The following is a 144,179-nucleotide window of genomic DNA, read 5'->3' as shown; positions in this document are numbered from 1 at the left end:
AAACTCGAATTTTTTTTTTTTTGGGGGGGGGGGGCGTCCAATAGACTCAAAGCAAAAAAACACTGAGGGGGAAAGCAGCAGCAAAGCCACTAAAAGCTGCTGAAAGGAAGCTCAGCTGGGGTCTTTTGGGCAGTCCCTTTGAACAGGACTACCTAAAAGAGCTCACCGAGCAGCTGATCCTGCAGTGAGAACTCTCTTTGTAGGACCAACTCTACTGGGGGGTCTGCTGGGCAGCCCGGTTTAGACTGGACTGCCCAACAGAGCCTGCCCAGGAGCTGGTCCTACAGAGAGAGTTCTCCCCACAGGTTCAGCTGGGCAACCTGGTTTAGACCGGACTGCCCAACAGAGCATACCAAGGTAGTCCAGTTTTGCTGGTAATTCCCAAATATATCCAAGATTCTTTTAGGGGATTTTTTCAGGTTCTTCCAAAAATTCCAGATACATTTGAGAAGCTGACAGATACCCAGAAAATACTGATAAGGTGTTCTTCAGGTATATTTTCAGTTCAGGTAGACCTGAGTGAACACCCCTAGTTAGCAGTTCTAATACCAGAAGTCCAATAGTTACATATTGAAAGGTTGAGGAATGTTAACAATTTCCAGAAATTATTTCAATCCTCAGCCTAATTTAAACATATACAAGGAAATGATAGATGGGATGATAGAATGGAGAAGGAATGGGGGAAAGCATTGCATCACTGCAATATGATAGAAGAGCCAAGACCATTTATTATCACCAGCCCTGTGAACGGCCATTAAGGGAAATCACATTGTTTGTATAAAACATATTTCGCATGGAATCAGTCATGTTTGCCCTATGTTTGCTACACACATTGGATACTTTGCAAAGGACTGCATGCCTCTGGAATAAAAGAACACCTGTGATTCATTAACATATCGCTGCTTTTTATGGAGAAGTGAAAAGAGGCAGAATGAGAGGGAGCATGGTAGAAATGGGAGGATTGCTTTACTCCAAAGGCAAATCTGTGCTTCCTGGGGGAAAATATTGCATAGCTGAAAGCTTGTGGAAGGACAGGTCTATTAGGCACACAGAGAAGCTATACTTGGGATCTGCTATAGTAATTACTACTCAGTCACAAATAATTATCCCAGAAGGGTCACAATTACATGTCACACACACATTCATAAGGTATCTAAAATTACAAATGTGTAAAAATAACTTCAAGTATCTGAGACTCACCAACAGCAAGTAATCCAGAGTTAAAGGTACAAATCTACCTCGCATATAAATCTATCAGATTTCATCTTCAAAATGCCTTTCTTTTGGAAGAGGCTGAAAAGATTACACTTTAAAACTTTAACTTTATCCATAACTTTAAAACTTTGCATTTGCCCATAAAATATGGTGATATCACAATTAAATAATTTCCTATCTTGACCAAAGGCATAGGGGGACCAGTTCCAGCTTGGGAAATTCCTGGAAATTTGGGGGTAGAGGCTGGGGAGGCCAGAGACCACAGTGGGGCACAATGCCATAGAGCCCACCCTTCAAGGTATCCATTTTCTTCAAAGGAACTGATCTCTGTAGTTTGGAGATTTGCTCTAATTCCGAGAGATTCCCACCTGGAAGCTGGCATCCTGCAAAAGTATCACTAGTGCTGTCATGCAATTCAAGGAACAATCCTCAGTAGGTCTTCTCAGGTCTATAAAATAGAGCTTACTTCTAGGAAAGTACTCTTAGAATTGCACTGAAAAATATACAAATTAGATATAGATGTCCTACTGATGAAAGAAGACCCATGGTGCAGAGTGGTAAACTGCAGTACTGCAGTCCAAGCTCTGTTCATGACCTGAGTTCAATCCCAGTGGAAGCAGGGTTCAAGTAAGCCGGCTCAAGGTTGACTCAGCCTTCCATCTTTCAGAAGTCAGTAAAATGAGTACCCAGCTTGCTCGGGGTAAAGTGTTGATGACTGGGGAAGGCAATAGCAAAGCACCCCATAACAAAAAGTCTGCCAAGAAAACATTGTGATGTGATGTCACCCCATGGGTCGGTAATGACTTGGTGCTTGCATAGGGGACTACCTTTTTTTGTCTGTTCATAAAATGTTTTTATTGTTTTTTTTATTATTATTATATGCTGTGCTCTACCCTGAGCCCTATGGGGAATGGGCAGAATAGAAATATACTAAAATAAATAACTAAATCCTACTGATGATAGTGTTCTGATGTTGTCCTTTGTTCCAACAAATTGTCCATATCTGGCCTACCGTTTGCAGCCTATTGGCATAACTTGATTAGTGGAAGATACAGAGGTTACACAGAGCATATGTAACCAACTGTCATATTAGCCAACTGTTGAGATGGAGAATTGAATATCTTATCTGGAGAAAAGACTACACTGAAATAATGATGACACACTGCACCCACTAAAAGTTCATTTACACACAGGTAAAGCAAATAACAAATTAGTCTTCTGGACAATGCACCATGCACAAGGAGAAGCCATTAAAATGTATGGCATTAGGAATAAATGTCATTTCATGAAAACATAGCTAACATCTCTAATTTATGGCTCTTCTACTCAATGTATATTCATTTGTCATCTTTATCTTTCCCATGTGTTCAGTCTTGATTCTCTTGATGTATTTTTCCTTTCGTTGTTTAATTCTTCTTACAAGCAGAGATCATATAGTTTTCTTCTGCAGATGAAGAAACCATAGTTTCTAACTGATTTTCCCCCCCAGTAAGACAGTTTGGGGCTAATGGTATAAGAATTCAAAGTACCAAGGAAAGAGAGTAGTTTTATCTATTGGATGGAAGCAGTAGCTTGATTAAGCTATTGAACTATTCATATCAGATAGTGATACATGAAAGTCATGATGATTAGGGCTGGGAAGATCAAGAAGGTAGAACCTGCAGGCTGGTAGGATAGACATTAGATAATTGACAGTATACCTATGACAGCTGAAGCAATCGTTATCTGCAGCTGTCTTTTTTTAAAAAAGCAGCAGCAGAATGAAGAGTGCAAAGGCCAAGTCAGAAAAGAAATCAAGCCATCAAAATACACTACTTTTTACGTAAGGCCAGTGAACCAGCATGTAGGAAATGAAATGGAGCAGAATAGCTTGTTCCTTTTGTATTAAAGAAGCTTTTCAGTAACTTCCAAATCAACTAATAATATGTAGAAACCTTGCTGTCAGCCAGGATCTAAATCTGGCAATTTGTAGAATCAGACCTGAAATTTGGAATGTGTTTTTTCTTGACTTTGGCTTTCTAACAAATCATCACATTCTTTCTCTAATTTTCTAGGAATCAAGCAATAAAATGTTGTTATGTATAACATCCCAGTGCTCCCACTCAGTGTTTTCCAACTCCATCATTCATCTCAGAAGTTCATCAGAAACACTGGCTTGTACCCAGTGATGTGCAAGTAGGAACATAAAAGGACTTAGCACAGTTTTCCCAGTACAAAATCCTTTGCAACACCTAGAGCTTTCCTCCCAATATATTATAGGGCCCAGAAATTGGTTTCACAAAAGCCTATGCAGGCAGAAACACAACTGGGGACACAAATCTTGAATCTAGGGACATTTCAAGCTGCCTTTGTTAGCGATCTTGGACACTAAATAATGCACTTTCAATTAATTTTCTAAATGGATTTTGCCAGTTCACACAGTAAAATTCAGTTGGAAAGTGGATTGAAAGTGCATTATTTAGAATGCGTGATCACAGCCCCAAGATCCACTTGCCAGTTCTAGTAACTCAGTTCATCCCATTTAAAAGTTATCTTCCCATTTCCCAAGATTTGCACCCCCGTGCTCTTTTTTTAAACTGTGTGTGTGTGTGCATGTATGTGTGTGTTCATGTGTGCGCGCCTGGAAGTTATGGAGACCTCTGGTGAGTGACTGACCCCTGCTGGGGGCATGGACGATATTCAGAGAGGTGTCTGAATAAAGCCTGCTCCACCTCCCAACGCCCGGTATTCCAAGGGGGTCTCCCATCTGAGTACTTGCCAGAGTCAACCCTGCTTAGCTTCCAAGATCTGCCAAGATTGGGCTTGCCTATCTAGGTCAGGGCAGCACCCCATACTCTTTAACTAATTCCACTGTGAATCCCAACCCCATCTTAGGGGTGTGTATCCTGAAATTCCTTAACTGAAAACACACACACAAAAACCGCTATTGTGGGTTGTTACCATGATTTCAGGAAATGGTAAACACAGATCTGGGATTCTTAGACTTTAGGAAAAACACTCCCTGAAAAGTCATGTTTGTTTGTTTTTTCATGTTCAGGCGGTTAGCATCAGCAGGAGCAGCAGCTGGTGTCTTGTTTTCCTTCGATTCTTCTGATTTCTTGAGGTATAGCATTTCTTCCTTCCTGTTGAATTCTTGCAAGGGATCAGGAGCACTCCCAGCCAATCACTAGTGGAAAAGCAATATTTAAGGCCCACAGTTGCTCTGAGCCAGAGGATTCTGTCAGAAGAATGAAAGACTCCCCTACCAGGAACTCTTTAAATGATAGTAGTAGGTCTACAGTGGATGTCCAGCATGAAGATACATGCCTCCATGGCTTTTTTTGCAGCAGGAACTCCTTTGCATATCACACCACACACCCCTGATGTAGCCTATCCTCCTGGACAGGCCCTGTAAGCTCTTGGAGGATTGGCTACATCACAGCGGTATGGCCTAATATGCAAAGGAGTTCATGCTACAAAAAAAAAAGCCCTGCATGATGTCTTATACCAATTGGATGATTGATTCATCACATGCACACACATACTTTCTTTTTGTAAAATTCAAACTGTTTTGAAAGGTTGTGGTGACACAGGGTGGTGGTTCTCTGCAAAGGAAGTCTTTCTTACTTTGTGAAAAGAGCCAACACTCCACAACAAGGAAGGGTGGCAAATGCAGAATTTTCAGATGAAAAGTTTTTTAAAATCACTGGCAGTCAACCACAGCAAGAGTACATAAATGAAACCAAGATTTTTTTAAAAAAATGCTAGAGACCAGCACTCTCCTGCCAAGCCCCACCTCCAGTGGAGCACACCAATGCACACCTATGGGGGGGGGGGGTTGTAAAACTGACACCTCCCCTTTGTTGATTCTTCTTTAAACTGTGAAGGTTTTTGGATTAGGTCTATGTTCTGTGCATATTTGGTGCTGTTATTTTTTTTTTAAGTAGCTGCACTCAGATTGGTTCCTCGTTTGAAAATAATGGCACCAGAACCTGGAAAAAATGCAGATTTTAATCAAGAACAGGCACTGTTCTGCCCAAAGGATAAGGACTAAATAGTAAAGGTTTCTTCCATGAATCTTGGATCTGAAATTATGAAAAAAAATCTTGTTTTCTTAATTGAAATTCTCATTTTTTCTTTCTTTATTGGAATGCTGCGACAAACTGAGACCGTTATATACTAGATTGTTCAACCATTAATAATTACCCCAGTGAAAAGGACCAGCTCTCCACAGATACTTGGTTTACTTTGCACATTATGAGCTTGACATGTGTATTGATTTGGATAACAGCATTCCCTGTATATATGATACAAGCGTAGTTGCTGTAGATGGTATGGCTGAACTGTTTGCCATTAGCAAACAAAATATATAATCTTGCTATTATTTGAATATGTTAGTATGAAAATACCAAGAAAATATATGATGAAGAATGTCTTATATTTTATATTTCCCCAAAGGGATAAACAGACATTATGCAAGAGACTAGAGAGCAGTGACGTGGCCAAGTTTTCAGATGACACTAAATTGTTCAGGGTGGTGAGAACCAGAGAGGATTGTGAGGCACTCCAAAGGGATCTGTTGAGGCTGGATGAGTGGGCGTCAACATGGCAGATGAGGTTCAATGTGGCCAAGTGCAAAGTAATGCACATTGGGGCCAAGAATCCCAGGTACAAATACAAGTTGATGGGGTGTGAACTGGCAGAGACTGACCAAGAGAGAGATCTTGGGGTCATGGTAGATAACTTACTGAAAATGTCAAGACAGTGTGTGATTGCAATAAAAAAGGCCAACGCCATGCTGGGAATTATTAGGAAGGGAATTGAAAACCAATCAGCCAGTATCATAATGCCCCTGTATAAATTGATGGGTGCGGTCTCATTTGGAATACTGTGTACAATTCTGGTCACCGCACTTCAAAAAGGATATTATAGCATTGGAAAAAGTCCAGAAAAGGGCAACTAGAATGATTAAAGGTTTGGAACACTTTCCCTATGAAGAAAGATTAAAACGCTTGGGGCTTTTTAGCTTGGAGAAATGTCGACTGCAGGGTGACATGATAGAGGTTTACAAGATAATGCATGGGATGGAGAAAGTAGAGAAGTACTTTTCTCCCTTTCTCACAATACAAGAACTCGTGGGCATTCAATGAAATTGCTGAGCAGTCAGGTTAAAACAGATAAAAGGAAGTACTTCTTTACCCAAAGGGTGATTAACATGTGGAATTCACTGCCACAGGAGGTGGTGGCGGCTACAAGCATAGACAGCTTCAAGAGGGGGTTAGATAAAAATATGGAGCAGAGGTCCATCAGTGGCTATTAGCCACAGTGTGTGTATATATGTGTGTAATTTTTTTGGCCACTGTGTGACACAGAGTGTTGGACTGGATGGGCCATTGGCCTGATCCAACATGGCTTCTCTTATGTTCTTGTGAAGAACTTGATGTATTCAAAGAAGACGAGGGTCATAAACCTATGAACTGTTCCTATAAAACCCTTCTCATTCCAAAGCAGAGGATAAGTGAACTCCATACCTGGCAGAAAAGACATCACCGAATATAAAAGAATCCTCCAGGGAAAAAAATCAGGTTGCCTAGTGACATAACAAGGCAATCTCATATGGACCACTTCAATGGACCACTTTAAGAGCTCATATGAAGTGGCTGAGAATGGGATTGTAGTATATGCAACTGAAGGGGAAATAAGGAGCCAAACTGCTGGTATTTGCTTCAGACACAGATGGGTTTTGTTTTTGATACAATTTTGCTCGAGTCTTGTGAATTATTCATTCTTTATTTCAAGATCTGGAGCATGTGAAGTTTTATCTTTATCTGAAATATATATAGACCTTTATGCCCTGCTGTTCTTCCCAGTGGGGTCTCAAAATGGCATGCATCATTCTGCCATTCTAGTTTATCCTCATGACAACTACCTTGTAAGGCAAGTTAAAGATTGAAAGTGATTGGCTAAAGATCACCCAGTGAACTCCAAGGCAGAGTGGGGATTTGAATTTGGGTCTTGCAAATTCTAATCTGACACTCTTAAACTCTGCACCATCCATATCTAGGGTGCTGTTAGACTTCAAAAACAGCAATGATTTGGTGCAGATGGAATATTTCCTGATATATCATCTGTGATTGAAAAATCTTGACTATGATTAAGAGATTCAACTCACATCCTCCCTCTTCCTTTTCCCTTGTGCTTACACTCTACTCCTTTCTCCTGCTCTAATTTTCCTCCCCAACCTTCCCTTACTTCTGTACTCACTTGTATGCCAACTACTGCTTTTGTAAAGGGAACTGCAATCATGGCTAGACTGAGTTCCAAGCTCTTGAAATCCGATAAAACTTAGCACTGAGTTTAGTGTACATATATTGGAAACTGCAGTCAGCATTAAAAAAGAGTTCCAAACTCTTGAAATCTGATAATACTTAGCACTGAGTTTGGTGTACATGTATTGCTAACCATAATTAACATTGAAAAGGGAAAGGATGAGAAAAAATTCAAACAGAAGACTTGAGGAGATAAGAGAGGAGAAGTATGCAAACTTGACAGTTAAGAGATTGTGAAATGTTACATCTTTTCCATAAGAAGCCAACATCCAATTTCCATGATATCTCAGGGTGTGGCAGAGTTTTCAGTGCTGACCTGGTAAATTCAAGCTATCATTCTAAAAAGTAACAAAAGGCTCAAAGGGGGTTTCCAAATGGCAAGAGGCTTGTGTAGTTTGAGAGCCCGCATGGTTTAGTGGTTTGGAGCAGCAGACTCTAATCTGGACAACCAGGTCTGATTCCCCACTCCTCCACGTGAAGCCTGCTGGGTGAATGTAGGCCAGTCACAATTCTCTCAGAACTCTCTTATCCCCCACACCTACCTCCCTAGGTGTCTGCTGTGAGGAGAGGAGGGGAAGGTGATTGTAACCTACTTTGAGATTCCTTAGGGTAGAGAAAATAGATATAAATACTAAATCAATAATCAATACCCCTGCTTTCTACTTTTCATGTAAAACAGCTGAGTGGCAAAGAGTTCCTCTATACTCAGCTGCCTGGTTTAAATGGGTGGGAGCCATTTAAACCTCTGTTCCCTGAAAAAAGCTACAGGGAGCAGAAAGCAGGGGTTTAAATGGCTCTGAGCCTGGGGCTGGCTGGAGCTAGCTGCCCAAGAAAGCCTCTTTACACAGCTGAGCCACAGGAGCAAGCTGCCCCCATGGCTTAGCTGTTTTTCCTATCTAAATAGCCGAGCTACAGGGGCAGCCTGTTCTAGCAGCTCAGTTGTTTACATTAGAAACAGCTCAGTCATGGGGAAAGCCTGCTCCTATGGATCAGCTGTTTTGACCCTGAAACAACTAAGCTTCCGGAGCAGGCTGCCTCACAGCAACGGCCAGTGCGTAGGAGTAGGGCAGGTAGGTGGCTGCCTCAGGCATCACCTAGCCTACAGGGAGACTGACAGGCTCCCCCTACCCCTACCCCATCACTCTTGCCTTCCCAGGTCAGAGAGCACGCCCTGCCTTGCCACTCTTGCCTTGAAGGTGAAAGCAGCCGGGCAGTGTGTCAGCATGAGTGCTCCTTGGAGCCTGCACAGGCTGCCACCCCACCCTCGCCTTCCCAGGTGGGGCTAGGGTCTAGGGCACTAGAAACTCTGGTGCCTGGCCTGCCTGCAGCTCAGCTGTTTCAGGCACAAACCTTCCAAATCCAGCTGGGTATGTATGTGAACTGAACAGGTTTGTGAGGGTCATGATTCAGTTCGTGGTCAACGACGAGCCACATTGTTGAAGTCTGTGCCCATTCCTAGCCAGACACAGGATATAAGAGTCATATCACCATTTTGTTGCATTGACTGCCATTTCTTTTAGGCACCATTCAAAGTGCTGAACCTGGGGGTGGAAAACTTAAAGAACTTCCTCCTCCCACACTATCCAACCCACCAGTTCAGATTGGCCTCCACAAACCCGCTCTGTGTCCCTCTGTACAGCAGTAAGCTAGATGACAACTGCAGGCAGGACTCTTCAATGGTGGCATCTCACCTTTGGAATGTCCTCGGCCTTGAGTTTTTCCTTGCACCTAAGTTTCAGATGCCAAGATCAAACCTTTCTACTCATTCAGGCTTTTAACTGAAAGATGCCATTATTTTAGACTGAGGGCTGCCTATTGATATTATTTTTTTGCTGCTGAACACTGAACTCTTTTTCTAACCCTAGTGAGCTCCTTTCTTATTTTATTGCTGATTTTAATATTGGTAATTTTTAAGCTTCTAGTTTTCAAAAATTGATTTCGTTGCCTTAACAGCCATCATATGCATTTTCAAAATATAAATAAGAACATGAAATAAAAAGGAGAGTAAATGTTTAAATATATCGTAATTTAATTAATTTATAATCTGCCTTCCCCCCATGTGGACCCAAAATGCCTTAATCATTCTCCTCCATTTTATCCTCACAACAACTACTGCGGGGTAAGTTTGGCTGAGAGTGTGTGACTGGCTCTATGAGTGTGAGCTTCTATGGCCCAAGTGGGGATTCAAACCTGAGTCACCCAGATACTCATTCAAAACTCTTTACCTCTATACCACACTGGTTTGCAGTGGCTCTCACTACAACCCAGGGCTTTTTTTGAGCAGGAACACAAAGGAACACAATTCCAGCTGGCTTGGCATCAGGAGGTGTGGCCTAATATGGAAATTAGTTCCTGCTGGGCTTTTTCTACAAAACAAGTCCTGCTACAACCCCCAACATACCCAATACAAAATCAAAATACAAAGTCTCTTGGTCATGCTGATCTATGTGTTGATTTGTTTCCTCTTTGTGATTGTGATCCTCTGTTTCTCTACAGATTCTGATCCTTATTTTTATCTCCAGCTGCTTTCAAGCCAAGTTTAAGCTTGTGAAGGAAAGTTGCTCCTGTTGTAAAGTTCAGTTTGCAAGTGAAATAGGAGGAGTCCTAGCTTGTTCTGAAGAAATGAACCATCGATGCGTAATAATGGAAAGCTCCAATACAATCATTTCTCTCTGTTCAATGGCTAATTAAAAATACTGGCTCAGAGCGTGCAAAAAAACAAACAGCTGGCTTTCAAAAAGCATTTGTAATGCTAGCTTCAAACTGATACATGTATAAACTGCTTTAGTGCCACTTTGTGGTGAAATTAAGAAATAGAAGCTCTCCTTAGGTAAAGGCAAGAATGCTTTTTCCAGACAAAGACTCAAGCAACTGTTTATTTCAAAAATGAGAAATGCCGAAGCCAGCACCTCAACTGGAAGTCACTTTCTTAGCGAAGTCCTTTTATCTAATCCCAGTTCATGTATGCTGATTAGATGCTTGGTGATTAGACTACAGCTCTCTCTGCATGTGTTAGGAGGAACTCTTTGTGGGTTTTGTGCTCCAGGGCAGAGTATCAGGTTCTGGAGATAAATCTAGTGAGACCTGGTACAGCAAGTTCTGGTCTGGTTTAAATGCAAATACTAGGGATTTAGGAAAGGCTATTCATGTTGTTGTTCAGTCACACAGTCGAGTCTGACTCTTTGTGACCCCATGGACAGAGTCATGCCAGGTCCTTCTGTCTTCCACCATCCTCTGGAGTCTGCTCAAATTTGTGTTTGTTACATCAGTAATGCTGTCCAGCCATCTCATCTTTTGCCGTCCGCTTCTTCTTTTGCCTTCTGTCTTTCCCAGCATCAGGGTCTTCTTCAGTGAGTGCTCCCTTCTCATTTGGTGGCTAAAGTATTTGAGCTTCAGCATCTGACCTTCCAGGGAACAGTCTGGGTTGATTTCCCTTAGAACTGACTGATTTGATCTTCTTGCAGTCCAAGGGACTCTCAAGAGTCTTCTCCAGCACCACATCTCAAAAGCATCTATTCTTCTGCGCTCGGCCTTCCTTATGGTCCAGCTCTCACAGCCATACATTACTACTGGGAATACCATCACTTTGATTATACGAACTTTTGTTGGCAGGGTGATGTCTCTACTTTTTATTATACTGCCCAAATTTGCCATAGCTGTGCTCCCAAGGAACAAATGTCTTTTAATTTCATGGCCACAGTCACCATCTGCAGTGATCTTGGAAATGTGAAGTCTGTCACTACTTCCATGTCTTCCCCTTTTATTTGCCAAGGTGTGATGGGGCCGGATGCCATGATCATAGTTTTTTTTGATGCTGAGTTTCAAGCCTACTTTTGTGCTCTCCTCTTTCACCCTCAACAAGAGGTTCTTTAGGTCCTCCTCACTTTCTGCCATTAGAATGGTATCATCTGCATATCTGAGGTTGTTGATGTTTTTCTCGGCAATTTTAATTCCAGTTTGTGCTTCATCCAGGGCAGCATCCAGGCTATCCATAGTAATCTTAAAATCAACCTAAGAGATGGTTTTACTTTGTCCATCAATCAAGATAATCACATTGTTATTTGGGATCCTGCAAATTTTGCTGCAAATACCAATTTCAATGGTTGAACTCAAGGTGAGCTGATCCTCAGATTCCTCCTCCATTACAGGGACCACATAGCTACACTTGCCAGTTGGCAGTGGGCAAACACTTGCCCCTGCTATCAGTCCCCCACCTTCAATAATTTGAGGAACGGGGAAATGGAGCCAACAGAGATTCTTTAGAAGTTTCAACCAATCTGTGTGTAAAGCTTCATCTGGAATTTTCATCACATCCACAGATCTGCCACCTAAAAGTGATGTCATATCCTCCATGCTGCCCTAAGTATTTCTCCAATCTCTATAGTTTTTATCAAGTAATGTCACAATCTGCTGTACATTCACCCTTCCAAGGCCCAAAATTCTCCCAGCATTTGCTGGCACAGGGCTGGTAACCCTACACATGGCGGATTTTTAAACCCAGCACCAGGGCTTTTTTTGAGCAGGAATGTACAGGAATACAGCTCCAGCTGGCTTTGCACCAGGCGGTGTGGCCTAATATGCAAATGAGTTTTGGCTGTTTTTTTTTACAAAAGCGCTACATGCAACAATGGTGACATCAGGGGGTGTGGCCTAATATGTAGATGAATTCTTGCTGGGCTTTCTATTAAAAAAAGAGGTAACAGTAGTCTCCTGTGCAAGCACCAAATCGTTACCAACCCATGGGGTGATGTCACATCATGACATTTTTACAGGGTGGTTTGCCATTGCCTTTTCTAGGAATCTACACCTTACCCCCAGCAAGCTGGGTACTCATTTTACCAAGCTGGATGAAAGGCTGAGTCAACCTTGAGCTGGCTACCTGAACCCAGCTTCTGCCAGAATCAAACTCAGGTTGTGAACAGAGCTTGGACTGTAGTACTGCAGCTGACCACTTTGTGCCATGGGGCATATTTTAGGACTTCTTAAAATCCAAGCATCATTTAGAACCTTCTTCTGGAAGGCTTATCCCATTCATTTACTCCAGCAGCACATTTCCAGCTACTTTGCAACACGTTGCAAAGGAAGCAGCTTTGGGTGTGGGGGGTGTTTGAGCCTGTGGGGGTATCACTTTAACCATCTGTTGTTTGTAAAACTATTGATGGGGAGAAAAAGCAGCAACAAGCAAATTCTACATTGCTTAAACTGTTGCTATATATTTGGCCCTTCAGAAGATCCAAATTGCAATAGTAGTAACCACATGATCTAATCCAGCAAGGAAGGCCTCCATTTAAAGGTGTTCATCCACTGGCCACAAGAGTGTGACAGAGGGGAGAGTTGTACCCATCCTTGGATTGTTGAAGCAAGGAAACTGTTCTGGTTTTGCCACACTGTGCTGTGGCACTTTCATTGCCTGTCCTCTCAAGGCTGTGCAAGGTAGCATCAGACTAGTTGAGTGCGTTACAAGATCAGGCAATGTAAATGTGGCATGTTCCTTCTTTTTCCTCTATCCCAATCTAGGTCTGAAGGCATACATCATCGTGGTTTCATTTCCCATGAGTGACATTGCCTTAGAGCCAGTTCTGATTGACTATCTGATATCACATTGACTCATGGTCCCAGATGGTGTTAGTTTCATGCAATCCAGGAAGGCCTAAAAAACTGGATTAGGAAGAATTATACTGAGGAAGAGCTGAAGTTGCAGACACACACAAAAGAAAACAAAAAGAAGGTGGGTGTCAGGGAAAGAAGAGTTGGTTTCACTACCTGAAGGCGTCTCAGCATGGCTTACAATTGCCTTCCCTTCCTCTCCTCACAGCAGACACCCTATGAGGTAAGTGGGGCTGAGAGAGCTCAGAGAGCTGTAAGTGACCCAAGGTCACCCAGCTGGCTTCAAGTGGAGGACTGGGGAATCAAACCCAGTTCTCCAGATTAGAGTTTGCTATTTCTAACCACTACACCACAGCTGGAGCTATTGTGACCATTCAAAACTTCACTCTTTTCAAACCAGAAATGTCCAGGGGCAGGAATTCATCTAAGATGTGTTACAAGTTTCTTTCTTCAGGCTCCTATTTCAGATTAACAATGATCACATTCTCACATAAACAGCAAATGGCATAAAGATGAGTTTAGTCTTATGTTGTAAATGTTTTAAAAGTACCTTGTACTGTCCACCATGTATATTGAGGTGAGGAGACTACAGGGTTTTGCCAAGCACATAATAAAGAACAATTCTATTCTTCTGGGCATGTTCTTTTTCCTGTCAGTTGAGTTGCCACACACAAGGTTTGGTAGCTTATCTTTTAATTTGCTTGCTGTTCCTTATGACTGCTTTCACCTCTGATTGAAAAATCTATATTGGCACTTTCCTCTGCACAGCAAATTTGTGACGGCACAAAAATGTTGATAGAACCAGTGAGGAGGAGTTGTTCTTAATGGCTTGGCTATGTTTCATTGCAACAATATTCCGTCTGCCAGTTTTTGTTGCACGTAGACTCAATACTTTTAGATTGAACTAAATTGAAGTTTCTTTCACAAATGCTGTGCTGAGTGAACTCAGAAGCCCCATTCACATGGTACTCTAGGTCCTGTCCCCAAACCACCAGGAATTTCCCAGTCCAAAGCTGGAAGTTCTATCACTGTCAGTGATGTTAGTAATAATGGAGTATTATGAGCAAGTGGATTAGGGCAGAATTGCCCTGTTTCGTAGCATGTCACAACAGCGGAGCTGAGGTTAGACATGGGACAAGAAGTAGATAGGTAGAATAAAACAGGTGAGCTGTAGTCTGCAACTACCAGTCTTTTTCTACCAGATCAGATAGGCAAAGAAAGCTTTTACTGGGTAAAACAGTATCACTGGACCAACATACTCTAATTTATTGACTTAAAGAGGTATCCTTAGCTGACTTCACCAAAAGAGTAGCACCAAAAGTATTAAATTCTCTCCCCAGGGAGATCTTTCTGTCCCCCTCTATCATTATCTGCCACTAGGTATGCCAGCCTCTAGGTGGGACCTGGGGATCCCCAGGAATTATAGCTCATCTCAAGACTACAGATATCAATTCCCCTGGAGAAAATGACCATGAAAAGCTATTCACAGTACTGGGGTCCACTGCTGTGCAATCAATGAATTTTGTGGTGGTCATGATTCCTTGTCACTGCTTATTTCAAAAGCCATACACATTGTTAGGGGAAAAGCTATGATTTTCTTGTAGGAACATCCTTGTTTCTGTTCAGCCATAATGAGTAGGACGCAACTAGGTCATTTCAAAATAGGGTTGCCAGGTCCAACTCAGGAAATATCTTGGGACTTGGGGGGTGGAGCCAGGAGCAAGGTTGTGATAAGCACCACTGAACTGTGAAGGGAGTTTTGGCCATCACATTCCTTTTAAATGTCTCCCACTGGAAATAATAGAAGATAGAGGCACCTTCTTTTGGGGCTCATAGAATTGGAACCCCTGTTCCAGCCTTTTTGAAGTTTTGCAGGGGCAGGGGGTTAGGAGAGGTATCAGATGCTATGCTGAAAATGTGGTGCTTCTGCCTCAGAAAACAGCCCCCCAGATACCCACAGACCAATTTTCCATTATACCCTATGGGCAGGAATTCCTGTCCCCTGTGCTTTCTGATAACCCTGAAGCGGGCCAAGGGTCTCCAATCCAGGGAATTGGCAACCCTATTTCAAAAGTACAATACGAAGAAACATCAGCCATGTCAAATTTCTGGCTCTTCAGCTTGCATAAGCTGGCAGTCCAGGGAGCAGTTTCCGCATGATTATGGAAATGGGTGGCACTTTAAAAAAAACAACAACCAGCATTCAGCACTGGACTCATTAGGTATTTTAAGGTAGCTCTCTGCCTGCTGATGGCCCCTATGGAACCACAGTGAAGAAAATAAGTGAAATGGAATCAATATCACCATTTATTTTTGTGAAATACCTGCTCTCAATGGCTTGCCTGTGCTGCCATAAACAGAAATACAAAGTGATTCACCACATCATTCCCTCAAAAAGATTCCCAACTGCCCTATTCAGATGCCTTGCCTGACGGCAACAGAATGCCATCTGCATGAAGCTACAAAGGTATTTATTACCATTAACAATTAGCATGGAAAGAGGTAAGAATTCTCATTTTCTAGTAATATGGCTTTTTCCCCTTTACTCTCAAAAATGGGAAAAAAAGAAAATTGTCTCACTTTTCCTTTTACCATCAGCTTTGTAATAATTTTGCCCACAGGTCATTTTGTAGTAAAAACCGTAGCATTTAAATCCTTGGTTAGCCAAACTAATTTGTATCCAGATTTCTTCCATATCCTTTAAGAAGCCCATCCTAATCTCATTTCTTTTTATCCTGCTTTCAAGCCAATAAGAAACTAGTAAAGGCTCACATATCAATCTACCTCTTACCCCATGCAAAAAAAACCGACAACGATATAATAAACATAATGCTACAAATAAACTGACTCAAGAGAAGCCAGGACAATTCAAACCAGCCACCCTTATTCTATTCTCACTCCTCTTTTGCACAGTAATATCTATTTTGGAATCCCTCCCAACACACATACACACCTTGAGGCTTACCTACCTTACTATCTGCTAGGTACTGGGAAAACTTTTAAAGTAAGGTTTTAACTGAGGGGCCTCCTCCTTTTCAAGCCTGTTTTTGTGGGCTCCTTCTAATCTGAGGAATATTTCATTAACAATGTTACGCAAGACTTTTTTTTGAGAAAAAAGCCCAGCAGAAACTCATTTGCATATTAGGCCACATTAGGGGTCCCAAATCCCCCGGTAGGCCTGGAGACTCCCGATTTGGAGCCTCCTCCCCCCGCTGGCCATAAAAGGGAAAGCGGGGGGGGGGGAGGGGAGGAGGAGAACGGCAGCCCTTCGCACCCAGCCCCGATCGCAGCAGCCAGAGCTCTTCCGTTTTCTCAGGCTGCTTCCCGCCCCCAGTCAGCTGGCCGGTGAAGGGAGGGGAGCCCAGCCACGCCCCCAAAGGACCATGTGCCTTTGCACCTCCGGAGGTGAGTGAGTTCTGTCTCCTGCATCAGATTTCCCAGAAAGGGGGGGGCGGGGGGGAGGGGGGTGGAGAGGGAAACGTCTTCTCATAGGGTATAATGGGGAATTGATCTGGAGGTTTCGGGGGCTCTGGGGGAGCTGTTTTTTGAGGTAGAGGCACCAAATTTTCAATATAGTATCTAGTGCCTCTCCCCAAAGTATCCCCCAAATTTCAAAACGATTGGACCAGGGGGTCCAATTCTATGAGCCCCAAAAGAAGGTGCCCTTATCCTTCATTATTTCCTATGGAAGGAAGACATTTAAAAAGGTGTGCTGTCCCTTTAAATGTGATGGCCAGAACTCTCTTGGAGTTCAATTATGCTTGTCACACTCTTGTTCCTGGCTCCGCCCCAAAGTCTCCTGGCTCCACCCCCAAAGTCTCCTGGCTCCACCCCCAAAGTCCCCAGATATTTCTTGAATTGGACTTGGCAACCCTAGGCCACATACCCTGACATCACCATTGTTTCACACAGAACTTTTTGTAGAAAAAGTCCAGCAGGGACTCATTTGCATATTAGACCACACACCCCTGACACTGAGCCAGCCAAAACTGCGTTCCTGTGCATTCTTGCTCAAAGAAAGCCCTGATTTTACACTGTGGAACACTGTTGTGGCTTGTTTTACTACTGATTTTTCTTTTTGAAGACACTCCAATTAAATTACAGAACCATGAGAAAGATTCAAATTAAAGGATCAGAAATTGATGTGAACATGAAATTGTGCATGCAACGTGCCATCAAGTCTCAGTCAATTTATAGGATTTTGAAGGCAAGAGGTGGTTTGCTGTTACTTGACTCTGCATCAGGGCCCTGGAATTCCTTGGTGGTCTCCCATCCAAATGCTAACTTGGCCAGTTCTGCTTAGCTTCTGAGATTTTATGAGATCAGGCTAGATTCAGCCATCTAAGCGTGAGCAACCTAAACACAAGGGGTGCCATTTAGTATTGTTGAGAAAGCCTAGCAACTTGGAGACTAGAGCATAATTGAACACCTCTCTAACTGTGAGGCTTAAAGTAAGATAAAGAGCTCTTTCTAGTGGCAAATGAAATAATTACAGCAGCACCAGAAGAAGCTAATCCTAAAAGGAGCCAAGCTCTTAACGATCAGTTAGAGTTAAATAATGAAGCCTGTGTGCATGCAAGAATATTTTAAGTTCCTACTTTGCAGAAACAAATATTAAGCATTTTGAACTATATTATGAAATTAAGTCTATCATTTGCTGGTGTACAGAATTAAGTGCAATTCTATGCAGAGTTCATCTGGTCTAAGCCACTAACTTCCAATAAGATAGACTCAAGCGGGCAGCCGTGTTGATCTGAAGCAGTTGAACAAAGCAGGAGTCAAGTGGCACCTTTAAGACCAACCAGTTTTTATTAAGAACGTAAGCTTTTGTGTGCTCTTAAGCACACTTCATCAGACGAGGAATCCAGCACACTTTGCTCACTGTGCTGGATTCCTTGTCTGATGGAAGTGTGCTTAAGTGCACACGAAAGCTTATGTTCTAAATAAAAACTGGTTGGTCTTAAAGGAGCCACTTGACTCCTGCTTTGTTCAACTTCCAATAAGTTTCTACTGCAGCACCTCTGCATAGGATTGCACTGTAAATCTCTAGTGTGATATATCTTGCACCAGAAACGTGTTTTGTGACTCATTACACCTCACATTGCCAACAGCAGTGACTAACCTGTTGTCTCTAGAACCTGCAGAACTCACTTGGAAATATCATTAAAATCAAATGTTTGTTTTCCTCAAAAAACCTGTCTTCATCTTTTGTAGTGAATTAATATAAAGGTTTGCAATTTAATGTAGCTAGAAATGCAAATCTGAAAAGAAAGGATTCAGGAAAGAACTGAACACACTTTCAGTAATCATGCAGGTTCACAATGCATGAGGAAGAAGATTCTGTCTCTTGTCCTCATCTTTAATAGTCACAAAAAGGTTAACATATATGCATAGGTCCCCTCCACAAAACCAAGGACCCTGTTTTTCAGGATTTCCAAATATTCATCCAGACTCAACATGCATACAGTTTTCTAAAGGTGAAAAGTGTTTAGTTCTTAAAACACTGGAGTTGTCAGAAAGATCAGCATTTGATGTTTGAATGGATTTATTATTTAGCAGGCAGAGGGAGGTGGCCTGCTCCCCCTCCCTTTTTCTGGCGCTAACAGAAATCCAAGGACAGTCTAGAACAGAGAATCAATGCAGGGAGAAAGAATTAAATCTGCCTTCCTCAGGCACATGACCTTAATCTGACTCAGGCCCCTCCATTCTGGTATACTTTTCCTATGGACCCAGATCTTCTGGTTGCAGATCCATATACAGGCAAAATATCATCTACCTAGATTGGGGGGTTGTGATTGTGGCAAAGCATCTGTTTAGCATGTGGGAAGTCTTAAATTCAATCCCTGCTATCTCCAATAGAAAGATGACATAGCAGGTGATGTGAAAGACCTCTGATTTTGACAGACCAATGATCTGATTCAGCATAAGTGATTCTGGCTCAGTATAAGGTAGTTCCATGTGTTCAGTTGTAGAACATTGCCTTGGATATGTGGCAGGTCAGGGTGTACCCAGTAAAGGTATTATACATGTGAATCAGAATGTAAAATTTACCTTGGAAACAACTCCATGCAGAAGAAATGTAGAGACTTGTCCTTCAGCACATGTAAGCTTGCACTCCATGCTGCTATGAGCAGCAAGAAGGGGGAGTTGATGAGGTGAATCAGAAGGTGAATCACAAACTACTTCTCTTTGAAGAGCTATTAGCTTGCATCAAATTCAATTGATTCTAAAGGTATAGCGGGGAGCTTTTAGATTGGCAGAAGAAGGGTTGTAGCAGAAGAACAGGAAGGATTTAGGGAAGCTTGTTCCACAAGGTTTTGCAACTAAGGGCTTCACACTCACAGTTATCCATTTCATACTGAAAAAAAAAGCTGGAAAAATAAAGACACAGGCTGTGATTCAGAGGAGCTCCGTGGAGCCACAGGTAAGCCTTACATCAGCTCTCATGGCTGAAGAGTCAAACAGGTGTTTGGTCTAAGAAAAGCTTTTTCAGTTGTTAGGCTTTGATATTGGAAATAAACAGTGTACTGGTGCATTTCCCCAGGAAGCAAATGCTAAGGTTTAGCAGGGCAACTCACAAGCAAGGTTGCAGAGAATAAGACCAGTCCAAAAATCAGGGCTTTCCAAGAACAGACTCACCAAAATCCAGTGTCAAAGAGTTCCAGGTAACAAATCCAGTCCAGAGTCAGGGTTTCCAGAAAAGCCAGTTGACAGGTTCAGTACAGCAAGGTTAGTGGCTTAGTAACAAGGTGTATTTGATGCATCCACAACCTGCTGCTTCTCCCAGCTGAATTTATAGCCAAGTAATGAGCTAAACGCCCAGCCAGTTCCTTGGCAGTCATCCTGAAACTACTCATTCATCTCTTCAACCGACAGCTGACAACAGGCCATGAGTCTAGCACTTCTTCTCCTCCCTTGCAACTCTAAGCATCTCTGACAGCATTGGCACTTCAAGGGTGTTGGTGATCTAAGTGGGATGGGAGTGGCTTCTGAATGTTGGCTCAGTTTCAGCTGTAGGCTGTGACTCCTGAGCAGCTGGTAACCTGATCTCTTGTTGTTCTCCTTCTGGCTCAGAGCCAGCTGCTGGCTGTTCAGTTAGTGGCTGAGGGCTAGGTGTAGGTAACTCTCCATCAGAGAAATCAGAGTCTTCACTTAGCACAAACTGACGACACTAATACAGATCAGTGTGTCAAAAAGAGAGATTAGCCAGATGCATGGGGAAGTCTATCAGTGGTGACTAGTGATAACAATGAAAGGAAACCTCCCTGTCCAGGGACAGCAAACCTTGGGGCACAAGCGCTAGGACCCAACAACATTAAGGGACTCTATATGCCATGTTTCTTTGGACTTCCAGGGCAACTGGTTGGCTGCTGTTTGAAACAGGAGGTTGGACTGGATGGGCCAGCAGAGCTCTTATGTTCTTCATGTGAAGTAAAGAGGTAGCTTTTCTACATTTATTTTAGTAGAGGTTGTATTTAGGTTTCCAAACAAGCCTGGAGAAACATGTCTTTCCCCTTTAATAGAGGTTTAATGTGTGGAAATGGGCAGTTGAAGCTTTTCTTGATATAGAGGTAACTAATGTCACCTGACATTAAGTCACTATTAAAACGTCAGGATATTCTTTTCTCCAGGCAGTTGGCAACTCTATTTTATGATTTTTTTTAAAAAAGTACGCAGTCATGCTTTGTTAAGCCTATAGGGCAGAAGACTCCCAAGCTGGCAGCGCTGACTCTGTAGCAAGAGGCAGTTGAGGGAGAAGCGGCAGACTGGTCTAGGGCTGCCAACCTCCAGCTGGGGGCTCAACACCTCCCAAAATTTGCTTATTTATTTAGTATTATTTATCTAAAATATTTATTCCACTTCTCCTTAGGAAAATGGCTGTTTTGGAAGGTGGACTGCATGGCATGGAGAGCCAGTTTGGTGTAGTGGTTAGTGTGCAGACTCTTATCTGGGAGAACCGGGTTTGACTTCGTACTCCTCCACTCACAGCTGCTGGAATGGCCTTGGGTTAGCCATAGCTCTGGCAGAGGTTGTCCTTGAAAGGGCAGCTGCTGTGAGAGCCCTCTCAGCCCCACCCACCTCACAGGGTGTTTGTTGTGGGGGGAGAAGATATAGGAGATTGTGAGCCGCTCTGAGTCTCTGATTCAGAGAGAAGGGTGGGGTATAAATCTGCAGTCTTCTTCATTATACCCTACTGAGGTCCTTCCCCCTCCTAAACCCCACTCTCCCAGGTCCTAACACCAAATCTCCAGGTATTTTTGAACCCAGAGTTGGCAACCATAAACTGGACCTTACCTACAATGCCCTTGTGTCTCATCCAGGAGCCCACAAAGCTAACACTCCTGCCCTTCTTTGGCTAGAAGGGAATGCAGAGATTAGGAGTGAGGAACTCTCACATGACTGTAGGAAGCGAGCAAAAGAGAGCAGCTTCCTTTGCTCCTGTATGAAGACCCAGTTATGATTAGCAGCAGGGGGAAAAAAGACATTGATTTTGAAGTCCCATGTTAAATATGCCTATTTGTAAAAATGACGGGCAAGACAATAAGCTGCTAATACAGCTTCATAAATTCTACAAGCATGGGGCTCAATTTCTTCATCTACCTTGGGCTTCACTCCCAGCTTGCTTTCCCCCAAGAACAGCAAGGGAGTGGAGGGGACAGGTGGGAGAGAGGCAAGCTGGGGGCAGATGATCTCTTTTTGTTCCCTTGCTTATTCTTGGTAGCTGTCACAGCTGTCATTTTATGAGCCATTTCTGAGTTATGATGACAACCGAAACACTCCAGGGTGTTTCTATTTTTTTGTTTGCTTTTTTGAGAGGTTTGGGACCCCACAGTTCCTAACACCCAGGCCTCAGATTCAGCAGGAGCTCACAGGAGTGCAGCCCCTGAACCTTTCTGAGGGTTCCCCATCCTCCTCCCCACTTACCTACCTTGTCCATTGAATGGTAGATGCAGCTGCATAACAATCCCTGGATAAAGAGAGCAGGCAGCCAGCCAGCCCCCAGGAGCTTTGCCCCAGCCCCAGCAGCCCTCATTAATCCCTGTAGAAGTCCACACCGCCCTTTCTCTGCTTCTTATATGATTTTGGGTGGCGGGTGGCTTTTTGCTGGCCTTTTGATGGGGGGAGGGGCAGGAGAGCCCCAGGCAAGCAAGGCCTGCTTGGGCTGGCTGGATCTCTAGCCAGCCTGATCAGGCCTCACTCGCCCAGGGTTTTCCTTTCTTGTATCAGGTTACTTTTGGCTGGGAAAGGGGGTGGCATATGCTAATGAGCTCCACCACCTATTTTTCTACAAAACAACCCCTACTAACACCCCTCCCTCAGATTAAGACTTCACCCTTGCAAATTTGGGGGTCCAGGTGTACAGGGACCAGCCCTTGGATATTAGATTTAAAGAGGTATTCAATTCATGTTGCTTAGCTGATCATATTTCTGCCTGCCTCACTGTAAACTGTTGTCTCGCCGTTCTTCCAAAGCACCCAGGGCCTCCCTCCCTCCCTTGATCCTTAAAACAGTCCTGTGGAGTAAGTTAGGCTCTGAGGAAGCGATTGACCCAAGGACACTCAGCAAGCTTTGTGGCAGGCTGTGGCAATATTTTTTGTGTTGTTGTATTTCATCTTGTGCTGCTTTACTGTTTGCATATCTCTGATTCTTTGGCCACAGTCAAGGGTGCTCGTTTAATGAACAAGCTTAAGGCAGGCTGTTCTGCCAAAATTGTTCTGATTCCTCTGCTTATCTATAACCAAGATTGTTCACCCAACCTCTAAGGAGTTTCAAGAAGCACAGACTTCAGAATTATACTATAGGGGAGGGATTATCCAAAGCCCCGTGGCCCACCCCCAAATAATTGTCCAATGCAGTTGCGAGTTACTAGGAGCAGCCTCTATTTTAAATATATGCCAGTAGAGGGAGACAAAGAAATACAGTTCTAGCTGACAGCTGGAAGTAGTTCCATCCTGAAGGAAACAAGCGTCCTGAATTCAGTTGCCCAAGATTCCAGCTGACACTCTTGTCACTGTTGAAAAGAAAGGCACAAGCTAGTTTCTTTCTTCTCCACAAAACATCTCCCATTAGGGAAGCCTCCTTCATTGCCTGAGGAATGATTGACTGGAAGCACCAAGACAACAGGCTGGCCTTGTTGAAAACAGATCAGTATTTTCAGACTCTTTCTAAGGAAGGAATTTTGTTTTTCACCGTGGCCAATAGCACTATGAATGCATACCCCCCCTTTATTTTATTTTCTTCTGCTTTTTGGTGGGTCCAGTGGAATTCGGTATGTGGGGCTTTCTATCTATTTTTATCATGCCTTTCTAAATGCCTTCAGTCTTTGAGCTTTCCCTTACTTCCCTCTGTCCACCCTTGCACTGGCTTGTTTCTTTCTTCTATCTCCTTTTATAAGCCCTGACTCATTTCAGTCGCTTTGTGTGTTCCCTCTCACTTGGCATCTCCTCCAGCAAGTGCCTGCCAACTCCTTGCAAATCCCCATGTCTGTTTTTTCCACTCAGTTTGCTTTTTGGCCGCCAGTCAATTCTCAGCCTTTCGCGTCCCTTCCAGTCTCTCTTCTCAAAAAGGATTTCTTTCTTTCTTTACACACTGACCCTTAATCCATTATATGGAAGTAGCCTCACTGATTTCAGGGGAACTGACTTTTGAGTAAGTATGCTCCGGATCACATCCTTGTTTTCCATTAATCCCCAAATTATTAACCATTTCTCTGTCTCCTTTGATCTCGACAAGGCATGAGCAAATGTTCCCCATTTCCTTTCCTTTTCTATTCATTTATACTTTTTTTCAATAGGGTTTGGTTCTCTGTTATTTGATGTTGCTTTTGTAGATTCATTTGTATTTTATTTTGTTAACTTTATGCAGTATTTATATGTATTATGTACATCCTCTATATATAATAGATATAGACAGCAATCACAAGAGATTTGGCCCGACCTAGCCACGCCTCCCATCTGGATGTAATGTGTGCAATCACACAATCTGGATTCTCTTCTTGCATGTGTATGGCCAGTGCCTCTCCCAGCAACAGGGCGGGGGCTGTGTGAATGCTGTGGCATGGATCAAAGAAAGCCAGATTGTTCATAGCCAGGATACTGCCATGCCAAATCTCTCATGTGATCCCACCCATATAGGCTTCTATCCTATAGAGTGTTAGCAAAGCTCATTACATAAATGACAACTTTTCCATCTCCCACTGCGGCTTTGTGTGGCCCATGTCATTGTGTTCCAAGGATACAAATCTGGTTTTGGTTTTTAAAAAAAATAAAGAAAGGAAATAAAGAAACAGAAGGCCTGCATTGTGAACATGGAGAAAAAAAATTGTGCCAAATTAATAATTAATTAAAACATTACTTGTGCTGATGTCTTTAATACATCACTGTATTCTGCTGTTTTTTAAAGACATTATTTCAACAGAAGCAGAGAATCTTTTTATGTGCAGGAGATCTCAGGTTTAGTTCCAGCTTCTTCAGTCTGAATACACATGGGCAGAAGGTGTTGGGAAAGACCAAAGACTCAGAAGAAATGTTGCCAGTCCAAGTAACAATTAGCTAGCTAGATGGAGCAGTGATCAGATTTAATATAAGACACCTTTGTGTGTTTAGTGCTGTAATTTAGTTCTTTTGATTTATATGTTACAGTTTTAAGTTAACTATATTAGGCCATATTACTGTAAACGTCCTAAAGTGTTGTTGAGCAGAAAGGCAGGATATAAATGTTGCTGAATGAATTAATCCTGTCTTAAAATATATGCAATTTAATCTACATACAGAGATCAGAGTTTTGAATTTTAATCAAAATCTTGTTCTCATCCCAACCCACTGAAATCTCTTTTTCTGTGTTTGCTAACATCTAAAAATAGACCTCTGTACATTTTGATTAGAGCTGGGGAAATTTCAGTCTTTTCACTTTTGCTGTTTTTAAAAATCAACATTTTTATCTTCAGCTCTCCTTAGTGGAAATCAAACTTGAGGCAGTGTGGTCTAGTGGTTAGGATCTTCATACTAGGTTCTGGGAGACCCAGCTTCAAATCCCTACTCTGTCATGGTAGCTTGGACCAGCAGTCACTCACATCCTAACCTACCTCACAGGGTTGTTTGTAAGGATAAAACGGAGGAAAGGAGAACAATGGAAGATGCTTTGAGTCCCCAACTGGGGAGGAAGGCAGAGAATAAATAAAATTAAAATTTTGGCACTATGTTCTGATTTCTTGCATCCCCCTCTTCCTGGGGAAGTGTACGTATTTTCAACATTATTTGTGGAACACATGGAAGCATTATGGCTCAGAGAAAAACATAACTTTCTGATTGCTGCAGGTACTTGTGCTTGCAGAAGAGGGGGAAGGCCATTTTTGGCAGTTCTCCCTCTCACTGCAGCTCCCCCTCCTCCTCCTCCCCTTAATCCTCATGGGATCCTGGGATTCTGCTGTCCAAACCGGGTCTGGCTTGGAAAATATCTGGTGACTTTGGGGGTGGATCCAGGAGAGGGCGGGGTTTGGGGCGGGGAGGGACTGCAGCACAATATAGTGCCATAAAGTCCACCCTTCAAAGCAGCCATTTTCTCCAGGGGAGCTGATCTCTGTCAGCTGGAGATCAGCTGGCATTTTGGGAGAACTCCATCTCCCACCTAGAGGTTGGCAACCCATGTATAGCAATAGTTGCTCAGTACCTAGAACCAGTGAATCAGCCAGGATAGATGGTCCAAAGAAATAACTCTGAAAAGGGCTCTCTCTAGTCTGCCATAGTACTACACTAGGCTTTCTTTGCCACTTTGAGATTCCACTTATTTGCCTTTGAATATTTGCTACTACTTCATTGTTTTGTGTGATTATGATTTTTGCTCTTGTCACCCCTAACATCTTTATTAAAATGCTGCTTTTGAGTTTATATGGGGGAAAGTTCCAGAGGTGGGTTAGTTCCAGAATTCCACTTCCCTGACTGAGAAGATTCTAGTCTGGATTGCCAAATAAACTGGATTATAATTGTTGTGTTAAACCTGACTATTAGATCAAAGTTTTCTTGATCATAGAAGGTAAATGTAAAACATGTCATAGCTGTTCAGGATAACATCTGTCCTAATTATTGAAGCTATTTTTGTAATAGCAGTGGTTCATTTCCCCACAATCAGTTCCTCCTTATGCACATCAGAATGTTCCGCTCATTGTGGCTGTCCATGTATTTTAAATGCAGTTTTCCTGGCTTAAACATAATGGGAGAACATAGTTATCATCTGAGCTGAGGAAATGATGCTATTAAATTCCTTACAATTTTTATTTGTTCCACTTTTCCATATAGCACATTACATTCCTTTAGAAGTGAGAATTATGTATGTACAAGTGGGAACCCACCACAAAATGATGCACATTGGTTTTAGCTTACTCCTTAATTATCCTTTAAATTTAGCCCTATTTATAAGCTGCATATGAATTAGTAAATTCTAGAGTTAAAGGGGTGTGTATTGAAATCAGGTTTTCCCCATTTGCTTTAAATCTTTGTTGGCCTAGGTCCCCTCCCAAAACATTTTCTTTTTTTTTCTGTCACCTTCCATCCTTCTCTCCCTTCTGTGCTTGGTTTTCCACTATCTTTAACTCTACATCCTCATTCTCCCTCTATTCACTTCAGTGTCTCCACTGCATCACCCCTCTTCTCTTCATATCCTGCCCATCACTCCATGTCATGGTTCTCCCCTACTCTAATGGCAGCCTTTCCACCACACCTTTCTGATTCATTCCTACTTATTCATAATCTTCTTGTTCCTCCTCCCAGTGCCCTGAGCCCCTTCCCTGAGAGATTTTTATTCCCTTCCATCCTTTTGGTCTTTCCACACTCCATCCCTCATGTATATTCCTATCATTCCTCTAACTTCCCTAACACACTCTCCTTTCATTTTTCCCTGTCCTAGGTCACACTCCCTCTTCTGTACTCTTCTCATTACCCTCAGATGCCTCCTAAATACCCCTTAATTCCTTCACACCATTCCATAGGCCTTGGAGAGAGGGATGTGGCTCAGTGGTAGAGCTTCTGCTTGGCATGCAGAAGGTCCCAGGGTCAAGTCCCAGCATCTCCAGTTAGAAGATCTAGCAGTAGGAGATGTGAAAGACCTCTGCCTGAAACCTTGAAGAACCACTGCCAGTCTACGTAGTCAATACTGATTTTAATAGACCAAGGGTCTGATTCAGTATAAGGCAGTTTCATATGTTCATGTGCCTCAAAGCTCCCTGTTCTTCTTCCTCCTCGTTTTCCCCTCAAGCCTTCTTGTCACTCTCACCCCCTCTCACCTACAGGTTCACAATCCGCCAATATTTGATTCCCTTAACTTTTCTCCTCACAACACTACCCTCTTTCCCTCCTCATATCCTTTACATCCTCTCAGAAAAGTGGAATATATCTATATTCTTAAATAAAATTACTTTACAGCTTTTTAAAAAAGGCTTTTCCCAACCAATTCCCATTTTACAATCTCTCTGAAACTGTGAGATATTCTAATTTTCTCTGGGTGGCTATTCCACACCACGGGAATTGTTGTGATATGGAAATGCAGGAATTGTTTAACACATATGAGAGACACTGGTCCCCCAGATAGCTCACACTCTTTTCTGAGTACAAAGCAGAAATAAACTAGGCTGCGATGATTCCCCTTCATGGAGAGAGATAATCAGGGAAGTGATATGATAACCATTTGCTCACTCTTCCAGGAAAGAGTGATCATTGTTTGGATCTACTGAGACCAATTCCTCACTAGCAGCTGCTCTATCCCTGAACTGCTGCTTCCCCCAGCTTAAGCAATCAATTCCTTACCAGTTTCTGTGCAGGTGCATTTTGATCCATGGCTCATTCCAGTTTCCTTTGCAGCTTCTGGAACGCTAAAAACCAAGAGCAGGAAGCCATGAGGGAACTTGGAAGGAGCTGCAGATCAAAATGTACCCAAGCAGCAACTGGTGGAGAACTGATCACTTGAGCCGTGGAAAGCAGAAGCCAGGGACAGAGCAACTGCTAGTGAGGAATCAGTCTGAGTTAGGACCACAAAAGTTGAGGATGTGTGCCTTGTTATGATTAGGTAATGGTGCAAGGCAGCACATGTGGGAGCTCACACCCCATTTCGGGGGGGGGGGATCCTTCCTGGTGGGAGAGAAAGAGTTAAAACATTTGACACACTCTGTGAAAGGCGCCCAAGCCAAGGACCAGAGAACAGGGAGGAGGACAGTGGTCTGCCCTGACAAGCCTTTATTTCAAAGCTCCAGCTTAGCCTGTGACCATTTCTCAGAAAAGGACATCAAGGTAAACCCAAATACTCAGTTAGCCCTTGGTTGGGCTATCTGTGGATTAGCTTCTGTAACATAGCTGCTCAGGTTCTGATATTAGCTTCCTATGCTCTTATGCACCTAGAAACTTGAGGTGTTATGTTAGTAAATGATTTTTTTCCCTTCTAAAGATCTCAGACTGTGACCCAGAAAGCTCTTACCCAAGAGCCTGGCCATTCAACCAAGCCTAAACCAAACACCTGACCAGGCTGATGTGCCCTGCTTAAAAAGATCAACACCTAACCTCTAATCTGACATCTTTCAAGAGGCACCCTGAACCACCTGAATAATAGCCATCTCACTGTGATCTAAACTGAAACTTGGCACTTATGTGTCATCTTGCTGTTGCTTTGTCTAATCTGTTGTTATTTGTTTTTAATGTTTAATCACGCTATGTGTTCAACTAACTTTTTGTTACCCACTTTGAGCCTGATTGCAAGGGAGGGCAGGGTATAAAACAAATGAATATAGAAGGCTAGTAGTATTCGTCCAGATGGCTACCTGTATTCATCTGACAGGAGGCATGGTTTCCTGTTATTTATTTATTGCTGCCATCTATTGTTTGACTGTTTTATGGATTTTACGATGTAAGCCACCCTAAGCCCACTCATGGGATAGAGCAGGGTATAAATTTAACAACAACAATATACTCTTGCATGTAGGATGCCATTATTAATACCTCAAACTGCTGATAGCAAGAGAAGGGCAGATTAAACTGGCGTGATGGTAGGTACTTACCCTGTATGATAGCGGGTATATAGGATGGTCCCCTTGCTCACATGCAGGTCCCCCATTGCCTCATGGGTCTTTGCAGAAAGCAGGGAGGATGGATCATCACTGAAACAACCTCTGGAAAAGCCCATAAGTGAGCAGCAGCGTAATACACCCTTGTAGGCACTGAAACAATCAACAACTTTTGTGGTGCTGAGCAAAGTTTGCCCTGGGGACCCATGCTGTTGCAGAACCAGTCCAGCAATAGAAGGATAGCTCATCTTTAACAATTTTTTTTTCATCCAGCTGGGAAATCAGAATATAGAATATTCCCTGTTAGAAAACTGGATGCAAAAGGGCTTCACGTAATAAACAGATTCTAATTCCAGCAGCACAGGGGAAGATCCAAATTAAAACAATGCTTTGCTGTTGATTTCAGCCTGAACATTGTCAGTTTCCATTCCCTGCAATTCTTACTGCCATAGTGGTTTGAACTGGCAATGCAGAATAAACCCCAACTGTTTCTGTTCTTTTTCATCCACAAATGGGTAGACCAAAAGGAGGTACTCCCATACATAATTAGTGTCTATTATTCTGTGAGACTGACACAGCTCTACATACCAAATAATAATTGATGAACCAATCAGCATTCTCCCTTGTTAAATGTCGATTTTATGTTTCCTATCTGGGAAAAATTCCAAATGGCTTAAAGTTGATGGAGAATTTATCTTACAAAGGTTTGGCACTGAGCACTTTGAAAGATTCTTATTATTTCACTCTGGGTACTCTGTATTAATAGTGCCCAAATGTAATAGAGAATGATAATTAGAAGAGAGGGTTTTCATTAAACATCTGTTCTGGCTTTTTGTAGGAGGAAAATGCAGATTTATTATGTGCTGAGTTTTTATGCATATTGTTGATCCTAGTAATAAATGTATAGCAACACATCACGTCGAGGGGGAAATCTAGAAGAATTGAATGTTCATTGTTTTCAGAACTTCATATTCAATTGCTAGGGTAGGATTTAGCTGGCTTCATTCCCCCATATCTATGGCAACAATCAGGGGGGAACTTGTTTTCACCACAAGAAAGCACATTAGTAGATATCTAATGCTAATTCATCAGTTCAGTCAGCTACAGTTTATCCTTTGCCTGAGACATCCATCAAATAGCCTTAGGTGCAAAATACCAAAGGTAGCTTTTAAAAAACACTCTGGAATGAATTACACAATCAGGTGTCATATAAGACAGTGGAATATTGAAGAGCATGTGTATGGAGCAAAATGATATATTTCATATAGAAAGGTCATCTTTTTAAACTGCATTTTTATTTTATGCAGTGCATGGTGGCTGAGATTCAGAGAGGAAGAGCAGCTCAGAGAGAGAGAAATGTTATACAATTTCCTTTATTTTTATGTCCAGCATAAAAGCCTGCAGTTAAAATCTGCCAGGAGATATACTGGACATACATAAATGTGATATTGACTGGACCACGACAGGGTGCAAACCACGTGTGGAACAGAGAAATACCCTGAAGCAAAACAAACACACATGCAAGGAATATAAGAATGTGGAAAAGCTCCCTGATACCTATAGATTTTTCTGTGTAAACTCCAGTTCGTAATCTCAGCTATTAGAAGATGATGTTCTTGCTGTTTCAGAAACAGGACTTGGCAAAGGTCTCCTCTGTCTTCTCTTTTTTTTCTCTGCCAGGGGACACAGGAGTACATAAAAAGTCTACATTTCAGTTTTTCTGGAAGAAAAATCCTATGAGCCCCCCTATCCTTCATTATTTCCAATGGAAGGCAGGCATTTAAAAGGTGTGTGGTCCCTTTAAATGTGATGGCCAGAACTCCCTTTGGAGTTCAATTATGCTTACCACAACTTTGCTTCTGGCTCCACCTCCAAGGTCTCTTGGCTCCACCTCCAAATTCCCCAGATATTTCTTGAATTGGACTTGGCAACCCTAGAATCCAAGTTCCAGGTGTCCCTCACTCTAGCTGACTCCTTCCCAACTATGGTGAACTGGCTTCAATCTGACTCCTATTCCAGCTCTTGGAGCTGATACATAGACAAGAACTTTTCGATCTGTGCTACTCTATGACCTCTTAATCGAAACTGGAATTGAACAAGGCCTGTAGCAGTAACAGAAAGGATTGAAGAGCTGGACTGGCACATGCTCACAGCTGATGCCAAGTGAGTTTGCTCAACAGGTTAGCCAGCCTCCAGGTCCTGGTAGGGGTTCCCCTGCTTTTGGGGGCTCCAGCCTGCAGCCAGCCAGCTGGCTGATGGCGGTGAGGGAAACCCCACTCCCAAGCAATGACACTGCATGGTGATGCTCTGGTTTTCAGGCAGACTCTGACATCATATCAGGGCATCATGCACAATCTCCCACCCACCCCCAGAACACCACCCAAATCCCCCGGGCCACAATGAAGAGGGGACCTGGCAACCCTAGCTCACCTATTTATCTGGGTTTTGTGCCTTCAATTATCTTTTCCTACAATAAATTCTTTTCCTGTTTTACTGTTCCCACATGTTGTAGGTTGTTCTCCTTAACCCGTTTTAACCCACTCTTTTTAGAAGAGCTAACTAGTAAATTTAGAGAGGATCCTATGTGAGCAGAGGTTATCTCCCTGGGGAGCTTAGGCTGTAGAATCCATTGCACATTTTTTTGTTCACCTGCAAGATGTACGCAGACAGGGTTACCAGGTCTCTGTTGGAAAGACTTTGGGGGTGGATCTGGGAGAGGGTGGGGTTTGCGGAGGGGAGGTGCCTTAGCATGGTAAAATGCCATAGAGGCCACCCTTCAAAGCAGCCATTTTCTCCAGTGGAGCTGATCAGTTGAAAAAGCGGGAGATCTCCAGGCCCCACCTGGAGGCTTGCAACCCTATGCAGCCCAGCAAAGAGCAATTATGTTAGCTCCACTTATGCCTATCTATTCCAGCCTGTTCTGTGAATTATCGAACCCACAAGAACTACAGAAAATTCAACTCATGGGCCCTAAACTTCATGACTAAGTATTGAAACTATCTTAACTGAACAGGTTCAGAGGTCTGATCTAATTTTTATAGCGAGCTTATTAATATTTTACTTAATGTTAGGATGCATTACTTCTGTCCTTTTATGCTGTCTACTTTTGAATTTGAAATGTATGCATCTACTTATATTTTACTGAAAGTCTGAATTAGACCTAGCCTAAGTAAGTCCAACAGGCTGTTCTATTTTATGGACTATTTTATTGAGAATAAACTGGAACTGGGCCTTTTATTAAAGGATTTCTTCAGCACAGAGGTGACCTCTCTTTTCTTTCTCCAGCAAGGAATTCATTTTAAATGTATATATTTTCTTGTCCTAAATAACCTCTTTCAGAGTGATTCCATTCCCAATTTGGTTGTTAAGGAAGCAGACACTGAAAGCAAATCAAATGAGCAAAATGCAAAGCTTATGTAGGTGGAACGGTTGTGCATAGCCTAAAATGTAATGGAAAGCAATATTTTTCCAACACAATTTTAAAGGGTTTTTTAAAATCCAAAAGAGGCTAGCTTGTTTGCTTGAGAATGCAAACCCCAGCATAGTTGCTGTTCCTCTTAGCTTGGAGAAGAGCTTTTCATGGCATATTTACATTTTTTAAAAAAATAGCTCTGAAAGAAAACCATGCTGAGTTTTTCTTTTTCTTGAACTGAAGCTATTATGCATGTTCAGCAGCTCTTACCAATTGCTTGTTTACTGTTTAGACTTTAAGAGGGAAATCTCTTTTTTGAGGATGGAAATAAAGAATGTGAATCTTTGGCATGCTGGCAATGCACTTAGCTTCCCAGAACCACGGATTAGTTTTCCATTAGGCTTAGGAATTGATTTACAATGAACTATCAGTGCTTTCTAGAAACCTATTTCCTTTTATTAGAAGTGTCAGGGACGCCCAGTCCCCCAAATCACATCCAGTTCTACTAGACTGCTAACTTGAATTCTGCAGAGGAAACTGGGTGTACAGGAAGAAGGATGTGGAGATGCTACTCAGAGAAAAGGACCAGATGAGTGATTAGTCAGTGCCCGCAAATGATGGGAATCTTACTTGCATTCAGGATTTATTATTTCTATGAAACAGGTTTCAGATTGTGTAATTTGCCCACCAGCATCAACAGCATCTTTTTCCAGACTTTACATTTGCATATTCACATTCCATCATCTTTATGGGATGGAAACAATAGGAAGTATTAATCTGCTTCTACATACTGGGGGAAGAAGTAAGGAACACACAGGAACAGCTGAAGTAAAGAAATAAACTATGCAAGCCAATATTCAAATTATTGAAATATAAATACTAATAATAGAAATACATATAATATACAATAGAATTCACACCATACAATCAACAACTTTTACACACAATTCATAAACATCCAGCACTCAACATAAATCACCGTGTATATAAATCACTTTCCTCCAGGTCTTTTTTTTTTTTTCAGTTCAAAAATGCAGTCCAACTTCAGATATTGTATCCATAAGCCTGGTAGGAAATCTACTTCAGTAGCTCTTATAGGAAATAAATCCAGGTTGCTTGGAATCCACTGTAGCAATGTTTTGCCATAAGCTGCCAAGGCAAAATCCTTCATGAGCTGCCAAAACAGCACCACCCTGACACCTCCACCAGCTTGTGACAGTGTTTCACATTCACAGCTTCCTCAGGGATTTTTCCTTAACAAACTATAACCAACTCATACATTCATAAACTTCTCCACAGCTCAAAATACACATTCCATATTTGGCACATGCTGTCAGATAGGGTTGCCAACCTCCAGGTGGCACTTGGATATCTCCCACCATTACAGCTGAGAGCCAGTTTGATGTAGTGGTTAGGAGTGTGGGCTCTAACCTGGGAGAACCGAGTTTGATCCTCCCACTCCTCCACATACACCTGCTGGATGACCTTGGGTCAGTCATAGTTTTTGAAAGAGCTTTTCTCTCAAGAGCAGTTTTTGAAAGTGCTCTCTCAGCCCCACCTACTTCACAGGGTGTCTGTTGTGGAGAGGGGAAGGGAAAGAAGATTGTAAACTGCTCCGAGACTCCGAGTGAAGGGGTGGGGTATAAATCCAATCTCTTCTACCTCTTCTCCTTGATCTCCAGATGACAGAAATTAGTTCCCCTAGAGAAAATAGCTGCTTTACAAGGTGGTCTGTATGGCATTATACCATGATGAGCCCCCAAACCCTCCCCTCCCCAGGCTCCACCCCCAAAATCTCCAGGTATTTCCCACCCCACAGCTGTCAACCCTGCAAACAGTGTGTGTCCAGGAGGCACAAAGATCCCATTGCACATGTAATGCAAAGTCCTCGTGTTGTTCTCCAACAAACAGGAACTTTGAAATACAGAGGTGGAGCCCTGGGCTGAGGACAGCTTCAGTCTTAGGAGCTCTCATACTGTTTAATGAGAAATGTGAGTAACACATATAATGGGAAATACAACCCACAAAATTGCACTGCTTTAAAAATACAGGTACAAGGTTGTGATTGTATGATGGTTTGGGGAGGAAATGTTTGTTTGGTTTTTTAATATTGATTCAGCCTTGTTATCTTGAGATCATCCTCTCCAATCAAGTGGGTTTGTTAATTAAGAAGTACAGCTGGCCTATACAGCCAAAGGGCACAGGGAAATTGGGAGCCATTCTTTAATTAAATCAGTCAGGTTCAGGTTGGCTCTTTGCCAGCGAAGGAGGAAGGCAATGAAGGAGAACAAGACTTCACACTTGATAGAGCAAATCTCTATTAAAAGTAGCCCTCACTGTTTTTAATGAATTTCTCTTCCTACTTCCTCCAGCATCAAAAGCTTTTAGCAACACTGTTATGTTCACAAGCACCTGCTCTCTTTTAGCAACACTGTTATGTTCACAAGCACCTGACCTCTCTTATAATTTCTCTCAGTGCAAATCACAATATATAGATATATATTCCCAGGATGGGATTTGGTTGCTGACTGCAAATGCATTTATTTATTTGGCTGTTTGAACATCCTAAGACTGTTGACATTGACTGAGATTCTAAGGTCATGCTTGATAATATAATGACAACTGCTAATGTTTTTAACCTATTTCCTGACTTCCTTTTATATTTTCCATCAATATAAATAATACTAAATGTGGTCAAATCTGTGGATACTTAAATTCAGAGAATGGAGCCATGAACAGACAAGATAGATTTTTCTACAAATCTGAAAAACATCCCATGAACAGACAAGATAGATTTTTCTACAAATCTGAAAAACATCCCTTGTTTGCAGAAAAATCTGAACTCTTAAGAAAGAGGGGTAAATTGCTCAAATAATAGAAGCAGCACCTGTAGCTTTAGGGAATGGATGCCCTCAGGGGCTATTGCTAGGCAACCACATACTGTTCAAGCCTTGGTTTATGTCAACAGAAAGCAAGGGCTTTGTCATTTTCCAGGACAGTTTTGTCCTTTGGGGAAAGCCTCACCGGGGTTAGGCCTTGCTTCATGGAAGCCAGTGTGGCTGGCAGGTAGAGTTTCAGACTAGGATCTGGGATACCCTGGTCTAAATCCCGACTCTGCCATGGAAAATCACTGGGTGGCCTTAAAACAGTTACACATTCTCTGAGTAATTTATCTTGCAGAGCTGTTGTGAGGATAAAATGTATGAGAAAAGAATGATGTAAACTGCCTTAAGCCCCTATTGTTGAGAAAGGTGGGATATAAATGAAATAATAAAGCTGAAGATAGAGGAGCAGATAAAGAGTAGGTGGGTGAGTGGGAAGGAGATAAGGAAGCAGGAAAAGGTAATGATATGTGTGCCAAGAGGAAGAAAAAAGGAAATAGTGTGGAAAAATGAGGTGCCACCACTCACATATCTGTGCTGTTTCCCCACAACAAAACTGGGACTGGACCAGCAGCCAGCACTGGTCAGCTTGGCCCTGGGGAGACGTTGCCAGGGATAGGGAAGGAGGAGCAGCTGAAGATGGGATGGGGAGATAAAGTTAGGCTGGTGGGAGAGACAATAGGGCATTTGTGGAAGGAAAAGAGAAAATAGTTGGGGTGGGGATTGGATTCCCCCTACAAGTCCTTATGGGCCCCCCTTGCTGCTTTATAATTTTGTTTGTCCTTCCTCTCCCTCCCCCCCCCACCGATCTTTGTGGCCTGAGGTGGCCTTACTCTAATACCAATAAAACAGGTGGTTTAAGTGAAAATGTATCTAATTTAATGGAGCCCTCCCTTTATGCAAGGCAAAACTTAAGATTCTGACTAATTTCTCAGCCAATGACAGTATACCAAGAGCAGTATTTAAACTTCAAACTGGGCATCTTCATTTCAGATGCTTGCACATAAAAGCATGGGATTCTGTAGAAATCTGGCCTTATGTTGATCCAATTTAGGGCACTCAAGTGGGGGACTTTGGTGACAGGAACTATGGTGAACAGGCACTCTGCACAAAAAGGGAGTGTTTAAGTACAAACAACACTTTTCTTCTGAGAATACTGAAGCTGAGAACACTGAAGCTGACATTCCAGGGACTCAAATCCATTGAATCTCTTTAAATACAAACACATGATAGACCTTCATGACAGTTTTATTATCCCCAACAATTTGGCAGATATGTGTCCCACTGTTCCCCCTTCCAAAATAGAAAATATTCCATGTGATGTATTTTTCAAAGACTTAAATATATATTATTAATATTGTCAATATTTTCAATAATACATTAAAAGACTTAAATATCTTAAACAGTCTGTGTAATTTTAGTTATATCTTCAACAGAATTGCTGTGATTTTCCTATGGACACTCCTGCAAATAAGGATATGTTTCTTCTCCTCACACCACCTTTTGTCACTTGGCACAGTCACTCCCTGCATACAAAGAGAGCAAAAAAGAAAGGCTGGGCCCAGAAACTGACATCTCTTGATGGCAAAGACAACTCCTCAGTCCCAGCATTGTTTTGCTCACTTGCAAGCTTTCCTCAGTTTCCAATAGCAACTGCAAACTCTCTTAGTACAGAGCACAATGTTTCACATTTTCTTTTCCATTTTGTTCAGGGGCCACTTCTAAAATCCTTGTCGTGTCTTTGTACTAAACCTCTTTCAAATGGCAACATTGAGGGCAGTTTATTGTAAACAAGTTATTAGCAAATTGGAAATAAGTTGTTACCTTAAATCTTCTCCAGTCAGAATTGAACTGATGCACCTACCAACGTTTTACAGAGGAAAATAAGAGCATGACGCTTGTATTGTTTAAACAGGAGACTGGAACACCTTAAACACTAGCAGTTTCTTATTCTAGCATGTTTTTGTGGCATACACTCATTTCATTAGAGGCTGTTAAGCTTGGGGGTGGGGGTTATCACTACCTTGGAATGGATCTATTTCTTTTGGAACTTTGGTTGCTCATGTTTTCCTGTTTGCTTTTTTAGTTTCAGGGCTTCAAAGTTAGGAGAGATACAGGAAACTCGTAAGTGGAGTCTCATTTCCCCCTACCCCATACTTCCTATTTCTTTTCCTTGGAAGCCTGCATCGTATCTCTCATTTTCCTGGTTATTTCTGTCCTTCCTATCCATCACCCGTCCTACCTTTAGCTGCCACCCCCCTCTCCTCCAGTCTTCAGCTTTCTCTCCATCTATGTCCCAGGCAGCTTTTACCAGGAAAAAATATTGCCCAATTATGAGGTGCCAGGCACTGCCAGCCACTGGGCTGGTCTCAGTTGTAAAATGCTGGCTGCCACACCCATTTGTGCAATGGGGAACCTGCAAGGACTTGTAGGGGACATCTCCCTTTCCCCTGCATCCCATTGCTTACTTTATTTTCTCTTTCTCTCCCTTTGGCAACCCCTATAGTCTCACTTTTCCCTTGTTCCTTCTATCATTCCTACCTATTATCTGCCCCTTCCCCCCAGTTTTCAGCTGTATTATTTACCTCACTTATACCCCCCACTTTCCTCCACAATGCTGACCCCAAACAGTTTACCTCAGTGTCTGCTCCTTCATTTTATCCTCATGACAACCTTGTGATGTAGGCTAGACTGAGAATATGTGACTTGCCCAAAGTTACTCAGTGAGCTTGCATGGCGGAAACAATTCAAACTGGGTCTCCTAGTCTGAAACTCTAGCCACTATACTGTACTGCATTTATGAGGCAGCTGCTGTTGAACAGTTACAAACATCCAGTCCTGGGTGAGTCATGCAAGCTGCATGATATCAAGTTCTCCTATGGTTTCTGCCAGGTCCATCCCTAACAATTCTTCCCTTTGAGGCCAAAATAGCCCTGGAAAAGGCCTTTCTGCTTCCCTTTTATTGAGTGAAACCAAGGCTTGAAGGCTGGCAATACTTTGTGATTGCCTAGCAACCTCACAAACAGTATTGAAAGAGTATTTGCTTCCTAAACCTATAGATACTGCTTTTGTTAATTAAACATCTGCCCATGTATTTCGATTTTTTTTTTAAGTTTTGGATTTCACTTTTTTTTTTTTGCAAACCTGAGCCCTTTTCAGGTTTGTAAAATGATCTGTCTTGTCTTTCTTCTTTGGCTACAGTCTCTGGTAACCACAGATTGAGACACATCGAGAATTAGCTATATTCAGGCCTCGGATTCAGTGGGAGCTCACAGGAGTGCAGCTCCTGAACCTTTCTAAGAATTCCACCTCCTTGTCCATTGAATAGTATGTGCAGCTGCATAACAATCCCTGGATGAACCACCTATGTTTCTACAAAACGACCCCTGGTTATATTGATGAGTGAATGACCTTGGGTCAGCCACAGTTCTCACAGAGCTGTTCGCTCAAGAGCAGATCTCTGAGTGCTCTCTCAGCTCCACTTACCTCACGGAGTGTCTGTTGCGGGGAGAGGAAGGGAAGGAGACTGTAAACCGTCCTGAGACTCTGAGTGAAGGGCAGGGTATAAATCCAATCTCTTCTACATTGTATTCATATATCCTGCAATAACCTAATCTGCTCTGCTTGCCAAAGGCCCCAGACCATAATGAGGCATAAACTCAATGGATTTTGGGATACTTATTGCAAAACTACTGTAACTAAAATATGTTTGGTGACATTCACTGTGTGGATGTACAGTTATGGGAAGGATAGAAGAGAAGCAGCACACTGACATTTTGTGAGTACAAATATATAACCTTCATGTGAACTATGCAAGATAAATCTGCTTCCCCCCCCCCCCACTAGATTCTCATCTAGTCTAAGATGGATAGAGATGCAAGAAGCATGCCCTCCTCTCATGGTGCCAAGATGGAGAGGGCTTGCATAGTGTGGAGAGATGTCAAGACCAGAAAGAAGTCTCCTTAAGTGTAGCAATCTGCACATCAAAGGGATAGCATCAGAGAATAGTAGAAGGAAAGGATATTCAGTTTCCTGGCCTATCTATTTCTATGACTTTCTAATAGTCCCCTTCTGAAGTCTGTGGCTAAGAGACAGTGCAAAGTCCTTCACTTCCAACATACAAAAGGAGAAGCAGGTCCCTTTGTCTGCCAAAAAGGTTTTGCTAGGGATTATGGGACATGCCTGGACAAAAGCCCCGTGCATTGGGGGCAGTAGTAAGAAAGAGAATTGGGTGAGATTGAGAGAAAAGGCTGGCTGGATCCAGTCCTCTTAGTAGTACTCTTCACAGGCCCACTCTGGCTTGTTTTCTCATCTACAAATGCAGCCACACAGCTAACTGACTATGTGCGGTTTTGGAAGGTAAAGTGATGTTTGTGTGCATAGTATAAGCATAATGCAACAGTATATTGAAATAAAGATAACAAAGTACATAATAAAAAAGGGGGGGAACTCCAGCTCTTTTTTGGAGAGAGCTTTAAACAGCCTTGGATCCATTTCAAAAGCACAACTAAGTACTTCCTATTATAATATTCCGGGCAAGATACTGATGTTTATTAACTTTGAATTGCTTTCAAGCCCATTATATGATAAATTCCTTTTAATAGACTCCCTACAAAAGACCTTCCTGATGCTCTTAAACAAACTTCCAGTTCAGGATGTGCTGTGAAAATGTCTTTGGGTCGGCCTCAAGGGACAGTCAAGGTAATGTGAAGACCCTTGTGAGCTATGGGTGTTTGACCTAAGGATATCATTCATTCCTGAGTGGAAGAGAAAAATGCCAGATGAAGTTTGTGAATGGTGAGTTGTTAGTGATAATTTAAAACATTTGCTTACCAGGAGGCTCCCAAGCTGAGTCCGTGAAAGTGTTCTCAGTGCTTCTTGTCCTAGGGGATTTCAGAAGATTGTGACTCTGCTTGCATTGTAGATTCAGTTCAGCTGACCAAGAAGGCAACTTTTAATGGATTCAAGCATCTCTTTTTCCTCCTCCAACTGGCTGGTCTATAAATGCATAAGAACCAGTGGGTTGAAATTAAAACAAACGCGTTTTCGGCTAAAGTATCAGGAAGACCTTCCTGACAGAGTGGTTCCTCAGTGGAACAGGCTTCCTTGGGTGGTGGAGGCTCTCCTTCCTTGGAGGTTTTTAAACAGAGACTAGATGGCCATCTGAAAGCAATGCTTATTCTGTGAATTAGGCAGATCATGAGAAGGAGGTCAGGAAGGGTGTGTGTCGTATTTGTGAAGTTCCTGCATTGTGCAGGGGGTTAGACTAGATGACCCTGGAGATTCCTTCCAACTCTATGATTCTGTGATATTTTTCTGCACGGCTTTTTTTGTAGCAGGAACTACTTTGCATATGAGACCACCCCCCCCCCCATGATGTAGCCAATCCTTCTGGAGCTTACAGTAGACCCTGTACCAAGAGCTCTGTAAGCTCTTGGAGGATTGGCTACATCAGGGATGTGTGGCCTAATATGCAAAAAATTTTCTGCTACAAAAATCCCCTGTTTTTCTGTATTTTCACTTAGGCATGTCCCACATTCTCTGTGATAAAATGTGATTCTCAGTGTGTTGACGTAATCAGGGGTGGAATTCTAGCAGGAGCTCCTTTGCATATTAGGCCACACCCCCTGATGTAGCCAATCTTTTAAGAGCTTACAAAAAAGAGCCTTGTAAGCTCTTGGAGGATTGGCTACATCAGGGGAATGTGGCTTAATATGCAAAGCAGCTCCTGCTAGAATTCCATCCCTGGTCATCATAGTCCTCTTGATATGTGTGCTGGTGAGGAACATAAATTCACTTGAAACCACTTTACTTCAATATCACTTTACCCCCATTATAATTTACAGAGGTTAAAAAAACTTGTGCACACTTAGCTGGAAGTAAGCCTCATTTCAATTAGTGCAGCTTTCTTTTGGCCTGTGTAGTCAAATATCTTAGGCAAACGTGTTTGGTAAATGTTTGATTGTGATGTCATTTGAAATGCTGCTTTTGAAGATATTCATTAAATGTTGGTTTAGATTTGCTAATGCTCATTTACTGTTACTAACAAACAAGGAACTTCCTTTAAGGAAATGTTTCCGACATTATAGAAAAAAAGAGTTTCTTATAAAGGAAGAATTTAAATTATTAAATAAGCTTATCAGGTTATTATCATTTATGTCAGTTACACTTATTAAATTTGATTTTGGACCACCCTCCCTTGGAGAGACTGGGCTTAGGGCAGTGTACAACATAATATCATCTAAACATAATCAAACATGACTTAAAACCAATAAAACATAACAGTAACCAGAAGATGGCATTAAATTTCCCCTAATGTTGTCAATGGCCTCACAGGGAGGCAGGAGGTGGGAGTGCCAGAAAGCTGGAGCCATCACTGTCCTCAACCAAATACCTGGTGGAACATCTCTGCCTTACAGAGATGTGGAACTGTATCAGGTCCTGCAAGGCACAGAGGTTTTCAGCAGAGAGTTCCACCAGATTGGAGCCAAGGCAGAAAATGCCCTGATTCTGGTTGATGAGAGTCAGATGTCTCTTGGGCCAGGGATCACTAGCAGATTTTGCTCTACTGAGCACAGTGCTCTCCTGGGGGTATACTAGGAGAGGCGGTCCCAAAGATATGTGGGTCCTGGGCTGTTAAGGAGCCAGTTTGGTGTAGTGGTTAAGTGTGCGGACTCTTATCTGGGAGAACCGGGTTTGACTCCTCGCTCCTCCGCTTGCAGCTGCTGGAATGGCCGTGGTCAGCTATAGCTCTTGAACAGCTGTCCTTGAAAGGGCAGCTTCTGGAAGAGCTCTCTCAGTCCCACCCACCTCACAGGGTGTCTGTTGTGGGGGAAAGAGATAAAGGAGATTGTAAGCTGCTCTGAGACTGATTCAGAGAGAAGGGCTGGGTATAAATCTGCAGTCTTCTTTTTTTGGGGGGGGGAGGGACGGTGGCTCAGTGGTAGAGCAGCTGCCTGGTAAGCGGAAGGTCGCAGGTTCAATCCCTGGCATCTCCAACTAAAAAGGGTCCAGGCAAGTAGGTTTGAAAAACCTCAGCTTGAGACTCTGGAGAGCCGCTGCCAGTCTGAGTAGACAATACTGACTTTGATGGGCCAAGGGTTTGATTCAGTATAAGGCAGCTTCATATATGTTCATGACCGTAAAGGTCAGCATCAGAACCTTGAACTTGATCCAGTACTCCATTTGCAATGTATATTGCTGTACCTTGGTCACAGGGTATGGTTGGAGGGCACAGAATATACCTTATACAACAGTCATACTGAACGTGATAGTCTGGCCCATGCTTAGAGGGTGTTACATCTCCTGGGGGTATGTGGTGTAATGGTTAACTTAGTTTTATTTATTTCCAGGGGTCATTTTGTAGAAAAATAGGGGGTGGAGCTCATCCAGGGATTGTTATGCAGCTGCACATACTATTCAATGGACAAGGAGGTAGAACTCTCAGGAGGAGGGGGAACTCTCAGAAAGGTTCAGGAGCTGTGCTCCTGTGAGCTCCCACTGAATCTGAGGCCTGTGTATTCCCAATTTCATTGAACCTTCTCAAATTGCTGGGAATCTGCAAACAAGTAGTGAGCACTACCCAGTTGCTATGGGTGGGGTGGAACCAATCACAAAACAGTGGGAGGTTACTCAAACTGATAGATTGTTTCAGCCCAAGTATTCTCCTATGATGGAGTCAGCTGTTTCCAAATGGATGCTCCAAACAGATACAAAGGTATTGTCTCCTGGGCTCTTCTAAAGCACCTCCTACTCCAGTGAAGTCAATGAAAGCCAGGACTGGCTCTTTTGTTTCAGGGAAAGAAGCAAGTGGATACTAGGTAACACACTAGTGGGTGCCATAGAGGCTACACTGAAGATCACTGCATTAGTGTATTAGGACCAGGGAACCTTGGTGCAAATAGTTACTTATCTGTGAAGCCAACTGGGTAACTTTGGACCAGTTAGACACATTGTCCCCACCCGTATCCTGAATCTAATGGGGTGTGAGGATAAAATGGTGAAGAAAAAACCATGTATGCTGTCCTGGACACCTTGGAGACTACAAATGATTGGAAGATTGGATGTATTAGATGGACAGAAGGCTTCTTGGGATTTCTGTGTACAACATATTGAGTTTCATGGTGGATAGAAGGTCGGTTATTAAAGCAATAAATATGTAATAGTATTTTCATTTTATGCAACTTTTCAACTTTTTTTCTGAATACCACAGCAAAAAAAGGACAAGAGTCTTTCCTGAGTGACTTGCAATTTAATGTGAATAGTTTCTCTTTAGGTAATGGCATCCTGCATATTCAGTTTACAATTGCTTGTGTCAAATTTGCCCAAAGTAATCTTGGGAGTGGATAAAGGGGCGGAGTAGAGGTGATGTATGCCCATGCTCTGTTGAAATCTGTGAAGTGGATCTGAAGTGTCTAAAGAACTAGCACATTTTTCATTTCCCAGTAAATGTTATGTATTGAATTACTACGGCACACTGTAAATTGAGCTGGCTGCAGTCTCAGGTCTCTGTGTCAAAGCTTTTGTTGTGTGTGTTTGTTTTCAAGCTCAAATTCATGGCAAAGCAAGCTCAGTTCTCACAGGTAATGAAAGCAGAGTGCCCTTTGGCCAGATACAAGGAAATTGGCATCAAGTATACCAAAGAATTTTGTTAGGTTGTACTTTTTAAAAAGCTGTTTCCTTTAAACTCAGTATCAGAAAGTGATGACCTAGATACTTCAGAACGAATTTAGGTGGCAAGAAATGTGAAAGTGCAAGCCAAGATTAACACTAGTAAGCAGAAGGTATGTGGAACAAATTCCAAAATAATGTCCTTGCAGTGCAAACTCATAGCTAGAACTGTGTTTCACCTTTAATATAAAGAGGCTTGATTTATACCTTCCAAACCTTAAAAGGAACCTAATAATGTCATTTTAACTGGATGCTACTAAGATTGTTTTATACTCCTGATGTAACTTTTTAGGGTCTCTTCACATGTTGCATTTTTAGGCATACATCTAAAAATGTAAAGTGTGATTAAAAAAAAAATTCTGTTCATCAGTGTGGCATAGAAGTCAAGGTACTGACATAGAATATAGTTGTCTGTTCATGTGCATTCAGTAGCAAACTGGATTTGTCACATTGTATGTGATTGTTTTTTAAAGGGCTCAAGCTCTGATCACCCATCTATCCAACTTTATGGCCTGTGTGGTGTAATGGTTAGACCATTAGAGCATCAGATTATGATCTGGAAGATCCAGGATGAAACCTACCATGAAGCTTGCTGGGTAACTTCCCTCAGGCTAGCGGCTTCCACGTCAGAGTGGAGATTCGAAGATGACTCCTCTGACACCGTAACCATGCTAGCTTATCATCTCTCTCAGCCTAACATACCTCACAGTGTGCTAGAGAGGATAAAACGGGAAACAAAAGTACTATGTGTGCCATGTTGACATCCTTGGAAGATGGCTGGAATAAAAAATGTCATGGAGGTTGGTCACTCTTTTTACACCCAACAGGTACAACCTAATCTGCACTGCTTTGCACATTCTTCCCCCACCCCCTCTGGTGTCTTAAAATGATGAGCAGGGAAAGAAGGCAAATATCAGCCAGACACACGAATGTTCAGAGAGTCACAGTACTGAATAAATATTCAGGCATGCAGTATTCAAGTCCAGTAGCACCTTAGAGGTCAACAAGATTTTGGTGTATATGCTTTTGAGAATTAAAGCTCCCATTGTCAGATATAAGTAGGAATGGAAATCCCTGAGTCCTTATGTATCCTGTTCTGATGGCAGGATAGGATGTGAGGATGTTGCAAAGGTAGAATGCAAAATGTAATCTGGTTGATTACAGCAGAGGAGAAGTGCTTAGGGACAGAAAATTAGTACCTGTTGTGAGGCAAGAATCCTTTGTCCTTGTTTAGCCCTGGAGGGTCCATTGTTCTGAATTTCTGAATGACCTCAAAGTTCAGCAGTCTCACATTGTAATTTCCCCTTGAAGCTTCTCTGTTTGATGTCAGCAATGGAATGTCCTGGAAGATTAAAATGTAAATCTAGCTCTTCTACTGAAGGCCAGCAAACATCCTGAAATTAAATGTAGGACTGACACAGATCTCCTTAATCAACTCTTTTAAAATAGGCAACTAACATTAGCTGTTTTTAGTAATGCTAACTCTTCTCTGCAAAGTTGTTTGCTTTGCTCTTGTGCCTTCCTATCTGATTTAGTTTATTGATGGATGGAATATGATTTATATTAAAGCAACGGTTTGTACAAATTGTTCTGTATTGCACAACATGCATTTATCCAGCTAAACAAGCCTGATTGCCATATTTGTACATATGTGATTACAGCACACTCAGTCAAAGGTTTTATAATGGCAAGTGCTTTAAAAAGGTACTTACTGATGTGTAATCATATTCACTGAGGCAGCATTGAGGGATGGCACCAGTTAAGAAACTGGCACTCAGGCTGTTTTCCTGCCTCAAAATGGCCCTAGAGGAAATTAATTGCATCAAAGGTGCTACATGTGCACTATAGAAACTTTGATTTGGATTATGTCCATTTATGTAGACACACCCCTTCCTCCACAGCTCTGAACATCCCTTCTCTCACCTTCCATTCCTCCCCTTCTTCTACCAAGCCATGTTGTAATGATACAGTGCACTTAGCAGGGAGAGAGAAAAGACATTTAAAGGTTTTATGGGGAACGAGGATGCAAGGCAGCAAGCTGTCCCGTCCTATTTTGAAAATAGTTCTTTAACTCTGCCCCCCCCCCCCCCCCGTTCCCGCAGCAGTGACAGAGAGTATTCACATGGATGCTCGCTCACAGTTACTCCAGATTCCCCTTTAAACCATTCCAAAGATCCCCCTTTAAACCAGAGAAAATGCTTTTATCTTTTCTCTAGAATATGAGAAAGTCCTAGAAATGCCACATCACGTGGATGTTCCCTTTTAAACAGGAGCCTCCCTCTATCTATGAAGGGGGAGGGGGATCACCATGTGGAAACAACCAGTGTGTTCTTTCTCCTAGAAATTACATGGCCTTAATCTCCCTGTTTAGGATAGGAATTCGATCCACAATATGCAGTTACCCATGTAGCAAGAATCCACAGTATTAACATAGACCATTATGGAATCCTTTTCTGGCAACTGTACTAGGACTTTGCCAATAGATTATCTAGTGCTATGAGAAGGCAAATTTCCAACTGCTGAATTTAAGACAGCCAAGCATTTGTTAAAGCCACATGTACCTTATGAACAGGTCAGAGATAGTAAATCTATATTTGGTGCTCTGAAGCCGCAGTCTTTGAGAAAGAATATGTTTGGAAGGCTTTGTTTGGAACATGTGAAACAGAAGTCTTGATGGTTGTTTTTGTTATCTATGATATATTTTGTCTTGAAGTTACACTGTGTACTGAGACCTTATTAAAAACTGCAACATCTTCAAAGCCAAAGTCCTTTGCACTTATGTAATTTGCACAGACTGCCAATTTTGCTTCTGTTTATTTCAGTTGCTAATTATTACCAAAGAGTCTGTCCTAAATTTCATTCTTAATTCTGAACAATAACAGGAGCTGGACACAGTAGAATCAGACTGAGGATCACAGATTAGAGTCTTCACTAAAGACAGAAACAGATTTGGAAGAGCCCTCTTGTCTACCACCTTTGGTCACTTATACATGGGTTATTTGCCCTGGCTTGGATGCTATGGGGAAGCATGCTCCCTCACCCCCAACTTCCACACCTCCTCATGATGCTTCTGTACAGCTCCCATGATTTCCTCATTTTTCCTACCTTTTTTCCCTAACCTGTTTTGCTGCGATGCTTTGGGAAAGATCATTGCAAAGCCAAGGTGGCACTGATGTGGCCAGGAAAGTCCAAATCTTTCCAGTCCAGCCTACATTATTACTATTTTCCTCGTCACAGTCCCCAAGTGGCCACTCAGCAAAGGGCTTTTTTAAAACATTGGCAGCTGACATATCATTATACTGTTATAATACTTTTAACAGACTCTGTCAGATTCTCTGAAATCCCAGCTTTTATTTTTTACTGTGTAAGCCTTTAACTCCTTTCTTTCTGAAGATATGCCTTTCTCTTCATAACTCTAGAATGAAAGAGGCTAAAGACTTACATAGTAAAAATGCAAGCTGAGAATTCAGAGAACCTGGCAGACACATTGCTAAAAGTTTTACACTAGTACAATGCAGGCCTTTTAAAATTTATTTTATTTATTTATATTTTATTTATATCCCGTTCTTTCTGCCGAAACAGGCTCTACTTTTTTTGTAGAAAAAGCCCAGCAGGAACTCATTTGACTATTAGGCCACACCCCCTGATGGCAGCATTGTTTCACAAAGCCCAGCAGGAACTCATTTGCATATCAAGCCACACCCGATGCCATGCCAACCAGAGCTGCATTCCTGTGCATTCCTGCTAAAAAAAAAGCTCGGGTACAACGCAGCAAAACCAAACAACTGCTGCTTCTTACTGTTCTGCCACTATTTTCCCTGGTACAATGCGGGGCTTTTTAAAAGCAGGAATGCAGTTCCGGCTGGCTTGGCATCAGGGGGTGTGGCCTGATCTGCAAATGAGTTTTTTTGTAGAAAAAGCCGTGTGAAACAATGATGGTGTCAGGGATGTGGCTTAATATGCAAATTCTACCAAAAAAGCCCTGGTACAATGGTATGTAAGTTGCTGCTTTAAAACAAAAACTATGGCAGAAGGAGAAATGGCTCCTCTGAGGGATTGTGAGGGGTAATGTGAGAAACTTGCAACATGGAAGCCCTCTTACTGCTGCAAAGGTGGAAAACTACACAAGTCTGTCCCTGTCTGGAAAACACCTTTCTTTCATCACAAAATGGAGCACCCGTTCTCTAAGAAACAGGAGAGAAGCTCGTTCCATTCATCTTCTATTACTTTCACTAGAACCACCTACATGTTCTTTGTTGGGACCTTTACTGTGATTAGGAACCCCTGGAACCATTGAGATTAGTTGGTCATAGTTTATTGTGAGATTTGAAAAGCCTTAGAAATAAGGCTTTGAGAGAGTGCGAAAATGGTGAAAGCTTTAAAGACAGTGCCATTGACAAAACTGTTCCAACACCAATGGCTAAAAGAATGCTGACTTTGTAAAATGATTTTCCACCCCCCTCTTGCCTGAGAGTTCCTGAAAGGCAATGGGGAAGGCTGCATGTGTGTGAGAAGGCTTGCCCTTCCTGTCCATTCCCTTACTGCTGTAGGGGGTAGCATGTCACCACTCAAACTCTTCCTTTTCATTAATTGTCCACAATTTGAGGTGCAGATATGCTATGAGCATGCATGTGAACTGCCTGCTCCCTGGTCAGCTGTGGCCCAGTCAGGAGTTTCTGGTCTATCGTGTAGTGGTTAAGAGCTGTGGCCTCTAATCCGGAGGACTCGGTTTGATCCCCCACTCCTCCACAGGAAGCCTTCTGGGTGACCTTGGGCATCACAGTTCTCTCAGAACTCTTTCAGCCCCACCTACCTCACAAGGTGTCTGCTGTGGGGAGAAGAAGGGGAAGGCAATTGTAAGCTGTTTTGACAATCCTTAGAGTAGAGAAAAGCTGGGTAGAAAAAAAGCCAACTCTTTTGTGTGCAGACAAGCGGCCAGGCACTCTGGGATGAGATCTTTGAGAAGGAAAAAGATCTTTATTTACTGGAAAAACAGTCTTGATTCACTAGAGCATAAAAACACTAGAAACACTATATCAAAACACTACAGAGTGTTAATAGAACAAAGATAAGAAACAAAAATGTAACACTATTTTCTCCTGCCCATTCTCAGATTCTTGAACTGAACACCTTCTATTTGTCGAGACCTTTTAACTCTTCTTCTCCAAGTTGGGTCAGTTTCACTTTGATTTCTCCTGAAATTGGTGCAGGTTCCCAAAAGTTTATAGCCCAGCTCAGGCTATCCAAATAGCTGTGTATCTTGCACCTTCTTGGCAGGTTTGCAAATGGTCATCTCCATGCTGTCTATTTGTCTTCATAAAAGGAAACTCATCTCCTCTCAGCCTGTAATCCAGATAATTTATTGCTTCATTCCTGAGAAAGAATGTTTTATCTGAGATAAGGGCCTCTCTGAGTGTTAATCAAGGTATCCTGTATTCCTCCATCATCACACCTCAACAGAGAATTCTCTCAGGTATCCAGAAACCACTACAGCAGCTGTCCAGATTACCTCCACCTTGCCATCCATTACTACTCCAAAATGTCAACTTTCTGTAGGCTTTCTTGATTTCTGCTCACACTTAAACATAACATTCTGAAGCTGTTGAAAAGTACTTTCCTTGGTAGGCTATAGAACAAAAATTGACTCCAGTGTCACCTTGAAAACCAACATTTAATTCTGGGTATAAGTTTATACGTGCAAGTCATTGGACTTAAACTTTGTTCTTTTGCTTCAGACTAACATGGATACTCACTTGAATCTATATAGACTATGTATTCAATGTCTGAAAGCCCCACATGTCAGCTTGCAAATGATATCAGCAAACCAGTTTAGCGTCTGCCTGAGCCTATTCTACAGTCATCAGAAGGAGCCAATGATTCCAGTTGCCACTTAGTATTGTTTATTACATCTGAGCCATTTGGATTAGTTTATGAGTTGCCATTTGGAGTCCCTACATAGAACATGCTTCGTGGGCCATAGGTGCGTTTAAATCATATCCTAGTTAAAAGATTAATGAAAGGTGGATTCTGTCCAACATAAAGCTGGGGAACAATTGTTATGGGCAATTCAAGCAGAATACATTTTCTGTATTACAATTAATTGTGTGCATAGAATGGTGCTTCCAAATGCATTAGATATCCCCATCTTGACCATAATTCAGTGGTCTTCAATCTTTCCAGATGTAGCATCCATCTTTATCTCCAGGCAGCAACACAGGAGTCAGGGAGCTGCAAGCAGGTGGTGGGCCGTTACACGAACTCAGCCATGTGACAAGGCAGAGCCCATCTGAACCTGCTTGGGCTAAAAAGGACTTCTCTCTAGTTATCTTGCCCTGCCGTGTTATATGTGCACAAAAAAAGCAGGAGGCATTTGCTCTCTGTGTATACACACTAGTGGTACTTCTTCCAAAAAAATCAACAAAACAGTGGCAGTTCTACAGCGTAATGCAGTTGGTGAGGCTTTCTAAATCTCCTGAAGGTCCTGGTCCCTGTGTTGAAGACAATTGTCAAAACTGTCTTAAAGAGGCCACTCACCTGATTTCTGGATAAACGATAATATGTTCCACAGGGGTTAAGGTGTAATTATTTTGCACTGTTTGAATAAAGACTGGGAAAAACCCCAAATATATCAATGAAATGCCCTTGATCAGAACATAAAACTCTTGATAGATGGGTGGAATTTAGTTCTGTAAAGCTGCAATCCAAAGCATGCTCACTTAAATTAAAAAAAAATGAATCAAAGCACCTAGCAAAAACCCTATTAGATTAGGTTCAAATGTCTATTTGATGCACTGCCAGCATCTTGTTTCCCAGGGCAGACAGAGAAAAAGCTCATAAGCAAGACATGAAGACAACTCGATCCAACGGATATTTAAAGGGCTAGTGCTCCTGAACACGGACGTTCTCGGGCAATTGAGTCCTTTCACGAATTGGTCTAATTCCCTTTGGAAGACATCTATGTCACCATAAGACTGCAGGCCTGGGCTACCACTCTCCAGATTTTTGCCTCAGAACCTATTTTTTATCCTCTTAATTTCTCTCTTGAGGTGGTGGACAACAGCTTGGGACTACTTTTTAAAACGAGAAGACCTGGCAGCCTCGACCCCATCCCTGCTAACGGCGCCACTGGCGTTGGACAGATCTGTGGTGAGAAACTGGGGCAGAAAAGGATCTTTGCGCGTGCTGAACGCCGCTTTTACCTCCCAGTGAGCGTCTGATCCCATTCAAGCCCTCCTAGCGGGTTCTCTGGGGTCCCTCGGAGCGAAGCCCAGCCAACCAGAGACGGCGCCGAGGACGCTCTCCGGCCAGGCACCCACAGGGCGGCAGCCTCTCCTTTCGCGGGACTTCGGGGCGGGGCTTGGCCTCGGCGAAGGCGGCGCTTGGAGGCAGAGGCCGCGGTAGCGCCGGAGGACTGCAGAGCGGGCAACTGGCAGCCGGGCGTCGTGACTCGCGAGGAGCCCTGTTGGCGGGCGAGGGCTGCCGGCGTGGCGCTGACTCGATTCTTGGGCGAGAAACACGCGGGAAGCTACAGGTGGGGACGCCCCCCCAAGGAAATCCGCGGCGGGGGAAGAGGCTCGCTTGACCCCCTTCTGTGCCGGGGGCGCGCTGAGGTGAGGTGAGGAATGAGCGGGGTCTTTATTGGCTGGGAGGAGGAGGAGCGGCGATGGCGAGGGGGGGGGCGGGTTGGAGTTTCCTGGGCTCCGCGAAGCCTAGGACGGTTTTCCCGCCGAAGTTTGACTGCGACTGAAGTGAAATCTGAAGCGAGGGTTACCTGGCGAGGAGGGCGTGTGAACTTTCCCCATCTCCTTTCTGCGCCTCGAGATATGGAGGCAGGAGGAGCATTGCTTTATACCCCCGGCCTCGCCCTCAAATCAACCTCTGAGGGAAGCAGCTGAATGACTACAGCGAAAGGCAACGAGAATGCTAATAAAGGGGGACAATGAGAGAGTTGCCCAGTTATTGGCTGTGCATGTGGAGATACGTGGGAGTTGCAGGAGAGCCCAGGGAGAAGGAGGAATTCAGCAAAGAAAAAAGAAGAAGGGGGAAATACCCTGCTTACACTCGAAGGCTTTTTAGTAGATAACAGTAACAACCCTAACTATCTGATAGGCTATCCCAATCCAACTAAAGCATATCAGATCGTTTAAAAACCTAGTCTTCCAAGACTTTTGTCATATTTATGAGGATGGGCTTCTAGAAGACGAGCCCTGTAGCTGGAAAAACAATGTAGTCCAATGGCCTAAAGGCTAACATGTTGTATTAGGTGTTTTATTGGGTGGCTGGCAGAAGTAGATTCTTGACTCAACGTTGGTGCCATCATAAATGTGTGTGTGTGTTAAAGTCCGGAATATAAGGAAATGCATGCCTTAAGTTCAGCACTTTTCTGGGGACTTTGACTTGTGGTTCTTGGAAGAGCAATCTTCTGCCAAGTGTGGCAAAGATCATGTTGAAAACAGATTTAGAAAGCAATTTGTGATAGGGCATTGGGGGGGGGGGGTCTGTGTTCAAAGAAAAACAAGCAAATAACAGCAATCCTGTTGGATGCAGGAAAGCCCTTAGCTGCACTTGATTAAAATGGTTCCTTGCGTCACAGCCCTAATTTTAAAGCAGTAGCTTCATCTCCAGAACCAGGTCAATCATTCACCCTTCGCTTTTGCTTGAAACTTGGAAGTGTGCTAAAAATATGGCTTGATGGTATGGGTTCTGAGTGTCACATATGTCAAAGTCCAAATCTTTCAACCCTAATAAAAGAGTGCGGAAATAGTGGGACATATATGCATGGTGAAAGAACAGGTTGTAGTTGCTTGTAAGTAATCTCCCTGAGCTCAGTATTAAAACACCCTTTCTAGGTGTGGTGTTACCATTAGATAATACAAAAAATTCTTCAGCTGCCTGACTGTTGAAAAGTTTTGTGGGGCATGGCATAGACTCTTTCACCAACAGAAGCTGATCCAATTGGGGGGGGGGACATCCTACCTATTTAGTTTCTCTTTTTCTGAGGCAGCCATGTACTCTGAACTATTCTTGACAAGTATTTTTTCTGTTATTTAATAGTCTCTGAAACTTGTTTCTCTTTATGACATATGTATGCGGAATAATAAATTGCCTGCAATCAATACATTAAGTAAAAAAAGCAACAAAAATCCTTTTTTAAAAAGTTTCAAATTCTTTACAATCACTGTACAGCTAGTATTTGAATTGTATTGTTTTTGTTAGGATGGAATCTTTCTGTAAGCAAATTATAGATTTTCAGATTATGAGTTTCTTCTGAATGATTAATTTTTAAAATTCTCTTGTCTTCTTGTTAAGAAGGACAGATCACATTCCTGGCTCAATGTTGGGTTGACACTAGCACTTGATTATGGATGGCCAAAATGAAGTGGACGTTTCTAACAGTAATGTTACACCACTGTGGAGAAGGAGGACAGCCCACCAGGTCAGTTCGCATGCAAAATGCAAACCCAGGCCCCAGTCTTATCAGAGCTCCACTGGGGTCCTCTTCACGGATTTCCCTGTGGAAGACAGGGATATGTGCACTTCAACTCAGCCTACTGAAACAATAATTACTTCTCCGGACAAGAAATCTATTGAGAAGAGTCCTTTGCATTTCAGTTACAGCCTCAGTTCAGTGCCAAATGGAAAGGTTCGACTTCCAGAGAGCAAATCTCTCTCCCCTGGGCTTTCTGACAGGAAATCTCAAGTCCTGAAAACTGTTTCAAATAATTCTATAAATTGTACAGCTAATGGTTCTATAAATTCCGCAGGAAACAAACTGGTTCATCCAGCAAGGGTTTCCGATCAAACAGAGAAGGAGCAAATTGTCTCGAGGCTTGGATTTTCTCCTGCAGAAATTGTGCTTTCACTAAACAACAAAAGCACTGTGTCAGCATTTCAACCAACCCAGACCTCTAAAACTTCAGAGAAGACACCTGTTTGCTTGTCTCTGTCTTCTGAACAGCAGCATCTACCTCTTCAAAGACTTCCATCAAGTGAGAATGAGCTCACAGAAGCACAACCTGTGGTTCTGAGTACGAATAGTCCTGCTGCGTTAAAAGTGGGGAAACAACAGATCATCCCTAAGAGTTTGGCTTCTGAAATAAAAGTAGCCAACAAACACAGTAGCCAAAATGGGGAGCCAAACAGGAGGGCTCTTAAAGTTCGCAGCATGGTGGAGATTATTAATGCACCTTTGGTAGCTGGTAAAGATGAAGCAGCAGAAGGTGATGTGGATAGCCCAGGGATACTGAGACGTGGCTTGAGGTCTACTTCGTATCGGCGAGCTGTTGTGAGTGGGGTTGAGTTTGATAGTACAGCCAACTTTAAGAAGAAAAACAGAATGTCCCAACCAGTGCTGAAAGCAGTGGTTGAAGACAAGGAAAAATTTTCTAGTTTAGGAAGAATCAAGGTAAGTAAACAAACACTATTTTTTTTCATCAACATAATCTCTGTTTTTCTGAATTATATATACAGTCTTGTGAGATGGACTTGCTCAAAGTTAGCCTATAAATTAAGCTACCTGCCAAAGTACTGATTCATACTTCAGTGTGCATTTGTGTTTGCTGTTGTGAATACTGTCAAGTCTGAAATCATGTAAATAGATAAACAGGGGAAAGACAAAAAAGGTTCGTTTGTGTGCTGTTTCCTGTCTGGGTGTGCAGACCTATACTCTGCAAGGAGATGGAGTTAAAACTCCTTTTCCCGTTTATGCCCTCTGCCTCACCTGCAAATTCAGAGGAAATTCAGTTCAGCTAGGAAATGATGGAAGAGGGTAGAAGTCAGAGGTGACTTGATCTGCGCAGGGCACTTTCTCTCCTTTTGAGAATGGAATATGTTTGTGAAAATGCAAGAGGAGAAAAGTTGGTCACATTGGAGTAGAGAGAAATGCCCTCTATAGGAGTGTATCTGAGGGCTCTAATTTCATAATTTGCAGCAGTAGCAACTGTTTGGGAATGGAGAAGACTGAATGGGGCCTTCTCTTATCACCTTTTTGGAAATAGTTTGATTTTTGTAAACTTTTCCCTTGGATTACAGTCTAAACTCAGATATGTTAATGCATTGGTTTCTTGGCCATTGAAGTTCACCGTCATTTGATTTTTGAAAAACTTATTTAAAAAAAAAAGAATGGCTTGTTCATTGCTTTTCCTTTTGCTGTTTGCCATTCAGTATGTGAAACTGGTAGGAAGTCCTATTCAAAACACTGTGGGTTCTCCCCCTCCTTTAATATTACATCTGTAATATCACACTACCTATAGCTTCTTCAACATTCGTTTTCAAATACTTAGTGATACGCATCTCTTCTTATGCATTCACTATACAAACATCAATGCCTATGATACCCATCACTTCCATATAAAATGAAAATTGTCCTGGTTGGGGATTTGAATTGAGTTTTCTCACATCTTGATAGACCCAGTGTTGTTTTCACCAGAGTGCACCAGTTCTTTGTGTTGTTGGAACTTTCTGTAATAGCTGTTTCCAAAAGCATTATTTGCTTAATGTCTGTATCTTGGTACATACTTTTTTTGTGCAGTTATCAGTTTTAAATCAAATCAGTATACTTCCTGAAGCGCTTGTGCGCTGAACTGGACAATTTGAAAAGCATCTATCTTCAAAATGCAGAAGACCTTCTTCCTGTACTGGGTGGAAAGAGTCCTACTGCACATTTTGCAAAACCAATGTGGATCTTGGAATGTAGATTGGCCAGGACTGGCAGTGGATGGCTATCTTAATTGGGGAAGGAGAAGCACAGGGCTGGAACATCTCTGTGCCTTCAAAACCACTCATGAAGGCCATTGTCCCAAAATATGAATTAAAAACTAATGATAGTTCTTCTACCTGTTGCTGTATGCCTTTGGGTTGTCCGGCATATTAGCTGCATTCAGTTTACTAGAGTCCCTTATGTATGTGAATAAAGGAAACTGACATATCCCAAAGGATTTTCCACACCACAAAACAAATGAAGTGGTACAAAGGTGGGTGTTTTGTAAACATGGCTTTTGCATGGCAGCTATTCATAGGTAAGCTTTGCTCACGACCTGAGTTCGATCCCCGGCGGAAGCTGGGTTTTCAGGTAGCCAGCTCGAGGTTGACTCAGCCTTCCATCCTTCCAAGGTCGGTAAAATGAGTACCCAGCTTGCTGGGGGAAAGTGTAGATGACTGGGGAAGGCAATGGCAAACCACCCTGTAAAAAGTCTGCCGTGAAAATGTTGTGAAAGCAACGTCACCCCAGAGTCGGAAACAACTGGTGCTTGCACAGGGGACCTTTCCTTTCCTATTCATAGGTAGGTTCAGTAAGAGAAGTTAGGTTAAAAAATAAACAGTAAGATGTATAAACAGGATTTCTTGTTTTGCATCAGTGCTTTTGCTAAAATGTCATTTTATTTTCAGGCCCAACTTAACACTAGTTTTTAGAGAGAGACCCATTCCATCTGTTTATTCTGAATAAGTTCCATTGGCCCTGGGTAGCCCAGCCTAGCCTGATCTCATCAGAACTTGTAATCTGAGCAAAATTGGCCCTGTTAATATGAATTATGTGGATGGGGGACCACCAAACAAGTCCAGGGTTGCAGAGTCCACAGAGGCAGGCAGTGGCAAAAGGGTTGCCAGATCCACCAGGGGAGATGATGTCACCTGAGCCTCCCTCCTGTTCTTGGAACATAAGAGAAGCCATGTTGGATCAGGCCAATGGCCCATCCGTCCAACACTCTGTGTCACACAGTGGCCAAATTTTTTTTTATATATATATACACACACACACACACACTGTGGCTAATAGCCACTGATGGACCTCTGCTCCATATTTTTATCTAAACCCCTCTTGAAGGTGGCCATGCTTGTGGCCGCCACCACCTCCTGTGGCAGTGAATTCCACATGTTAATCACCCTTTGGGTGAAGAAGTACTTCCTTTTATCCGTTTTAACCTGTCTGCTCAGCAATTTCATTGAATGCCCACGAGTTCTTGTATTGTGAGAAAGGGAGAAATGTACCTCTTTCTCTGCTTTCTCCATCCCATGCATTATCTTGTAAACCTCTATCATGTCACCCCGCAGTCGACGTTTCTCCAAGCTAAAGAGTCCCAAGCGTTTCAACCTTTCTTCATAGGGAAAGTGTTCCAGTCTTTTATCATTCTAGTCGCCCTTTTCTGGACTTTCTCCAATGCTATAAATATCCTTTTTGAGGTGTGGCGACCAGAACTGCACACAGTACTCCAAATGAGACCGCACCATCGATTTATACAGGGGCATTATGATACTGGCTGATTTGTTTTCAATGGAAAGTCCTCCTCATCTCCCACTGGTCACTATGACCCTAGTCAGTAGTGATTTGACAGTACTTTCCATCACCATCATTGGGTTAGCCATGTTGATCTGTTGTAATTACGAGGACTGTTGCTTTAAAAGACTAAGACAGGTGCATGAGGCAACCTCCAGCACAAGTGCCAGACTGCATGTGCTGGACACAATGCCAGTTCTGTCTCTAAAGGATTGGAACAAGTCCCTGATGTTCTGGCAGTTCTGCTGTGTCTCCTGTTGCCTTCTGTATATCTGTCCAATATCTGACTAACTTTCATCTCATTAACCCTGCTCCTCTCCCTTTTGCTTGCTGATACACCAACATCTAAATTTTCATAGACTAGAGCCTACTTCAACAAACTGCATGATAAAAAACCTAAACATATTAGCTGTTGCAACCTCCAAAGACATGTAGCAAAGTAAACTGTCATGTGGGTTTTTTTCTCCCCATGACACTATTCATCGCATGTTTGTTCTACACTTAGTGGCCCAGATTCAACCATTTAGAAGCTACTGCTCCATATTAAGCTGTACACAGGAAATAGAAGACAAGCCTGGTTTGTTTCTTATGTGAATTCTGTGAGCTCTAAATATGATTCCAGACTAATGAAATCACTGCATGTTACTAAACTGTATCAAAATGAACTAAGTGTTCTCCCCCTGCCCCTCTTGGAAGAATTTATCCATAAATAAAATGCACCATGTGATCTAATCTGATGGGCATGTGCAATTCTTCCATCTGTAAAACTGCTTCATTAATTTCAATAAAGGAAGCAGGTTGACGTGTGCATTCCTTTGGATGTGTCTGGAAAGCTCCAACCAGGTTGGAATATTTCTAGAGTCAGATCTCCACTGAAGGGGCAGCTGCCAATTTGATCTCCTTGTTATTAAATGTTTATTAATATTTGAATCTTAGATTATGAAATATAGTTTTCTTGATTATGCCACTTTGTGTACATTCTTACTTTGACAGTTGCCCTCTTCTTTTTTTCTCTCCTTGTAATATAATCTTAGAAGAAAATGCTGAAAGGACAAGGGACATTTGATGGAGACGGTAAGAACTAGTTTTTGGGTTGTGTGGTGTGATACCTAAAAAAAAGATGCAGAAAAAAACAAGCAAATAAGTTGTAAAGTAGAAGCAAACTCTTGCACCAGCTGAGCAGAGCTCATTATGTTGTTGCAAAAAATACTTAAATTCAAATTCAGGTTAACAGATTATGATTATTGCATCAAATTTCTCAAAATATATACATTTTTGGATATACCAGCCTGCACTCTATGTTACTTAGTAGTCTGTTCTGTCCTGTCATTTCTCTTTTATCAAACTGTGCTGTTGCTCCTTTATCTCTGCTGCAAATGTAGGTGAAGAGGATCTTGTCTGCCTCTTCTCTGTGTATCCTCAAGGCTAGCCTGGAGATCCACTTGTCATTACCATTATCTGTTTGCTTTATCAGGCAAATTAGCACTTTGCTTTCCCCCCTCCACATACAAGTCCTGCTTTCCTGCTTTTTTTTTTACTATTATATTTGCTGCTTCTATCAAAACTTTGGCTAGCATTCTTTTCTACATAAAACAGACTTTGAAGGTCAGTTTTGATTTTGTTTCTTCCTGCCATGCCTCAGTTCTTTTAGTCTGAAACACCATCATATTCTCTTTACAGACAATGAGGATAAAATACATGTTTAGTATGTTATAGATTGTTAATGTTTTTTTGGATTATGAATGTACTAAACAATGTTTTAGTTGTCTGGCAGAGTCATTACATTATATGCTGGTACTAATATTATATATTTACAAATGGCATGCATTTTCCTACGCTTTATAAATTCAAGGCCTTCAACCTAAGCTGTAAAGATTACAACAGCTGAAATGAATCTGACTTGGTGATAGCCTCAGTGAGAGGTCAGATTCTGTTTCCACTCAAATGGATAAAGCAAAAGCAGTCATACAATCTGATCCTGTTCATATGTGCACTAAAGTAAGCACTACAGAATTAAAGTGTAGCTTACTCCAAAGCAATGTTGTATAAGATTGCGGGACTGAAGGCCTGAAATATAGCTTAATCCACTTTTGTAGAGGGCTTTCTCTTGGCTGCCTAAAAAGATGTTTGAGTCCTTTTTTAATATGCTAGTGTTGAAGCGAAAGTTATATAGGCTTCTTTAATATATATCATTGCATACTCTGATCAGGCTCATTTTCAGAGTACTAAATTAATATCTCTGTGACCTCTTCTGGTTGTATGTCTTCAGAAAGGATGGAAGGTTGGAACCTCTGTCCCTGGTTTCTTTGGTGGCACCCAAAAGCCATATGTAAAAATCCTGCGCTTTGCTTTACAGTCATTTTATAGATGAGGCATGCCATTCCTATTTGTACATTGCCTAGAGCCCAGCATTAGCTGGGATGGGGCGATCCACTAAGTTGAAGAAAATAAATAATGACTGGACTCCAAACAGTAAAATCTTAAGAAGTTATACCCTTCTATTGAAATCAGTAGGTTTAAAAATCTGTAATTCTGTTTAGGATAGCACTTTTAAAATAAGATTTTTGGGGAGCAGGTATTAGGCAATGTAATTCTATTGACTTTTGCTAGACAGAGCAATGACATCTGCAGTGAAAAGGGGTGGCAGAAATGGAACTACTATTAGGTCTTGTTCACAGAAAAATGAGAGTCTGAGGAGATAAGGCAGGATAGAAATATATAAAATATTTTGATGTTATTTATTGCATTAAGATACAGAGCAGCAAACAAAAATATCACCAATAAAAAGGCTCTATTAATAAATGCAATAAATGTATTCAGTGGAAAGGTGGGATACAAAACTGCTTTGGATCCTCATGTGATGAAAGGCAGAGTATAATTAAATAAATGCATTTTCTAAAATAAATCAATCAGAAGACTCCTGTTATGATCTAAAACCACAAGGTTGCTGTCATTTGTATGTAAAGTACATGCCCCATTTATTTTGGTCCATATGTTCTCTATGAGCCTCCCTTAGCATTTTGTAGAACTGCTCTTCATTTAAAGGGAAAGGTCAGCTGAGGAAAGGTTTCATTGTGTACATAGGATTACTGGATTGAAGATCTGGGGGGAAAAAAACCCTGAGAGGAATTGATAGCAGTTTCCATTATACAGGGAAAGACAGTGTCTTTTCCACTGGGAAATAAGTCTGCTTCTTTAACAATGGAAAATTGGATTGGATCTTGGAAGTGATCTGTTCTACTAATGATGGAGCTTTCTTTCAACACAGAAAGACCTCTGCTGAAACAGAGCCTTTGACCATCAGAACATTCAATTCCAACACTTTGCAGCGAAGAAAATCATTACCATTAATAGAATAGATCAATGGGATCCAACCCAACAAAACAAGTTTCAGATCCTTTTAAAATAAAACCAAAAAGCTGCTTTGAATTTGCAATCAAAATAAACAGAATCAGATAAAGTTATATATGCCAATTTAGCTGAATAAGTTATTCAAGTGTCAGAATTTGATGCTTGCATTTTCAGAAATTGGGATTTTTAATGCAGAATTCCAGTAGACTCCATGGGACTTTACCCTGACATTTTTTATGTACAAAAGCACTGCTTTTATTTCACAATGTTATTGTAGATTTGCAGCATCATACTATAGATTATCTGATTCTTAGATCATTAACCCTTTCTTTATTACTGTTGTGCGTGTAATACATGAAATTAGAACTATCTAAGACAAAAAAGACAGATTTAGTCGTTCATACAAATTATGAAATTGAAAATGCTTATATGCATTTGTTGTGCTTCCCACTATTCACAGTTCCTCAAAAATTTTTTACAAACCTTTGGCCACCTATTTGCTCTTTTTTTAGCATAAGGACTAGAAACTTGATTTTTTAAAAATAAAAATAAAAAAAAGATTCAATGTACAGTTCTTTGCTTGTTTGCAATGCATGGAACAGTTTTTTGTTAAAAGCAGAAGTCTTTCACTCTACCACTTTTTACAAACACAAGCTGAAGGAGAATAAAATTGTTTTTCATTTTCTTCAACAAAGAACACAAGCTATATTGAGTTTGGATGGAAGGCATCTTTTTAGTGGTACAGTGATCCATTGTTACTGTAATATCTATTATGTTGTTGTACATTCCAAACAAGAGTCTATCTTTGTCTACTGGATATGGGTTTGATATTCATAGTTTTGTTGTTTCTATACTACAGAAAGTCTTCTCAAATCAATTTCTTTTTCATGGTATTGTAGAAAATGCTGTGCTGTATCAGAACTACAAAGAAAAAGCACTAGATATAGATTCCGATGAAGAGGTAGAATTAAAAGAACAGAAGTCAGATGAAAAGATAGTTATTCAATACAAACCTCTGAGATCAACATGGAGCCAGTTGTCTGTGGTAAGTGCCATAAAGTTATGTAGCCCAAAACCAAATTGAAATGCAGTCGTGTATGTAAGCAAGTCTCTTATCTGCTATTGTCCTTTTCAACTTGAAGTTTTATGGCTTTCTTTTTGCCCTCAAAATACCTCCCCGAGTGAAATGTTTATGGACATGGAGATAATATTCAGAGCTGTAACAGACAAAGAAACACTGCTGCCAAATTTATATTCTTGACATGGTTAGACTTATATAAACAAGTCAACTGCGTTAGCTGCAGAACCCATCGCTTTTCAGATCTTTTGAGTGTTTTTCAGTAAAACCATAAAGAGAGATTTTAGTGAAAATAGCATTAAAAAAGATGAACAGAATTCCCAGGGATGTGCACTTCTTTCCGCACCCCTTTACCTCCCCTTTACACTTCCTCTACCCCCCTTTCCTCCTTATACTTTCTGTTACTTTTGCATCAGTGTAACTATGGTTAATGCAAACCAAGTACCTTCATAAGTGAGAGGTTTGTAGTCATGATTTGAAGTGGGTTGCAGACCCTTCTTGGTTTATATTAACTATGGTTGCTTAGCATCCTGTGTTAAATGCTCCAAATTGCTTTTTTAAACTCAGGAGAGTTTAAAGATGGCATATTTGCCACATGTTACAACCAGACCTGGCATTAAAGATGGCATATTTGCCACATGTTACAACCAGACCTGGCATTACCAGAGAAACATGAAAATGACCATGGAGAAACAGCAATCATGCTACTAAAGGCATGCAGTAATCTGACCCAACTTGATACAATAACATTTGCATGATTCTCTGGTTTTGCAGATGTTGGCTTAGTTAAGCAAATATTGAAGAGGTGAAGGTTCTTCTTTTGTTTGTATAATACAGTGTGCTATGGTTACAAGTACAATTTAATTAAAGATGTAAGAGGATTGTAATTGACTTCCCTTATTTAATGTTAACTCTTGGCAGTATCTTTTCATACTAGAAGTTCTTTAAAAACCTTACAATAGCAAACACATCAAAAATGAATGTTTTTAACATCCTAAAAAATCATCCTCTTCCCCCTAATAATATTAGCATATTATTTATCCAGAGAACCAAATTTACAAAATTATTAAAATGATGACATGGTAATAACATTTGCAATGAGAAGGAACGTGACAGGGAAAACCATCTCTCTTTCTGTGAGAATTTTGTGTACCTTTTTGAGGCTTTTCAAAGAAAAACAAGCAGGATCATACTATTACATGTGGGGAACATCTCATTTTCCCTTCCCAACAGTTTCTTCTTTCCCTTCCCTGAAAGCCCATGTAACCTTTCATAATCTTTTAATTAGACCTTTTCCTACCTTTACCTGCCCCTCCATCTTCAGCTCTTCTTCCTTCCCTGCCTCTGGCAGCCTCTATGTAGGAAAACTGTGGCCCAGGTCAGGTCCAGTTTCACAGAGGGGAACTTACAAGGACCTGTGGTGGGACCTCTTTTTCCCCTGTATCACCTTCACCACACTAAGCAAAGTGGAAACAGGGATAAGAAGGAAGTGGAGTTGAATCAAGTGATCTAAAGGCAGGACAGGAAGCTAGCAAAGGTGGGGAGAGCAGCAGCTGGAGCCATGGAGAGGAATAGCACTAGTTTAGGGAGGAGGGCTACAAGGAAGGGGTATAAAATTTCCATTTCACTGCAGCCCCTTCCATTATGAGAAGGGGATGCAGTGAAACGGGCACTGGAATGTAGATTGCAAGTTAAAGGTCATAAAATAGTTGGGCAATGTTTTCACTAATAGTTTGGAGAAACCCAATGTCAAGTACTGTTCTGATCTGAGAGAAATGCTATGTAAACAGGCACTACTTCCTGAGCATGTGCCAGACAAAAAGAAAGTGGACCTAAAACTGCCACTATTGTACGCACAGTGTCATCTTTTTAATCTTGGATTACTTAGTTTAAGGTCTGAACACATGCTGGCCTATTTAAACCAAATCGGTCTCTTGCGATTGTTTCTGAACTGGAGGTGCTTCAGTTTTTGAGCCTGGATAGAAAAGAAAAAGTTGCTGGCTGAAAGTTGTGGTTGGCACAGAGTCCAGACCACTTTTGGCAGTCAGGAGGCTGCCTAAGTGAAGTAAACGTTCTGGCTTTTTATCACAGGATGTAATAGGAAAAAAGTAGACACTCTGGAGCATGTTTACATAGCAGGCAAGCACTGTCACTGTAACTTCTGTCTCAGTAGGAGGGAGGCATGATACTGTGGAATTTTTATTTTAGTAGGTTCACATTTTAAAAAACAAACTAAAAGAAATGAGATGTATTCTGCAAGAATTTTGTTTAGTTTGGGGTGGAGACAGAAATCACAGTTCTGCTGTCTCATAGATCAATGTATATCAGTTTCTAGTTGGAACCTTGATATTTTGAACCTTAACATTTTGATAAGCTTATCTGTCTGAAATTATGCTCCTGCAAGGGTGGAAAAATATCATGCTTTGGAGTATTGTGATGGTACAGTGGTCAAAATGTATTAGATTATGGCAGAGTGTCCTCCTACAGGTAAGGATTCAGCATACTTATTATAGAATATTTCCTACTGAATTTGGTGGGAATTACTTTTGAGTAAATACAGGCTTGGATCTATTGAAGTGTTTTTGTGGGCAGAAAGATTTCTGCATGCAGAGAATGTCTTTTTTGCTTTATGCTACAACCTGAAATGCCTCCCAAAATTCTACTCCCCAACCAGCATTTTTGGAAGCATTTTGGGCAATGGGCTGAAAAGAGAGGGGAAAGGTAGGAAAGTCATTCATTGAGGGCAAGCATCCTTCCATCCATGGAAATACTCCAGTGGGTCCAAGCCATAGCTGGATGGTGGTTCTCAGTATCTTGGAAATACAGAACTAGTTGAAATTTTTATTTTATTTACTATCTACTTTGGTTTGGGTCCTGACTATCTTCCTAAACTGTGTTATTCTGTTCTAATGACTAAGTTGCTTGGTGTTTTCATAATGTTAACAAGATTTCAATGTTTTTTCTTTCTTTTTTTTAAAACTACATTTAAAATACCACCAAACCAAAATGTGAAGCCAACCAATTTGAGTTAGTCTGTTGGAGGGGTGGGAAATGGTTATTTTCATATTCTTAAGAGAAAAAAACCCAATATTCAGCATTATCATTTCTTTCAGGTGAAGAAGAGTGGTCTATCTCAGACCATCAGCCAAGAAGAAAGAAAAAGACAAGAGGTATTTGAACGCACTAAGTACATAATAATTAATTAGCACAGTGCTTTATGTATGCTTTCAGGAGATCAGCTGCAATAAATTATTGTTTCCTGTTTCATTTCCTCTCCACTCTGTTATGGTACAGAGGTGCCTCTTTTATCTGGACTTCCTAGCAATATGAAGCATGTTAGAATGAAAGTTGCGAAGCATGTTAGAATGAAAGTTGCTGAGGGATATATAAAGAATAAACACTTCTGTATCTGGTTTGCAGTAAGTATCTAACGACGAGAGCATGAGATAAAAAGGATGAGGTGGCTTGATTGGAGTCTTTCTGAGGTCATGCAAATACATGCAAATACATGATTCTGAAATGTGGTCTGCATAGAAAAGCCTTATATTTAGCCCGATCCTACTCCCGCAGTTCAAAGTATTTATTTCTGAACAGTTATTTGACCATTATCCTCACATTCCACTCTATATTTAGGGGAGGGACAGTGGCTCAGTGGTAGAGCATCTGCTTGGTAAGCAGAAGGCCCCAGGTTCAATCCCCGGCATCTCCAACTAAAAAGGGTCCAGGCAAATAGATTGAAAAACCTTTGCTTGAGACCCTGGAGAGCCGCTGCCAGTCTAAGTAGACAATACTGACTTTGATGGGCCAAGGGTCTGATTCAGTATAAGGCAGCTTCATGTGTTCATGTGTATATACATTTTCAGATAGTGAGATATCTTCTGTTTTCTGAAATATAATATGAGGAGTGATCCTAAAAATATCCTGTTTTCTCCTCCTCAACCCTCTCCTCTGTTCTCTAGAGGCATCTGCTGTACATTTGATGAATATGGATAAGCTCCTCCACCTCTTTTTGGCTTGAGCAACACCTGAAGAGAGCTGCCCCTCAGATCAGTCATTCCTGCTAATGCAGTGAAAGAGCATAAGGAAGTACCTAAAGATCCTTTTGTGAGTGTAAGTTATCAGATTTTTTAGTTGAATATAGTCAGTATTGGAGATCACATGGAGACTCTGCCGCTAACAGAGAAGAGTCACAGTTTGGGGCAGTTCTTTTCAGCTGCAGTTCAAACCAAAAGGAGAGGAGCCTGCCAGAGGAGTGTGGAGAGCCTGACAAAATATTGAATGGTTTGCCCAAGCAGGGTGCTAGAATGAACTGCATAAATTCTTACGTTAAGGTTTTAAACTATTAAATCCTGCTTTGAATGATCCTTAGCATGAAAAAAAAACCCTCAATGAAAATAGAAAACTTTCATACTTCTTCACCTGCAAACAGAAATGGCACAGAAAGTTCTGCCTTCTCAGTATTGTCTCTTGTCATTCTCACGTGTTCTCCTCACACTCAGCTGGAAGATCAGATAGCCCAGCTGGATGGGACAGATCTCAAGGCGTACATGACATGTATCTTAGGATGAAGAAAGAACAATGACAGTAGCTTGAGAAGAAAAGAGCCAAAAAGAGATTGTGACGAGTGATTATGGGAGCAGGTTGGCTGATGAGAGTATCCTGGAAAGATATGGGCCTTCAGAGTTCTCTGTAAACCCTTTCCTGCTCTCTAGCCAGAGGACACAGAATAAGCACTCATGGGAAATGAAAGCTGTCTCCCGTAATATACCCAGAAAATACCTTCAGATTCTATTGAAAAATAATAATTGGTGGTTGGCATAGATAACTTGAGTGCTGTTTCACTTGTGAGAGTGAATTCTTTAAACTCATATGTCTAATGCAGGGGTGGGGAACCTCTAACCCGAGGGCGAGGTCACTTGGTGTGGCCCTCAGGGATTGCTCAGCCAAACCAAGCCATATGGTAGCCTCTCTGGGGCCTGGCTGGCCAGTGAGGATCATGGGGCCCAGCTGCCTCTCAGGGCCAGGCAGGGATCACAGGGCCCAGATGTACTGTGCCATGGGGCCTGGCCAGCCGGCCAGAATCGCTGCAGGGCCTGGAAAAGTTACCGTCACAGTTCAGTTTGCACTTGATTATCCCAGATGGTGTGGCCTAATATGCTAATATTAGGGGATGTGATCTAATATGCTACTGAGTTCCTGCTGGACCTATTCATTTGCTTAGGGCAGCAGACCATGTGTGTGTGTGCCAGATTAGGCTTTCTCCACATGACTTCAAAATAGAAAAACAATTATTTGCATTAATTTTGCTGGCCTGAATCATTCTGCCTCGACGGAGCACTGTTTTTTAAGTTGATAATTTTTTATGGCCCATGAATGATGTTATAAATATCCATATGGCCCTTGGCAGAAAAAAGGTTCCCCACCCTGGTCTAATGGCATAAAGGATAAAATTATTGTTGGATTTCAGAAAGGGGTGAGAATGCCACCAGGTTGTTGTAATTTATCAGTTCTGCACTCACAGTGGTGTGCTAAACTGAGAACTAAATAGGCTGGAGTAAATGTTAGGAGTGGTTTTTTTCTTCTTCAGATTAAATGTACCTGAATCCTCTAGTGCAGGGGTCCTCAAACTTTTTAAATAGGGGGCCAGTTCACTGTCCCTCAGACTGTTGGAGGGCCGGACTGCCGTTACTGTACAAGGTCGCGGGCCGTCAGTTCTCCATCTTTTGCATCTCTCTCCCTTCCCCACACCACACACCCCGGCCTGGGAACTCACCTCACCTCGGTATCACCTCACACTCTGTCTCCGCCGCCTCAGCCCAGTGCCGGAAGTGTGCGTTGCTAACGCGAGTTTAGGTCGAACGTCACTTCCGGTCTGATTTTGCCATAACCCGGCGGGCCGCATAAACGTCCTCAGCGGGCCGCATCTGGCCCACGGGCCGTAGTTTGAGGACCCCTGCTCTAGTGCCATATGCAAAGCTTCACTACACATTTGGTATCTAAAGAGTTCTACAGAGAATTCATAAACTCTCAAACTTCAGACATCTGTTTGTATTGATGCCATGCAAATTAAGTATAATTCTATTTCACACTGTTGCTCATGGGGGGCTGTCACTTATCTTCACTAAGAAATAGTAATTGGTAAATATGTTCTCATTGTTCATCTCTGATTAGTCTCACTGGATTATACATAAGTTTATGCATTTCTTGTATTTATTTTGAGCAAATCAAGTATTCAGAGAGCTGCTAAAAACTTTTTAAAAAAAATTCAGAATAGATATAAGTGGCCAACACATTTCTCATTTTGATTTTCATACTGGCATGGCCATCCTTGATTTTCTCAACTGGGAAGGAATCAATGAAGGCTCTCATCAGTACCAGGAACAAAGAATCTTTAAATAGTGTAGTGAAGACCAGGGCTTAGATGTTCTTTCTCTGAACAAAAAAAGAACAGATTGAAACAAATTAGTCACGGAACTCTGCAGCTCTTTCTAGGCAAATCCTTTCCTCATGATTGTAGTGAAGGGGACAAGGATAGCAGAAATTTGAAGGCAAGAAGATTTGTGGGAAACTAGCATCCTAGCATTAAGGCTTCTTCTATCCCCTCCAGGCATTTATACAAAAATGAGCACATATCTTTCCCTGTCGTTGATTGTGAAGTGTAGACTTCTTTAAAAATAATAGTAGAACTGCTTATCCCGTTTATGAGTATGATATAGTAATATTTATGGCGGCTAAAATGACTAACCTCAGGCTGTCATATATTGATCACATCATGAGAAGGTAAGACATACCAAAGAAGGCAGGAGAAGTTGAAGGCAGTGCAACATGAGATGGATTGACTCAGTAAAGGAAGCCTCAGCCGTCGGTTTGCAAGACTTGAACAAACCTGTTAACAATAGGACATTTTGGAAGTCATTAATTAATACCGTCATCATGTCAGAAGTGACTAGATGGCGGAACACACACACACACACGGTATACTTCAGGGCTGGCATAGTTTAAAAGATAATGACAGTGCAAGCCATACCAGAACCCAACTCAAATGCCAAAACATCTTTGCATACACAAAGGCTAAATATATCTTTTACATTAATGGTAACATGCTACTTGAAACAGACCCCTGTATCAAGTATGCAGAGAATGACTTCACTTTCTGTTACTGTCTAATCTTGAACTGAGTAAAGCAAAAAATTAGAGAAGGTGGATGATAGGCAGTACAGTGTAGTTTGGCAGGCATGGATTTGTGTGGGTGGCTATCTGTGCATTCTGGAGACTTACCCTTTTCCTTTTCAGCCAGCTGACCTTTTGTAAAAAATGTGGTACAGCTTCTTTCAAGGAGCTGAAGCTTTAACTGTCAAGAAATTCTTGTGTCCCTTGAGAGGTTTTTCATTACTTGAGAGTTTGTTTATACAAGGTTTTCCAACTAAACCAATGGATTTTGCTGGTCTTTCAAAAAAGACTTAAGCTTTCTTTATGGTAATGCTGTAGACTTTTTCATAGACTTTATGATAATGCTGTAGGCTTTTTCATAGACTTCTAGAAAGAGACAAATTTTTAGAGATATTACCTTTTTAATATTTCCCAATGTTGGGACAAACATAACCATTTTTTAAAAATCTTTATAGCAGTTAAAAAAATTCTTACCAAATTTCTTACCATGCACATCTGAGACGTATTCGATTGTAAGCATCCTGTTCTCACCCAGCTGACTTTATACATTGTAAAAAAGGGTTTCTGACACACACTGGCATATGTGACTATAGCGAACCAGTAATATGAGACAACACCATGGGTTATTTAATTACAAAAAAAACACTTGGCCGTAGGTCAGGGCAGTATCATTTTGATGTGCATGTATGTGAATTTTAAACATCTATATCAACCTTTTGCTGTTTTTTTTTTTTTTTAAACCAAGATGCACTCTAAATCTGTAATGTATGACATGGCCCTGAAGCAGCATGCCTTTTATGCACCTTTGAAACATGGGTCTAATGTATGGTTAAAGGCATACAATAAAACAACAGTTCTGATGCTGAGCAGGCCTAGGCCTGGTCATTGCTTGGATAGGAGGCTTTCTGAAAACTGGGCATGCTGCTTTCAATTCCTTATGGGGAAACAGTAGTGTGCAAATGAAATAAGTTAAGGAAACATTGAATGATTTTTGATACAGCAGTCTAAGAACAGAGTTTTAAAACTTGAGTGTACTTGTCTGATGACCGTTATGAATTAGGTTTGCCAAACCACTGCCTGGGTTGAGAAAGCCTGCACTCCAGCCTTTAGTAAAACTTTGTTAGTCTTAAGGTGGCACTGGACTTCTTGGCTTGCATGCTCTGAGTTGTTTGCTCCGTGGAGAAGTGGATGGTTGGGTGGGCAGGGGGTGTTGAATTTTTTCCCATCCCCTGGGCCATGCTGGAGATGTAAGGGGTGGGGTGGATGCAGCCACAAGCCCCTCTCACTGTCACTGGGAGAAGCTGCCCTGGCAGAGGTTGGGCAATCAGCTCTATGTTCTTGTTTTCAGTGCATGTGTGGTGGCTGAAGAAGCTGCTGTGAGAGCCCTCTCAGCCCCACCCACCTCACAGGATGTCTGTTGTGGGGGGAGAAGATATAGGAGATTGTAAGCCACTCTGAGTCTCTGTTTCAGAGAGAAGGATGGGGTATAAATCTGCAATTATTCTTCTTCTAGTCTCTGAGAAAGTGTGCACTCCAACTTCGTTGGTCTTAAAAGATGGCAGTGGAGTCTAGACTCCAACTTTGTATGCTTTTTTCTATAAATTGAATTTGGAAATGGTCTTTAGGGAAAAGTTGTGGGAGCAAACAATAGGTGCATTATGGCAGTTCATAAGCCAAATAACTTAGCCTTTTTGCTGGATACCAGTGTAGGAGACTGAAAAGATGTTTGCAAGAGACAAAGGCTTTTGATCCTGTAATGTTAATCTGCAGATAGGAATAAGTAAAGTGTAGACTCCTTTGGGATATCCTGAGTTGGAATCAGTTTCCACATGCAGACAATGAATTATTGATGCAGAATATAATTTTCCTCTCTGTGTTTGGGTGCATTCCTTGATCATGTTTTATAAAAGCCTGATGATAAATGGCTGTAGGAAAGGATTTTTTTTTATTGCCCCCCCCCCCCCTCTCTGCCATGCAAAGCCTAACTGCAACAGGTCTGGGGAAGGGTGAGCTTGCAGAAAGTTTCCATGCATCAATACGTAGATGATGTGATAGCTTATTATACCTTTTGGCTGGTGCTGAAATATTCTGGAGAAAAAATTAGAATCATGAACCTTCTCCCCAGCTGATTTCCCATATTCTTCTTTTACAGCTTGCTGTTCAGATTAAAGTTGTTGCAGAGTATGCCACCTCATCACTAACCCAGTCTTGTGATGTTAGGCTGCTGTAATTTGGGCACCTTTTTACAGTATCCAAAGATTGTTCAGGGCTCTATATTTTGCTGTGACATCTCCAGTTAAAAGGACCAGGCAGGAGGTGATGTGAAATACCTCAACCTGAGACCCTAGGAAGCTGCTGTCAGATTGAGTTCACAGTACAGACCTTGACAGACCAAGGATCTGATTTTGTATAAGGCAGTTTCATGTGTGTTCATGCTAGGAAAAAAAACTATCCTGCAGTCACTCCATCAATTACTGGGGTCCATTCAAGGTGTTGGTTACCATGTAGAAGCCCTTCATGGCCTAGGAGTCACATATCTGAGAGATTGCCTCTTCTACTATGCTATAACAGCCCTGGTAATCTGAACAGAGCCTTCTAAAGGTGGTTCTTCCTTGTAAATTGGTAAGATTGGCAACTACCTGCTTGGAGTCTTGGTAGATAACTCACTGAAGATGTTGACTCAGTGTTGAACCACAGTAAAAAAGGCAAATGCTATGTTATACTGAGGATTATTAGGAAGGGGATGGAAAACACATCAGCCGTATCATGATGCCCCTGTATAAATCTATAGTGCAGTCTCATTTGGAATACTGTACCTCAAAAAAGATATTATAGCATTGGAAGAAATGAAGAAAAGAGCAACCTCTGTGAAGAACGTTAGAGGGGTTAGGGCTTTTTAGCTTGGCAAAATGATGGCTGAGGAGTGACATGACAGAGCTTTACAAAATTATTCATGGGATAGAGAAGGCACAAAAAGAAGTATTTTCCCGCTTTGTCATAGTACAAGTACATGTGGGCATTCAGTGATATTAATGCTCAGTAGGCTTAGAGGAAATACTTCTTCACCCAAGGCATCATTAACATGTGGAATGCACTGTTGCAGGAAGTGGTGGCGGCTGCAGGCACAGACAGCTTCAAGAAGGGATTGGATAAACATATAGAGCAAAGGTCCATCAGAGGCTATTAGTAACTTCACTATGTATGGAGCAGTGATGCGCTGTATTCTTGGTGCTTGGGGGGCAGCCTACCTCACAGGGTGGTTTTTTAGGATAAAATGGAGGAGAATAAGATGCTGATGATTTGAGGGCAGAAAGCAATGTAAGGTGGTAAATTTAAATTTGGAAGGAGGAAGTGACAGAGAATGGGCCAGGGAAGACAGCATGGATTTCTGAGGTAGAAAGGTGATATATGTCGGTGTATTTAAATTTGAATTTTGAAAGTTTACTTCAAAGGAAGAGGTGGGTTTGAGGAAGTGCCCTGAATGTAACCTCACAGTTGGGGGTAGGGTTTCGATGCAATGTGCTGGAAGTGACATCATTAGAAGGGGGTAAAGCTTGGGAAGTGACATCACTTGACCTTTGGCCAGGAAGTGACATCACAGGACATGGCATCACAGATGTTTCCTGGCTCCATTCCCAAAGTCCCCAGATATTTCTTGTGTTGGACCTGGCAACGCTATTATGAATAGATGACACTAAGATATAATTTTTCATCTAAAATCAAAAGGATTGACTTCAATATGTCTTTCTCGTCATGCAGGCTATATTTGAAGTAATATCTTCTGAACATTCATACTTGCTCAGCCTGGATATTCTGATCCGGATGTTTAAGAACTCTAAAGAACTCAGTTCCACAATGACCAAAACAGAAAGCCATCACCTTTTCTCCAATATTGCTGATGTCTGTGAAGCAAGCAAGAAGTAAGTGTTAAAACAGAGATGCCCTTTTTAAAAATGCAAACAACTGATTCATTCATGACAAACTTGTTTTTTAAAATTATTATTATAAGAGAAGAATATATGTAAACAGACATAATCAACTGAATAAGTGAAGTGTAATCTGTACCATCAAGATCCATTTATCAAATGAGTGTGCACAGGAAAAATTAATGGGCATGACCCTTCCCTGCTGTGCTTTTGTATCCTCATTCTCACCCTTCCTATTTGGTCAAATTATTTGAATATCAGAGTGTGAGTAACTTGACTGAAAAGATTTGGAGCACAGAATGGGGAGGGAAAAAGAAGAAAACAGAGCTCACAAGCACTCACAGGATGGGGGGTTTTGCTCTGTGTGCAGGTGCTGCACCCTTGTGGGGAAAGATCAAGTCCTCTGTGTACAGCTGCAGCTTTGTATACTGTTTTCATATTTCAGCTCCCCCCCCCTTTTTTTGCGGTAAAGCTGCAATACTGCAGTCCAGGCTCTCTGCTCATGACCTGAGTTTGATCCTGGTGGAAGCTGGGTTCAAGTAGCTGGCTCAGGGTTGACTCAGCCTTCCATCCTTCTGAGGTCAGTAAAATGAGTACCCAGCTTGATGGGGGAAAGTGTAGATGACTGAGGAAGGCAATGGCAAATCGCCCCATTAAAAAGTCTGCCATGAAAACGTTATGATGTGATGTCACCCCACAGTCAGAAACAACTGGTGCTTGCACAGGGGACTACCTTTACTTTTTTTTGCCAAAGAAACAATCCTGAAGTGGTTTTAAAGTGGTTTGTCTCATCAGCAGTGGGAACTGCTGCAGTGAAAACATGAGGCAAAGTTCCAGGGGACATCATAGTTTTTTCCCTCATGTGAATATATCATATGTCAATCTGAGCTTTTGTTTGATCAGTTGTATGCTTTTAAGTCTTGTGGATATTGGTGGCACCTAAGCATGTCTTACTGGCTGTAGGATTGCAGTTAATACTAAAAAATGTGTAATTCTTAAAAATATCATTTATATTGTAATTGTTGATTTTTTTTAGCCATTTCTTTTAATCATCCAAAATGTCTTAAAGGAGTGCTTCATGGAGAATGTTGTTCATTTGTTTTTTAAAAAATCAGGTCCATAAACTATTTACTAATGTGTTGCTATAGGTGATTAGGTTTTCAAAACAGTTTCCTCTTGATGGATAATATACTGCAAAATCAAGTAGCATTTAAAGCTTTGATAGATTTCTGGTCTGGAATATCCACATCTCTTTTGGAATATCCACATCTAAACTGAGTAGGCTCTTCCAAATACTTAGAGATCTGTGGGAAGCAAATGCACCTGAATGAAACATGTTGTCAGTGATTCAGTGATTCTTTAGTGACTGAAAATTGGTGGTTGTGAATGTTTTATATTTCCTGATCTCGCAAGTATGGGGAATAGTTTGTTCATCCTTTAGATTGTGTTCTGTATCTGGGGTGTGTGTGTTTTAAAATCTTTCTTGTACTGTACTGCAGAATTAGTCTTTTTATTAATGTATCTATTTATTTAGTCTATAGTATAACTCTCCTTTTTCCTTTTGTGGGTAATGGGATAAATCTGAAGTACTACAGCTGGTGCTGCCTGTCTTTGACTTCTACTCTAGCACAGGGGTTACAGTGCCATGTTTACATTAGTGTGGTGTGGGCACGACATTATGCTGCTTATTTCTTTGTGTTACTTTGGCACAGAGGTTTCATTTCGTTGAATTTCCAGAATGGCTTTAGAATTGAACCTGAAATTCTTTGAATTTCCAGAATGGCTTTAGAATAGAACCTGAAAATCTTGTCTTTATATCTACATCTAGTTAGAACTTCTACAGGTTGGTCACTTAGTTATTCATATTAAGTACTATAATTTAATTTATATTATGGAAAGAGAGACAATTATTATTTTTTCTTTGAGAGCTTCTGTTACTTGAAAATAATGGGAGAAATCGGACAGCTCTGTTTACTATGTCTTTTGGCTCTTTACTATGTCTATGGCTCACCTCCCCCCACCCCCAGATCCCCCTTGAATAAGGACTCAAAGCAATGTTGGCCGTCAATGTCACGGAGCGACTACCTGCGGGACAGGGGTCAGATGCTGGCACGAGTGGCCACTCGCGGATGCCCCGCGCTCATTGCCGCACCTTGAGGGGACTCAGGCCACTCATCATCTGTGGACAGATGGAGGTTACCCACTGTGGCATCCTTGACCTCCTCACTCAATGTCCTCTCCCTGATTCGGCGCCTCCTGACAGCTCTCCTGACATTCTAGGGGCAGCGGGGGGGTGCTGGACCTGCCGACATCACAATGCGCAGGTGCTGGACAGCCAGCTTCAGTCTTTGCCTGTCTCACTAGAGCAGCCTTCCACCTCCGAGTCCATAGTGGAGCTCATGCCAGCCCGCAACGATTCCTGGGAGTCACCGAGGGTGGGGAAGGGTGTTGCCATCAGAATCTGGCAGTTCCACGGTGGCAAGGATGGGGGGGAGGTGCCAACATACCGCGGATCACCTCAATGCCGTGGCCAGCTGCAGCCACTGGGCAGATGACGGGTCTCAAGATTGCCTCAGAGCCGGTCAGGGCCCGGGCCACTGCCTCCTCATAGGTTGAGCCCTCAGCGATGAGATGCCAGACCCGCTTTTTGGCAGGGCCGAATGAGTCGTTCCAACTCTTCAGGGTGAACTGCTCTGTGCGGGGGACTTGGCTCACAGCAGACACTCGCTCCGCTGCCATATGCCAGAAACCTTGCCGATGGGAGTTCACTTGTGCCAGTGAGTGCCACTGCAGCATTCTCAGCCACCAAGCCAAAGAGGAGTGCCTTCGCTGCCTCAGTCCAGTTCCGTTGGGGTTGACTCTTGGTCGATGCCGCTCTGTCTGCCGACATTCCTCCCACAGGCAGGTGGCTGGTAGAAGAAGATATTGGATTTATATCCTGCCCTCCACTCCGAAGAGTCTCAGAGCAGCTCACAATTGCCTTTATCTTCCTCTCCCACAACAGACACTCTGTGAGGTGGGTGGGGCTGGAGAGGGCTCTCACAGCAGCTGCCCTTTCAAGGACAACCTCTCCCAGAGCTATGGCTGACCCAAGGCCATGCTAGCAGGTGCAAGTGGAAGAGTGAGGAATCAAACCCGGTTCTCCCAGATAAGAGTCCGCACACTTAAACACTACACCAGACTGGCTCTCACGCCGCCCTGCCCAGCTTTTCCACGGGAAACCAGCAGGGCATCTGTTGGTCTCGACGGCTCCGAAGAGTCTCAGAGCAGCTCACAATTGCCTTTACCTTCCTCTCCCACAACAGACACTCTGTGAGGTGGGTTGGGCTGGAGAGGGCTCTCACAGCAGCTGCCCTTTCAAGGACAACCTCTCCCAGAGCTATGGCTGACCCAAGGCCATGCTAGCAGGTGCAAGTGGAGGAGTGGGGAATCAAACCCGGTTCTCCCAGATAAGAGTCCGCACACTTAAACACTACACCAGACTGGCTCTCACGCCGCCCTGCCCAGCTTTTCCACGGGAAACCAGCAGGGCATCTGTTGGTCTCGACGGCCCCATGTTGCCGCTCGTACAGGGCCCCTCACAGCTCCAGCGGCCGAGTGTGGCCGCTGCACATTCTCCCCTCTCTCTATGTGTGGGTTGCACGGTGGCGGCGGAGACACTGTCGGGCACACAGATACTGGGAGCGCCTGAGCACTTTGCGTCTCGAGGATGCCACCTGTCTGGACCACTTCCACCTGAACCGCGCCACCATCCAGGACCTGTGTGAGCAGATTGGGATGAGCCTCTGCAGCCAGGTGACTGGCCCCCGCCCCATTCCCGTCTTTCAGCAGATCCTCATCTCTCTGCGCTTCCTGGTGACCGGCTCCTTCCAGGGCATGGTGGCCGAGGTCCTGGAGGTCTCCCAGTTGTCAGGCAGCCTCTGCCTCCACTCCTTCCTAGACACCATGCGTCAGCACCTCCAGTAGCATGTGCAGTTCCCAACAGGCGAGGAGGAGCTGCGGACTGCCAGAGCTGGCTTCACGGCAGTCACGGGGTTTCCCAATGTCATGGGGACTGTGGACTGCACACATGTTGCCCTGGTGGCCCCGCAGGAGGATCCCATAGTGTACCGAAACAGGCAGCACTTCTACAGCCTCATCGTGCAGGCATCCTGCGACCACCAGGGACTCTTCACAGGTCTGGTGGCGAAGTTCCCAGGGAATGTACACGACGCCCAGATCTTCATGTCCTCGGGCCTCAATCGCCACCTGGCAGCCTGGCTGGATGGCCAGGGGTGGTTGCTAGGTAAGTCCACCAGGCGGCAGCGTGGGGCACCCCTCCCATCCCCTGTCCTCACCTTCCTGTCCTCCACAGGTGACCGAGGGTACCCATTGCTGCCCTACCTGCTGATGCCGTACCAGGAGGACGCGCCCGAGGACCGGGCAGCATACAGCCAGGCGCACAGGGCCACTTGCATGGTCATCGAGCATGCCTTCGGGCAGCTGATGATGAGGTTCCGCTGCCTGCACCACACAGGTGGCCGACGCAGCACGCAGCCCCTGCCTGTGGCTAAGCTGGTCGCTGTGTGCATCATGCTACACAACATTGCCACCCGTCAATGCCTGCTGGTCCCCCAGAACCTGCCCCTCCCAAACCCCGGATCGCCAATGTGGGGGAATGAGGAGGCGGGGGCATGGGCCGCTGCCCAGCAGGACTTTGGGGGGCACTTGCATCGGAAGCATGCGCAAGCTCACATATGGGCCACTCGACGCGTGGGCAGGGCACCCAGGGATGAAAGCATGCAGTGAGTGCAGCCTCTCACACCCGAGGACACCAGGGGGACACCACGCACTCCCATGTATGTTGACGCCTCTTGGGCACTTCATTGTTATTCAACCAGGATTGTCGGGACCATTCTCGGGATCCCTTAAAAAATTCATGCACTTGTTGGAAAAGGCATGGGGAAGACGACAAAATGGCAGGCAGAGCTGAAGTCCTGGGGGGAGACACAAAAAACAATGACAAGGTAGAAAAACATAGTGAGGGGACCCGGGAACGCCTGTGCAATGCCGGGCGCACCTCGGCAGGGTTCCCGCATGCTGAGGCCGTGGGACTGTCAGGCAGGGCACCAGAGCAGGCATTCTGTGAAGTGTGAGTGGCCACAGACTGAACTCCCAGCTGAAGCCATCCCTCGGCAAACAGCGGCCAACGGGGACGATAGCCGCTACTCACACCTCCCCACGTGCTCCTTGGGCTGAGCAGGTGCACCTTCAAGTACACAGGTTTATCTCATTTGCATATCCAGAAGCCCTCGCTGCGGCCCAAGCCGCCCTCTGCTTGTGACCCCTGCGTGACCCCACTGAGCCCGCTCCGAAGGGGGCCGAGAGGAGCTGACCATGCCGACACTCTCAGCCAGGACCAACCCCGCCCCTGGCATGTAGCAGCTGTAAGCCGCCTCAGAACTCAGCGGAGGCGGCTTGGCTTTGCGAGCTATTCCCCCGCCTCATAATGCTGGGCCTGTGGGTTCGTGGCCGCCCTGCGGCAGGAGTGCTCACATGACTAGCTTCCCTCTTTATTGAGCCTGCCGTCCAGCCGCCGTTATTTTTGGTCAGCCAAGTCACCTCTCTGGGCCGTCCCCTTTTCTGTGGGCACCTACCCTGAATGCGGCACCTCTATCAGCTCCATCACAGACCCAGGCAGCGTTGACACTTGGTGCAGCCCCGGACAAGTGTCTGCCTCGCCGCCTATCAGCCCCTGCCCTTCACCACTATCACCCACTGCATTTCCCACACAATTGCACTAAGTGGGTGCCCTGAGAGTCCCCCCAGCCACAGAGTCATGCCCTTGCGACGGCCACGAGCAGAGTGCGCGGGGAACAGGGGGCCGGGGCGAGGTGGTAAAAGTGAAAGACACAGAAGATGAGATGGGCATGCTGGGCTAAGTTTATTGATCTGCAAGCAGAAAGAGCAAGCTCGCGCATGGAGGTTCCTGGCTTCTGCAGTCTGAAATGCTGTTGCCGGGGGACGCACCAACAGCTGTGGGGCTGATGGGGCTGTCCGGCTGTGCTCTGGCAACCGCAGAGGCTTGTGTGCAGTGCACACACCTGAAAGACAAAGAGACGGGGGGGAGCCTCGCCGGCTGCAGGCATAGGACTCCAGCCCTGGGCAAGCCTGCGGGGAGCAGAGTGAGCGTCCTGGCTGCCTATGGTGGAGCCATCCCACACAATTCCAGCTGTCCTGCATCACGTCCAGCTGAATTGCATGCGAGCCTGTAATCATGGCAGCCGTGGTGGGGGCCAGCATGAGTGGCTGGACCTGCCCTAGATGATGAGACTCTGGCTGGGCTGCGGAAAGCCGGAACATGTGTCGCACCCCCTTCACCCCGGCATGGGGATGCCCGAGACACGGGGTGGAGGGGCTGCAAGTGAGATGGACAGCCAGGGTGCACCCCCACATGCACATTTGCGTTGGTTGACACCCTGCCTGAAGCCGCAACCACGCTGGACAGTCTTGGGGGCTGGGGGCCATGGGGACTCCTAGCCAGACTTACCCGTCCGTACGGGGGGCTCTGGAAGCGAGACCTGTTAGGACTGGGAAGCACAAGTGGTTAAGCAGGCAGCCCAAACTTAGCTCACCTCCCCCCAAGTCCAGCTTCTCTAACTTAACTAACATCCTTCTATGTGCCTTTCCCTCCACCAAGTGCACACCTCCTCGCGCTAAGTCTGCACGGCATGGCCCTCCGGAGCAGAGTACCATGCCGTGCGCCCTGCCCTCCCTGAGGAGTTGTGCGTAGCAGGAGTCAAAACCTTTGTAGGGAGGGCACTGATTGGGTGCAGGAGCAAGACTGTGACCAGCCCGGAGTGGGAGGGGATTGGTGGGGCGATAACATGGCTTCCAAATGGGTTTCTGCACTGCTGTGCATGTGCCAGCATGTGCTTTCTGCTTCCATTAGTGCCTATGGGGTACGCCAGCATTTTGCGTGGTGCAACTTTGCGCCTGATGGGGGGGCGTTCCTGCACCGAAAGCTCTCTGGAAGATGACCAGCAGCGGCCTCGCCCCTGGGTCAGCCCCCTCCTGCTCCAAAGTGCTGCCCTGCGCCGCAAGTGCGGCACTGCGGTGCTTCGCCATCAGCCCATGGCGGCGGCATGCTGCGGCATCCGGAGAGTGGCGCACGCTCCATTTCTGCCGGCACGGAGGAGGATCCGCCGGGATAGTCTCCATATCGCCGGCATAGCGGTAAGTTCGCTTCCACAGTGCTTTCAGCCCCCCCCCCCCCTCTGGATTGCGCTGTAAATGGAGTAAAAGAATTGAAAGCATGGCTGTGAGGTTGCTCGCTTGTCACATACTATTATAGGGAAGCAGCTTTCAAAAGTCTCCTTTAAAATAGAACAGTGCAATTACTCTGACAGATTACCATCATGATAAGAATCTATTGCCATTTGTAGTTCCTGTGGCATTTTTCTTTTGGATGAGTTCTGTTGCTTGATTTCTGGCCCAGTAAGTACTGACTCTTGCCTGCCCTTCAGTATTGGTTTTTAATCACCAGTTAGCACTGGTTCACCAGTTAGCTCTTTTCTTTAAGAGCTTTGAGTAGGTAACCAAAACCATATTTTATTTAAATAAGCTTTAACAGCATAGTTTGATGAATGGACAACTAGTCATCTTGTGGATATCACGACTACAGCATTTAGCACCTATTTTATTATATATTTAACTTTTAAATAATTTTACTGTAATTGATATTTAAAATTGTTCATGTTGTTTTATGATTCATGGGATTCCCATGCCTGTCAGCCGCCCTGAGCCCGCCTTGGCGGGGAGGGCGGGATATAAAAATAAAATATTATTATTATTATTATTATTATTATTATTATAGTTATAATTAAAACGAGAATCAACCAAATGGATAAAGATACTGAGAGCCCTGTGTTTTAAATTCTGTTTTGAATTTTGTTTTATTATATTACTTTTTATTAATTTATTGTTTTGTTGAATTAATTCATTTAAATAATTTATTTTTTTCATTATCACAAATATCAAAGTGTAACACACATTTATAGAAAAAAGATATCAACGTTTTTATTATAGCTTTCTTCACATGCTCTACTCTTCCCCTTATAAAAATACAAGCCCCTCAAAACTACTGTATTTTACATTGTAAGCAATCCATACTAAGGCAATTTCTGCTGAAGAGTAGAATGATACTATTCCAGCATAGAAACCCAGATCAAAATTCCACACCACCACCACCTTTGAAGGATGAAAAATGTTAAGAGATCCAGATACGGGTTTCTCACATAATGTGTAGTTGAAGACTTAATGTTTATCACTATGAAATAGGATGAGCTGATCAGTAGCCTCCAGTAAATTTCATTGTTAAGCAGAGCTTTTAATCTTAGACTCTGTGGATGTATGGTCCAAACTTCTGGTCACTGTAGGAGATCCAAGATTGCATTTCCTGACTTTTTAAAAAAAATCTTCAAAAGTACCTGCAAATGAGGATGTCACTTTCAAACAAGTTACAATCTTTGACTGCTGTTCAGAGTCCCTTTGAATGCATGAAAAGGCTTGTACTACACACCAAGTCTTTCTCACCACTCTTCATGTATTAGATGCTGTTTTTGATGTTCCACCAAGTATCAGAGATGGCTTAAATGGCTTTTGGAAAAACTGAATCTGGAATCCCTGAGTGGCTAGTGCTTACCACATATCCCTCTAGCTTAGTCCTTGAACATTTCCTTTACAGTCAAGTGCCTGCATCTATACAGGGAGGTACGATGATGCTTAATGTATTTGTAGAAAAAATAAATAAATTCCACATGGTGGATTCCACTGTTTAATTCCAAGCAAGCACTTTCCGTATTAAGCCATAGTGTTTTGTAGGTTTATTTCCTACTTTGTCTTTGATGGAGTCTAAATGCTTTGGGCTCCCATTTAGTTTGCAGTTTAATTTTATTTACTTGAGACATCTGCATCACTTAGTCCGTGGCCTCAGTAGCCCTTGTTCAACAAAGATCTTTTTTCTCATAGTATTTTAGCATTTTTTCTATCACCACAGTACTACCAAAAGAGAAGAAAAGGGAAATATTGGTTGCTGTGGTATTTGTTGTAGATTTTCTGGACTGTGTGGCTGTGGTCTTTTCATTGTGAGACCTGATGTTTTGTCAGCAACTGTGACTGGCATCCTGAGAGATGTAACCCAGAAAACTGGAGCTCTCTGGGTCAAATTGAGAAGAAGTTGGTAGGCAGGTAATTTATATCTACTCGGGCAGATGGGCAGGGCTGAGTCATTATCTTTTGGGGGGGTCTTCCTGGGCTGTGATGTGCTAATGGAGGAGTTTACCTGAGGGGGTTCTTTTGTATATGGATTGGCTATTGATCTTATCTGTAGTGCTGTTGTAAGTTGTAGGGCATTTGTGTTTTTCAGGACTGGAAGCCATGCCCTATTCATTTTAAAACTTTCTTCCTTCCTGTTGAAATTGTGTTTATGTTTATGGATTTCAATGGCTTCTCTGTGCGATCTAACATGGTAATTGGATGTGTTGTCCAGCATTACAGTGTCTTGGAATAAGATATTGTGTCCTGTTTGAGTTAGGCTATATTCAGCCACTGCTGATTTTTCAGGTTGGCCAAGTCTGCAGTGTCTATCATGTTCTTTTATTTTTGCCTGGATGCTACGATGTGTGGTCCTGATGTAAATTTGTCCACAACTGCAGGGTATGTGGTATACTCCTGCAGAAATGAGGGGGTCTCTTCTGTCTTTTGCTGATGGTAGCATCTGATGTATTTTTCTGGTGGGTCTGAACATTGTAGGTTATATTTCTTCATAAATTTTCCAATCTGTTCAGTGATTCCTTTGATATATGGCAAAAACACCTTTTTTTGTGGGAGACTATTTTTCTTCAGTTGTTTGTTTAATCCTTGGCTTAATTGCTCTTCTGATTTCATTCTTAGAGTAGTCATTTGCTTGAAGTGTGTGGTTTAGATGATTTAGTTCATCATTGAGAAAATGTGGTTCACATATCCATGTTGCATGGTCTGCTAATCAAAACATTTGTCAAGGGTGGTGTTTGGAGTTTTTGTGTAAATAGCGATCTTTGTGAGTTGGTTTTCTGAAGACCTTGTAACCTAGTTGAAGATTAATGTGGGATTTAAATTACATACAGGGCCATATATAAGTTGAATGTACTCAGTGCATTTTTAAAGAAAAAATCAAGTATATATAGGTTGTATCTGTGCTCACTATAATGTGAACAGGGTTACTGTGTTTATTATCTGTTGAATTCATGGCTGATCTAGGACTTGAATCCAGGTCATTATGCGTACAGGGATCAAAGTTAATTCGTGTTGTGATCCATGAGATTATGTTGGCAAGAGTTGATATTTATGTATTGAGCAGGAAAAAAAAATCAAGCTGACACTGATAGTGGAGGAAGTGGGGAAGACCCTGCTTATTGGCTAGCAGCAGTTATGATTTAGCTGAATTTTCCTCCTCTGCTTGTAGGTACTTAAAGCTTGGATGTGCTCAAAGGTATTTCAGCAGTGGGGGAAGAGTCTGCTAGCTGGCTAGCAGCAACTGAGTAAGATCTGACTGAGCTGGTTTTTCCTCTGCTCACAAGTACATAAATCCTGGGTGTGCTCAGAGGCATGAGCCAGAGAGCTCTTGGCTTTTGGCTCTTAGCCTAGAGCTGGGAGGAAAATCTGATAGCAAAAGGAGGGGGGAAAGGCCTGCTCTGGATTCAGAAGCTTCCCCTCCTTTGATTCTAATGTATTTTTGTAAGCCACTTGGGGGCCCATTTGGGGAGAAAGTGAGGTATAAATAAATAAAATGGAAATAAATAAATATTAGTGGCAGAGAATACCTAATCTGGATATGTCTATTTTAGTCATTATTAGGTTGAATCCAGACAGCTTTCTCAGTGAATGTCCTCTTTACTACCACCCCTTCCTAGACTTCCCAACCCCCCCGCCCTGCCAGAGGACCCCTGGATTAGCAGCCTTTCCCCCCGATCTCCAAAAACGTGGAAGCGGGAGGGGGGGAAACGACACGGCCTCCCTTCGTGAGGTGCATGCTGGGACTCGTAGTCCTTGCATCCTCTCCGGCTGCTACAGGCGTCTCCTCGGGGAGTCTGGTCGGCGGAGGGGGGGAGCTCCGCCCCCAGAGGACCATGTGCATTTCTACCTCCAGAGGCTTCAGTCGCTGATTGAAAGGCTTCCTCTTGGGATGGGGTGTCTGTGTTACTTTGAAGAAGTTGGCAGCAACTCGTGAGTAGAGAGGCCAATCCCCCTTCAGTATTGCCAGAAATGGGGGGGGGGAGTCTGCTGAGTACTTCATTATTCTCTATGTGGAAATCGATTATCATAGGGTATAATGGGGAATTGATCTGGAGGTTTTGGGGGCTCTGGGGTTGCTGTTTTTTGAGGTAGAGGCACCAAATTTTCAGTATAGTATCTAGTGACTCTCCCCAAAGTATCCTCCAAGTTTCAAAACGATTGGACCATGGGGTCCAATTCTATGAGCCCCAAAAGAAGGTGCCCCTATCCTTCATTATTTCCTATGGAAGGAAGACATTTAAAAAGGTGTGCGGTCCCTTTAAATGTGATGGCCAGAACTCCCTTGGAGTTCAATTATGCTTGTCACACCCTTGTTCCTGGCTTCGCCCCAATGTCTCCTGGCTCCACCCCCAAAGTCCCCAGATATTTCTTGAATTGGACTTGGCAACCCTACCCCTGCCCCATGTGGCTTTTGTCCATGTGGGTCTCATACTGCTTAGCATAACCTTTTTGGGCAGCCAGGGAAAACATCTCTTTTTCAATAGTGGAAAACCTGGTTGGATTCCAACTCAATATTTTGGCATTTTAGCTTTAGAAAGAAAGCAGTTTAATAACAGCTCCAGCTCCCAATAATCATCCTCAACTCAGGCAGAGACCTTCTGGCCAAACCTATGCCTGACGAGCACTCCGCTGGGTCCTTAAAGGCCCTGCCAGCCTCTATGCAATGCTACAGCAAGATGGTTCTTGTGTTCATGGTGCTCTTGAGTGTAAGTGAAAGGTCTGACTAGATAAATACGTAGGGTATAATTTGCTTTAAGAATGATAATTAAAGAACTTATTCAACTTAAACATAGCCCAGAAAGCTGGATCTCTAGAAAGGCTTGAATCATACCGTAGCCATGTAAAAAGCAGAGATAAACAATCCAGAAAACTTATAAATAAACTTATTTAACTTGACTTTTTAAAATGATGCTGAATGGATGCTGTGTTGTATACCAAATAAGTCATAAAAACTAAGGTCAGTCAAAGTGCATTGAGTTCTCTTATTGCAACAACAGTATAATCATCACCTCCACCACCACCTCCAGCATTGACTGAAGCTAGAACTTTTACAGTGTAATCTTGAATGGAGTTACCCCTTCTCAGCCCATTGAATTCAGTGGACTTTGGACGGGGCGACGTCTTTTAGTAGAAACTCGTTGTACAGGGTTATGTTTTATTTGTTATCTTGAGTAAACAGAACAGTTTCCTCATTGTGCTTTATTTGTCTGCCTTGGTACTGCTCCAGCATCTAGCTAGAGAAAGATTATTTTCTTCTTTAAATTGACAGGAATTTGTTCAGTTCTATACAGTCTATAAAGGTATTTTTGTCAACAACAATGTTAATATTGGGAGCAAAGAAATAATAAGTAAAACATTTTTTTCATACTTGGAGACACACACACAGAGATTGCAGTTTAAGTAAATTATTATGGTCAACCAAGAGTTATGCAGGATTTTTAAAAACATGACTCGTTGCATTTTCACCAAACTGCTGGAGATACAAGCTGCCATATGCTAATCTTGGTAACAAAGAGTTATGTGCAAGAGGAGCCATCAACAGCTGTCTTAATGTTAGACTAAATGTTAGACTGTTCCCACGCAAACCACAGCTTAAAAGGAGGACAGACTGGGTTATGGTATGCATGCCCTCAGGTGCATGTCTTCTATCTAAACCCAATTTCAAGTGTCAGAAATGACAAAAAATATTTGACATGCTGAATGGCTGACATGGGTCCTTTTGTTAACTATTGCTGATTGATGGGATTATGGTTTATCATATTAGAATCTGTTAGAATTCATTTGAACTGGAAGCTACTTTTACAGCGGTATCTGAACCAGAATTACCCAAGATTTGCATTAGTTATTTTAGTGGTGCAAGGCTGATGAAAATTACAAGCTGTTATTGATTGTTGCGGTATCTGGAAGATTTAAAATATCTGCTTATGTGTATGTGTGTTTGTTTTTTAGTGACCAGTTTCATTGACAAGCTAGAACTGTAATACTGAAGAACCTAGAGTTACCATATTGAGATAAACAAACTAGTTTTGTTGTCAGATCTTCTGTACCAAATATTGCTTTGTAAACATTGACTGTTTCTGGTTGGTTTCACAGGAGGGGGAAAAAAAGAAAATCCACTTTTATGTAACTGATTCTGATTAAGAATTGCTTATAGCATTGGTACAAGAATTATGGCATTGGTATCATTCTTAATTGTGGAGTGTGAATAATTAACTGAGAGTGCATTCACACTACACTAAATAATACATTTTGAAACTAGATTTTTGCTATTCTTACACAGTAAAAATCCAGTTTGCAAAACCTATATATTATAATATATTTACTGCAGTGTGAACACACCCTGAGACTCTGTTGTTACACTCCAAATGTAATGTCTCCTCTGTTACCAGAATACATTCCAATATACCTTCTAAATGACATTATATTCTAATATTAATTGCATTACATTACAATTCTAACCTGCTTTCCCAAATAAATATACTAAAATAAAGAGTACATATAGCCCTTCTGAGTAGGAATACAGATGTAAGGACTAAATAAGCTTGGCATATGTAGTGACTAGTGAGATAAGAAACCAGTATCCCCATTAAGTCTTGGGAAGTTGATATACTTTAGAAGTATTTGGTGTTGCCACTATTACAGTTGATCTCCAAATGACAGAGATCAGTTCCCCTAGAGAAAATGACTGCTTTGAAGGGTGAAGTCTATGGCATAATACTCTACTGAGCTCCTTCCCCTATCCAAACCCCACCCTCCCCATATCCACCCCTAAAATCTTCAGGTATTTTCACACCCTGAGCTGGCAACCCTAAAAGTATTAGTAGTGCTTTTTCATATATACTTTGAAATCCATTGCTCATTTTAGAAACTGAAGGCGGAGACATTTTGCTCTGCATGTGAAATTTACAGTAAGTGAAAAAGTGTGCAATTTGTTTTTGGACTATTGTAAAACTCTTATTTCAGTTGTTTGCTAATGTTTCTGGCCTGTGATTCTGAACCTTGCTAGAAAACGTTTTGGAGAGTATACAAAAATATATTGAAAAGAGGTCATCACTTTTTATCAAAATGCTTTCACTGAGGATTGGGACTGGAATATGACACGTGGCTTGAAATAAAAGCCTTTGTTACATTGGAAACAAATAGTTGTTATGGAAACCAATTCTACCTCTGTTGCTCTATTACTGGGAACAAAGTTCAGAAATCTGCTTGCTTTTTGGTCATGTTCTGTGTGTAAAATTAGTGCAAAGTTCTGTTCCAAATTTTGAACTGTTTTTACTACTACTTTGTTGTTGTTGTTTTAAATATATGTTTATATGTTAATTTTTAAATTTGACATATCAAGTGAAAGTAAAAAAAAGTATATAAGTTTAGATATCAGTGTATTCATGAGCTTAGTGTGCAATAAAATACAATCAACTGGTGATAATAAATGTATTTGATAGTGTGACATGTGAAACTTTGCCAGATTTGGTTGTGTTCATTGGAATTTTTGTTTGTTTTACATAACTGGTTCTCAGATGTTGTATGTAATTGAGTTTTTGTCTATATACAGCAAAGAAACCCATAGTGCAAAAATAAATGTTGATGTATTGATCTGTGGACTGGTGTTCTTGAGTTTAACTTTTAAAGAAATAGCAAGTTGTGATTCTTTTGTAAAGCTTCTTGATCCCAAATTATCATTAGTAAATATACAGATGGTAGAGATATTGTGTTCTTGATGGATAGCATGTGTAATTGAATTCTTGACCAGTTTCCCTAGGTACTTCTCCCCGCCCCCCCACAAAAAAACCCCTTCTATGTCCCAAAAGAACTCTCATTGCAGTTTGTAAAGGGCTTGTTAAAAAAGACGCTCAAGTAGGTTTCTGGAGAGCCAGTATATCATTTTTCTAAATAAATAAATGTTCATATAAAGTACAGTTTAATTCATTTTTAAGATTGTTAAATATGTATAAACAATAAAAGGATCAGTTTAGTTGGGAGGAAAGTTTTGATGAATTTCTGAAATTCCAAATAGGGTAACAAAATAAAGGGGGGGGGTTGTTTTCTCCCACTGTGATGTGACAGCAATGACAGCCAAGCCCTATCTATCTTCAAAATACCTAAAGTCCCTAACAGACTTCCTGCTTAGCCAGCAGACCTAATCCTTCTCACACCAAAATCCAACAATCCCTTACTCTGCCAGTTGGCCAGCAGTTAAACTGCCAGACTTCTCCCCCCCACCCCCGCTTTCCAGTATTTCAGTCCACCACTTGAAAGTGATTGGCTGAGGCTTCTGGAGTGGAACTTGAAATTTATCTGTCACACTAAAGGTAAAGTTAGTCCCCTGTGCAAGCACCAGTAATTTTCAACTCTGGGGTGATGTCGCATCATGACGTTTTCAAGGCAGACTTTTTTATGGGGTGGTTTGCCATTGCCTTCCCCAGTCATCTACACTTTACCCCCAGCAAGCTGGGTACTCATTTTACTGACCTCAGAAGGATAAAAGGCTGAATCAACCTAGATTCGGCTACCTGAACCCAGCTTCTGCCGGGATCGAACTCAGGTCATGAGCAGAGCTTAGAATACAATACTGCAGCTTACCACTCTGCGCCACAGGGCTTTTATCTGTCACACTAACCCACTGCAATTCTTGATTGACTTTCTGATATTATTTTGGAGTGGCTGAAACACAAATTATAGTTCCTTTGCTCCTATGTTATGGTTCATCTGCTAATTCCAGATATTGTAAACAAGCATTCAGGTTAAAAGTTATTCACCAGCTGTAGCTTTACAGAGTTAAAAATAGGACTGTTCATATGCCTGGGTTAATCATTACCCTAATGATTAAAACATCTTAAAAAAAAAAAAAAAAGCACAACCATATGGTCAGGCTGGACCAGACCATTGCATAGCTTTCAAACTCTTTCTCCAAACATCAATCTATAAAGAATAATATGTGTTTGGTTCCTCTATACTTACAAAATGCCATGTCAACTTTCCAATAATTTACTGTTGTCCAGGGACTGCTTTTTGACATTTGTTGTTCTGCCTATGGCAGGATTTACTTAGCTTTGCAACAGCATTGCAAGCAACTGCATAAATCTCAGAAAATGTTTTAAACCCAATATAACAGTTTTCTTAGTGACCCTATATATATATATTATGTTTTTGAAGAATTTTTGAATAGCTGTGATTAAATCAACTAAATTGAACATTTTGAAAAAATCACTAAACACCCTGATTCATTTTTCTCCATGCATGCTATTCACAGAGCACAATACAATTGCCACAAGAAGGAACGAGTTGCGCACACAAGCAACTGGACCTCATTCTGCTTTGTGAGAAGGAATGACAGCTAACAACAATAAGCTCCTATTGAACTATGACAAATCTAAAATTGTTGTTTTTTCCAAATCTTGGAAACCAACTGGTCAATAGGCGGCAAAGAGATAGAACAAGTAAAATACTACAAATACCTAGGAATTCATTTTCAATATAACATACTTTGGACTAATCATCGTAACTGTATAATTAAGTCAGTCAATGTTAGCGTTGCAGCTATCCAGCGCTTCTTTTACAGCAGAGGCAATCAATTTATCCCAGCTGCGCTAAAAATCTTTAAGGCTAAAGCGATACCGCAGCTTTTATATGGGGTCCCAGTGTGGATCACAGCCTTGGATAATAACATTGAAGGTGTCCAATCAGAATTCCTATGGAAAATTCTGGGATTCCCGAAGTGCGTACCATATGCGGTTTTGTGTTTAGAAACAGGGACGAATCTTGTGGAAACACAAGCATGGCTAATGTCACTTAAATACTGGCTATGGCTACATTTCCATTTATATCAACTGCTCTCAGAATCTAATTTGTCAATTGGCTAGTATTTATTGAGAGGAAAATAAAATCTATGGGCATTGATTTAGATTCACTTCTTATGCTATCCTTAAAAGAAGCTTTTTTGAAACTTAAGCTCAGAATTCTAGATATTGAAATGCAAACGTTATATAGCCTGGCCAACAAGTCCTGCTCCCTGCTGAATTTCGAACTTCCTCTCTCAGTAGGGAAATTAGCGTTGTATTTCTCCTCTCTGCAAGCTCCACAGCAACGGCGTGCGTTCTCGTTAACGAGATGTAATGCATTACCATTTGCTATCCTATTTGGTAGATTTAACAGGATTGAGTACTCTAATAGACACTGTCTTTGTAATTCCAAGTGTATTGAAACTATTTCCCATATATTACTGAACTGTCCTCTTTATGATGATATTCGTTGTATATACTTGAAAGTTATCTTAGCAGATATGTTGGGCTGTGCTGTGCTGATTTAGGCAAAGTCCACAAACTTTTAAATGACACTTGCGCTGAGGTAACTTTAATGGTGGCTAGATTTCTCCAACAGGCCAAGGAAATATGACAGAGAATGGTTCTGGAATGACCACATTTTATTTGTTTTAATTATTTAATTTGGCTAAACTCGACTCATATATATTTTACTTATTTTATGTATTTTAGCTCTCTATGTACTCTATAATCTAGGATTTTATATTATTTATGTTGCTATTTTACTGCTAAATCTGTTTTATGCCAATAAAGGCTTGCTATTTGACAGCTAAGAAGTAAATGAATAGAAAGCTGGGGCAAGAAGGGCCAACCTAGACACACCACCCCTAAAGAGATACATAACAACAGCAGTCTACACTGCTTTGCCTTGATATCTTCATGATTAGCATTACCATTACAAAAAGCTAGTAGCTTATCACACAAAACGTGAAAGCTCATGCAGGAGGGGTGCCATAAATTCCAAGGATACTTTCTACACAGGGGCTTCAAAGGTCATTTTCGATTAACAAAAGGTACTTCCAGCATCATGACCTGGATGGCCAAGGCTAGCCTGATTTTGTCAAATCTCAGAAGCTAAGTGGGGTTGGCCCTGGTTAGTATTTGGTTGGGAGACCCTGAAGAAAGTCCAAGGGTGCTACATAGAGGCAGGCAATGACAAACCATCTCTGAACATTTCTGGAGCCTGTAGAGCAGAGCCAGTTTGGTGCAGTGGTTAAGTGTGCGGACTCTTATCTTGGAGAACTGGGTTTGATTCCCCACTCCTCCACTTACAGCTGCTGGAATGCCCTTGGATCAGCCATAGCTCTCTTAGGAGTTATCCTTGAAAGGGCAGCTTCTGTGATAGCCCTCTCAGCCCCACCCACCTCACAGGATGTCTGTTGTGTGTGGGGGGGGGAAGGTAAAGGAGATTGTGACTGCTCTGAGATTCAGAATATAGGGCGGGATATAAATCCAATATCATCATCATCATCATTTGAGGGACAGATCTGACATAAATGAGACCTTGTTGGGTCAGGCCATGTGTGTTCTAAAATGTTATGCCAGGTAGCGGAGACATAAAGTTTATAAACAACACAGACAAACACAATTAAAGATTTTTTAAAACTTAAAATAATGCTTAAAACATTAGCACTCTTGCAGTGTTTTGCTTATTTAACAATCTCTGATAATTGATACCTCTCGCTCTGAATTATTGCATCAAAATCTGGAGACAGTGTCTGTGCTGTAGCAGTCTTGAGCATGCTGTTCAGGAGTGTATCTGTCAGCTGCAAAACTACTTCTGATTTATTGACAATCATTACAGAAATCTCATGGTCAGTGCTTTGAGCCTAAGACACAGGGGAAAATATGTAATGACTGGGCATCGTGAGCTTTTGTACATAAGTTGCTTCTTGTGCTTGTTGAGAACATGTGAACGCACCACGCCAAAGACTGAGGGCTATGTATTTGTCTACAAAACTACAGTCTTCCCCAGAGAAATAACTACAGTTCCTACAAGGCAGTGCAATAGTAGAGAAATAGCAATGTATAGTGGCCAATATCAGCCTACTATCTGGGAAGTCTACGTTCAAAATCTTTAATCAATCAGAGAAAATAAAAGGAAAATGTAAAAGAAAAATCAAAGAAAATGTGCTGGGTGAACTTGGTCTGGACACACACTTTCAACCTACTCCACCTCATTGCCTTGTTTTATTCCTCATCTAAATAGTTCACATGCTTTTCTACTGAAAAAGACTGGATCATGAGGGCATAAATACAGTGATAAAAGGGAGACAAACCCAGCTGCACCTAAGAGACCCAAGCCCAACAAAAATACACACACACAAACACTCTCTCTGTGTGTAGCAAAGCAAAACGATCAAACCTTGAATAAAACTTTGTTGGTCTTAAAGGTGCTGAGATTTAGGGAACTAGGCAAAGTCAGGGGATAAAAAAGGAGAGGAGCCTCAGTCAATAGAAGGAAGAGAGGCTTGACTCAGTAGCTCTGCTGTTCTCATACTTTGTAACTCCTTTGTGATTGAGAGAGCCTGGCAAAGCAAGCTCTTTTGCTCTGTAGCTCCTGTGAGATTGCGGGAGCCTGTCAAGCTGAGATGCACAAGGAAGCAAGAGAGGGGGAAGGAAGAAGATGACAGTGAGTTGCTATCAGGCCTGATAGGAGCCCTGTGGGGGTGAATCCAACCTGCAGGTCATGTTTGGACACCCCTGCTATAGAGAGTCAGGATTGGGTTTGGTATTCTGTGGTAGGCAGGCTAGGTTACCTCAGAGATAAAGCATGTTAGTGACTTGTGAGAGGATTGGAAAAATCCTGAAAGACAAGCTGACACTTTTTCAAGTGGACTACAAGTTGGATTTACATGTCCTTTTGTGATTCACCTAGATTTGCAGAAACACATTTGGCAGAGAATTTATTACCTTTTATGGCTATCCAGACCAAATGGCCTAGCCACACTGTTTTATGTGACCATGTGACCAGTTAGTTTGCCAGACTGCTTGTATTTTAGCTCACAATATCTGATTCCCTCGTCTGATGAAGTGTGCTTAAGAGAGCGCACGAAAGCTCACGTTCTGAATAAAAATCGGTTGGTCTTAAAGGTGCAGCTTGATTTCTGCTTTGTTCTACTGCTTCAGACCAACACGGCTGCCCACTTGGATCTATCTACTTTTTCAAGAGTTTAAGATTCCTGGGGTTAGTAAGCAATTCCAAGTAAATCCATCAATCTGTCACCAACAAAAACAGCCTGTCATTTTGAGTGTGCTATTCTGTAACCCTTCTAAAGCTTCCCTTGGTTGTAAATAGTTACTATGTTGGTATATTTGCCCACCCAACCACTCTTAATAAGAGTTCTTTACATTAAAAGACAAGCGAATTGCTCCAGAAAGAGGAGCGAGGTAGGTGTAAAAAATATCTCCAAAAAGAAGGCAACAGAGTTTGGATTGCAGAAATTTGAAAACAAGCAGAAATCTGGTACACAGCTGAAACAATGCTGAAACAAAGCAAAAGCATTTAACAGTGACACATTAAACAGCATAAGAATTACCTAGTTGGAACATACTTACAGCAACAAACAGTACACAGTATTATAGTCTACAGTCTTTTCCCCTTTACCAATGCATCTATTGGAACCTTTTCATTACAGTACATCTCTACTACCTTTAAAAAAAAAAAAGACCCTCCTAAATAATTCAGTTTTGCACAGTATGCAGAAAGTCTGGAGAGCATGAGCCTTCCTAACTTTGTCATAAGACAGGAGTTACAAGAAATGGCACCTGCATAAGGCCCTGCTCAGCCTTATTGACCATTTGCAAACATGCTAAAACTGTAACTGCTTGATCATTGCTACTGGGATTGTGATGAATGGGGGAGAGCATCCTGAGGCAGCATCGTGTCCTCACAAAGGGATCCACAGGAACAGCAAAGTGGACAAAGTGGGTGAGAGAATTGTCAAAAATAAACCTGTTTCTGTTGGTTCAAACCCGTCTTTTGGATTCAGCTCATTTTAGTTTAGTTTTCACATAGAAACTGTGTATTTGGTTATTATTGATTCAAGTTAGGCGCTTTGTTAGGTAGTCCTGAAAACACGTTGATAAAACTATTTTAATGCAATATTTTAGGCTTTAACCTGATCATGTTCTCTCCACAAATACAAATAATCAACCCCACTTTCACTGACAATAAGAGTACATGTGTAATGCTTGAATAAATAGGCAGGTCAGAGTTCTTCACTTGCATGGTATTCCATCGTTGGTTCAAATATATCTGCCTGGCTGCTTATCCATTGTTGAGTTATAAAATCATTTAGACCCCTTAGCCTCTTACAAAATAAACTATAGTGAAGTATATTTTGTGAATTTGTTCTCATCAGATTCTTCAAAGAGCTTGAAACAAGACATCAGAACAACATCTTCATAGAAGATATCAGTGATATTGTGGAAAAGCATACTTCATCAACTTTTGATCCTTATGTAAAATATTGCTCAAATGAAGTCTATCAGCAGCGAACACTACAGAAACTACTGTAAGTATATTCCAACATAACTCCTTCAACAGCATCAGAATTCTGCAACTAAAATAATTGAACTATCAGGTAGCTACAGAGGCTGCAGAGTGAGAACTTAAATCTGATGAAGCGATACTTTCAATGCTATTCATGGTGATCGATGGGGAAAAAATAATACAGAGAGAACGAAACGTCTGGAAGAAAAACTTTCTCCAGTAGAACACGGCACTTGAGCCTGAAAGATTCTACAAACCCCAATGATGTTACCAGCCGTGAAAACCTGAACTCTTTGATAATACAGAGAGAGTTGCAAGTTCCTCTTCTGAAAAGAGCACCAGTTATCTTTTAAATGCACATAAGTTTTTAATGGGACTTCTCTTGTTGCATCTCCTACTACTCCTTCAGTTTGCCCCATACCAAGAAAAGGGGATGATTAAGAAGCCTGGTAGAGAAATAGGTCAGGAGAAGCTACGGCTGCAGCTTTACTGCATTTAAAAGTACAGACAATTTATCATGGTGAAAATGTGATCAAATCTGGTTATATTATGGTGGCATTGTATTGTGAAATTTGAGTACTTGCAATGATAAACCTACTTTCCCAGATTCATAACTGATTTCTAAACTAATGTTACCTCTTAGAAAAACTACTTTAATTGTTTCGTTTTTGATCAGAGCTATAAATCCAGCCTTCAAGGAAGTTTTGTCACGGATTGAGTCCCAAGAAGAATGCAGGAACTTGCCTATGATTTCATTCTTGATCCTTCCCATGCAAAGGGTTACACGACTTCCACTGCTGATGGATGTAAGAACAGCATGTTTTAAACACTGACATAGTTGTCAAATATATATGAATTCTGTATTATAAACTGATCTGCATTGGCTGTTACCACTTCATTTCACTTTTCTTTGGAGTCGGACAAACCTGTAGGATTGACTTCTTTTCTTAAGGAGAAATGATGATTGGGGGGGGGGGGGGCGGGGGAGACAGTTGCACATCCACATGTACTTCAAATGGTGCACATTGATTTAGAAGGGTTGGGTTTACTATACCCCTCTATGGGGTTTTGGGCAGCCTTGGAGTTGCAGCCATTGTTACCCATGCATTTTTACCCACTGATTTGGGTTTTTTTCTTATGTATTTGGTGGTGTTTTTTTTTGTTTTATCTATGGTATGGTTGTCATGGGCAGGAAGGGAGCTTATAGACCAGTCTCATCAGATCTTGGAAGCTGGGTCAGTGCTTGAAAGAGAGATCACCAGGGAAGACTCTGAAGGGGAATGTAATGACAAAGCACCTCTGCTTCTCTATTGCCTTGAAAACCCCTTGCTGGGGTTGCCATAAGACAGCTGTGACTTGATGACACTTTACACACATGGCTGTCGTATTTTGCCCATCAGATGCTGTTCAACAATGTTTGATTATGGCTTAGAATGATTCTAATGTAAGGGTGAGCCATAATGAGAAGAGAGGCTAATTATTACTGATTCATTTTTGTTATCAAGTCACAGTTCATTTAAGGTGACCCCATAGGGATTTGAAGGCAAGATATGTTCATAAGTGATTTGCCATTGCCTGCTCCCCTCTGAGGAAAGGAAAGGTCCCCTGTGCAAGCACTAGTCATTTCCGACTCTGGGGTGACGTTGCTTTCACAACGTTTTCACGGCAGACTTTTTACGGGGTGGTTTGCCATTGCCTTCCCCAGTCATCTACACTTCCCCCCCCCCAGCAAGCTGGGTACTCATTTTACCGACCTCAGAAAATGGAAGGCTGAGTCAACCTCAAGCCAGCTACCTGAAAACCCAGCTTCTGCCGGGGATTGAACTCAGGTCATGAGCAGAGCTTAGGACTGCAGTACTGCAGCTTTAACACCCCCTATAGTAACCCTGATATTCCTTGGTGGTCTCCCATCCAAAAACTAACCAGGCTGACCTTTCTTAGCTTCTGAGATCTGACAAGATCAGGCTAGCCTGGGCTACCCAGGTGTTATTACTGCTATAAGCTACTAAGATAGTCAGAGTCATTCTAGTTAGCACATTTTAAAATCAGTTTCACCTAGTTTACCATTGTTTCCAGTTTCTCCATGTTTATAATTAGAAGCTTCAGTTCTCATTTATATAATTTGGAGGCATATTAATTTGAGAAATTAATATTAAATTGAGAAATTGTAGGGTTGAATTCTACTGGATTTTTCTGTGAATGATAGTGTTTTCCTCCTAGGGTTACCACCTCTGCCTTGGGAAATTCTTGGAAATTTGGAGGTAGAACCTGGGGAGGGAGGGTCTTGTGCCAGAGGGGATAGATCTCAGCAGGACATTATTTATTTTACTTTATTTCTAGCCCTTCCTCTCCGCACAGCAGGCTGAGGGTGCATTTCAACACTCCTAGAACATACAAAGGTTAAATTATAGTTACAATACATTCCTTAAAAATCTCTGTTCTAACAATACTAATAATGGAGCATTAAGTGGCATCAGCAACATTATTTCCATTCATAATGCAAAGCAGCAATTTGCTCCAGGGGAAATCTGGACATCAGTTGTAATTCCAGGAGATCTCCAGACTACCTGGAAGTTGGCAAATATTTCCTCTGGTAGAAGACCCTTGGATCTGCAAAAGGATTCTTGTGCCTGAGGAAAATGCCACTATAATCAGAACAGGTCCATGGGATCTAATCCCTATTAATTTAAGCTTAAGGTAGCCTTTCTTAATACACTTTTCCCCTAATAAATTACTGCAGATCACTCTACGTTCGAGCTTTTATAAAAGCAATTACTGTCTTAGATTCAAAGGATTACAAACATAGTAAAGTTTGCAGAACTGATGTTTTTTAATTCTTCTTCACTTCAGCCCACTGTGTCTCTGAAAAGGCATATTTGAGGGGCAGGAGACCTTTAGTAGTGGTGTGGAATATAGCATAGGAGAGTACAATGTAAAGGGGGGAAATGAATGATGTGGTTTCTGCTTTTTCCCTCTTTAGCAGATTTCTACTGGCAACATCTGCTCTGTTCACAGCTGTTTGGATCCAAACAGTGTTTCCTCCCCTGGAATGAGAATCTGGGGGGCCACAAAGGGTGCTATTTAAAAAGATTGCACGCTGATTCCTTCTTTTTAATATATAATGTTGCTTCAAATATGCCATATTATAAGAGAAAAAATAAGCTGAAAACTAGGGGCATGTTCCAGCCAAGTATGGATTGTGCTCTGATCCTTTTGCTATGGGAAGGATTCCTGCATCTTTAATTGTCTGTGGAACTAAGAGACAAGTGTAAATCTGGTCTCTGCTGTTCTTGTTACTGTGGTTGTCCTTCATATAACCTGTACACGTCTGAAGCATTTTACAGACTTTGCCCTTTGGACACCAAGTCCTTTTTACTGGTAGATTATTGTTTCCATTTAATAAAGAAAGACTCTAGACTGAACCTAAATGTTATTAACTTAGGACCCCTCAATGAGTTTTCTGGGAAACAGACTAGATCTTCTTTCTCCAGAACTCAGTGTACTAGCTGTTTCATTTCATTAAGAACTTTCATTTTCAGTACTGAATTTTGATTATTTCACTGGGCCAACAATTCAGAAATCAAGATCCCTTTTATTACAACCAGACTGTAAAACACATTTTAATAGAAAATGGTTTTGTAGTATTTTGGACACTCACAAAAAAGTATTCTACATCTCCCAACTTAGTGATCAGACTCTTAAAAAAAAAACTTATGTGGTGTTTCTGAAAAAAGGAGATCCTTCAGTTGCATCCTTTGTTTCATCTAGAGTTATCTAATCAGTTCATTAAGACCTTCATCTATTGAAATCTATGAGGTCACTGTGTTCATATTTGTAATGCAAAATGTTATATTCATGGTCTTTCAGTTCAATGACCAACAAAAGTATGCATCTCTTTGTTTCAGACAATATGCCAAAAGACACCTAAAGATTCAACAAAATATGAAATTTGCAAACGGGCTCTAAAAGAAGTAAGCAAGGTATGTTTAGATCCGCTGTTTAAAATGAGGTTGTCATTGTCCAAAATGTTCATATGCCTTTGATGATGAGCCTGCAGCACCTGTGTGTATGTAGTCAGAAGTAACCATCACTGAACAACTGTGTTCGTATAGCCACTAGTACTGCATAAGGCAGTTATATCTAGACTTTTAATTGTCATGCAAAAAAGACATATGGGTCAAGAAAACCAGTTTGATGGAGTATTTAGAGTGTTAGACTAGTGTTAGATTAGGACTAGAGAAACCCTGGGTTCAAATCCCTGCTCCACTCATTTTTTTTTTTTACTTGTTGGTCTCTTTCAGTTTTACCTACTTCACATAGAACAAAGTTTGAGTCCAGTGGCACCTTTAAGTCCAACATAGTTTAATTCTGGGTATAAGCTTTTGTGTGCATGGATGCACACTTCATGTTTTATTACTTCAGACCAACATGGCTACCAACCTGAATTTACCTCACATGGTTGGAGTAAGGATAAAATGGAAGAAGAGAAAAAAGTATGCATGCCACCCTTGGAAAGGAAAAATCTGACTTAATGGCAGGTATACTTGCAAAGAATCCATAACATTGTTATTTTTAGTTAGAATATTGGTTGCAATAAGTGAGTCACTATAACCAGTTTTATGTCCACATTTCTTGATGGTGTAGAGCACAGTTGACCCTGGCAGTTATGAAATGAATGTTCTGGCTGAACCTAGATGTCTAAATATGGAAGGCCTGTATAGATAATTTAAAAGCTTGAGTCATGTGGCACCTTTAAGACCAACGAAGTTTTATTCAAGGTGTGAACTTCCGTGCATACAATGAAATGTATCTGAAGAAGTGTGTGTGCACATGGAAGCTCATTTCTTGAATAAAACTTTATTGCTCTTAAAGGTGCCACTGGACTCAAACTTTGTTCTGCTACTTCAGACCAACATGACTACCCACTTGAATCTAGTTTAAAAGCTTGATATTTTTATCTCAGTTGATTGCCCATGGTAATAGTGTTAACCTCCTGTAGTTTAAAGTTAACATCCGAAATAGAACAAGTATATATCCCTATCTTATAGGAGCATACATGGTTCTCCTCTCCTCTCCTATATTCCTGTCAGGTAGGTTACAATCCAAGAAATTGACTTTTCCAAGGTCACCCAGTGAACTTCACAGCTGAATAGAGATTTGAACTGGAGTCTACCCAATTCTTGTCCAGCACTACTTGTCCAGCACACTTACAGCTGTGCTTGTGCTCTAAATTTGTCCTTGAGACTTGTAGAGAATTTTAAATAATCCAACTCAAATAACTGCTTCATTATCTTCAGTTTTCTTTAAATCAAATTAAATATTGAAATGAATGATGTCAGAAAACTAACATTAATTAACTTGTCCTTCCATCATGGAACCACTCTGATTCTGAGCAGTTTGGACATGAAGTATAATCTAGAACAGTGATACCCAGCATGGTACCATACTGCCCACCAACAAGTTACCAGGTATCCATTTGTTTCTTAAAGTTTTTCTTCCCCAAAGCTAAGAGTGAGTCTTCTACTTCAATAGAGTAGACTGTACTTTAGAAAAATTCAGGAGGCACTAACTTTGTGGCTACTGGGATCTCCTATTCAGAAACAGCTGCCTTCATCCTAGGACAATATGGAAGCTTGCAACCTCCCACCATTTTGTGACTGGCTCCAATATCTGAGGGAGGCCCTTTTGTAACTGTTTCTCATGTCAGTCACTCCCCATTATCAAAATTCAAAAAATGCTACAGGCCCAACTGAGAACCTAATGTAGGATCAACTTCATTTTCTCTGCTTCATTCCCAAGTTCCATATAGGTGTACAGGTTTTAGTTTCATTTACTAGCTAAACCAATATTTGCGATTGCCATGTCCTTGTGGCTTTTATAGGCTGCTCAGGGAGGAGGGAAGTATTTACTTCTTTGCTGGTCTTTTATTGAAAGTGCTGCTGCTGGCCATTCTAAAAGTCTGGTGGAAAGAAAACCCCTTTTCTCCCAGTATATATATTGATATAGAAAAGACGAGATGGTTTGTCTTTCTTGTTTTTTGTGGAAGCTTATTATGTAGAAGAGAAACGACCCCCTTCTTAATGGAAGATAGTTATTATGTCTAATTTCGTAACCCCTCCTCCCCCCAAAAAGGAAAAAAGAAATGAATGCAAGTGATTCTTATCAGTTGAATAGATATCCTTTTTGAAATATGCATTCTTTCTGCATTCAATTCAGACAGCGCCTAAGGCCATAAACACTTTGGACTGCTCTTTACTTATTCATACATAGATCATGTCAGTTTTACTCCTAGAACTGTGAAAGACCCAAAGTGCTAAATCTCCCCCCCTTAATTATTTGTTGGCCAGCTTTGTATGCTGATGTTGCAATATTATACTGTTCTGCTAACTGGTATGTATAGGATTCAAACTGAGAAAGTGGCTAAAATAGAGAAGGGGGGAGCCTTGGCATTTCCTCTAACAAGTACTTCCTTTTACCCTGTGTGGATGTCACTAAATTATCACTGCTAAGTATGACTTTTAATCCTGGCTCATAAAAATGCTTCTGGTGTCTTGCTAACAGTTTGCCAAGTGGTTCCCAGGCAAAAGAGATCCCTAGGGCCTTTTTATAAAATCTTTATCTTCATCTTCTCTAAATACCTTACTTGTTCTGAATTCATTGGCTTCTAGTGGAAGAAAATAGCTTAATATACCTCCTACACACAAAATTGCTGGAAATATTGCTAACATTCTGCTTTCTGTCTCAGTAACTCTGGGTGAACTTTTCCCAGAAAAGCAGTAAGATATTTGTGACACCCCCCCCCCCCTTCTCAAGCCTTCATATAGGGCAATTTTAAAACCACATGGCACATTCCAAACAAAGGTTTGGATGCTTATCATTGATTCAAAGGTGCCATTGGGTCATGTCATGGCTTAGTTTGTAATGGGGCTGTGGCTCATTAGTACATTATCTGCTCTGCATTCAGAAGATCTGAAGTTCAACCCTCAACATCTCCAGTTAAAAAGATCAGGTAGAAGCAGATGGGAAAGATCCCTACTCATAATCCCTGGAGAGCCACTGTCCTTTAGAGCAGACCAGGAATCCCCAACCTTTATTGAATCTGTGAATGCTTTTGGGATACTGAAAACAAATTGTGGGCTTTTTGTATCCATTTTTTTTTTACTTTACTTACCTAAAAGAAAACTTGCTTGTGATTGCAAATGTGATTTGTTACTTGATACAAGTGCATTTAAATAGTCTTGTGAAGGCATCTGTGATGTCTCTTAACCTATAGGCAAATTACAAATGCTTAAGTTGGGCAGAAATGCAGTCAAGTGATTCCAATAATTTTAGTAAGAGTGGGATTTTATTTTGTCATCTACAGTGCTTGTCCAAATCACCTGTTGCAGGAATTTTCAAAAGACAAATGAAAGAACCAACAAACATAATGGAATTATATATACTTAAATGAATCTCAGAATTTATGGGGAGTGTCCTAATACCACCTTCAGTTGTATGCTTGTCTTTCTATCAAACTATCCACATATTAAGTGACCAAAAGAGTATCTGCAATTTAATCTCTGAACAACTACTGACATAGCTGTCCATTACATCTCAAAATGGGGGTCTCAACTCCATGACTGTCTTGCAGTACTAATAGGGTGGTGAGAGGGGCATTTACAGTGGAGAAAAGGTAGGCAGAAAAAAATATTTTAAGTCTTCCTCCAGCTACTGATGCAGCCCTACAAATGCATTCTCTCAGGCCATTTTCAGCAGTTCCCTTCCACCCCAGCTGAGAATAAAAAATGGAAGTAAGTTTGATCAGAGGAGGGAAAAAACTGGCCTGGTAGACATTTGCAAGAGAAATTGGTTGTGAGAATTGGTGCTCTTTTTTTCTGACTGCTGATTTTCTGCTTAATTATGATACCTCAGCAAATGATTTTGGGGATGGATGTTTGTCAAGGTGACCTGTAGTTTTTCCCTGAACAAAAGGAAAGAGCTATAAACTTATCACTATTTTTTTTATATTTGACAAAAGAACCGCAAACTTTAATAAGGCTGTTTCATATATCACTTTGGCAAGACACAATTTCTCAGTTACAATGGTATCTCAGTATTGTTAATATAAAGTAATGCATAGTTCTTCATAGCTGTGTAAAGTGATGAATGAGTTTGTTGTGGAACAAAGACATGCACATCCCAAGACTATTTGTGACAGGAGCCATATGCAGTCTCTTCTCTAAAATAGAGAAATACATCTTATTTTCCCAGTGCTTCATTTTCAAGCATTTGAAAACAGAGATGGAAATACATTAAATGTATTTCTGTGATTTATTTTTCCTTCCAGTCTTCTTCCCCCTGCCCTCCTTGCTGAACAGAACGCAGCCTCCAGCTACAATTTAAGAAAGGAAGTTGTTGTTCAGTTTGATTGATTAGGTTTAGATATTTACATCTTTTTGTGCTCCACTTGGGACACAAAGCAGCTTACAACATTGTTCTCCCTTCCTTCTTTTTATCCTCAAAACAACAATCCTTTGAGGTTGGTTAGGTGAGAGATCTTGGCCCAGAAGCATCCAGTAAGTTTCCATGACAAAGTCTGAATTTGAACTTATGCCTCCCAGATTCTGGTCCAACATGTTAACCACTATATGACATGGGCTCTCTGAAATAAATAAAACTTATTTCAGAACTGACATGTGAAGGAAAAGTAGAGCTACTAGCTCTTTCACCATGTGCCATTTTCTTGCTGAATTTTCCCCAGAAGTGGTATAAGCAGTGTGGGGATGGAAGAGGTTTGCATGGAAAATACCATGAGAAGGAAGTTGAAGAGCTGCTCTTGCTTTGTAACTCTTAGCCCTATAGTTGCATTTCATTTTTAAAAAAAGTTGTTCTGTGCACAGTTATATCCTTGTATTCCAGAATTAATGCAATCATCATTGCTCGTGATGGTTCACTTATTGAAAAGGGTAATTTACAATTTTACCAATAAAATAAAAGCTTGCATATGTTCCTTAATCCCCTTTTTTATTAAGAATTTATGAAAATCATCTGTATTGAAAAGAGCAACATAAAGCTTGAAATTCTGGATAAAAATAACTAAAACGTCTTCTTTCCCAGTTGGTTCGGCTCTGCAATGAAGGAGCTCGGAAGATGGAAAGGACAGAAATGATGTACACTATTAATTCCCAGTTGGAATTCAAGATCAAGGTACAATATTTTCTTTCAAACTTCTGTTGTACAAGCTTCAACTTTAGTTTCCTTTTTTATTATGACCATTTAACTTTAATTTATATATGTGAAAAGTCAGTGCCAGATTAGTGGGTTATTATACATTTTCTAAAAATGTCTAAACACATCCATATTCCAAAATAAGTTGTAATGTAATTGTATATTTAAAAGATTGAAAAGTTAGGCTGAGAGAGGATGGTTGGCCTAAATTCACCCAATGAGCTTCATTACTTAAGTTCCAAGGCCAGCACCTTAATCTCTACCCTAAACTAATTGTTTAGACATGTAAACCAGATAATTAGACAGTAAGGCTTCTCAATCTATTTTACTCTATTCAGTTTTACTGTTTAAAGAAGCCTACCATCTTATAGTAAAGCTAATATTATTCCTGTACCATAAATGCACATGACATTTAGCAGCATGAAAGAAAGCAGAAAAACTTTAAAAGCCAGGTATCAGCCCCAAGAAACAGAAAGATTGCACAGAAAATAGTTCACATTTCAATGTGTGCCTGAGAGATATTTAAAATACTGTATTTTTTAAAAATCCAAAAGCTAAAACTGTGCAATAGCTTTTGTTAATACCAACCAAAATAACAGCACAGTATGAAATCTTTCAACCACTTCAGACTTTTTCAACAGCATGGATGTTTAAAACCAAATAGAAAGGGTGGTCTCTCAGGCAGTGGGCAGGGGCAAGATTAGCACTGCAGTCCTAAACATGGTGACTCACATGTCCGATTGAGTGTGTGTGTGTGTGGTGGGTTACTCACTAGTAATTGTGTTTAGGACTGCATCCTTTGTGCAGTAGCCAGTTTGGTGTAGTGATTAAGTGTGGGGACTCTTAATTGGGAGAACCAGGTTTGATTCTCCTTCACTTGCACCTGCTGGAATGGCTTTGGGTCAGCCATAGCTCTCCCAGAGTTGTCCTTGAAAGGGCAGCTTCTGGGAGAGCTCTCTTAGCCCCACCCACCTCACTGGGTGTCTGTTATGGGGAAGGAAGATAAAGGAGATTGTGAGACTCTGAGATTCAGAGGGCAGGACATAAATCCAATATCATCTTCTTCTAGTACATTTGGAAGGAAATTAATTATATAATGGATGACACACACATCCTTGATTACAGCAGAACAGCAAAATAAACAAACAGAAATCTCCATATTTATACCTAGAGTTCTTGCTTTAAAAAAGTAAATAGATAAAAGTAAACTCTCCATGGATTGTCATGGATTGATTGCAGTAGGGTTGCCAGCTCTGGGTTGGGACATATTTGGAGATTTTGGGGGTGGAGCCTAAGAAAGGTAAGGTTTGAGGAGGGGAGGGACTTCATTGGAATATAATGCCATAGAGTCCACCTTCCAATGTAGCCATTTTCTCCAGGCAAACTGATCTCAGTCATCTGGAGCTGTTGTACCTGGAGGTTGGCACCCCTACATTGCAAACAAAATCACACCCACTGACTCAGGTTTCACTTACTTTCCATTGCTACAATTGGAAGTTGGGCAGCAAGAACTCTAGGTCTTTTAAAGCAAGAACTCTAGGTCTTTCAATGTTTCTTTATTTTAATATTCCTCACCCCTTTCTGTAGTTTTCCATTGGGCACCCATGGACTTTGTCTCAAACGAGCCTGTACCTTTAAGAAGAAATGATGTGTGTGTGTGGGGGGTGGAACTTGGCTGAGGTCTAGAAAGGCAGGCCGACAGAAAAATTAATATTGATTAAGAAGGGAGCTGACAGTCTGCAGCCCCTGAACTGGTAATGAGTTCTGAGGTCTAGAAAGGCAGGCCGACAGAAAAATTAATATTGATTAAGAAGGGAGCTGACAGTCTGCAGCCCCTGAACTGGCAAATGAGTTTACTTTGCTTTTACTGTAAAGGAGGCAAGCAGCAAGGATCTGAGCTTGCTGTACAAGCTGCTCTCTGTTGGCTTAACGGATCAGCCACCCCGTTATTAAATTTGTACAGTCCATAGTAAAAAGCTAAGTGAAGAACATACTGTTCAATACAAACAAAAACCAAATCTAATTTTCTTTCCACTAGTGTAGAAATGTTTTTACAAGAATAATCAAAGGCTGTTATATTTTTGAACCATTATTTTATATCTTTGATTCTGTACTTTGTTTAGATTTTAATGTAAAAATACTGCCAGATTCTAAAAACCAAAGAGGGTGTTTGGTGGTAAATCAAACTCTGCTGAGAGGCTGAGAAAAACATACAGACTCAAGTCTTGTAGTAAGTTATCAAAGTAGTAAAACTATCAAGTGACCACTTTTCATCCAGATTCCTTGAAGTGATTTACAATGATAAAATACAATTATTTAAATAAAAAACATTAAAACTTGAATATAGTAAAAAGCAGTTTTCATATTGAAAATTAAAATAGTCAAGCACCACCAGAACAGTTAGGAAAGAACATTAAAAAAACTCAGAATAGAATGGCAGCAGCTCTCTAGGATCTTTGTATCATCTAGTATCAGTCTTTTTAGCTGAGGTACTGGGAATTGAACCTGGAACCTTCTGTATGCCCAATAGAGGCTCTTCCCCTGAGCCATACCTCTCATTCTCTGTTACTTGACATTTAAGCTTATTGTTTATTTATGCAGTAATGGCCTTTCCCCACCCCCCAACCATTTGTAGGTTTAAGACATCATGAGAATAATAAACTATTTGATTGTGTCTTTTTTTCTTGTATATTGCCTCATTTTGTATATCATAAACTGAATATTGTCGAAAATGTTGTTTCACTGATGAGCCAAGTGCTTTCCAAATGGATTGTAAAAATTACCAATGTACTTAGCAGAATGTTCAGCTCTCTTTATGGGAGAGTTTATTTTTTTATCAGAAAAATGATAAGTGAAGTCCAAATGAACAGCAGAATATATGTGTTCAGGATTTAGCCAGATACATAAATTGGTTCTGAAAATCAGAAACATACTCAGTTCATATAGAAGAAAACTTTAGAGACATTTCCTAATCATGCTCATATGAAAACTTTGTGTTATTATATATATTTGGAATTTTTTTTGTGCAATTTGTATGCTGCCACAAATCTCCCTAAATCCATCAAGGCTTTGACATTATTATGAAGACTTTTACTCTTAATAGAATCCAGACAATATGATTTAGAGATTAATTGTGGAGTTTTGAAAGCTGAAATGACAGTCTCTTTCATCCAGTCTTTTGGAACATTTCTTCTCTCATTTTACATTCAGAATCAAAGCCTTGGAGGGAACCAAGAAGCCCTGAATGCCCTGCCAGTGGTCTACTAGGGGGCCAAAGAGCCTGGTTCACACCTGTCAGAAGTTTACCAGTTGCCTTCTCATGCACTGCCATCAATGTGTGGGAGAAAGCAATGGGTGAGCTAATGCCAGTTGCTGGTGCTGTACAGCTCAGGCTTGTACCTCTGCAGAAGCCACTCAACTTGTCTTTTTACTTTCCAGTCCACAAGGCAGTATAATGTACTCGGTAGCCCCCCACCTAGATCCTCGACCCATGTGCAATAATAGGTTCAGATTAACAGTTGCTGCTTTGAAAAATAATAAAGGTACAATCCATTACTTCATGCACATGCAGCCAAAGAGACATGCACAACAGGATACACTGCAACTCGCTTGGCCTTGACTGGATTCATCTGTCCTATGTTGCTAGTTGATGTGTAATGAGTTAGCTGAATCATTCTATTAGACATATGTACTGATATACCATTTAGGGTAATAGCCAGTGAACCTATACTACGCAGTCTTCATTCAGCCAAAGAGCAACAGAAGAGAAGGAATTAAAAGATGTTGTCGGAGGGTAACTGGTACAGTAAGCTCCTAAATTAATCCAGTGCATGTCTGATCAGTACCTGAATGGAAGACCACCTTGGAATATAAGCCTTGCTGATAGAAGAAAAGTAGAATTAAAAAGTAGTAATTTTTTAAAAAAAAAACATTCATTCAAAACAATGGATTTCATAGAAGGGTATGATCTGTATCCCAACTTTTCATGGCTGTAAGCAGTCCATTGAAATCAGCATTATATATTGCCCTCAAAATGTCCAAAAATTTGCATTTTCAGTTTTGGTTTGAAGTTTCTACATGATAATCAGAATGATAATCAGAATACCTATTTTTATCCAGGAAAATCTGATTGAATCTAAGAAAATAATAAATTGCAAATTTCTTACATTATAGCCTTTTCCATTGGTGTCTTCTTCCCGGTGGCTAGTGAAACGGGGTGAATTGACAGCATTTGTGGAGGACACTGGCATTTTCTCCAAAAGGACCTCCAAGCAACAGGTGTACTTCTTCCTCTTTAACGATGTCCTCATTATCACTAAGAAGAAAAGGTAAGGTCATTTCAGTCCGATAACCAGGGCTTAGATTGAAAATGATTTAAACAATTTGCTTCATTCATGAAAGCTTGAAGTTGTCCAGCCACCAGCTGTTAAATCACTTTGCTCAGGAATAGAACATTTGAGACTGGTTGATAGTTATTGAGATCTCCTGAGTCCAGGGTAGGCTTTTAAAGAAGTGTTGCACCACAGTCTGTTTCAAGGCTTGGGGCAACCACCTCTTCCTCAGAGAGATATTAACTACCTCTTGGAACTAGTCAGCCAGGCCCCACCTCAGTAGATGTAATTAGCCATGAAGTGCAAGGGTCATACACAAACGTGTAGTAGGCCTCAAACCTCCAAGGATCTTTTCTACATCCTCACACTGAATAAACTGAAAAGTATCTTTCAGACAGCTGATCCTGTCACTGCTAATGTAGAGTCTGAGTTGGAATGGATATGAGAGTTTTAACCACACAGTTCTGAGAAAAATGGTCATAGCAGGCCACCAGTAGTTGGTTAGGGGGGAAGGATGATTGATCAAACAGAACAAAAAAGTCTTCACCCACTGGCAGGAGATGGCAACAGAAGGGGACAGACGAATCTCCCTGGGGAGTGACTTCCAGAGAATTGGTAGTGTTAGCGGAGGCAAAAGTCCTCAACACTGCCACCCAAGATCCTTTCCGTTGGAGATGTTGTAAATAGAACCTCAGATCTTAAAGTATGTGGTCTAACCTTGATCCTATAGCCTTACCTCTTCAAGAGTCAGCTAGTTAATTAGAAGTCATTGGAAAGATTTTGATACACTGTTTTAAATTAGAAATGAGTTTTAACAGGCTCAGTTTTTGAAATGTCTATTGTCATTTGAATTCTAAAATGACTATAAAGACTATACAGACCTGTGATTTCCAGCGTCTTGTAAAATGTTTCTTTATTTAGTCAAACCAACTATTTTATCTGTAGGTGTGAGCTGAACCAATGAGGACCAGTTAAACAGTCATTCCAAAATTAATCTAGTCTGAGATTGCTGATGTGTGTCAAAATTATCCAGGAGATTGTGTTGGTTTAACATTGCATGTTTAACAGTCGTCAGCATTGTTTTTATATTTAAAGAAAGCATCTGAAAATTCTTCACATACCAAAGGTGTCATTAAAAGAATTACAAGTAACACATACATAGAGCAATCAAGCTGAAAGGCATCTGAGCAATGAGACTAATTCAGATTTAGCTAGAATAAGCCATAAGAAGGATAAAGTATAATCTCAAAGCCTGAAGCATATCCTGATGGATCTTTATGCTTTAGTTGTTTTGAGCATCAGCTGAATACTTGGTTAGTTGTTTTAGAACCTATGACTTTGGTCTTGCATGTCATATGATATTATTATAGGTACATGATTTATTTTGTTTATGCTAGCAGATCTTCAGATTATAGATGGACTATAATACAATGAGTAAAATAAATAATTTGATTTGGCCTGAATGTTTATTTTGGGTATCGTTCTTGTACTTTTTCAAGTAATTAATTTATCTTTAATGTGTCCATTGTGGTTAAATTACATGGCATTCTACAATTAGGTTTTAAGATCCCCTTCCAAGCATGTTATATGTGGTTTTGAGGAATTCAGTTAGAGCATTTCAGTTTTTTTGTTATTTCACTCTTCTATAAATAGTACAGGACATGAAAAAAATTCAAGTATGATTGTTGAATAAAGGTAGCAGAGCATGTTTGAATTAATGAGAAAATTAATACAAAGATAAATCATAGCACTGAATCCACTTGGATGTCAGATTTCGTCCTCTGAATTTGCACTGCAGAGAGGTCAGAGAAAGCCCTCAGGCATGCATCAACTCACTTTGTTGTGTGTGGAAAAGTAGTCTGAAAAAGAGCCTGTTTTGCCTCACTATGGGGGAAAATGGAATACCTAATCTGGGAGACCCTACATTTGTATGAACATGTGATATCCACAGAATACTGTATGAATAACCAAAGATACTATATGATTAAACCCAACTGAGGAGCAAACAAGATATTTTATTCAAAAACTATAGGATCTCCCAGTTTGACCATTTACCTGTAATGAGGATAACTGAATCAGGGAACATGACAAGGGGAAAGTTCATGATTGTCTAACCTCTCCCTGAGGAAGATCTAGAGGGAGAAAGTAATATCTGTGCAAATTCTACATTAGGATGCAAAAAATGGAGGATTTTTGAAAAAGTCACTTCATACTTTGTGTGGAATTTCCAGGGTAAGTAACCGCATCTGTCAGTTGCCACAACACTCTTTTCCTGTTAAGACTCTATACTAGAAAGAATGCCTGAGTTTTATTGTGGCAGCCTCTCCTGATTGGGAAATGGCAGTATAAAGAAATAGTGCCATCTCTAATACCTCTCCTGGAGAAATAATTCCGGGCTGCTATTATAGCCACTTATCTCCTCCTTCAAGGACCTGAAGAGAGTCATAGTAGCATCCACTGGCCTGTTTTAGGGAAGAATGAAAGCATAGATAGCTTTAAAAAATTAGACAGATTTATGGGGAAGGGGTCCATCAATGGCTACTGACCATGGTGACTAAACAGAATCTCCATATTCAGAGACAGTTAACCACCAACTTCAGCAAAAGGCCTTGGCCCCCATGCCTAGTTTGTTGTCCCTGCCGGCAGGCTGGATTAACAATTAGGCCAAGTAGGCCCTGGGCCAGCTCATATGTATGGGCAAAAATAAGTACCCCAAAAAAGATGAGCAGAGAATGAGTAGAGAGAAACCTCTTCAGCACGGTTTGCTATAGACTTTTACTAGAAATAATGACATTTTTCAGAAAGGGGATTTGTTTGTTTGCCTCTTTATTTAAATACTTTTAGCCCACTTTCGACCCCAGAACCATCCTTCCCAAAAGACACCAGACAACCATACTTGGGTTTATTTAAATGGCTGGTCTACTTCAGAGTATATTTAAAGGCGAGATGTGTTAGGTAGTCCACAGCGACTATCATCAGGCAACTCCCCTATCTCCAAATATAGCTAGCAATTTTGTTTATCCTCACCTGAGCCTTAACTCTGCTGAGAAGTGTCAAGCCTCATCTCCTTCCCTCCATGTGCTGCTCAAACAAGTAGGTGTTGGTTGATGCTGCTCAGCACCAAGGGTTGTTACCAGACAACAAATGATGGTCTGTTGCAGGATTACACATTAATTTCTGCTGCTACATAGATCCAGCGTGGTTTACAAAATAAAATGTACTGCACTTCAGAAGAGATATTCAACCCAACAGACTGCCATACACTCTTGAAGCTGATGATGAGCTACAGCAATTCCAGGTTGATGTTGGTTTCACCACCGCCACAGCTCACAAAGGCCCACAGCTAAAACCAAAGTGCCAAGAACCAAATGCTTGTGTTTTAAAGCCATGTCCAGGCTTTAAAGTACCTGAAGAAAAGAGGTGTGGGGGAAGAGATGCTCAGCTCAGGTCTTATCCAGCTGGTTGGAAATTACTAATTCCCTTCTTCTTCTGTGCTAACACAAGTCAACCAGACATGAAAGAAGCATCCTTACAGAAATCTAGAAATTTGGTATTTACCCAGTGGATGCTTCTAATAAAGAAAATGAGCAAGTTCCATAGAGAAACTAATGAAGGAGAAGAGTAAGTTCCATACATAAAATTATTTTGGAAGCTCTATTGCATACCATATACCTATACAAACATATAATTATCCTACTGTGGCCTAAAGTCCCCTGCCCTAAAGTTTAATATATTTTCTTTGATCTTCTCCAGTATGATTTTCCCCCATTATACATACCTATATGTTGTTTCATTTAAAACAATAACTCTTCAGGCTGCTCTAAGGCCTCTTTAATGGTTTGCATACATTTCAAAAACGCCTTTATAAACCTATATTGAGGCAGTAGTTATGAAATAGCCTTACTTCATGTTCTACACAATCCCCTGAGGATACCACTAAAATTCTGTCTGTGTCTAATGACTTGTCAGTCCCTGAGATAATCCTTGAAGTGGAATGCAGCTGAACTTTTTAAGTGGGAAGGCAGCCAAAGGTCAAATAATACTTTGGAATGCTACCTGTCCACAGCTGGTGTTGCATTTGCCAGGAAGAAATTCAGAATAATGTTAAGCCATTGGATTCCTAATTAAACAACTTAAATGATTGAGGCATAAGTTTAAATAATTATAGTACAACTTTTGTGGATCTCAGAGCCAGAAGTATTTTTTTTTTAAAAAAATTGTAGTTAGGATGGTATTCTCTGATATGTAGTGATTTGTGCATAAAGACACTAAATGTAATAAGTAGAGCAAACTAAGCAAACATCTTAGTACTTGCAGTGGAGGTTTTTCTTTATAAACTCGCTCTTACATATCCATTTTCATATAATGTCTGCTAGCTATCTTTTCCAAAGGAACACCCATAATAACACTTATTTTTTGGCATTGATCTTATATAGAATGTGTACAGTAAATAGATACATTCCCCCTTGGAAATTTGGTTCTCTCATTCCAGAGCAGCAAAGCTCTGGAATTCATTGCTTTACAAACTCCAGGAAATTGACTAAGTAAAAATGTCTCTATAATTTTTTTATTTACATTATAATTTCCTTCTCATGTTTGTTGGAATGAGCAATCAAGCTGAGCTTCCTTAAACTGCTGAAGTTTGATTTGCAGTGCTTACTGCTTTGAATGGAATGTGCTGGAGTGTTTAGAGGAATGGATTAGATTCTGGGATGCCTAGATTCACATTCCCACTCTGCTGTACTGTTCCACTTACTCAGTCTCAACTTAACCTACTTCATAGGGTTGTTGTGAGGAACGACTGTAGAAGAGTAAAATGACGCATGCCACTGATGAAAAGGCAGAACAAAAATGTGCAAAATAAAATAAAGGATACTTTTATAATGGAGAGAAATTTAGAAATACTTGTGTGTGTTTTGAAGAATTTATAAGTCAAGGGAAAGAACTATATATGTGGCATTTTGTATGCATTTGCTTTGATCAACAGAAATTTTCTTTGGTTGCAGACTACTGTCTAGTGTGTCTCCTGGTATTTGGCAGGAGATATAATTGCAAAATTAACAGCTCTTATCCAGCCTATTTTTTCCTTATATGCTAACTCAAATTTTCCTCTTTGGATAATGTAAGAGCTGTTAAACTATTTATTTGTTTAGAATATGTATATGCTGCCTCTCCAGATACCTGTTCAAGACAGCTCACAGCAAAAACAATAAAACAAAAGCAGACGAGTCAAGCTATATAACCAGCATAAAATAAACATCAAGGCAGCTAAAAAGGTATTAATGAAACAATCCTTCATTAACCTATCCTATTCAGGCCGTACAGCATTCATACACTGCTTTGGAAACAAGGCAAAAAGTGATGGTATCTGCAGGGATATCATTAATGTGATAGGTGAGCTTTGTTTAGCAAGCTTTGCTGATTTTTGAGGGGAGTTGTTTTCTCAAATACAATTTTGAAATTAGCTCAGGGGGTTCACTTCTGTGATGGTCTTCCACAAACATGGGAGGGTCCCTCTTTTATGTTTGGGACCCATATGAGATTGCTATTTTTGCCGTACTGTAGTCTAGGTAGAATCTGATATATATCATTGACCTGGGGGAGTGGCTGTGTCAAGGAAATAGAGGGCCTCTATTCTGATCCCTTCTTTAGGCATTCCCTTTGTTTACTGTAATTGTAGGCCACAACACTATCTTTTCCTGTGGTTCTTTAAGTGCTAATGATTTTCTTGGGATTGGATTGTAAAAGTTATGTCATGGAGTCAAATGGATAAATTTACAAGAATCTTGAAAGACTATGATTTAGAGGGATTTAAAAGGCATTGGGATAAATTCAGAAGATACATAGAAAAAGAATGGAAAGTAAAAGGACATTGGGTGATATTTATTTATTTATTACATTAAGCTTATATCCTGCTCTCTCCGCAAATGGACTCAGGGCGGCTCACAACGCGGGGATTCAGGGGTTGGCCTTGCAATGGCTTTCCTCTTTCCTTGAAGGTCGGGGACAGAGGGTTGCTATTGGGGATGAGCTGTCCCGGAGGCACACGCTTGACTGCGGAGTACCTCAGGGTGCGGTTCTTTCCCCGATGTTATTTAACATCTATATGCGTCCCCTCGCCCAGATTGCCCGAAGGTATGGGCTGGGTTGTCACCAGTATGCTGATGACACCCAGTTCTATCTGCTTATGGATGACCGGCCGGTCTGCGCCCCAGAAAATCTGGACTGGGCGTTACAGGCCATGGCTGGGTGGCTCAGGCTGAGCGGGCTGAGCCTAAATCCGGCGAAGACAGAGGTCCTTTGCTTGGGTCGTCGGGGTCCGGGAAGGGAAATCCCCCTACCAGTTTTTGACGGTGCGCCGCTGATTGCGACGCATAGAGTCAAGAGCTTGGGGGTACTACTGGAGTCTTCTTTAACAATGAAGGCCCAGATAGCAGCCACTGCCAAGTCCGCATTTTTCCATCTTAGGTGGGCAAGGCAGCTGGCTCCCTTCCTGGAGCGTAACGATCTAGCAATGGTGATCCATGCAACGGTCACCTCGAGGTTGGACTACTGCAATGCCCTCTACATGGGGCTGCCCCTGTGCCGAACCCGGAAATTGCAGTTGGTGCAGAACGCCGCTGCCCGGTTGTTATTGGGGCTCCCAAGATGGGAGCACATTCAGCCGGGACTTCGGGTTCTGCACTGGCTGCCAGTACTTTATCGAGTTCGGTAGAAGGTGCTGGTCATTACCTTTAAAGCCCTATATGGCCTAGGACCTGCCTACCTGAGGGACCGTCTCTCCCCACATGTTCCCCAGAGAGTACTGAGATCGGGAACTCAAAATCTCCTTGTTGTCCCCGGGCCAAAGGAAGCCCGTTTGAAATCTACTAGGGATAGGGCCTTCTCCGTAATGGCCCCTTCCTGGTGGAACCAGCTTCCGGAAGAGGTAAGGGCCCTGCGGGATCTCGCTCAATTCCTCAGGGCCTGTAAGACAGTCCTCTTCCGGCTGGCTTACAACTAATCGGCACTTGAAACTGAGTGTAGTTTTTATAAGATCGCTGTATGTTTTTTTAATGTTTTAACTATGTAAATTATGTGAAATGTTTAATTTTAACTATGTAAACTGTGTGAAATGTTTAAATTTTTATATTCTTATGTTAGATTTTTTATGCTGTAAGCCGCCCTGAGCCACCTGGTGGGAAGGGCAGGATACAAATTACAAATAAACTAAACTAAAACTAAACTAAACATCACATCACTTCCATTAAAAACCAATAAAACATATAAAACATAATTACATATTTAAATTATTTAAAACATTTCATGGTGCTGTATTAATACAGTACAGTATAGCGGTTCTGAAAGTTTGATGGTGACGATCGGTACTCTGCATGGTGCTCTATATGATGTCCAGTGGCAGTTCTCTCTCGGTTAAATGTCGAAGGCCTGTTGGAACAATTTTTGAGAATACCACTTAGGTTTTTAGGAGAAGAAAGAAGATGAACTATAATAACTGGGTGGGACTTTATAAAGTATAAGAAATGTGTTTGTTTATTTCACTGCAAAATGATATATACATATTTCCTTTTTTAATTAAGATTCTTTTAAAGTTAAAGATACCTTTTGATATCAGAATTTTAGGTAACGGGCACTGGCGGAAGTCAAGATTTGGGGGGAGGGGAGGAGGGAGGGGAAAGTGTAATGTATGGGGAAGGTAGTAAGTGTTTATTAATATTTTATTAGTATTGGATATAATTACCATATATTACCAAATAAAATTGTTTAACCACAAAGAAAGTGTTGCTACTTTTATTTCAGATTTGCCTCCCCCCCTCCCCTTTTGCATGATTTTGATGGCAGAACTGACAACAACAACCTGTTTGCTTTAGCCATCTTGGTGGCCCTATGAGGGAGAAAGACAGGTTAAAAATCTTATAAATAGTAATGATGATGGCAGAAGGGCATTAATGACAATAATTGTACAACAGAACAAGCGGTTGATTGATCTCCTGTCTGATGTTTTTAGATTGTATACTGACCTGCCTGAGTAGATACTAGGAGATCTGGGTTTATTGCAGGGTCACAGGGGCTGTACATATTCAATTTCATGGCCATTTGACCACATCATTCACAGTCTGTCCCCTCACCTATAAATGGGATATATTTCATGTATCTGACTCTAGTTGTCAAAGTCTATGCAAGTTGCCACAGTTGATCTGGTAAAGTTTAGCATGTAGCAATATTCCAGTTTGTTTTGCTGCAGTAAGATCTCTCCTCAGTAAAGTTCCTGGTGTTACAGTTTTAATCTCTAGTTTATGTACATGGATAAATAGTACACAAGTCTGATTATATGGATAAATAGTACACAAGTCTGATTATATCTAGAAATTACTTGCATTGCAAAGAGAAGGCACAGGATTCCTATGAAAGCTCTCTGAAATGAATGTGTAGATGTAACAGCTGTTAGGCTCCATATTTTGAACTAGTTAAGCGTATGTGGCAGACAACATGGGAATACCACATGATTTACCAAATTATCAATAAAAGAATGAGAGTTGCTGCACATCTTTTAATTCAGTAGAATTTTCTTTGTCTTCCCGTTCTCATTTCACTGCTGTACTGGAAACCACTATCTTTTTCATCCATATGGTTGTCTTCCATTAAGATCTGAATAAGGATTTTTCTGTTGAACATCTCCAAGCATAAAGGTCTTGTCTCTGGTAGTGAAAAGGAAACATTACACAAAGCATTTCTTTTGAATGCAACCTCATGACATTACACAATCTCTTGTATGTGTACAGCCAGTTTCCCAGTGTATACTGTGGGTCAGCCTGCCTCCCCATTCAGACCCTCATATCTACAGGAAGTAACAAAACATAATTCTACAACTCAGAAAGCCTCCATCTAAAACAGGCCTTTATAATCTGGGACCCACAAAATCAAACACAGCCTACCAGCTGCATAAGGGGACCCCCCCAGGGACTTTATAAGCCTTCTAGTTTTATTGCATGCATAAACAGGAGGGCTTTCATACATCTGAAAGCCAGAATACCACCATGACTTATATTCTGTGTTCTTCTTGGTGGGTAACAAGTTGGGCCCAGCTGTTCTAGAAGAGCTCTTCCTGTGATATAAAGAAAGAAAAGATACTAAGAGTATTCCATGACCCCCAGTCTTCATCCCCAACAAAGAGAATTACATCTAAGTGTAATTACATTTTCTTTGGTTCATCCTTTTGTAGCTGTTGCCTTTGCTATTCTTTCTTTCCCTCTGTTGTTATTTATATCCTTGATTTCCATCCCTCCCACCATTCTGTTGTTGCTTCCTGTTGATCCAGTCTTGGACTTAAGCTCCTTGGGGCAAGTAGCTGAATTTTGTATAGTTATATTACCCTGTAAAAGTAACGTGCAGTGTTGTGCACTTTGAGAATGCTGTTTAATTAACATTAATACATTTTTGTTGTTCATTCTTCACATTTGATGAGCAACAAGAAACTTCCAGATTTCTTTTTCAGGCTCCATAGACTTTATAGTGCATTGATTTCAATGTTTTAATTTTTATCACCCTAATTTGCTTTAAAAAAAAAAAAGCTTGCACTTTCAATGATCTGATTGATGTACTGGATATCATATGTTTCCTGGTGCATATGCAGCTACCTGACAGTACTGGTTCATGTTTAATGGTATGACTTGGCCGAATGAGTTTCCTGGAAAGACAAATTAAGAAAGGAATGCCACTTCTAACTTATTCTGAAATATGAATTATGCTTGTGTGTTAGAAAGACTGGTAAAGTAATAACAGGGCAACTCCAGTCACTCATTTGTTTGCTTGACATTAGACTAGTCTCATCTCTTCCTTTAAATGGAACAAAATGAGAGTGCTTACATCATCAAAAGGACATCAGAAAAATGTAAAGTGCATCATTGAATGGAATTCTGTGTGGCTCAAAGATTAACTTCATTTGTCTTCTTGGCAAGCAGATGCTTTGTAAACATTCTGTATGTTCCTCTTCTTTGCTGAAAGGAAAATGTCTGAATAATTACGTGCAATGGAATGTTCTTGGAAACTGGCTGTGCCGCAAACCTGACTCCCAACGCATTTAGTGGTGATTTGTCTCTAAGCAATTGCTTGTCTTTCCTTTGTTTTTGCAGTGAAGAGAGCTACAATGTCACAGACTATTCCTTAAGGGATCAGTTGTTAGTTGAACAGTGTGACAGTGAAGAGCTGAATTCCTCTCCTGTAAAAAATAGCACAACTATGCTTTACTCCCGGCAGACTTCTGCAAATCACCTCTTCAGATTAACTGTCCTAAGTAACCATGCAGGAGAGAAAATTGAACTGCTGCTGGGAACTGAAACTCAGTAAGTAAATAACACATTTTTCTCAATCTGCTTTTCACATCCGGACTTCATCTCTTGGAAAAGAATAGACAGTTTCCCAGGTTCTACAGTCCTTTGTACAGTGAATTAAAAACAGTACCATATCCCTCTTTTTCAATGAGCCAAGAGACTTTTCACAATGGTAACATTCTCTTATTTCTCACGGGAATGCCAAATGTTGTAAGGCAGCTGCTGGTAACGAACCGATCAAGTGCAGTCATTAACAGCCTTATTTTGGCTTAGAGGATGCATATGTTGCCAACTCTGTTTATTTAATTCAGAGTTCTTAGAATTTGGTTCAAGGAGCTCCCTGATGTCAATAAAATGGCAAGAAAGACAGAAAGAGAAAATTTGGTTGCCATTAAGTTGTATTTGTTGACATGGGAATGGGTGTAACACTGGAATGTATTTTCTTTTCTTATTGGACTTACGAAGTGGATCTGGCTGGCTCATACCTCTCAGTAGTGCAGGGTCTCCCTCATTTATTCTTCCAGCAATTATTTGAGGTTAGATTTGGCTAGGCTGAGGGACAGCAACATTCTCAAACTCACCCAGTGAACATTATGGCTGAGCAGGAATTTGAATGCAAATCTTTCCAGTTCAGATCTGACAGCCTGCTAGCTGTAGTGTACTTGCTTTTACTATGTGGTACAAATACTCATTTGCTTCATAATCTAGGCATTTTTGTATTTTACCATTATGGCAAGAATGTTTCACTACATGAATACTGTGGATAAAGATTATCTTAAAGTGTCTCTCCGAAATCATTGCCTGAATCCACTATTTCAGGGTTTCCCAAACTTTTCTCCTCCATGGCCCGGTTCCTTCCCTGTGGTCCGGGCGGAGAATGCTTAGGGAGCGATACAGAGACTGTGCACTGGCCAGAAGCTTTCCCTACCCTCTCTGATGTTTCCAAACATCAGAGAGGGACGGGGGAGAGCTTCTGGCCAGCACGCAGTCTCAATATTGCTCCCTGATCCTCCTCTGGGCGGAGGAGGATCAGGGAACAATACAGGCACTGCACGCCAGCCAGGAGCTTTCCCCGCCCTCTCTGATATTTCCGAACATCAGAGAGGGACAAGGGACGGCTTCTGGCCAGCACGCAGTGTCTGTAGCGCTCTCTGAGTGCTACAGGTGGCGGGGGGGGGGGGGGGCAGGAGCTGGAGCGTAGTGTGGCATGCAGCGCCGAAGATAAAAAGAGAGGGGAGGGGGCTGTCGGGTGCCCCTGGTGACCCGGTATTGAGGCTTCTGTGGCCTGGTACTGGGTTGCGACCCTGCAAATGGGAAATGCTGCACTATTTCATTTTCTAAACAATGCCTTGGATGTTCTGCTTCAGAACAGACCTTTCCTGCCTATCCCCCTCCCACTGCAGCCCATAGATTTCCCTGAAATGCTGCTGTTGGGATACAAAGAACCCCCAAGAATGTCAAGAGGGGCAAATTGGGGGTCTCTGCAGCAGGTAGGAGGAATTGGCAGAACTTACAACTGTCAAGTCGGCTGAATTCAATAACGAGTCTCTTGTTAAAACAGAGTTGCAAGTTTATTGTAATCAGAACTGAAGACCATGGCAGAGATTGAAGGACTGAGATATACAGGCATTAAACCAGCATTTAAGGTATAGATCAAAGGATTCCTACGGGGAGGGCAATCTATGCAATACATTTTCGCACTCGGGTGCTACTCCCTTCATTCCCAGCCTGAGACCTTGCCGCCCCAGCCTCCCACAGACATCCAGGCTGGGAAGGTGCCACTATCTTGTTCACATGTTAGCATTTCAAAGCAGACTACACAACAAAGGCCTCTCTATGGAGGGGGGTAGGGAAGTTAGCTAGCAGCATTCCGAGTTCAGTGAAAACTCCCAGACTCCTTCACTCCAGAACCAAACTTAATATTTTAGTTAAGAAATTCATAGCAGACTTGACAACAACTTCCCTTCTGTTAGTGGAAAATTTAGTCTGGATCCAACCAACAATCTGCAAGAATCCAGATTACTAGCAACCTGTTCTACTGTTGTCTGCAGTTAACCATTCAGTGGTTAGGGGCTGCAGTTATTTTTGTGCTTGTTTTTAATCAGTTAGGTTTGAATTCTTTAGGTTGGAGAAGACCGAACATCTGGAAATCGTGTTATTGGGTTGTTCAGATAGACAGGAGAACCTACCCATTAGGGAAAAAATGAAGAAAAATACAATCATTTTGCTCTGTGGTCTGGTCCCATATCCTATCATATGTGTAGTATGTGGGTGGTTTCTAGTTGTACTGAAGGGAAAGTAGAAGAGAGAGACCTACAGTTTTTTGTCACTTCAGTGACATTAAAACTAATATAGCTGGGAAAAAATACTTTTGCCACATAAAGTATTGAAATTTTTGGAAAGTACATTTGTTTATTTATTTATTTATTACTTTAAATTTCTATCCTGCCCTCTCTGCAAGCGGTCTCAGGGCGGCTAACAAAGGTTCCTGCTTAAGAATCGCATTGTGGCTGTGAATCAGTTCTGACTTTTAAAAAGTCTAACTTTTAAATGAGCCAGTTAGCCGGTTGCTCATCACTTCTTCTTGCGATAACTCCAAATACTTCTTTGAAGGAGGACAGGCCTGTGTTAACAATGCAAACTCTTTGTGTATTACCTGGAGAACGTGACCTGAATGTCGATATCTAAACTGTACAGTCTGGATAAACGCCCTTTCAGGAATTGAGGCTAGAGCATTATTTTGTTACAGAAGACAAGATCTGTTCTTCTTTTGAATGAACATTACATTTTTCTCCTGCAGAGTCATCTGTTGCATCTTGTCTGTTTAAGGTGTATCTAATTGTATTTGTATGGTTCAATGGTTTGGAGTTTTAATTATTGTACTATTCTTTATGTCAATAAGAAATACCATTGCACCTTAAAGTATTTAGAAATCAACTTCATTTATTGTTTGTTTGTTTATGAATGGTTGTCTAACATAGATTGTTTCATTGGCTTTTACATTGTCATGAATGTGTTCCTCTATCATTTTCACTTATTCATATCTGTTTTCAAGGCAGTGAAACCTTACCGGGGACAAATATCTAGGTTTTGCCTAGCTGTATTTATTTTTTGTATTAAAAAAGTAATATGTCTTAGTCAATATTCCTGCAGATGCTACAGCAAAAGGAGGACTAGAGCTAGACTCAAGACTGTGGGTGGTAATGAGCCACACCCTTCTGTTTTAGCCTGTTAAAGGGCTTTATATCCTTCCCAAACTGAGAAGCATGACTTCCCAGGCATTACAGCATGACTTTGTAGGGAAAGGGAATGTCAGAATTGCAAGGTGTCATGGCATGATTATTGTCATTTTTGTTCCTTTGTGCAGGTGTGACAGCAGAAAAAGGGGGGAAATGGGGGAAACAGCAAGTTTTTCTGGGACAAATGTGTGTAGACACTACTTCATGTTGTTTCCATGATGGGGGCATCTTAACACAAACCCCTGTGGACACAGACTACAGAAAGCACAGGAGCTCTGTCTCTGTTCTGTTAGAGAGAGAGAGTTTGCCTTACCTTGTGATACCCTACTTCCTGCAGTAGTGATCAAGATTCCATATGTTCACTCAGCTGTTTAAAGTAGCGTGGCAGAACTTGGGAGAGGAAGAAAAAGAGTGAGATGGCTTCTCTCCCGCATACCAGGCTTTTGTAGCACGGTCAGGAAGATAAACCATCTTCCTTTCCTTCCAATAGTTCTTTATGGTTTACCTCTCTCATTAGGCCTCTGCTGGTAATAGCAACAACAAAACCATGCAGCTGGCACTTCCCACAATGGATTAACATCTCTTTCTTCAGTGTCTTCCTTTTTGTTGGGTTTTTGTGGGAGACAACATGTCGGTGGTGCTTCTTGTAAAAGCCAAAATTACAGAAGGAAAAAACACCCATCCTTTCTTCCATAGATAACCTGAGGGAAGGAAAGAAGGATAGGTGGTTCCTCACACTTTGATGCTCCTTATGTCTCCTTCAGAAGCTAAGTATAAGGGCAGACTGCCTTTCCTGAGTTCTCTGTACATGTCCCAGGAAGAGTCAGTGAAGAATGGGGTTGTTGGCAGCTACAAATAACAGCTTGGCTGTTATAGTAAACTGAACTATAATCTATGGCCCCTGACTGAAGCACTACTTAAGTAAGCTCATGTCCGACTTCCGGGGTAGGAAAATGCCGAGCTGAGCTGCTTCTCATTAAGGGAGCAGGCTGGAACTTCTGTTCGGGGTAGTGGAAGGCAAATTAATGCCTACTGCCTACTTTTCTCAGACAGAGATTAGTCCAAGATATGCACAGAAAACTTTGAGGAGATTTACCTTGGCTAAAAGGGAGTCCCGGGGGGCTCCTTTGAGGGGTGTTAAAATAAAGAAAGAAAAGATGAAACTGTATTTACAAAATATTAAAATAGCACCCTTAACAGAAAATATGAAAGAAGTTTTGAATGCGCCAATTGAAAGAATAGAGCTTGAAGCAGCGATCAATGCAATGAAAATTGGAAAGCCACCTGGGTCAGATGGATATACAGCTAAGTTCTTTAAAACCTTTAAAGAGGAATTAATACCGAAACGCTGAAAATTGATAAACATGATAAGATTAAAAGGTAAAATACCAAATATATGGAAGGAAGCAGTGATTTCGTTAATTCCAAAAGAAGATAGAGATGTCACAAACGTAAAAATTTATAGACCGATTTCATTATTGAATAATGACTATAAAATATACACAAGAATACTGGCAGAACGATTTAAGCAATATTTGATAAACTTTATAAAGGAAGATCAAGTGGGGTTTCTCCTCAAAAGACAGATAAGAGACAATATTAGGACTGTTGTAAATATTGTAGAGTATTATGAAAGACATCCAGAAAAGGAAGTAGCATTATTCTTTGCGGATGCAGAGAAAGCGTTTGATAATCTAAAATGGGACTTTATGTTTGCAATTATGGAGAAAATGGAGTTGGGAGAAGACTTTATAAGGATGATAAAAGCAATATATACTGAACAATGTGCAAAGCTATGTATAAATATGGACCTTACAGAAGATATGATAATTAGTAAAGGTACAAGACAAGGGTGTCCGCTCTCTCCATTGTTGTTTATAATGACACTTGAAATCTTACTGATGCAAATTCAAAAAGACAAAGAAATAGAAGGATTAAAAATAAAAGGATTTACTTATAAATATAGAGCATTTGCAGATGATATAATGTTTATAAATGAAAACCCCACTCAAGTAACACCTTTGGTGTTAGCTAAAACACAAGAATATGGAGAACTGGCGGGATTTTATATAAAGAAAAATCAAAAATTTTATGTAAAAATATGCAAGTAAGTAAACAAAAGGAGTTATAAAAGCTAACGGGTTGTGAAGTTACCTTGAAGGTAAAATATTTGGGTGTGGAGATAACAATGAAGAATATTGATTTGTTTAAAAATAATTATGAGAAGCTATTGCGTAAAATGGATGAAGATATGATAAAATGGAATAAACTTAATTTGTCATTGCTGAGAAGAACAGCTGCAATTAAAATGAATATTTTACCAAGAATAATGTATCTATTTCAAACTATTCTGATTGTGAAGGACAGCAAACAGTTTTAACAGAGGAAGATCTCAGAATTTGTGTGGGCTGGGAAGAAACCAAGAATTAAAATGAAAATTTTAACAGATGCAAAAGAGAGAGGAGGATTCCAATTGCCAGATTTAAAACTATATCATGAAGCAGTCTGCTTAGTGTGGATAAAAGAATGGGTGATGCTACTAAACAGAAAACTTTTGATGTTGGAAGGTCATGGAAATAAATTCGGCTGGCACGCTTATATGTACTATGGGAAAAAAAGATGGATGGTTTTTTCTCTCACCATTATATAAGAAATAATTTGTTTAATACGTGGATGAAATATAAGAAATATGGTGATGAGAGAAAACCGTTATGGATAGTGCCAGCAGAAGTGATAAAAATAACAGCTGAAGTGGATGAAGAAAAGTGGTTGTCGTATAATCAGCTATTAAAAATACAAGGCAGTAAAATAGAGCTAAAATCTGCGGAAGAGTTGAATAATAAATATGACTGGTTTCAAATGCAACAAATAAAGAGCTTGGTGGAGAAGATATCAAAACTGACAGAATAAGAAAAGAACAAACAGAAATCAAAATAGATTTTTTTTTAGATAATGAAAAATTAATTTCAAAACTATGTAAACTGCTTTTGAAATGGTCTACAGAAGATGTAGTGAAATCTCAAATGATTAAGTGGGCAATCATTGTAAATAAAGAAATACAGATGGAAACTTGGGAATATCTTTGGAAGAATTCTATAAAGCTTTCAACATGTCATAGTATTAAAAAGAACTGTTTTAAATTGATGTATAGATGGTATATAACTCCTAAAAAGTTGGCAAAGATGAACAATAAGATGCCAGATAGATGTTGGAAGTGTAAAAAACATGAAGGTTCTTTTTACCATATGTGGTGGACTTGTGAAAGAGCCAAAAAGTATTGGCAGATGATTCAACAAGAAATATCTAGGATCTTGGGATATGAAATCAAGAAAGTTGCAAAGACTTTTCTGTTGGGATTATATATGGAAAAATTTCGAAAAAAAGATAGAACTATAATTTGGTACTTGCTCTCAGCTGCTAGGATATTGTATGCGCAGTTGTGGAAGCAAGAGAGAATACCAGAGAAATGGGATTGGTTTTTAAAAGTTATAACATGGAGTAAAATGGACAAATTGACAAGAATTTTAAGAGACTATGATTTAGAAACTTTTAGGTTGGAGTGGAAGAAGTTTAGAAGTTATATAGAAAAAGAGTGAAAAGTAAAAGGACATTGGACAATTTTTGATAATGATTAAGCCTTAAAAGAAAGAAAAACAGAAATTTTTGTTTTATTAGTGGTACCTTTAAATATTAGTATTTTAAGTATACAACACCGGCGGGGGTCAAATAACGGGGGGAGGGGGGATTAGAAAAGTAATATATGGGATAGATAAAAAGAAGTAATTAATAATGCGAAGAATTGATTGTTACCATATGTTACTGGAATAAAATTGTTTTAAAATGAAAAATTAAATAAGCTCATGTCCAAGACAGCGTGCTATGAAGCCATGAACATTGTGTAGTAAAATTCTTTGTAACTTGGGAAACTGAAGTACTGAAGGGTGAGTGTCGGTCTTGCTTGGCTGGACCAGTTCCAGGGGGTGTGCTGCATCAGACAACACAACAAGAAACACTTTGTTCTCACTGGGGTAAATCCCAATGAGAGAGAATTCCTTGCCTTGAGATGCCATTAGCATCCAAGCAGAATTCTACAAAGCTCTAAGATTGTATCTGTCACCATAGAAACTAGAAGGCTGAAGGGGTTTTATCTGTAGAATAGCCCACATGTCATCTTGCCTGGAAAGTTTTACAGCCTCCCGCCCCCGCATCACAACTAAAATTTCTCTGAAACTACATATTAGTGAATCTTGTAACAGTTCCTACTGAATAATGTTAGAGTCAACCACTGAAAAGCCACAGCATCAGATTAATAAGCACCATAATGCAGCCAGTGAATTAACTCAATTTCAAAATTCATAACCAGTGATCTCAGAAAACCTATCCTAAAACTGCCCATTCTTTGAAAAATGTAAGTATTCAATAGAACCTCATCAGAGGAAAGGAAGTTGTCAGTTGTAATTTGTAATACTTTATTCACATTGATACTGCAAGTGGTTTTTAAGTCGGGACAGAATGGGTAAATGAGAGAGTGAAAGTCCTTTGAATGTTGCTGAGGTATTGTTTCCTGTGCCAAGGTGCACATCTTGAAACCTAATAGGCTAAAAGGCATTGATGAAATTCCCATTTTGTCACTCTCACTGTATTCTACTCAGACTGGTTTAATCCAGTTTCCTTTTTTCCTTTTGATTTTTTTTTTGTACTGAAGCTTCGTATGACGTGATAATACAATTTTGAGTAATTTGCTGGATTCATGCTACCTTTTCTGATCTTGAAGATGAACCTTCAACCTTCTTACATGTGCCATAACCATCTTTGAAATGTAATTGGGAGTTCAGGTTTTAAAGAGAAACTGTAACCTTTTCCTGAAATATATTTTTCTTTTTGCATAAGCATGTGAATATGTGAGACGCTCTTTGACAAAGGTCGCACAGAGGAACATATTTCACTGAAATAAGCTTTGTACAGTGCTAGGATGTAGTGACAGGCTCAGGTCTTAAATCTGTTTGTTTAAAAATGGTTGTAGCCTAGCTATTTATTTGAATAGTTTAGAGACAGATTGTCCGCTATTGTTACTTTACTTCTGATTTTTTCCCCCTAAAAGTATTCTTTTAGCAATGTGTCGCTTCTATGGGCTTGGTCGTATACTGCTGGTTTTCTTTTGCATAGATGTCCAGGAATATAGTTCTCTATATATCTTACATTTTCCACAGATTTCCCATGGGGTACATACACACACACATATACACACTCCTTTGCTTATCAAATCTGAATTTATTTTACTGCTTTAAGAACAAATTTTTTTATGACTAGTGCAAGTAAAATTATACTTTGAGGCATATTTATGAAATTATAAAGCCTTAGTTCTGTTCAAACAGAGCTATGACTACATATCAAATGCTAGCTGCACACTGAAAAAGAAGAGCTGTAAACTACTGTCCTAGGTGCTACTTAAATATTTCAATCTAAGAAGTAGAAAGGCACAAAAATTGAAAATAGAAGCTGCATATTTTGTAGTTGACAATTATTTTTATTTTGACTTAAAGCTGTCTTTATACAGTCATTATCAAATATTAGCAGACTTAGATATTGTGTTAAGTAGCAACTATGGCCCACTCCTGCTAAAGTAAAGGGCATTCCATTATCAGGTGTTTTTTAAAAAAAAGTTGGAGTAAGATGTTGCAAAAGGAGAACTAATTGTATCCAATGACCAATATTTGCACTTATGCATGGCATTGCAGTGCAACAGAATAATAGACTTAATATATGTTTACACAATAATTTTAATTTAGAATTTAATGCAGTTAAAGAATGCATTTTCCGAGCAGAATATGCATGGTAAGTGCTTCTGACTGCGCAAGAATCATGCCTTGTGTAGCACTACCATTTGTACAATGATCCTTACATTTGTACAATGATCCTTACATTAACAGAACAACACTTATTTGGAGATAAACTCTGCTGACAGTTTGTTAGATTCACACCATTGTTCTCTTCAACAATGTATTAACATCATGCAGACAGTATGCCATACTGACAAAGTCACATTTAAGCAATAAACATACTTAAGAATCTGTTATACAACGGCATTCTGACATGAGAAACTGATAGGTTGTCTGCATCAGCACAAACACAGTGCATCTCTTCATGTGCATTAACTGAAGATTTCCAGGTCGTTGTGATACCCAGATGCAGGTGCCAGTTAAATCAGAGGTTGTCTACTCCTGGCAAACTAGGATTATTTTGATGGAACAGGCCTGCTTTGAATTGCAGACCCTGCTCTGCCCACAACTCCTTGGTGTTGAGGGTTACTCTTCCTTCCACTAGGGTAACTCACTGCCACCACCTGCCCCTTTGTTACTGCCAGGCAGGACAGGGTTCCTAGCTTCCCTTCCCAATCTGAGGTCCTGCCTCTATGTCCTCCATTACCTAGAGCCTGGTTACCAATACTCCCTCCAGGGCTTTTTTTTTTAGTAGGAACGCACAGGAACACAGTTCCGACTTGCTTTGTGTCAGCAGGTGTGGCCTAATATGCTAATGAGTCCTTGCTGGGCTTTTTCTGCAAAAAAGCCCTGTGTGAAACAATGATGACTTCAGGGGTGTGTGGCCTAATATGCAAATGAGTTCCTGCTGGGCGGGTTTTTTTTTTTTTTTTTAAAAAAAGCCCTGACTCCCTCTAAGCTGTGGAGTCTTGTGAGCAAAAATTCTGCTTTGTGAGTTACTGGCATTAAAGTTGTGAGCTACTGCATAAATTAGTTTGCTCTGGGGCCATCCTTCCTGAGCTAAGACAAAAATATGTGAATTGAAGGCTAAAAAACTGTGAGCTAGCTCACACTAACTCAGCTTAGAGAGAACACTGCTGGTTACCATGGAGACCAATTGCAACTTTGAGTCTTCACTGGAGAAATAGCAACTGGCAAACAGGCTGCTTTCCTCTTAACTCGGGGGCCCCTCTTGTACAAGCATATCGAAGACGATGGGAGATCTGGGTGGTATGGAGACTAAGAACCAAACCTCTAAAGCAGGGTTTCCCACACTTCCCCCCCCCCCATGACCCGGTTATTTTTACATTTCTCCTTTGTGGCCCACTAAAATTTGGGGGTGGAGTCAGGAGACTTCAGGGGCGGAGCAGGGAGACAGGAAATGCTTAAAACTCTTGCACTATTTTGTTTAGGAAAGGTAGAATAGTGGGATTTTGCAATGCAATTTTAAAAATAAAACATCAAGAAAATGCACAAGGATCACACAACAGAAAACTAAAAATATAAAATGCTCTCAGCCTGGGAAAACATGAAATGGCAGGGCATTTCAAGCTCCCCCCCCCCCTGCCTACTCAGATTAGCAATGGCAAAGAAGAAAGGCGAGAGACAGGGGGAAAGAATGACAGAGAGAGAGAGAGACAGACATGAAATGGCAACCTGGGAAGACATGAAATGGCAGGGCATTTCAAGCTTCTCCCTCCCCCAGGTCTACTCAGATTAGCAATGGCAAGGAAGGAAGGAAAGAAGGAAGGAAGGACTGACAGAAAGAAAGAGGGGGGGGAGTGGGAAAGAAAGCAAATAGACAGGGGAAAAGAAAGACTGACATAAAGAAAGAGAGGGAGGGAGGGGAGAGAGTTGGAAACAAATAGAGAAAGAGAGAGAGAGAGAGAGAAAGAAAAATAGTAAGGAAGAAAATGGGAGGGAAGGAGTGAAAGAAAGGAAGTGAAAAAGAAAAAAAGAAAGGAAAAAAACAAAGACAGGGAATGGGAGCAACTTACCTATAACTGCTGACTTTCTGCGCTGCGCTGTTTGGCCCGCTGAACTCCACCTGGCATCGGAAAGCCCAGAGGTTGAGGCAGGGCCAGCAGAGCCCCATCTGGCGGCAGGAAGCCCAGAGGTTGCTGTGTGAATGTGGCAGGGCCAGCGGAGCCTCCCCCCCCCGGCGGCGGGAAACCCAGAGGTCGCCGCGTGAATGTGGCAGGGCCAGTGGAGCCCTGCCCGGCAGTGGGATGTTGACGGGAGGCCCCTGCAATCTGGCATGGAGGCTTCCGTGGCCTGGTGCCGGGTCACGACCCTGTAGATGGGAAACGCCACTCTAAAGAAAGAAAAAAGATTTATTGAAATCTCAGAAACTCCAAAGTCTCTAGGAATTGTCTAGAGACTTCCTAGCATCAGATTCCTTAGTTGGTTTTCATACCATGGCCATTAGCACATGTATAGTGTAATCTAGAAGGCCATTGACCTGGCTCCCTGACATTTCCAGAAAAGGGGGTGGTGGAAATCACACTTTTAAAACTCAGAGTTGTGAGGCAGTTTCTCCACAATTATAAACCTGAATTAAATCAAGGTTTAGAATCCCATGAAGTAAGACATAAACAGACTTTAGTTCCCTTGAAGAAAATGGCTGCTTTGGAGGGTGAACTCTGTGGCATTATATACTCTCTGTGGTCCCAGTCCTCCCTAGGACCCACCGCCAAATCGCCAGGAATTTCCTAACCCAGTTGAATGAATGTCTGTTAGAATGGCAGAAAGGGACCCACTCATAGGTCAGCAGCTTTGCATACTCATAGATGCTTTGAGTGTGTGTAAAGAGCTGTCAAGTCACAACTGACTTGTGGTGACCCCTACAGATGCCTTAGGTCAGGGTTGTCAAACTCATTTGCTAGGAAGGCTGGATCTGACATAAATGGGACTTTGTGGATCCGAGCCATGTGTGTCCTAAAATATAAATGCCAGATAGCAGAGAGATAGACTTTATAGAGGACACAGGCCAATACAGTTAAAGATACCATTTTTTAACTTAAAATATAAAAATTCTTAAAACTCTTGCAATATTTTGTTTGAAACAGAAAAGGGGGGATAGTGGGGTTTTGCAATGCAATTTTAAAAAATAAAAGATCAAGAAGAAGCACAAGGACCACAGCAGAAACATAAAAAAATTAAATTGTCTCAGCCTGGGAAAACATGAAATAGTAATGATTAGCAATGACTCTTCCAATGTAATATCCCCCTTTGGCTGTGAGTTTCCAAATTAGAGTACTCACTCCACTGAAAAGAGACCAAGCTGGCTCAAAGCATCAACACTTGATTTGCAACACGCAACTCCAGGAAGCTTCAGCTGGCCGTAGGAACACTGGGAAGTTCCTCTCCATTGAAACACATAGACAAAGTTGCAAGGAAAATGTGGAGTGGATTTTCTTTTCATGTCTGTTCTGCCCAGAAGCCTGAAAGAAAATCCATTCTGCATTTTCCTTGCAGTTTTGCTTTTAGCTTTAGCCTCTGCAAAGAGAAAGCAGAAGGAGCTGGGAACCTCATTGCAGCCTTGGAGCTTCACAGGGTGAAGGTAGGAGAGGGGAGGGGGAGAAGAAAGCCCTGCGGACCTGAATAAAGCCCTGGGCGGGTCTGTTTGGCCTGCGGGATGAATGTTTGACACCCCTGCCTTAGGTAGACAGAAAAAAATTGATCATAAGCTAAAAATAAACTCTGCAAAAAAATTGAACTGAGAGAACTGAGCATGCTAGGGCTGCCAGCCTCCAGGTGGGGCCTGGAGAGCTCTCTAGGGCTGCCAACCCCCCTGTCCGGGCAGGGAATGTCCTGCCTGGGAGGTTCTCAACCTGCCGGTCCCCCTGTGATGACATCACCTGAAAGTGACATCATCAAAATGGCGGCATCCATGCAGGGCTGCTCTAGACGTTTCCGGGAAACTGTTCCCAAATTAGAGTTCTATGGGTTCCCAAATGGCTAGAGAATCCGGGAAAACCATAGAGTTTTCCCAGAAACGCCTAGAGCGGCCCCATACGGGTGCCGCTATTGCGATGACATCACTTCTGGGTGACGTCATTCATCTCACGCGTGCACATCTCATGCGCGAATGTCCCCTGCTGGGGGATGAAGAGGACTTGGCAACCCTAGATCTCCCACTTTTACAACTGATCTCCAGCTGGCAGAGATCGGCTTCCCTGGAGAAAATGGCTGCTTTGAAGGGTGGACTCTATGGCATTGTACCATGCGGAGAACCCTCCTCTCCCCGAATCTCACCCTCTTCTGGATCCACCCCCAAAGTCCGCAGGTATTTTCCAACACAGACATGGCAACCCTAGAGCATGCTGATTGCCTTCGGGATATTGAGGTTCATGAAATGGGAGGACAGGGAAAGGGCCTGTTCAAACCCTAAAAGCTTCTGTTATCTTTGAGGGGCAGGTACGCTCAGGATGGGAAACAGCAGTTTTTGTGGGCCTCTGTGGGTTGTGAAATCATAGACTGTAAGAAAAGATCCAAAAAAATCTGAACCATGGAGCATAAATCCATAAATTCTTCCTCTTTCAGGAATGAGCGTGCTCGTTGGATTACTGCACTTGGACAGTGCAGTGATAGACGTTCCATGGACAGGACAAGTAAGCGTAAAACATGAACTTTGATATGGAATATAAATGTATTGCTATTGTTGATCTCCACTAGGGAGAAAAGCTAGGTATTAATAAAAAAATAAAGTGGCTTTTTGGTGTATAGATTTAACAAATAATGACAAAGTGAATGCATTGTCTTGGATTTTGCTGTTTCAGTGTTTGGGAGGGTGAGAAAGAGTATGTGTGTGTGTGTGCGCACATGTGTGTGATGGAAGCTTGAATGGAAGAAAAATAAGCAAAATCTGAAGTGTTGCTGATAAAACCATTTTCCAAAGTGTTTTCTTGAGATCATTTTTTTTGTTTAAACAAGATTTGTTTATCTCCTTAAAACATATATAAGCTAGCCTTTCTTCCGGAAGGCTAGGACCCAACGCGGGTAGCAACAGTAAAACCTATACATCACTTAAAAAATCAAAAATAATAATTAAACCACCAAGCAATAACATGTTTCAAAATGTTATGCCTAGTGTGTGTGTGTGCGCGCCTCATGTAAAATTTCAAGTACAATTCATGATTGCCGCCTGCAGTTTTATTGGCCCTGGGAGAATGACCATTTGGGAAGGGCAGGATATAAATGTGAATGAATGAATGTTTATTATAGAAAATTGATATGTACAACAAAAAAAGAGCAAAATGCAATTTGCAAAATTATATCAAATCATTACAGAGTTTAAATTACTCAGTAGATAATAGTAGCAAATAATACTTTGGGGGAAAGGAGGCATATCTATATATAAGTCTACTATGTGTAATTCTCAGAGGTGGGGTTTTCGAGTTATATAGAGATTTAAAAAGTAACCAAGAGTGATAGGAGCAATTAGAGGGGAGGATGTTATGTTCTGACATGAAATTCAGTACAGGACCCCGGATAGAAATAAAATTATTGTAAATCCTCTTCTAATTGATCCCAAATTTTATCATGAATGGAATAGAGGTGTGCATTCCAATCTACCCAAACTGAAAATATACTAAAGAAATACCTTATTGGCATTTTTTAGGTAGATTTCAGCTTCCCAAATATATCCAGGTTTTTCTCATGAAAACTGGGAGGGGGGAATCATGGATATAGTCAGGAGTTTTGGGTAGATCTGAAAACAGCAGAGAGGCTGTTTGTTGGACAGGCTTATGCCGTCCCTTTGAACTTTACAGAGACTGCAGAAGCCATCCCGAGGATCAGCCTGGGTGGTGGGCAGCCGAGAGCTTCCCTCCACCCTGGCTGTGTCTGTCTTCTCTTGAAGCCTGGTTTGAACTGGGCTGCACAATAAGCCAGCCCATGATCAGCTGTGTTGATGTGGCATTGAGAGTTCCGCATTGAGAGAACAGCCCAGCCGGGATTGCTGTGCCATCAGGGAGCAGATAACTCTCTGCAAGTGCACTGCGTTCTCCTGAAGCTCAGTTTAAATTGGGCTGCAAAAGAAGCCAAGCTGGCCTCAGGATTGGTCTGGTATTTTTTAACTGGATTTTTTGGGTTCAAGTCTGTTGGACTAAAAAAAGGTAAGGATTTTTGAAAAATCCTGAATCTGAATTCCGTACCAGTATTCAGAGTTGGGACTTTTCCAGGAACCCTTAAATTTTTTCGGGTCCAACAGACCCGAAGTGCAAAATACTGGTAAAAAAAACACCTAACACCCATAACATGCATGTTGTTACTTTTTGTTGAACTATCATCTGTATTTGCATCCTTCCTTTTCTCAAACTGTGCCTTCTTGGTCAGTGGGTGTAGAGAGGAAGCTGTGTTCCAAAGCCCTATATCCAGAGACAATTACACCTTATTTCCATTGAAATCAATTGAATGTAAATTTTTTCCCTGTTGGCTTAATTTACCATTTCATAAATACAGCTTCTGTATTTTGAATATGTGAAGCAGGCATTGCAGATTGCCTGCCACAGAACATTGCCTTGAATCAAGTCAGCGAATTACCAGAAAACAAGCCAAGGAGGAATAGGCTTGTCATATGTTTACTGTTATTTAAACTGAATTTGTGAACCCACCCCTTAGATTCACCATGTGAATCAGTAACTATTCTTTCTTCTCAGCACTGACACAGGTGGAGATCATCAGATCATATACTGCCAAGCAATCAGATGAACTTTCTCTACAAGCTGCTGATGTGGTTCTGGTCTACCAAAAAGTGAATGATGGTGAGTAGGTTTCTTTGGTCTTTAACTACCATAAAAGAAAGCAGTCCTTTTCTGTGGTGGTACCCCAGTAGTGCAACTATGCTCTCATGCACATGGCCAAAGCTTTATTATTTTCTGGAGCATTTTAGTAGATGATCCCTCTCCCCACTTATTTTTGTTGCTTTTTTTAGTGGATTGTGTGGTTGTGGCATTCAATTACCATTCCTTGGGGGCTTATTATTAATAGTTTCATTCTGGTTTTGTAGTTGACTTGAAGGTTTAATAGTAGAATGGCAAGATTTAAATGTTTTAAATATAGCAGAATAAATTATTGGGTGGGGGCAATCTGACCCCAGCTGTTGTGATCTGAGTCTAGGAGGTGGCTACAGGACTCATAGGAGAACACACCCACATAGCTTCTTTTCTGAACAGGGCTGTAGTATAATGAACTGGCTTGGGAGGGTTTATAAAAAGGAACAGGACTGTAGTGTAATTCCACTTCATTGTAGTTATTGTACTGTGTTCGTACTGCATTGCTTTCTGCTTTTGCAATTCAGTTTTTTTTTTATTGGCGGTAGATTCAAAACAAGTAAAAGTGATCTCTACACAAGACTGAATTGGCTGTCAAGATGCTGTTATGGCTGTTGTAGCTTCAGAAGCAGATTTTATGCATTCCTGGAGAATAAATTTATATAGTTATTTCCTATGTAGCAAAATGGAACCTCCAGTGTGCTTCTGAATTTCATCTATTGGGTGCAAAATATTGGAAAAGATAATGCTTGTTGGCTTTCTGGAAGTGTTTGGATGGCCATGATGGGAAACAGGCTCTTGAACTGATTGGACCTTGGATCTGATCATATTGAGTCTGTATCATATTGAGGTTTTTATTATTCTTTGCAGGTTGGTATGAAGGAGAGCGACTGCGTGATGGGGAGAAAGGCTGGTTTCCAATGGAATGTGCCAAGGAGATCACATGTCAAGCCACAATTGACAAGAATATGGAAAGGATGGGACGTTTGCTGGGCCTCGAAACAAATGTTTAGAACCTCGCTGCCTTATCTTCATTCTACGATCTGCACTACTTCAGCTATGTGGTTTCTTGGGCTGTTCTAGGTGGCTACTAGGGGTGTGCAAAAATGGGATTTTGGGTATATTGAACTCAAAATATATCAGCATGGTATTTGGATTTTGTAAATATTTGGAATTACTAATTTTTACAGCTCCATTATCCCCTATGGGGACCATTATAGTCAGTGGTCCCCATAGGTTATACTGGAGAATAGATCCAAAGTATCTGGGGTTTTTAGGGGGCTGTTTTATGAGACAGAGGCACCAGATTTGCAGCATAGCTTCTGGTGCCTCTCCACAACCCCCTCCCCCTGTTTCAAAAAAATTTGGACCAGGGTTTGATTCCGTATGCCCCAGAAGAAGGTGTCCCCATCCTCCATTGTTTCCAGTCCCTTGAACTGGAAGTCCTTTGAATCACCTTTAACACCAGCTACAGGTGACCCCGAAAAATCCCAAATATTTTTGGGATTTTTCAGGCTCAGTTGTATCAGATAGCTGGATAAATACCCCAACTGGAATCTGGCTGGAAAAATACCTGGAAAATACTTCTCAGGTATTTTCTGGGTTTTCCCCTGGCTCAGATAAACCAAATTCACACCCCTAATGGCTATTTAATAGGCTGTAGCATGTGAAAAAGGATTACAGCTATGTGCAGTTATTTGGAGTGGAAGCAGCCCAGGGCGAATTCATACAAATAGGAATCGGCTAGCATTAAGTAATAAAATTTTATTTTGTTTTGTTTTACAAATAAACACTTTTATTAAAAAAAATGGTTAAGATTTATATAGATTCCAGATAGCGTGATCACTTGAGGTACTGTGGATTAGCTACTTTTGAATCCTAGTGCCTTTGTTTTAGAAAGTAATTTTAAGGTCCATTCATTTCATTTGCCATTTTACTTTGGTATTAAACCCCTTCCCTTTGTCTCTTTCCAGTAAGGCAGATCCATGTGAAAAAGCAGGGTTCCATTACATACCACTGGTGTGGCTTTTGGACTGAATAAGCGGGATTTGTGTATCTTTTGATGTACAACTGAAGTTGTTTATGGCTGAGAAAACAGGATGCTGAGTATTAGTTATGAATTAATCATAAACCAGTCTCATTAAATTCTGTGAGAATGGAATGCAGAGTTAAATGTCTAATTGTGTTCATTTCAGTAGAACCCATAGGTAATCTTTTTGTTTGATTATTACCTATGGGTTCTACTGTAATGAACACAGGGGTTACCTGTGACTCTTATTTTTTAACTCTAATGTATTTTTTAACTCTAATGGCCAGCTTCAGCCATTTCCCGCTTAGATCTGTCATTGGCAAAGTGGCTGGCTGTGTCCTGTTTCAAATAATAGAAAACAAAAGGAGAGGAAAAACAAAACAGGTGGCCTGAGCTGTTGCATTTGATGATAGGTCAGCAGTAAATACAATGTTCTGAGCCAGCAGCAGCCCTGGCAGCAAACCTTTTAACCATGCTCAGCTCTATTCAGAGTTAGGAAATAGACCACTAGATCCTATAGCTTCAGAGCAGGTATTCCTTACTGCTCACCACAAAACAGTTGTTTTGACACTTCAGTATCTGAATAGACTTGGTAAAAAACCTCAGCACTCACACTGCTCTGTTTCCTCTCTTTCTCTTGTAATGTCCAGTTGAACAGGTTGTTGTGATCACATTATGCTTTGGCCACCTGGCACCACTGGCTGATATATAGCGGTAACTGTGAAGGTAAAATGAAGGAGAGAAAGAGGGTGTTTTGCTGCTTTGAGTCCACTTTGGGGAGAAAAGCAAGGTAATCTTTCTGAAAAGAATCTGATTAACATGTTTTGTATTTAACGGGAAATTAGGAGGATGATAGGAGATGAGATGTGGAACAGCAGCTGCCTTATATATTGTATAACATCTTGTTAAAACTTTCAGTCTTATTAATAGAACATAAAAACAATTCATTTCAGAGTAGTACATAAAATCTTCCAGATATGAAATAGACATGGGAAAAAATTCTGACTTCATCAATATCCTTGAAACTTTTGCCAGGATTTCCCTGTTCAACCTAAAAAATTGTGTAAGAACTACAAGACTGTTGTACATGGCAGTAACGTGATCTGTTAGTTCTGTATTTAATCGTTTTGAAGTGTGAGACTGCCCCTCCTTTGAGTTGGTGTAGAGTAATCCAGGTATTGATTGTGAATACTGAACCTTGAGCAAAGTAATGATGTTGTTGATCACACGAGTCGCATCCCAACAGTGAATTAGGCAATTAAGCTCCTTGGCCCCACTGCACAAAAAGTCAGTTGCTCTTTCAGTTGAAACCAACAGGTTGTTAATCAGATAAGCTGGCCCATATGACTTCTTCACGGTTTGAAGGCTATTGATTCTTAGCAGGGTCTCTTGGTATCTTCCCTGCCTGGAAGAGGAGCCTTGCTGTGATCACTGAACGTCTCATTATAAATCCCCATGTTGGAGTTTACAGGCATTTATTTGTCAAACCACACTGTAAATAGGAATTAATTTGTAATTGTATTTGTAATTAATGTATAAATAGGAGGTAATTTGCAACTTCCTTATTTTTTTGTAAATGAGAATCTATTTTCTACATCATCATATATTATATGTCTACCTTTGTCATACTTTGGTACTGTTTTTCCTTTAACAGAAATGGCAGCAGATTTTAGGAGAAAGTGATTTTTTTTACTTCTATTTTTTCATTTGGTTAGAAATCACAAATTGTAATATTTATATATAACAGAATTGAACAGTGAATGTTTGAATAGAGGTAAATCTGCACTCCCATTTCTACAGAAGCATATATTGGTTACAGTGTAGGCTGCTGGAATCAGGGCTGTAAGGCACATTTGTAAGCATTCAGAGAGAAAGTGTGCAACTTTTGCAAAACTGTGGAATAAATCCAAACTGTTACACATGGATTTGAAGTGATGCTGTGGCTGTCAGCCTATCCAGAATGTATTGTATATATTCACATGTAAATACATCTGCTACCCACCTACACAGGAGTTTCTTGGTGTGTCTTCATTAGCAGTGCTGAAATTACTGTACATTTACATGGTGTAGGGCCTTCCTTTGGGACAACAGTTATTAAAAGGCTAGAATCACCTTGACTGCTTTCTTCTGACCCAACAATAGAGTCATAATGCCCATGTGTTACTGCATGACTAGCTACTAGGAGAGAGAGAAGCACAGCCAGCAGCATTAAGTACTATCCCATGAATGGGGAAAGAGATTTCCCATCAGTCTTCATGCTCTTAAAGCCCTGTATGGTCATAACAAGTTGACAAAGACTGTTTTGAACATTGCAATGCATTAGTACAATTAATCCGCAGTATCTTGACCTAATAAAAACAAAATTATTTTGAATACTGACAGATTTAGCACACATTTTATTTTTAAAAGTATTAATCTTACTAAATTGTATACAAATCAAGTTTCTTCCCCCACCAAAAAAAGCTCTCCCCCTACATTTGAATTGACATGAGTTGAAAGTATTGCTAATGCAAGAAAAAAAATACCAATGATCAGATCGACTGAGTTCACATGATAATTTGAAGAATTTGACTGTGGCAAATGAGCAAGTTTAGACACCATTCCTATATCTCTATGGTATGTGGTCCAAATATATGCAAACTTTTAGATTAGATCTGCTCTTCTCTATCTCTTCCCCCCATTTTTGAAAAAGAACAGTCTCAGACTAAACATGCTGCCAGTTTAGAGCTCCATGTGCCGATTTTAATCAATTAACTAGAACAATAGACTATATTTTTGACAGTTATATAGAGGCATTCCATGAAGTAGCAAATGAAATTAGGAGCTGTTTTTCTATGCAGCAGCTGTAATCTTTAGTTTACCCAGGGAGTGATCTCTCCCTTCTGATGCCTTAAACTTAAGGGGAGAATAACATGTGCAATAGGTCTAAATTGGAAATCAGATTGTATTTTAGTACTAGTACTACATCTTTCCTTCTATAGTTGTCCTGTTGGTTGATACAGTCCTCCAGCCACACGCACTTTACTCATGCACAATTGAAAGCAAGCTGATGCATTTATTTTTCTAAGACTCCATTTGTATAATGTGGCAATGCTTACTGCTATCTTCAACACTCCACCTAAAACATTCCCTGCTGCTCTAGAGAGTCTCAATAAAATATAGCAGTGCTATCGTACAGTAGGTTGCTAACATACTTTTTAAAGCCTCTGCTAAAATGGTGTTTCATTTCTTGTAGGAGACAAATCAATTATTTAGAAGACAAAAAAAGAACTACACTAAATAAAGGCCACAGAATATCATCTTTGGTGCAATTCTAGGATTTCCCCCCCTATTTAATTGATCCGATCCTAGGAAGAGTATTTGATGTGCTGTGCTTGTTCTTTGTAACATTTCCTGCAAATAAAATAGCCAGAGTGGAAATTGCCATAACTAGTAATATTTGCTCATTTACTACTAAATTATTAAATATTCCTGATTATGCCTAATTCTATTTAGAGGAGGACATGCATAGAGCTTATAGATTCTACTTGGAGAGCCAGTTTGGTGTGGAGAGCCAGTTTGGTATAGTGGTTAAGTGTGCGGACTCTTATCTGGGAGAACCGAGTTTGATTCCCCACTCCTCCACTTGCACCTGCTAGCATGGCCTTGGGTCAGCCAAAGCTCTGGCAGAGGTTGTCCTTGAAAGGGCAGCTGCTGTGAGAGCCCTCTCCAGCCCCACCCACCTCACAGGGTGTTTGTTGTGGGGGAGGAAGGTAAAGAAGATTGTGAGCCACTCTGAGACTCTTTGGAGTGGCGGGCGGGATATAAATCCAATATCATCTTCTTCCCTTGAGTTAGAGACCCCAACTACAGAAGCATAGAAGCATCATTCCAGCCTTTCACAAAATGTATGCATGCCAAAAGGAAGAAGTCAAGACAGTGCTACTGAGGTTTGATGCCCAATGGGCAGTATACTTTAACCTGTAACAAAATCACAGTGATTCTACTGCAATATTCCTTGCCAATTTTTTTAAAAAATTCATTTTGACCAATGAGGTAAAACAGTGACAAATGGAATTATCATGTGCTTCTCCAGTGGTGCTGGGAGTGTGGCAGTCCTTATTTGAAAATATAATAACATAACAACACAAGAAAAGTTTAACCAGACCAAGGAGCCATTCGTAGCCATCCTTTGGAGATTTCCAAATAACAAAATGGTGCTGATTGAATGAGTCAGTCATTAATCCAGATTTGAGATTTTTGTTTATTTCAAATATTTATATGCTGGCCTTTCACCAAATGCTGTTCCACAAGCATGAACAGCAAATGAAAAAGCTCAATCTGTTACAGAACTTGCATTTGACAAAAGGGGTACAGTTGGTGACAGCAAAGCTGGCACAAGGTAACAGGCAGGGAGAGAGAGAGACTCATGGAGGATAAGTCTATCAATGGCGATTAGCCATGGTGACTAAGGGAAACCTCCATATCCAGGGGCACTAGTCCTCTGAATCCCAAGCCAGGAGGCAACATCAGGGGAAATCCTCAGCCTCTGTGCCCTGTTGTTGCCCATCCAGAGGAACTGGTCGGCTACTGTGTAAGACAGGATGCTGGACTAGATGGACTATTGGTCTGAGTCATCAGGGCTCTTATGTTCTTTGGCCACCAAATGAGAAGGGAGCACTCACTGGAGAAGCACTCACTGGTCTGAGTCATCAGGGCTCTTATGTTCTTATGAGTGGTGGTGGTTCAAATATGTGAATCTCAGCTCTTGAAAGGCTTTAACACTAAGCACCAGCAACTTGAATTGGACCTGGGAATGAATAAGCAGCAAGTGAGGGAAACACAGCCCCCCCAGCCACAACAGACTGCCACATTTGGCATCAGCTGATTTCCAAGTAGTCTTTAAGGACAATTCTGTGTAGAGCACATTAGCGCTTCTGCTAAATCTTGTGTTGGTCAGTCTACCAGAATACTTATGAATCTGCAAGATGAGGCACAACCTAAGCTGCTTTTCTGTGCTTGACCCCCTTGACCAGGGGTGGCCATCTGTGGCTTGGAAGTCACATGTGACTCTTTCACACATATCGTGTGGCTCTCAAAGCTTCCACCACCCTGTCAGTCAGCTTGAAGAAGGCATTTGTCCCTTTAAATCAGTTTGTCAAGCCAAGCCAGCAGCTTTCTTTCCACCTATTCCCCTCCCCCATATATTTGTCTTCCTTCCTTCCTCCCCTCCCTCAAACATCTGATGTTTATTCTATGCAGCTCTTACATTAAGCAAGTTTGGCCACCCTTACCCTTGACCCTTTAAAAGGCTCTTAATGAAGAGCAGGGAGAACAGCAGGGCCTCATCTCCAGAAGTGTCTGGAAGTTCAACTTAGTTTAGCTTCAGTGATTCTCCTATGGACCTTATTCCTTGATGTTGTTACTTAACACATTAACCAGTCAAGGCACTTTCTGATGTCGTTGTTCAGTTGCACAGTCGAGCCAGGCCCTCCTGTCTTCTACCATCCTCCAAAGTCTGCTCAAATTTTTGTTAGTTACATCAGTAATGCTGTCCAGCCATCTCATCTTTTGCCGTCCCCTTCTTCTTTTGCCTTCTGTCTTTCCCAGCATCAGGATCTTCTCCAGTGAGTGCTCCCTTCTCATTTGGTGGCCAAAGTATTTGAGCTTCAGCTTCAGCATCTGGCCTTCCAGGGAACAGTCAGGGTTGATTTCCCTTAGGACTGACTGATTTGATCTTGCAGTCCAAGGGATTCTCAAGATTCTTCTCCAGCACCACATCTCAAAAGTATCTATTCTTCTGTGCTCAGCCTTCATTATGGTCCAACTCTCACAGCCATACGTTAGTACTGGGAATACCATCACTTTGACTATACAGACTTTTGTTGGCAGTGTGATGTCTCTACTTTTTATTATACTGCCTAGGTTCACCATAACTGGCCTCCCAAGGAGCAAATGTCTTTTAATTTCATGGCTACAGTCACCATCTGTAGTGATCTTGGATCCTAGAAATGTGACGTCTGTCACTTCTTCCATGTCTTCCCCTTCTATTTGCCGAGGAGTGATGGGGCCGGAAGTCATGATCTTAGTTTTTTTTATGCTGAGTTTCAAGCCTACTTTTGTGCTCTCCTCTTTCACCCTCAACAAGAGATTCTTTAGGTCCTCTTCACTTTCTGCCATTAGAGTGGTATCATCTGCATATCTGAGGTTGTGGATGTTTTCCCTGGCAATCTTAATTCTGCTTTGTGCTTCATCCAGGCCAGCATTTCGCATGATGTACTCTGCATATAAATTAAATAAGTAGGGTGACAATATACATCCTTGTCGAACTCCTTTTCCTATTCTAAACCAATCAGTTGTTCCATATCCCGTTCTGACAGTTGCTTCTTGAATCTTATACAGGTTTCTCAGGAGACATGTGAGGTGGTCTGGTACTCCCATCTCTTTAAGGACTTGCCACAGTTTGTTATGATCCACACAAAGGCTTTAGCGTAGTCAATGAAATAGATGTTTTTCTGGTACTCCTGTGCTTTCTCCACAATCCAGCAAATGTTGGCAATTTGATCTCTAGTTCCTCTACCTCCACAAAACCCAGCTTGAACTTCTGGTAGTTTCCGGTCTACATACTGCTGAAGCCTAGCTTGTAGGATATTTAACATGACCTTGCTGGCATGTGAAATGAGTGCAATGGTGCGATAGTTTGAACATTCCTTGGCATTACCTTTCTTTGGGACTGGAATATAAACTGACCTTTTCCAATCCTGTGGCCACTGTTGTGTTTTCCAAATTTGCTGAAATAATGTGTGCATCACTTTAACAGCATCATCTTTTAGGACTTTGAATAGCTGAACTAGGATACCGTCATCTCCGCTCGCTTTGTTAGTAATACTTTCTAAGGCCCATTTGACTTCACACTCCAGGATGTCTGGCTCGAGATCAGCGATTTCACTGTCATGGTTGTCAAGGACACTGAGATCCTTCTTGTATAATTCTTCTGTGTATTCTTGCCACCTCTTCCTAATCTCTTCTGCTTCTGTTAGGTCCCTACTGTTTTTGTCCTTTATCATGGCCATCTTTGCACGAAATGTTCCCTTGATTTCTCTAATTTTCTTGAAGGGCTCTTGTCCTTCCCATCCTATTATCCCATCCTCTTGTCCTTCCCATCCCATCCTCCTTTGGGGAATCTTGTAAAAATTGGACCACACAGTCCCCTTTGTGAGACTAAGAGAAGCTTTTCCAGTAGCCATGTAGCACCTCAGACAGGCAGAGGAAATCATCTGGGTTTTCCTTCTTAAGTAAACTCAGGAAGTAACCAGGAAATCTTTCCAAAAGCATTTTTTCAAGAACCAGGATGGTATAGTGATTAAGAGCATCAGATTCTAATTTGGAAAACTGGGTCTGATTTCCCACTCATCCACATGAAGCCTGCTGAATGACCTTGGACTCGTCAGTTCTCTTGGAACTCTCTCAGCCCCACCAACCTCATAAGGTGCCTGTTGTGGGAATGGGAAGGGAATGTGATTGCAAGCAGCTTTGAGACTCCTTAAGGTAGAAAATGATAGAGTTGGAAGGAACCTCCAGGGTCACCTAATCCAACTTCTTGCACAATGCAGGAAATTCACAAATACTTTCCCCACAAACATATATTCCCAGTGACCCCTGCTCCATGCCCTGAAGATGGCAAAAATTACCAGGATCCCTTGCCCAACTGGCCTGGAGAAAAATTACCGATTGACCCCAAAGTCAGCATTTTCCTGGGTGTGTAAGAAAGCATTGCTGTCAGATGGCCATCTAGCCTGTTTAAAAACCTCCAAGGAAGAAGAGCCCACCATCTCCTGAGGAAGTCTGTTGCAATGAGGAACCACTCTGTCAGGAAGCTCATCCTAATGTTTAGCTGGAAACTTCTGATTTAATTTCAATTTGTTGGTTCTGGTCTGACCTTCCAGGGCAACAGAAAACAATTC

At 41.4% G+C, this 144,179-nt stretch overlaps 1 protein-coding gene and 1 long non-coding RNA gene across 2 annotated transcripts; one reads left to right on the top strand and one right to left on the bottom strand.

Moving 5' to 3' along the window:
* Positions 1 to 4,141: 4,141 nt before the first annotated feature.
* Positions 4,142 to 19,902, bottom strand: LOC132590745 (uncharacterized). The gene is made up of 2 exons (XR_009556764.1): positions 19,770 to 19,902; positions 4,142 to 4,381 (listed from the first exon to the last, which is right to left on the bottom strand). It is a non-coding gene; the product is annotated as an uncharacterized LOC132590745 (long non-coding RNA).
* Positions 19,903 to 53,430: 33,528 nt separating this feature from the next.
* On the top strand, positions 53,431 to 135,948 carry LOC132590744 (rho guanine nucleotide exchange factor 26-like). The gene is made up of 15 exons (XM_060263654.1): positions 53,431 to 54,544; positions 58,447 to 58,486; positions 61,663 to 61,808; positions 64,955 to 65,011; positions 72,771 to 72,931; positions 94,434 to 94,586; positions 95,241 to 95,370; positions 98,470 to 98,544; positions 103,661 to 103,750; positions 107,945 to 108,099; positions 118,236 to 118,445; positions 131,977 to 132,044; positions 134,094 to 134,198; positions 135,078 to 135,305; positions 135,864 to 135,948. Exons 1-14 carry the CDS (start codon positions 53,501 to 53,503, stop codon positions 135,218 to 135,220), a joined length of 2,577 nt encoding a protein of 858 aa, XP_060119637.1. The 5' UTR covers positions 53,431 to 53,500; the 3' UTR covers positions 135,221 to 135,305; positions 135,864 to 135,948.
* The last annotated feature ends 8,231 nt before the right edge of the window (positions 135,949 to 144,179 follow it).

Source organism: Heteronotia binoei, unplaced genomic scaffold (genome assembly GCF_032191835.1).
Source record: "Heteronotia binoei isolate CCM8104 ecotype False Entrance Well unplaced genomic scaffold, APGP_CSIRO_Hbin_v1 ptg000568l, whole genome shotgun sequence".
Lineage (NCBI taxonomy): Eukaryota > Metazoa > Chordata > Lepidosauria > Squamata > Gekkonidae > Heteronotia > Heteronotia binoei.
The sequence above is the reverse complement of the archived record's forward strand: the minus strand, read 5'-3'. Positions and strand labels throughout refer to the sequence as shown.

Bases quoted from the DNA above. Each gene is read 5' to 3' on its own strand.
- LOC132590744 (XM_060263654.1), top strand. From the start codon at position 53,501: ATGGATGGCCAAAATGAAGTGGACGTTTCTAACAGTAATGTTACACCA. The intron at 65,012-72,770 runs GTATTTGAACGC...CTCGTCATGCAG, and splicing joins AAGAAAGAAAAAGACAAGAG to GCTATATTTGAAGTAATATC. The intron at 134,199-135,077 runs GTGAGTAGGTTT...TATTCTTTGCAG, and splicing joins CTACCAAAAAGTGAATGATG to GTTGGTATGAAGGAGAGCGA.